This window comes from Oncorhynchus gorbuscha, unplaced genomic scaffold, assembly GCF_021184085.1.
Source record: "Oncorhynchus gorbuscha isolate QuinsamMale2020 ecotype Even-year unplaced genomic scaffold, OgorEven_v1.0 Un_scaffold_13:::fragment_4:::debris, whole genome shotgun sequence".
Taxonomy (NCBI): Eukaryota; Metazoa; Chordata; class Actinopteri; order Salmoniformes; family Salmonidae; genus Oncorhynchus; species Oncorhynchus gorbuscha.
Window position 1 is genome coordinate 13,051 of NW_025744599.1, and position 144,179 is coordinate 157,229.

Consider the following 144,179-nt stretch of genomic DNA (forward strand, 5'->3'; position numbering starts at 1 on the left):
CACGCCCCCATTGTGACCTCCATCCTGGGAAGGAGCAGAGGCCAAATATGAGCTTTAATAATGAGAAAGAACATTACACACCAAATAAATTCATATGGTTTACAGTTTGGATAAAGACAGTATCAGACATTTCAATAATAATTATTCTACCTGAGATGCAAGGTTGATGACTAAAAAGTAATTGTTAAGTTACAAAATAAATCCCATGACTGTAAATGAACGCATCATACAGGGATGTATTTTCAAATAAATATCTTGAAAAGTTAAGGGCTGACAAGCTAAACAATTAGGGACTGTCAACAATGGACAAATGAAACAAATACTAGGAGTTTCTTGCTTGGAATTTTTCTTTAAGTCGATCTCAGCTCAATTGTCTGGGGCAAAGTTAAAACCTCCCCATTCATGTAAGAAAGATTTTAGGGAAAATGTTGATTTTGTACATGTATTAAACTGTGACCAATTCCAGCCCCCTTGCTTAGAAGATGTGGGGTCCTCCCCAGGTTAATTGATATGATAAAGGACTGAGAAGCTAAGTTCTGGTGACTTAGACATTCCACTCAAGTTACCAAATAAAAGGATGCGGACACCATCTAAAACTTAACTTCCACCTCCAGAAATGGGCCCAATAACTAACTATTAAAATATTTAAATTATTTTAAACATATTGGACCATGCATGGGCCATTTCAGGGGTATTCAACTCTTAACCTACAAGGTCAGGAGCCTGCTGCTTCTGTCCTACCGAATAATGAATTGCATAGAGCTGGTGTCCCAGGTCTAAATCAGACCCTGATTTTAAGGGAACAATGAAATTGTCACCAATCTACACTGACCTAAAAAAAAATAACCTCTCCAAAATGCATTTCATAGAAATCCATCGCAGTGACAGAACATTAACCCGTGACTTGTCACTGGAGTCTCCTATAATACATATTTTTCAAGTACCATGTTCAACCACAAAGTCAACCATTTCATTGCATTGCGCTGAATACGATTTTTGGTACTTCCCAAATTGGCAATGAAAGTCATGCTACATCCAAGTCCTTACCAGTGTGCAGTGCAGTGCCCCCTTCACTGCGCTGTAAATGATAATGCTGCCCGCCACTGTTCCCAGAGCCAACAGATCCGCCAAATCCTCCACATGCCCTGCCTCTGATTTCCTCTTCTTCCTCCGGGGTCCCTCCTGAAGTAAAATAATACAGTTTAAGTCAATCACGTTTTATTATTGACTTTGACACAGGACTTCAGTTTTCCTTTTCTGTTTCGTAGGCCTCGTCTATGGGTGGTCTGAATTTCCAGAGCGTCTTGAATTAACAAGAATCCAAAATAATGAGACTAGACTACAACATCAAAAGCATCTGCTAAATTACAAAAGTATATTGTTGTCAAATACTTATGGTCACAAATCCCACATGTAGACAATTGGCTAGCATATAGCTACACTTTTAGATGTAGTTCTAGGATACATTTTTACAATGTGTTATTTGGTTCTTTCCGGTTCCAGGAACACCTTTCACCAAATAATTAGTTGGGTTTAAATGTTGAACAACGAACCAAAAGGTGTTTTCCTACCGGTTGTTCTTTATAGAGTTTATAGTGACAATTTAAGACTAGGAACATTGGCCGTGGAATGCTGATTGGGGGTATAATGCACTTTGTCATGCATACTTAAGGGTAAATTGTCAGTGCTTAAGGAAATTGTCAAATGTATTTACAAAGCCCGTTTTACACGTGGAGTCAAACTTATTTTGTAAAACTCAATGCTATTAAAATAATTACGTCAGTCGTGTATTGTTCTGTGTTACGGTTAACTTCTATAAAGTAAACCATTGAGGTGGTAAAAATTAGGATTTGGATATCTGAATCTGCGTCATATACGGTGAATAGCTAACTAGAGGAGCTAACCTAACTAGGTACAGTTACCCTTTACGGTTCGCTAACGAGATAGCTAGCTACATTTAACGTGTTCGTACTTGAAATCAATTCATTTCTGGTGGTCCCTATATACATTTGTTATACTGAAAAGTCCCTTTTTGGTAAGAATCAAGACACCTTCAAAAAGAGACATGTGGCAAATTTTTGGGGCGACCACCACGTGCGAAAAACATGTGCGTCCTACAGGACAGTTGCTGTAACGGACTTTAGCGCGTTGCTAACGAAGCTAACATGGTAAGTACTTTGCTAGGCAGTCCACACAACAAAATGGTAAACGACTAAAGATGATACTTCACAAGTATTCATCTAATAAATTAAACATTTTCATAAATACATTTTATAAAGTTATTACAAAGTGATCTCCTAGCAGGCTCACCCGGGCCTATGGCTATACATCGCCCAAACATACCTTGGCGATTCGGCATGGTCCCCAAACTATGCAGGTACAAGTGGCACTCAAGTGGGCTGAAGGTACGTATTCTTGATGAAGTATTTTACTATCTGTGTTCCATATACGGAGTCTGCCATCTTGGGCAAATGAAGCTAGGTATTGGCGTGATTTTGGCGAGAAAACGCAGGGTAGACGCAACGAAGGATTGCATCCACCGTCCGCCATTATTGAAGCAATGTCTGCGTTCCTTGCCAAGAACCACGTGTTATCATCCACCGAGCAGGCGCGTTGGCGCATCAGTTTCATTGGTTACTGTGAGATTATTGGGGCGTGGTTAAAATGATAGAAATTGGAACGTTGGAACCACAAACCATGGCATGACTGTTAAACTCATGGGTACATTCTCAATGGCTGCCTGGTCATGTAGAATGTTAATTCATTGGACGCTAACTGATGTGGCTCATGCAAAGGAATGTATTTTTTGTAACGGCAATTGAGTTCATTCAACAAATCACATTACAGGTTGATGGGTGTACTTCCTGCTTTTAGTTCTATGGTTCGTGGATATTACTTCCTGCTTTGCTTCTATGGGTACACTCTTAGCCGCAAATCCACCCTTTTTTTCTTAACAACAAATCAATGCATAAAGCACATGAGGGAATGCAAGAATTCATAGATTAAACAATGGTCAATCGAACTAGTGGGTACAATATCACATTACAATTACACAAGGACCTTAAGGGACATACATATACTTACAATTCCGCAGATCCACCCACGTATTCCCTTTTCAACGCAATTAAGCCAAAATCACGCCCCGTTATTCAGAAAGGTGTTGTACAACGCTATGAGCGCTCTCCAAGTCCGGAAGTGAATACCACGTAGCGCGAAATGTCAGTCAATTATTAATCAAATTTGCCCTTGTATTTCAAAATATAATAACATAATGTCGTGGACAGAGCTAGCCATTAACGTACCTTAACTATTAAAGACAGATTCAATGGCTGTTGCATAGTGTATTCGACTGAATGATTAGCTTAGAAATATTTGGGAAATTCTGAATAATAAGCACGTTTTTACCTGATAATTGACTACTAATGATAACTTAAAATGCCGAGCTGGTAACGTTAAGTAAGCCTATGCTAACTGTCCTTCAATTGAGGGAATTCAGCAGAGTTCGGAAACATTTTTAAAACTTATTTTAAGTCTGAAAATAAATCCAATGGCAAATGTTCCCATGATAATAATAGACCTGCATTCCGGTCGGCAGCTAATTGTTAAATTACACTTTCCATCTTACCTTGGAAGGCCACTGTCTCTGCGCTGATGCATGAGCGAGACAACGCTAGCTAGCCAATGGGAGCGAAGTATAACCTCCCTCTGAATAACGGGGCGTGGTTATGGCTAAACTGCGAATGAAGAAAATAAGTCAGACACAGTTCACCGACTATGCCATTTCTATTAATTATATATCTTTGGCTAGAATCTAAATTATGCAAAATAGGCTGAGATATGTGTTCAATGTGAAAGAAAGAATAGTGTTTTCAAAACTATTTTTTTTATTTTAATAAACAGCAAATTAATACAGGAAGTACATGTGGGAACACAAGTACAGTTGAAGTTGGAAGGTTACATACAGGTTACATACACCTTAGCCAAATACAGTCAAACTCAGTTTCACAATTTCTGATATTTAATCCTAGTAAAAATTCCCTGTTTTAGGTAAGTTAGGATCACCACTTTTATTGTAAGAATGTGAAGTCTCAGAATAATAGAGAATGATTTATTTCAGCTTTCATTTCTTTCATCACGTTCCCAGTGGGTCAGAAGTTTACAAACACTCAAATAGTATTTGGTAGCATTACCTTTAAATTGTTTAATTTGGGTCAAACCTTTTGCGTGGCCTTCCACAAGCTTCCCACAATAAGTTGGGTGAATTCTGGCCCATTCCTCCTGACAGAGCTGGTGTAACTGAGTCAAGTTAGTAGGCCTCCTTGCTCGCACACACCTTTTCAGTTCTGCCCACAAATGTTCTGTAGGATTGAGGTCAGGGCTTTGTGATGGCCTCTCCAATACATTGACTTTGTTGCCCTGAAGCCATTTTGCCACAACTTTGGAAGTATGTTTGGGGTCAATGTCCATTTGAAAGTCCCATTTGCAACCAAGCTTTAACTTTCTGACTGATGTCTTGAGATGTTGCTTCAATATATCCACAAAATTGTACTACCTCATGATGCCATCTATTTTGTGAAGTGCACCAGTCCCTTCTGCAGCAAAGCATCCCCACAACATGATGCTGCCACCCCTGGGCTTCACGGTTGGGATGGTGTTCTTCGGCTTGTAAGCCTCCTCCCCTTTTCCTCCAAACATAACAATGGTCAGTATAGCCAAACAGTTCTATTTTTGTTTCATCAGACCAGAGGACATTTGTCCAAAAAGTACAATCTTTGTCCCCATGTGCAGTTGCAAACCGTCATCTGGCTTTTTTATGGCGGTTTTGGAGCAGTGGCTTCTTCCTTGCTGAGCAGCCTTTCAGGTTATGTCGATATAGGACTTGTTTTACTGTGGGTATAAATACTTTTGTACCCGTTTCCTCCAGCATCTTCACAAGGTCCTTTGCTGTTATTCTGGGATAGATTTGCATTTTTCACACCAAAGTACATTCATCTCTAGGAGACAGAACGAGTCTCCTTCCTGAGCGGTACAATGGCTGCGTGGTCCCATGGTGTTTATACTTGCGTACTATTGTGTGTAAAGATGAAAGTGATACCTTCAGGCATTTGGAAATTGCTCCCAAGGATGAACCAGATACGTGGAGGTCTACATTTTTCTTCTGAGGTCTTGGCTGATTTCTTTCGATTTTCCCATGGTCAAGCAAAGAGGCACTGAGTTTGAAGGTAGGCCTTGAAATACATCCACAGGTACACCTCCAATTGACTCAAATGATGTCAATTAGCCTATCAGAAGCTTCTAATGCCATGACATCATTTTCTGGAAATTTCCAAGCTCTTTAAACGCACAGTCAACTTAGTGTATGTGTAACAGTATAACTTTAGACCGTCCCCTCACCCAAACCAGGGACCCTCTGCACACATCAACAACAGTCACCCTCGAAGCATCGTTACCCATCGCTCCACAAAAACTGCGGCCCTTTCAGAGCAAGGGGAACTACTACTTCAAGATCTCAGAGCAAGTGACGTCACCAATTGAAACACTATTTAGCGCGCACCACCGCTAACTAAGCGAGCATTTCACATCCGTTACATATGTAACCTTCTGACCCATTGGAATTGTGATACCGTGAATTATTAGTGAAATGATCTGTAAACAAATGTTGGAAAAATTACTTATGTCATGCAAAAAGTAGATGTCCTAACCTACTTGGCAAAACTTTAATTTGTTAACAAGACATTTGTGGAGTGGTTGGAAAAATTTGTTTTAATGACTCCAAACTAAGTGTATGTAAACTTCCGACTTCAACTGTATATGTTTAGGATGGCTGTGTGAGAAGCGCATCAGTATTTCTCACATAACTAGAATGAGATTAACTTTCTGTGATCTCTCCCCCGCTCTGCACTGAGAGACATGAGCCTGAACTCTAAAGCGTTGCACTGAATCATTTATGTAGACTCTATGCTGTTGGCCACCAACATATTTGATCAACTTCCAAATATTGTTTTACAAAAGAGCGAGAGTATCAGGAATCAAGGTAAGACCCAGATGCAGACCGTGTCGAAGTAACAATGTTTATTACAGCCACAGGGTCAAAGGAACACGACAGAAGACAGACTCAGGGTCAGGTCAGGCAGAGGTCAGTAATCCAGAGGTGGGGCAAAGATACAGGACGGCAGGCAGGCAGGCTCAGGGGAAGGCAGAGTGGTCAGGTGGGTGGGTCCAGGGTCAAAAATCAGGCAAGGGTCCAAAACCAGGAGGATGAGAAATGCTGGTTGGCTTGACAAACAAGATGAACTGGCAACAGACAAACAGAACACAGGTGTAAATACACTGGATAATGGGGAAGATGAGCTACACCTGGAGGGGGGTGGAGACCATCACAAAGACAGGTGAAACAGATCAGGTTGTGACAGAGAGAGAGGCTTTTTGCACGAGTGCATAGGCCATCACCAACGAGTGAGCTGAGCATTATTGGGTGAGTCAGTGAAACTGGAATGCATTTTTAGGACTACAATTTCCTCCTCATATTGTAGCTGACAATATGTCTCCACACACCTCGGCCTAGGCTAGTGATGGATTCAAGACAAGGTCGTTTTTACTGATCTTAGATTCTCAATGTGTCAGTTTCAAAGTAGCCTGCCATTTTGGTCATTGTGTGGTATGAACAAAAATTCAGCTAAAGTCTCCAGTCATGTTAAATGACATATAATTACATAAAATGCGTTAATAAAAGGCCAACATCTTCCCAGATATTATGCTACAAAAAATGTACGCCCCGTGCAACTTCTGTCAGTGCCTCGCATCTACTGCTCTATGCCACAACGCAAATGCGATGATATGAATGCAACACTTGAATATAAATTTAAAGCATTTCAGAACACCCCAGGTCACCCCCCTCTTGTGTTCACTGTCGTTCCGGCATCTCACGATTTATAAATTAAGCACTGCCACAAGCGACATATGAATTAGATGCCTGGTGAATCAACTGCTACCCTCCTTGTTGTTTACTTCTCAAATGTATGACTTATTTAGTCAAAGACGTAATTAACTGCAATACACTGGTATTGAGCATATGAGCATAAGTAGGCTACACAGTAGTTGACTCAAAGAGAGAGAAAGACAATAGTTAAGTTTTTAACAAATTAATTTCTTCAAAAATTAAGAAGCAAGAGAGGGAGAGAGATTTCATTGTATTTTTTCACTTAATCAGCTAGCGACTGCACATGGCTAGTTTAGCCTACTCAAACACCCAGCTCAACAGAGAGGATTGCTATGCTGGCTATGGCTATCCAACACTGTAACTCTTCCAAGGTAAGCTTTTGATTTGATTAATTTATTGGGGTGGCAGGGTAGCCTAGTGGTTAGAGCATTGGACTAGTAACCGGAAGGTTGCAAGTTCAAATCCCCAAGCTGACAAGGTACAAATCTGTCATTCTGCCCCTGAACAGGCAGTTAACCCACTGTTCCTAGGCTGTCATTGAAAATAGGAATTTGTTCTTAACTGACTTGCCTAGTAAAATAAAGGTAAAATAAAATTGCTATCGGGGCCCGCTTGTGTAACTGCTAAACTTGCTTTGCACTACACTGCGTGATTGTAGTGGGTTCAGTAACACGTTAGTTCTAGTAGCTATGTTGACTTTAGCTAATATGGTGACAATGATGTAGGCTGTGTGGAGCGGTTATTGTATGAAGGTTTGGCTTGGAAAGTTTTTTTTTTTTTTTTTTTTTTTTTTTGGTTGCCTGGACACTGACAACTCTTGTGCTGTGCAATAATATCCACAAGAGAAGGGAAAAGGTGAGCGGAAGAGAGGGAGTAGATGCAAGAAGAAATTCTACAACGAGTAAAGTGATCATACTGTTTGCAGTGGTGTATAGTACTTAAGTTAACAATACTTGAAAGTACTACTTAAGTAGTTTGTTTGGGTATCTGTACTTTACTATTTATATTTTTGACTACTTTTACTTCACTACTTTCCTAAAGAAATGCTTTTTACTCCATACATTTTCTATGACACCTAAAAGTACTTGTTACATTTTGAATGCTTAGAAGGACAGGAAAATTTTCTAATTCACACACTTACCAAAATAACATCCCTGGTCATCCCTACTGCTTCTATCTGGTGGACTCACTAAACACTTGCTCAATTTACAAATTATGTCTGAGTGTTAGAGCGTGCCCCTGGCTATCCGTAAATAGAAATATATAAAATGGTGCCATATGGTTTGATTAATATAAGGAATTTGAAATAATTTATACATTTACATTTACATTTAAGTCATTTAGCAGACGCTCTTATCCAGAGCGACTTACAAATTGGTGCATTCACCTTATGACATCCAGTGGAACAGCCACTTTACAATAGTGCATCTAAATCTTAAAGGGGGGGGGATGAGAAGGATTACTTATCCTATCCTAGGTATTCCTTAAAGAGGTGGGGTTTCAGGTGTCTCCGGAAGGAGGTGATTGACTCCGCTGTCCTGGCGTCGTGAGGGAGTTTGTTCCACCATTGGGGGGCCAGAGCAGCGAACAGTTTTGACTGGGCTGAGCGGGAACTGTACTTCCTCAGTGGTAGGGAGGCGAGCAGGCCAGAGGTGGATGAACGCAGTGCCCTTGTTTGGGTGTAGGGCCTGATCAGAGCCTGGAGGTACTGAGGTGCCGTTCCCCTCACAGCTCCGTAGGCAAGCACCATGGTCTTGTAGCGGATGCGAGCTTCAACTGGAAGCCAGTGGAGAGAGCGGAGGAGCGGGGTGACGTGAGAGAACTTGGGAAGGTTGAACACCAGACGGGCTGCGGCGTTCTGGATGAGTTGTAGGGGTTTAATGGCACAGGCAGGGAGCCCAGCCAACAGCGAGTTGCAGTAATCCAGACGGGAGATGACAAGTGCCTGGATTAGGACCTGCGCCGCTTCCTGTGTGAGGTAGGGTCGTACTCTGCGGATGTTGTAGAGCATGAACCTACAGGAACGGGCCACCGCCTTGATGTTAGTTGAGAACGACAGGGTGTTGTCCAGGATCACGCCAAGGTTCTTAGCGCTCTGGGAGGAGGACACAATGGAGTTGTCAACCGTGATGGCGAGATCATGGAACGGGCAGTCCTTCCCCGGGAGGAAGAGCAGCTCCGTCTTGCCGAGGTTCAGCTTGAGGTGGTGATCCGTCATCCACACTGATATGTCTGCCAGACATGCAGAGATGCGATTCGCCACCTGGTCATCAGAAGGGGGAAAGGAGAAGATTAATTGTGTGTCGTCTGCATAGCAATGATAGGAGAGACCATGTGAGGTTATGACAGAGCCAAGTGACTTGGTGTATAGCGAAAATAGGAGAGGGCCTAGAACAGAGCCCTGGGGGACACCAGAGGTGAGAGCGCGTGGTAAGGAGACAGATTCTCGCCACGCCATCTGGTAGGAGCGACCTGTCGGGTAGGACGCAATCCAAGCGTGGGCCGCGCCGGAGATACCCAACTCGGAGAGGGTGGAGAGGAGGATCTGATGGTTCACAGTATCGAAGGCAGCCGATAGGTCTAGAAGGATGAGAGCAGAGGAGAGAGAGTTAGCTTTAGCGGTGCGGAGCGCCTCCGTGATACAGAGAGGAGCAGTCTCAGTTGAATGACTAGTCTTGAAACCTGACTGATTTGGATCAAGAAGGTCATTCTGAGAGAGATAGCGGGAGAGCTGGCCAAGGACGGCACGTTCAAGAGTTTTGGAGAGAAAAGAAAGAAGGGATACTGGTCTGTAGGTGTTGACATCGGAGGGATCGAGTGTAGGTTTTTTCAGAAGGGGTGCAACTCTCGCTCTCTTGAAGACGGAAGGGACGTAGCCAGCGGTCAGGGATGAGTTGATGAGCGAGGTGAGGTAAGGGAGAAGGTCTCCGGAAATGGTCTGGAGAAGAGAGGAGGGGATAGGGTCAAGCGGGCAGGTTGTTGGGCGGCCGGCCGTCACAAGACGCGAGATTTCATCTGGAGAGAGAGGGGAGAAAGAGGTCAGAGCACAGGGTAGGGCAGTGTGAGCAGAACCAGCGGTGTCGTTTGACTTAGCAAACGAGGATCGGATGTCGTCGACCTTCTTTTCAAAATGGTTGACGAAGTCATCTGCAGAGAGGGAGGAGGGTGGGAGGGGGAGGAGGATTCAGGAGGGAGGAGAAGGTGGCAAAGAGCTTCCTAGGGTTAGAGGCAGATGCTTGGAATTTAGAGTGGTAGAAAGTGGCTTTAGCAGCAGAGACAGAAGAGGGAAATGTAGAGAGGAGGGAGTGAAAGGATGCCAGGTCCGCAGGGAGGCGAGTTTTCCTCCATTTCCGCTCGGCTGCCCGGAGCCCTGTTCTGTGAGCTCGCAATGAGTCGTCGAGCCACGGAGCGGGAGGGGAGGACCGAGCCGGCCTGGAGGATAGGGGGCATAGAGAGTCAAAGGATGCAGAAAGGGAGGAGAGGAGGGTTGAGGAGGCAGAATCAGGAGATAGGTTGGAGAAGGTTTGAGCAGAGGGAAGAGATGATAGGATGGAAGAGGAGAGAGTAGCGGGGGAGAGAGAGCGAAGGTTGGGACGGCGCGATACCATCCGAGTAGAGGCAGTGTGGGAAGTGTTGGATGAGAGGGAAAAGGATACAAGGTAGTGGTCGGAGACTTGGAGGGGAGTTGCAATGAGGTTAGTGGAAGAACAGCATCTAGTAAAGATGAGGTCGAGCGTATTGCCTGCCTTGTGAGTAGGGGGGGAAGGTGAGAGGGTGAGGTCAAAAGAGGAGAGGAGTGGAAAGAAGGAGGCAGAGAGGAATGAGTCAAAGGTAGACGTGGGGAGGTTAAAGTCGCCCAGCACTGTGAGAGGTGAGCCGTCCTCAGGAAAGGAGCTTATCAAGGCATCAAGCTCATTGATGAACTCTCCGAGGGAACCTGGAGGGCGATAAATGATAAGGATGTTAAGCTTGAAAGGGCTGGTAACTGTGACAGCATGGAATTCAAAGGAGGCGATAGACAGATGGGTAAGGGGAGAAAGAGAGAATGACCACTTGGGAGAGATGAGGATCCCGGTGCCACCACCCCGCTGACCAGAAGCTCTCGGGGTGTGCGAGAACACGTGGGCGGACGAAGAGAGAGCAGTAGGAGTAGCAGTGTTGTCTGTGGTGATCCATGTTTCCGTCAGTGCCAAGAAGTCGAGGGACTGGAGGGAGGCATAGGCTGAGATGAACTCTGCCTTGTTGGCCGCAGATCGGTAGTTCCAGAGGCTACCGGAGACCTGGAACTCCACGTGGGTCGTGTGCGCTGGGACCACCAGATTAGGGTGGCCGCGGCCACGCGGTGTGGAGCGTTTGTATGGTCTCTGCAGAGAGGAGAGAACAGGGATAGACAGACACATAGTTGACAGGCTACGGAAGAGGCTACGCTAATGCAAAGGAGATTGGAATGACAAGTGGACTACACATCTCGAATGTTCAGGAAGTTAAGCTTACGTAGCAAGAATCTTATTGACTGAAATGATTAAAATGATACAGTGCTGCTGAAGTAGACTAGCTGGCAGTGGCTGCGTTGTTGACACTACACTAATCAAGTCGTTCCGTTGAGTGTAATAGTTTCTGCAGTGCTGCTATTCGGGGGCTAGCTGGCTAGCTAGCAGTGTTGTTTACGTTACGTTGCGTTAAAAGAACGACAATAGCTGGCTAGCTAACCTAGAAAATCGCTCTAGACTACACAATTATCTTTGATACAAAGACGGCTATGTAGCTAGCTATGTAAATACTACCTTCTCACTTGGTTATGATCGCAGAATTGGAATGTTTCAGAATTGAATACCTCATCGGCCTTCTCGTTGTTGACACTACACTAATCAAGTCGTTCCGTTGAGTGTAATAGTTTCTACAGTGCTGCTATTCGGGGGCTAGCTGGCTAGCTAGCAGTGTTGATTACGTTACGTTGCGTTAAAAGAACGACAATAGCTGGCTAGCTAACCTAGAAAATCGCTCTAGACTACACAATTATCTTTGATACAAAGACGGCTATGTAGCTAGCTATGTAGCTAGCTACGATCAAACAAATCACACCGTTGTACTGTAATGAAATGAAATGAAAATGTGATACTACCTGTGGAGCGAAGTGGAATGCGACCGGGTTGTTGAGTGCGGAAGTTCTATTCGGTAGACGTTGGCTAGCTGTTGGCTAGCTAGCAGTGTCTCCTACGTTAAGGACGACAAATAGCTGGCTAGCTAACCTGGCTAGCTTTACTTCTACTTTTGATATCTAAGTATATTTTAGCAATTACATTTACTTTTGATACATAAGTAGATTTAAAACAAAATACTTTTTTACTTTTACTCTTGTAGGATTGTACTGGGTGACTTTTTACTCTTTATTTTTACTCAAGTTTCTCTTGACCTGTGCACCTACAGTATGTTTTAAATGTGAATTTGTAGGCTAGGTTGTTGCAACCTCATGATAGGTATGGGGAAAATGTGAGTATTATGTAGTAGTCTAAACCCTTTGATGTTATATTGAGCTTGGTGAATGGAATATGAAGAACAGTTACCCAATATGCTGTAATAGAAATAAGGCCATGCTCATAAAAAAAATGTAATCGTCCTCCCTCATCTTAAATGGCACCGACTGCAACAGAGAGTATAGCTGGCTGCATAGATTCCCTTTGGCAGTAAGATGCTTTCAATGGTAGGCTATTCCTGTGTGTTTTGTCAATAATTAGGCCTATTTGTGCAATAAATATGACTCATCACTCTTAATCACTAGCCTTGATTTCTTTGATTAAAATACGAACAGTAATAAAATGTGTGTAAAAAATCATGACTGGATATTATACTGTCACAGATGATGTTTGGCACTGTTTTATTGTATGCAAATTGAATATGATTATATGTCATTTGACTATCTTTACAAACTGATGAGCTTTACCCAATTATTGGCTTTACCACACAATCCATGTTTTTGCTATTCATTCATTAATAAATGTGATTGATTTATTCTGCCTCCACTTCTTTCTCTCCCACTATAATTTCATTGTTTTCTTTATTTCCTAGGTCATGAAATAGCCATGATTTAAAGTTGTGGAACCTTTTCTTATCTAGACCAATTTCAAGGGGGTTTCTAAAGCCGTTGCATATAATCGAAAAGGCTAGGTGCTGCGTGGCCTTTGCTTGAGTTGAGTGCTATCCGCGAGCAGAAAGGTTTTGAAACTGTGCGAGAACTTTCACGATCAGAAAGGGAGGAGAAAGCATGGCTTTAAACCTTACAATCAACAGCAGCAACCCTCCTTTAGGTATGCGTGGTAGTATTTTTTTTAAAGCTAAAACAAATGGATAAGAATATTTGGCTAAAAGGAAGCTAACTTGCTAGCTTACGTTAGCATGTGCTGTCTGTAATGACCGTTTATTACAGAAGGCTGGCTAGCCAGTCTTATGTCGTCGTGGCACAAATAAGCTATCCCCAGGATGAAGAGAATGTATATTTGATGTAACTAATCGATCATAGCTAGCTAGTTATTTTAATGTGTCATTGTATGTTGTAACGATATGTTGTAAATGCCAGCTGAAAAAGCCACAACAAATACAGCTGATTATTATGTAGCTAGCTATCGGATAATGTAACTATAACATTTGCTGCATTTATCTTGCAAGGTCTCAAAGCTAGCTATATGGCTGCATCACTTTAGTAATTTCCCCTCATGATTCAAATGTTATTTTGTATTTTACTAAGAGTTGTTGTGGCTTTGCAATCACTGCACTCCATATCCCTGAACTCAAAAGCGCCATCCTGTGTGTCAGGCCGGTGTCACTGGCTGATGCAAGCGACATGAAAGAGTCATAAGGCAGCAGTGCTACGCCCTGAACCTTCTGTCTCCATAGTGTAAATGATCCTTAAGCTAGCTGGACTCGTTAAACTGGTTCATGCATTCGAATCAATATTTTCTATTGCACTGTACAGTGTCTTCAGAAATTATTCATACCCCTTGACGTATTTCACATTTTGTTACAAGTTTAAACATGTTATTAGACATTTTTGCAAATTTATTGAAAATGAAATACTAATCTAATTTACGTAAGTATTCACACCCCCAAGTCAATACTTTGTAAACTTTGGCAGCGATTACAGCTGTGAGTCTCTAAGAGTTTTGTACATGTAGGATTGTGCAACATATGCCCATTTATTCGTAAAAAAAAAAAAAAATCAAGCTCCGACAAATTGGTTGTTGATCATTGCTAGATTACCATTTTCAGGGTTGCCATTATATTTTCAAGAAGATTTAAGTAAAAGCTATAACTCGGACACTCAGGAACAGTCACTGTCTTCTTGGTAAGCAACTCCAGTGTAGATTTGTTTTAGGTTATTATCCTACTGAAAGGTGAATTAATCTCCCGGTGTCTGTTGGAAAGCAGACTGAACCAGGTTTTCCTCTATGATTTAGCCTGTTCTTCATGTCATTACATTTTGTTTTTATCCTGAAATAATCCCCAGTCTTTAATGATTACAAGCATACCCATAACATGATGCAACCACCACTATGCTTGAAAATATGGAGAGTGGTATTCAGTAATGTCAGTTTGGATTTCCCCCAAACTTAACTTTGTCCTGAATTCCTGAATACAAGTGCCATGTTGCTAACAGGATTAATTTTGGGGAATATTTCTATTCTGTACAGGCTTCCAGTCTGACAATTAGGTTAGTATTGTAGAGTAACTACAAAGTTGTTAATCCATCCTCAGTTTTCTCCTATCACAGCCATTCAACTCTGCAACTGTTTTAAAAGTCACTATTGGCCTCATGAAATCCCTGAGTGATTCTGTTCCTCTTTGGCAACTGAGTTAGGAAGGACGCCTGTATCTTTGTAGTGACTTGGTGTACTGATACACCATCCAAAGCGTAATGCTCAGAGGGATATTCAGTGTCTGCTATTTTTTTTAACCAATCTACCAATAGGTATTTGTATTTTGTATTTATTATGGATCCCCATTAGCCGCTGGGGCTAGTAGCTTTAAATATATTTAAAAGTCAACAGACATTTTTCTATTGGTTTTGGGTGTCATCTGTATGTGAGAACATAAAGTTGTGTGTGTTCAGTCTCTGGAATATCACACACACAAACTTTGTATTTGGGGCTCTCTGTCAAGGAATGCATTGAATGCAGTGACAGGTGGGGTCATTCATTGCCAATTACATTGTGATTCCTCTCCTGCAGGGGCGCTGTTGACAGCAGAGCATGTGAAGGGCAGCGTGAACGTGTCTGTGGTGGAGGGCAAAGACAACAAGCTCTGCGTCTCACAGTGAGTACACAACAGCCACAACGTCTAGAAATGTCAGTTTCTTAATGTTATCACGACAATGTGTCATTGAGGTGTGAAGAGCTGATAAAGGAACTGTAATAGAGCCATGAAGCTATACTGTTACACTGACAATACTAAAGTGCCTATAAGAACATCTAATAGTCAAAGGTTAATGAAATACAAATGGTATAGAGGGAAATAGTCCCATAATTCCTATAATAACTGCAACCTAAAACTTCTTACCTTGGAATATTGAAGACTCATGTTAAAAGCAACCACCAGCTTTCATATGTTCTCATGTTCTGAGCAAGGAACTTAAACGTTAGCTTTCTTACATGACACATATTGCACTTTTATTTTCTTCTCCAAAACGTAGTTTTTGCATTATTTACACCAAATTGAACATGTTTCATTTATTTGAGGCTACATTTATTTTATTGATGGAATATGTTTAAGTTAAAATACGTGTTCATTCAGTATTGATGTAATTGTCATTATTACAAATACATTCATTTTTTTTTTAAATCGGCCAATTTAATTATCGGCCTTTTTGGTTCTCCAATAATCAGTATCGATATCGGCGTTTAAAAATCATAATCGGTCGACCTCTAGTGTGTGTATGTTTGTATATACGTATGTATGTGTATGAGAGAGATATGCGGTGGCGTTTTTCTCTTACAGTAATGTTATGCTATTTTATAGTTTGATTTGTTATGGAGAATACTGTCATTATGTGGTCTTGCAGACATTGATTGGGTTTTGACATAACTTTAAACTAGCACTATTTGCCAGAGTAGCCTGTTCTCTATGAGTGGAGCAGAGACTGTGTAAAGTAGAGAATAAACACATGCGCACAACGTGATCCGCGTATGCACACAAGCTTCAGGATCTTTAGTTCAGACAGATAAGAGTTCAGTCTGCAGCCACGCTGTAGGAAGTGTTTTATAAGGCTTAGCCTTTGCAACGATCAAGTGTGTTGTCTGTGGTGTTTCTCCCCATCTCGCTCCCTTAGGTCAGTGCAGTTCAGCGATTTGAACTCCATCACGCGCTACCTTGCCCGCCTGGCTCCCAGTCTGGGCCTGTACGGCTCCAACATGCTGGAACAAACTGAGGTGAGACTAGCACTGACCCCAACGCTTGGGCGTACCCAAAATCTACCCTGCATTATTAGCTTGAGCTACTGAATGGAAAACCTGAAGGGCAGAAGTAGTCCAGAGGCTGCATTCAATTCACTCAGAAAATCAACAGCTATTTAATCAATTTAAGGGACATAACACTCAAATCACAATTTGTCAGATGTTTTCTGTCCTCAAATGGCACACAGTCGCATGGTGCACATTCCGAAATGCCATGAATCTAGTTACAGTGCTTTCGGAAAGTATTCAGACCCTTTCCCCATTTTGTAAGGTTACAGCCTTATTCTAAAATGGATTAAATACATAAAAATCCTCTTCACAATATCTGATAATAACAAAGCAAAAACAGTTTTTTCGACATTTTTGCAAATGTATTAAAAATGAAAACAGATACCTTATGTACATAGGTATTCAGACCCTCTGCTATTAGACTCGAAATTTGTCACGCCTTGGTCATTGTATCTTGTGTTTTTGTTATATGTTTGGGTAGGCCAGGGTGTGACATGGGTTTATATGTTGTATTTCGTATTAGGGTTTGTATTAATTGGGAGTGTGTATTATTAGGGGTGTGTCTAGTTAGGCTTGGCTGCCTGAGGCGATTCCTAATTGGAGTCAGCTGATTCTAGTTGTCTCGGATTGGGAACCGTATTTAGGTAGCCTGAGTGCGCGTTGTATTTCGTGGGTGATTGTACCTGTCTTTGTGTTAGTCACCAGATAGGCTGTATTAGTTTCACTCGTTTGTTGTTTTCTTCTTCCGTTATTTCATGTACCGTATTTTCTTCATTAAAAAGTCATGAGTAACCTACACGCTGCATTTCGGTCTGACTTTCTACAAACAACAGACGAAGATCATTACAAAATTGAGCTCATGTGCATTCTGTTTTCATTTAATATCCTTGAGATTTTTCTACAAGTTGATTGGAGTCTGGAGGAAACCTGGCACTATCCCTATGGTGAAGCATGGTAGTGGCAGCATCATGCTGTGGGGATGTTTTTCAGCGGCAGGGACCTGGAGACTAGTCATAGATCGAGGAAAAGAGCAAAGTAGAGATCCTGTATGAAAACCTGCTCCAGAGTGCTCAGGACCTCCGACTGGGGGGTGAAGGTTCACCTTCAAACAGGACAACGGACCCTAAACACACAGCCTAGACAACCCAGGAGTAGCCTCGGGACAAGTCTCAGAATGTCCTTGAGTGGCCCAGGACTTGAACCTGGTAGAACATCTCTGGAGAGACTTGGAAAAATAATCTGCCTGACAGATCTTGAGAGGATCTGCAGAGAAGAATGGGAGAAACTACTCAGATACAGGGGTGCCGAGCTTGAAGCGTCATATCCAAGACCACTCGGGGCTGTAATCGCTGCAAATGGGGCTTTAACAAAGCACTGACTAAATGGTCTGAATATTTGTGTAAATGTGAGAGTTTATTTTTGAAACCTCTTAGAGCTACCCCCTACTTTTTTCAATTTCTGCCTGAAGACATACCCAAATCTAACTGCCTGTAGCTCAGGCACAGAACCAAGGATATGCATATTCTTGGTACCATTTGAAAGAAAACACTCTGAAGTTTGTGTAAATGTGAATTGAATGTAGGAGAATATAACACAATAGATCTGGTTTAGATAATACAATGAAAAAAACACTTGAAAAAAATAATGGTTTTATCTTTAAAATGAACAAGATAAAACAAACATTCAGATAGGATGATGGGGACAATTTCATAATTTGCAAATAAATTCATTCAAAATCCTACAATGTGATTTTCTTTCTTCTCATTTTGTCTGTCATAGTTGAAGTGTACCTATGATGAAAATAGGTACACTTCAAATGGAATAGACAACAGGTGGAAATTATAGGCAATTAGCAAGACACCCCCAATAAAGGAGTGGTTCTGCAGGTGTTACCACTTCTCAGTTCCTATGCTTTCTGGCTGATGTTTTGGTCAGTTTTGAATGCTGGCGGTGCTTTCACTCTAGTGGTAGCATGAGACGGAGTCTACAACCCACACAACTATCTCAGGTAGTGCAGCTCATCCAGGATGGCACATCAATGCGAGATGTGGCAAGAAGGTTTGCTGTGTCTGTCAGCGTAGTGTCCAGAGCATGGAGGCGCTACCAGGAGGCAGGCCAGTACATCAGGAGACGTGGAGGAGGCCGTAGGAGGGCAACAACCCAGCAGCAGGACCGCTACCTCCGCCTTTGTGCAAGGAGGAGCACTGCCAGAGCCCTGCAAAATGACCTCCAGCAGGCCACAAATGTGCATGTGTCTGCTCAAACGGTCAGAAACGGACTCCATGAGGGTGGTATGAGGGCCAGACGTCCACAGGTGGGGGTTGTGCTTACAGCCCAACACCGTGCAGGACGTTTGGCATTTGCCAGAGAACACCAAGATTGGCAAATTCGCCACTGGCATCCTGTGCTCTTCACAGAAGAAAGCAGGTTCTGAGCACATGTGACAGACGTGACAGTCTGGAGACGCCGTGGAGAACATTCTGCTGCCTGCAACATCCTCAAGCATGACCAGTTTGGCGGTGGGCCAGTCATGGTGTGGGGTGGCATTTCTTTGAGGGGCCGCACAGCCCTCCATGTGCTTGCCAGAGGTAGCCTGACTGCCATTAGGTACCGAGATGAGATCCTCAGACCCCTTGTGAGACCATATGCTGGTGCGGTTGGCCCTGGGTTCCTCCTAATGCAAGACAATGCTAGACCTCATGGGGCTGGAGTGTGTCAGCAGTTCCTGCAAGAGGAAGGCATTGATGCTATGGACTGGCCTGCCCGTTCCCCAGACCTGAATCCAATTGAGCACATCTGGGACATCATGTCTCGCTCCATCCACCAACGCCACGTTGCACCACAGACTGTCCAGGAGTTGGTGGATGCTTTAGTCCAGGTCTGGGAGGAGATTCCTCAGGAGACCATCCGCCACCTCATCAGGAGCATGTCCAGGCTTTGTAGGGAGGTCATACAGGCACGTGGAAGCCACACACACCACTGAGCCTCATTTTGACTTGTTTTAAGGACATTACATCAAAGTTGGATCAGCCTGTAGTGTGGTTTTCCACTTTAATTTTGAGTGTGACTCCAAATCCAGACCTCCATGGGTTGATAAATGAGATTTCATTGATAATTTTTGTGTGATCTTTGTTGTCAGCACATTCAACTATGTAAATAAAAAAGTATTTAATAAGAATATTTAATTCATTCAGATCTAGGATGTTTTATTTTAGTGTTCCCTTTATTTATTTGAGCAGTGTATTATGACAGACCAGCTAGATCTGTCTTTATTATATTACAACAGACCAGCTGTATCTACTGTCTCCATTTCACTTTGGCCATTGTTGTGGGCCTGCCCTCCCCTCAACAGCCTCAAATAGGCTATTTCATTTCACAAATAATATTTTATATTATTAATTTCAAACAACGGCATTAGCATGAGAAGAACTTACCAGTCCAAAACTGTCCTCTCAGTTCAAAAAATATTCCTCCATTTGGGATTCGCTAAATGAATCGTCCTCGATCAATTTCTTCTAAAATTGTGTGTACATCTGTATATCTAGACTTAGATTTAGCTTTTCCTGACTTAGTCGCCATACTGATTGATATATAAACAGCAGAATATGCGCTATACCAAAACAATGCTGTGCGCAACATGCGTTGCTCCTTCCGGTATGAATCGTCAATGGCGAATGACCCTCTTTACGCCGGAGTTTATTACATGGGTTGGTCTTCCAACACATAAACATGACATATTGATAATAATATAATATAATATATATAATATAATAATAATAATAATATAATATATATATTGCCGTTTACCTCAGCTCATTGGCTCTCTACCCAGCTAGATTTCAAGACGATTAATGGTCATTGGGTTAAAATACAGTCAATCAATGAAACAGCGGGAAAATCATTGGTGCACAATGATGTCATTACTTGTTGTCTTCAAATGGGTTTCTTTCAGTCAATACGTCCCGCGAAATGACCCATCAGGTTTGGTTGTGTTACAAACACAGTTGATTGCAATGAAACCAAACATGACTGGAAAAGTTTTGTGTGTGTATTTACCTCTGTGTCGGCAAAAATGGAATGAGACGGAATTCACGACACAATCTGTTCACAAAATGTTTTGTGTTAGGCTATAAAAATTGATTTTATCAAACAAAAGACCATTGTGTAACAATCAGCATTGGAATTGCAAACAGAGGAAGATCGTCAAACGTAAACAATTTATTTTATTGCAATTTGTGATTTTATTACGCCTGTGCTGGTTGAAATAGTTGTTTTTTATGGGGCTCTATCCTCAGATAATCGCATTGTATTATTTCGCAGTAAATCCTTTTTTAAATCTGCAACTCAGTTGGATTAGCAAGATTCTAGGCTTTTGAAACATGTGAGACACTTGTATTTTCATGAATGTTTAATATGACTATTTATGTAGCGGTCACCGTATGTTGTCAAGTTTCATCCCGCTACCGGGTTCCGTGCGCAGAGAGTTTAATACATTTGCTAAAAAAATCTAAAAACCTGTTTTTGGTTTGTCATAATTGGGTATTATGAGTCGATCAATGGGGGGAAAACAATTTAATACATTTTAGAAGGCTGTAACGTAACAAAATGTGGAAAAAGTCAAGGGGTCTGAATAATGCACTGTACATTATTTTCAGTCAGAATGCAACTTTTTCTATGCCCACCCCATTCTTCCTCTGTCCCTCACTGCTTGTGTGCCTCTCTATTTTTCTTCCCAGGTGGACCACTGGCTGGAATTCAGTGCACAACGTGTGTGTGGCCAGTCTGGCCTGGCTGCAGCCCTGGGGGAACTGGACAAGGCTCTGGAGCTGCGCACTTTTCTCGTGGGCCACAGCTTGACCCTGGCCGACATCTGTGTGTGGGCCGCGCTCAAAGGTCAGTGTTTCTCCCACCATATCTTCTGCCAGGGGAACTCAACTGATACCTTACGAGGTCGGAACCTGCTGGTTTTATGTTCGACCTAATAAATAATTGCGCACACCTGGTGTCCCAAGTGTAAATCAGTCCCTGATTTAGAGGGGAACGATGTAGTGGAACTGGCTTCGAGGTCTAGAATTGAGTTTGAGGTTCTTAGGTAGTTTTGACCTCCCCACTGGGCTTCTGTTGGTTTCAATTTAATGTGTTGATGTTTTCAGTCCTGAATACTACTTTGTATACCTTCTCTTGTATGTCCTGTCATAAAAATACATCTTGGGGAAAACTTGGTGCTTGTCATGTTCAGCTGATGAAATAGTCTTAACACTAAACTTGAAGATGGATGGGGTAGATGCAGCCATGTTGCCTAGGCTTCTACAGTCTTGTAACCCAGATTCAAACAGAGTCACACACGCACACTCACACATTCTACTGCCCATCAGGACCTCTCTCCATCTCTCTCTCATCTGTGTATAGGTAGTAGCGAGTGGCAGTCGATGCAGACACAAGCTGGGGCCTTCTCCCATGTGGCTCGCTGGTTTGCCTTCCTGGGCTCCCAGGTGCCCTTCACCGCCGTGGGCCACAAGTACACCAACAGCAAGGCCCCCTCACGCAATTCCAATGTAAGTAACACAACTGCCAATGGTCAACTCGCTGAATGTCGCCTCCTTCCATTGAAAATACAAGATTCTGAAAATACAAAATTCTGGTTGTTTTGTGGCACAAGTAGTGAGCTATGTGAATACACTGTTAAGAGTCCTAATTTGAGATCTGCACACTTAACTCAAATGTTCACTTAAATCAAGCATTACTGCATTCTAATATATACTTGACTGTATCCTCCTCTCTATGTCCCTGTTCTCAGTCTGAGAAGGAGAAGCAGCAGGACGTGGGGAAGTTTGTGGAGCTGCCAGGAGCCGAGATGGGCAAGGTGGTGGTCCGTTTCCCCCCTGAGGCCAGCGGGTAAGGGGCAACTTCCCAAAGCAACAGTGATATTCATTAGGAAAAACAGATCTTTTGTACATGTCGCTTTTTCTCAGGTACTTGCACATTGGCCATGCCAAGGCTGCCCTGCTCAACCAGCACTATCAGGTGACCTTCAAGGGCAAGCTCATCATGCGCTTTGACGACACCAACCCTGAGAAGGAAAAAGAGGACTTTGAGAAGGTATCTCCCACACTTCAATCTTCTGAATTCATGTATAAACAATCCTGTGTGGAAACTGAGAATAGGCTACACATTAAAGAATATAAGACATTTTAGGAGAGAGAATGCTTTTATGTTCTACTATTGCCTGGAAGCATTATGTAAAAGCTGAATTACTTGTTAAAAAAAAGGGTAATGATTGAATGTCTGACCTACTAAAACAACCACAAGTATAAAATGGTTGGGATGAAACTGCAGAAAAGGGATCTAGCCAAATAATTTTCATTTGTGTCTGTCTCAGGTGATCCTGGAGGACGTGGCCATGCTGCAGATCAAGCCAGACCAGTTCACCTACACCAGCGACCACTTTCCCCGCATCCAGGGCATGGCGGAGCAGCTGCTGAGGGAGGGCAAGGCCTACATCGATGACACACCCCCAGAGCAGATGAAGGCAGAGAGGGAGCAGCGCACCGAGTCAAGCCACCGCAGCAACTGTAAGGGCAATATGAGTGGTGCGATAGCTGAATTCAAACTTGTCCGTATCCACCGCCTTATATCTGAAACTGATTGGCTCTGAAGTTTCATATGCAGTGGTGGTTGGTGCCGTTTCAGATAAGGAAGGACGCTAATTTTTTTCATTATTTTTCATGAGCATGGCCTTATTTCTATTACAGCATATTGGATGACTGTCATTCATATTCCATTCAAAGTTCAATGTAACATTGATAGGTTTAGGCAACTACATAATACTCAAATTTGCCTTATTTCCATCATGTTGCTACAACCTAGCCTATGAATGCAAGTTGACAATGTATGTGCTCACAAGTCGAGAGAGAAATTTGAGGTGACAGACATTGGCACCTTCAATACCGCCTTGCACACGCTTGCCTGCAACTAGCTCATCTATGGTGTAATCATTAGTCCAACAGTTGCAAACAAATTTTATTGGACAAATTCTGGTATGTTTATCCCCGTTTCGTTCGCTTACATTTTAAGAAACATTTTTTTCAACCTAATCGGTGGCATGAATAGGAACAACCCTGATCATACATAAAAACACAGTTCACTTTCATAGGAGCCACATTTTATACCTTCTCCCATCTATGCACTCTCCTCCTCTCACCTTTTCCCTTCGCTTGTGGACTTCAATGCAAAACTCATAAGCTAGGTGAAAACCTTTCCAAGCCAAACCATATCATAACCTCTACACACAGCCTACATCGTTGTCCCTATATCAGCTAAAGTAATGTTGTAGTCAACATAGCTAATAGAACTAATGCGTTAGTAAACCTGCTACAATCATGCAGTACAGTGTACAGTTAGCAGTTATACCGGTGAAAGTGAAAAACATACTAAATATCTCTTGCTACTCCTTAACTTGTCTTTCTCTCTGAGTTCACAACTCACCACATATTTGTGCCCTATAGCTTATTCTTTAACTTCTCTAGGGAAGGGGGCAGCATTTGGAATTTTGGATGAAAAGCATGCCCAAATTAAACTGCCTTCTACTCAGGCCCAGAAGACAAGATATGCATATAATTAGTAGATTTGGATAGAAAACACTAAAGTTTCTAAAACGGTTCAAATAATGTCTGTGAGTATAACAACTGATTTAGCAGGTGAAAACCTGAGAAGAATCCATTCAGGAAGTAGTTTTTTTAGTTGGTTTTGTAGTTTTCTATTTGTTCTCCATTTGCAGTTCCTATGCCTTCCACTAGACGTTAACAGTCTTTAGAAATCGTTTCAGGCTTGTATTCTTATAAATGAGGGAGTAAGACCAGTCTAAACGAGTGGACCCTAAGGTGTCGCAGAGCTTTTTCAGGCGCGTGTGCATTTCCTGTTTACCTTTTATATTGACAACGTTATTGTCTGGTTGAAATATTATAGATAATTTAGGCTAAGAAAAACAACCTGAGGATTGAATATTAACATCGTTTGACATGTTTCTATGAACTTTACGGATACAATTTGGATTTGATGATTGTTTTGACTGAGTTTGAGCCTGTGGATTACTGAAGAAAACGCGCTAACAAAACTGAGGTTTTTGGATATAAAGAGACTTCATCGAACAAAAGGAACATTTATTGAGTAAATTAATGTCTTCTGATTGCCACCATATGAAGATCATCAAAGGTAAGGGATTAATTTTCTCTATTTCTGAGTTTTGTAAAGCTTCTACTTGGCTGGTTACTGTTTGTAATAATTTGTCAACTGGGCTAGGTATGTTCTGGGCTAGGTATGCTTTCACCGAAAAGCATTTTATACATATGACACTGGTCGGTTTAACAAGAAGTTCATCTTTAAACCTATGTAAAATATGTTTTTGTTTTCTAAATTTTTATAATGAGCATTTCTGTAATTGATCTTGGCGCTCTGCAACCTCACTGTATGTTGCCAAATGGGACGCTAGCGTCCCACGTACCCTAGAGAGGTTAAGTACTAGGTATGTTCTCTGATGCTTTGGGTGAACAACATGTCAGTTCATGCTGCAAGAGTTATGATACTTTGGTAGACGGCCTCTGGAAGTTGTCATAATTACTGTGTAAGTCTATGAAACAGGGTGAGAACCAAGAGCCTCCTAGGTTTTGTATTGAGGTCAATGTACCAAGAGGAGGACGGAAGCTAGCTGTCCTCCGGCTACACCATGGTGCTACCCTAAAGAGTGCTGTTGAGGCTGCTGTAGACCTTCATTGTAAAAAAGTGTCTTAATGAATTATTTGGTGACATATTTAGTATTGTTTTATCTAAAAAGGATAACTTTTGAAATGTTTCAGTACTTCCTCCTCTGAGGAGCCGTCACTGTTCAGAGGGTATGTGGAAGTTATTACCACGTAACTTACTCCATCATTCAGTCGCATTGACTCCAACATACATTTTGAGCTCTATACATTCTTGAAAAGAGGTTCTAAGCTTCAAAACGATGTTTAACTTGTGTTTCAGCTCTCTAAATTGAGTTCAGTAGAGCTAGTTATAACTAGGGATGCACGATATATCGGTAAGCATATCGGAATCGGCCTATATTAGCTAAAAATGCACACAAGCATCGGCCGATGTCTAGTTTAACGATGATGCGCAAAACCGATGTTAAAGCTAACGTGCATACATATATAACATAACGTAATGATGCCACGTAAAATGTAGCGCTACATGTGCAACACAGCATTCCTAACCTAGCCCACAATGTGTGCTGTGTGGCTTGAGCAATCAACAAGTCTAGCAGTCATTTCAAAGAGTAACAACATTTCAGCGAGACAACTCAAAAGACGAAATCCATTAACGCCAAGATAATGGAATTCATTGCCCTTGACATTCAACCGTTCTGTCGCGGAGGATGTTGGCTGTCGCCGACTGATCGAGCACCGGCACACTACCAAGTAGGCGCTATTTTTCAGATGTTGCCCTACTGGAGTTAAACAGTATTGTTGAAACTCACATCCATGAGCTACTTGCTATGGCTTCACTGCTATTAGCAGTCCACGACTGATGTTTGGACCAGCATTGTCAGCCCCATGCAGAGCCTGACAGCAGAGTGGGTATTACATGCTCAAGAATGTGGTGGTTCTCATACCACTGCTGCCATTTCAATGGCATTTGAGAAAATGTTTGAAACACTGAAACATGAACACACTCCTAGCTCCATTAGAACAACTGACTGGAGAAATAAGCTCATCGACTGTGTCTGTAGCAGACGTGATACCCTCTGTCATTGCATTGAAACGCCAGCTCAACAAAAATGCCAACACAGACCGTCGGGTTAACTTTGAAAAGTACTCTACCAGAGGTTGTAAGCAAGCGATTTGTTGGCATTCTTTCTGAGCCTCTTTACTGTGTTGCCACCATGCTCGATGCTAGGTACAAGAACCGCTACTTCGATGCAGACAAGAAGCAGGGTTTACCTGAAATGTTACATACACCGCCGGACAAGATGGAAACAGACACCGTGACAGTGCGCACTCTCGGCCACAGACAGACTGAGCTGGAACTTCACTGTTTGACATGTATGATGAAATCCTGGTTGAGAATGAAATGACTGAACAAATGATCAACGAAACAGCACAGCAAGTAAGTGAGAAATAGTTTTTGATTGTTTTACTGGTAATGGAGACATGTAAATGCCGACAACCTTTTGGTGTTCAACTATTTAACTATACTTAACATGCTTAAAAGGCTGCAAAAAATAATTAATATTGGGTATCAGTTTTTTTGTTTTTTTGGCAATGAAAATATTGGATATCGCTATCGGCCAACAATGTCATATCGGTGCATCCCTAGTTATAACAGAGTTATCCCTGATCAGATGTTAAATTTTAGTCATTAAGAAGCCCTTAAGCATAAATCATAGTCGATGGACGGTGAGACGCGATAGTCCGGTGTTCCATTGTGACATAGCTACGTGGCTCTGAGACCACCATCCGCTGGGGACTCATAGCCCGAACACGCTCCTCACCGCAATTCCCAACGAACGCCCTCTGGTACACGTCCTCTATTAATTTGAATGTTGACAGTTGAAGAAATTGCTTGAGCTGCGCTCAGAATTCAAAAAGTATGAAAGCCAATAGTCTCGAACACTGTTGTGTGTACATGTTTTGTACTATTATTAACCCTTTCCAAAGTGACTTACAGGAGCAATTAGGGTTAAGGGCCTTGCTCAAGGACACATTGAGAGATTTGTCACCTCGTCGGTTCTGGGAATCGAACCAGCAACCTTTCGGTTACTGGCCCAATGCTCTTAACTACGAAGCTACCTGCCGCCCAAAAGATGTTCAGAGAAAATAATGGCTGGAATATGTGGTTAATGGAATGGTATCAAGTTCGAATAAATTCCATTAATTCAGTTCCAGCCATTGTTCAACTCCGCAAAAATGAAACGTCCTCTCACTGAAAACTGCATTTATTTTCAGCAAACTTAACATGTGAAAATATATGTATGAACATATCAAGATTCAACAGCTGAGACAAACTGAACAAGTTCCATAGACAACAGAAATGGAATAATGTTTCCCTGAACAAAGGGGGGGGGGGTGTCAAAATCAAAAGTAACTATCAGTATCTGGTGTCGCCACCAGCTGCATTAAGTACTGCAGTGCATCTCCTCCTCATGGACTGCACCAGATTTGCCAGTTCTTGCTGTGAACTATTGCCTCACTCTTCCACCAAGGCAAGTTTCTGGGGGGAATGGCCCTAGCCCTCACCCTCCGATCCAACATCTCCCAGGCGTGCTCAATGGGATTGAGAGCAGGGCTCTTTGCTGGCCATGGCAGAACACCGACATTCCTGTCTTGCAGGAAATCACGCACAGAACGAGCAGTATGGCTGGTGGCATTGTCATGCTGGAGGTTCATGTCAGGATGAGCCTGCAGGAAGGGTACCACATGAGGGAGGAGGATGTCTTCCCTGTAAAGCTCAGTGTTGAGATTGCTTGCAATGACAACAAGCTCAGTCCGATGAGGCTGTGACACTTCGCCCCCAGACCCTGACGGACCCCCCACCTCCAAATTGATCCCGCTCCAGAGTACAGGCCTCTGTGTAACGCTCATTCCTTCGACGATTAACACGAATCCGTCCTTCACCCCTGGTGAGACAACCACTACTCGTATGTGAAGTGCACTTTTTGCCAGTCTTGTCTGGTCCAGCGACGGTGTGTTTGTGCCCATAGGAGACGTTGTTGCTGGTGATTGTCCGGTGAGGACCTGCCTGACAACAGGTCTGCAAGCCCTCAGTCGAGCCTCTCTCAGCCTATTGCGGACAGCCTGAGCACTGATGGAGGGATTGTGCGTTCCTGGTGTAACTCGGGTAATTGTTGCCATCCTGTACTTGTCCCGCAGGTGTGATGTTCGAATGTACCGATCCCTTGCAGGTGTTGTTACACGTGGTCTGCCACTGCGGGGACGGTCGGCTGTCCGTCCTGTCATCCTGTAGTGCTGTCTTAGGGGTCTCACAGTACGGACATAGCAATTTATTGCCCTGGCCACATCTGCAGTCCTCATGCCTCCTTGCAGCATGCCTAAGGCACATTCACGCAGATGAGCAGGGACCCCGGGCATCTTTCTTTTGGTGTTTTTCAGGCCTCTTTAGTGTCCTAAGTGTTCGTAACTGTGACCTTAATTGCCTAACTTCTGTAAGCTGTTAGTGTCTTAACGACCGTTCCACAGGTGCATGTTCATTAATTGTTTATGGTTCATTGAACAAGCATGGGAATCAGTGTTTAAACCCTTTACAATGAAGATCTGTGAAGTTGTTTGAATTTTTATGAATGTTCTTTGAAAGACCGGGTTCTGAAATAAGGACGTTTCTTTTTTTGCTCAGTTGATGAGCTTGTCCTTCCCAGTTAAGGTGCCACCAACCTCCTGTGCTTTGTATAGACTGGTGTGTTAAGTCATGTCCAAACAATTGGATTGACCACAGGTGTACTCATCAAGTTGGAATGGCATCTCAAGGACAATCAAAGGAAATTGGATGCACCTGAGTGCAATTTGGAGTCTACTAGCAAGGGGTGTCAATGGTTATATAAATGAGATTTCATTTTCAATAATTTGGCAAAAATGTCTTAACATGTTTTCACTTCGTCATTATGTGTTGAGAATTTGTTTGTAAATCATTTTGAATTCAGGCTGTAACATAATAAAATGTGCAGTAAGTAAAGGGGTAAGAAAGCACTTGTTCCTTTGATCGTAGTTTGCTAGCTTGTCAGTTGACTTAGCAAGCCAAGTACTTGTTTTGAAAGTTGGATCTCATCAGAGGCTTTAAAATTGTACTTACACTTTGATGTTCAAATTAATTGGGTGGTTAGAAAACGTGGTGTTCTAGTGAATTCTGTTTTAATCCAAAAACAGACCATACTTTTTTAAATAATTCACTTTGCTTCAACTTATCTAGGGTCCATTTGGAATTCAGTTGATGATGACTGTGATACTTAAAACCGCTCGCAGTCTTCACTCATCGCCTTTCCTCCTCTTTCTCCCATGCCTTCTCCACCCCTCCCCCAGCGGTGGAGCAGAACCTAAAGATGTGGGAGGAGATGAAGGCAGGCACGGAGTACGGCCAGACCTGCTGTATGCGGGCCAAGATTGACATGGCCTCCAACAACGGCTGCATGCGCGACCCCACCTTCTACCGCTGCAAGAATGCCCCCCACCCCCGAACTGGCACCACCTACAGGTAGGGGGACACAGCACACTACAGAAAAATTTAGCAATTTATGAAATTCATCCGCTATTTAAAATGTTTCATTTAAGTTTTATATAATCAGGGAGTCATGCTGAGACCATGATTTCGTTTACAGATGGGCCCTGCATGAACACATCATTAAACAATAATTATACTATACATTCGGAAAGTATTCGGCAGCGTGGTGGTTAGAGCGTTGGACTAGTAACCGGAAGGTTGCGAGTTCAAACCCCCGAGCTGACAAGGTACAAATCTGTCGTACTGCCCCTGAACAGGCAGTTAACCCACTGTTCCCAGGCCGTCATTGAAAATAAGAATATGTTCTTAACTGACTTGCCTGGTTAAATAAAGGTAAAATAAATAAAAGATAATAATAATTCAGGCCCCTTTCTAAAATGGATAAATTAAAAAAAAATCCTCATCAATCTACACACCATTCCCCATAATGACAGTGAAAACCAGTTTAGACATTTTTGAAGACTGAAATACATGATTTACTTAAGTATTCAGAACCTTTGCTATGAGACTTGAAATTGAGCTCGGGTGCATCCTGTTTCCATTTACCATCCTTGAGATGTTTCTACAACTTGATTGGAGCCCACCTGTGGTAAATTCAATTGATTGGACATGATTTGGAAAAGCACACACCTGTCTATACAAGGTCCCACAGTTGACAGTGCATGTCAGAGCAAAAACCATCAAGTCATGATGTTTTTCGGAATTGTCCGTAGAGCTCTGAGACGGGTTGCTTCGAGGCCATCAATTGAATTTAACACAGGTGGACTTCAAGTTGTAGAAACATCTCAAGGATGATCAATGGAAAAAGGATGAGTTTATTTTCGATTCTTATAGCAAAGGGTCTGAATACGTACGGAAATAAGCTCTTTTTGTTCTTTATTAAAATGTCTAAAAACCTGTTTTCGCCTTGTCATTATTGGGTATTGTGTGTAGATTGAGGCCATTTGTTTTATTTAGTCAATTTTAGAATAAGGCTGTAACAGAATGTGGAAAAAGTGAAGGGGTCTGAATACTTTCCGAATGCACTATATATCACCAGTAGTACATTGACAAATCCTATCATTTCGATTCTATAATGTTTGTTACTTTGGTTATGGTCATTTTAATTTTAAATCCTTCAATATTTCAGTCTTGGACACATTGTTTGCAGAGTGCACAACATATGCTACACTTGAGAACAAGTTTAGGTTTATTTAATTCTATTTACAAGTTATGTCAATGTTGACTGAGGACGTGCACGCATAGAAGTAGGCCTAAAGGTACATGGCCTGTGTGCAGTTGTAGGCATATAAATGTGCCCATTTGGGGATCCGATTGGCTTAACGCAACACCACTAATGACCTATGGAGCTTCTCAATGTAATGTTTTCTTCACCTCAAACATCACGCCAACAAAGTTTGTTTTTACATCCATTGAGAATTACAAGAGTTCCTCAACTGGACCATGCTCTGATCATGCTTTATTTGTACTATTTTCTACATTGTAGAATAATAGTGAAGACATCAAAACTATGAAATAACACACATAATCAAAAAAGTGTTAAACAATTTAAAATATACTTCATATTTCAGATTCTTCAAATAGCCACCCTTTGCCTTGACAGCTTTTGGCATTCTCTAAAACCAGCGTCATGAGGTCATCACCTGGAATGCATTTCAATTAACAGGTGTGCCTTGTTAAAAGTTAATTTGTGGAATTTCTTTCCTTAAAGAGTTTAAGCCAATCAGTTGTGTTGTGACAAGGAAGGGGTTGTATACAGAATATAGCCATATTTGGTAAAATACCAAATCCATATTATGGCAAGAACAGCTCAAATAAGCAAAGAGAAACAACAGTCAGTCATTACTTTAAGACATGAAGGTCTTAAAGTTTGTGCAGTAGCACAAACCATCAAGCGTTATGATGAAACTGGCTCTCATGAGGACCGCCACAGGAAAGTAAGTTACCTCGGCTGCGGCGTTTAAGTTCTTTAGAGTTACCAGCCTCAGGAAATTTTAGCCCAAATAAATGCTTCACAGAGTTCAAGGAACAGCCACGTCTCAACATCAACTGTTCAGAGGAGACTGTGTGACCGGCCTTCATGGTCAAATTTCTGCAAAGAAACCACCACTGCTAAAGGACACCAATAAGAAGAAGACACTTGCTTGGGCCAAGAAACACGAGCAATGGACATTAGACCTTTGGGAATCTGTTATTTGGTCTGATGAGTCCAAATTTTAAATTTGTGTCTCCAACCGCCATGTCTTTGTAAGACGCAGAGTAGGCGAACAGATCTCTGCGTGTGTGATTCCCACTGTGACGCATGGAGGAGGAGGTGTGATGGTGTGGGTGAACGGATGATCTCCGCATGTGTATATCCCACTGTAAAGCATTGAGGAGGAGGTGAGGGGGTGTTGTGCTGGTGACACGGTCTGTGATTTATTTAGAATTCAAGGCACTCTTAACCAGCATGACTGCCACAGCATTCTGCAGCGTTACACCCTCCCGGATGGTTTGCGCTTGCTGAGACTATCCATTGTTTTTCAAAAGGACAATGACCCAAAACACACCTCCAGACTGTAAGGGCTATTTGACCAAGAAGGAGAGTGATGGAGTGCTGCATCATATGACCTGGCCTCCACAATCAGCCGACATCAACCCAAATGAGAAGGTTTGGGATGAGTTGGACCACAGAGTGAAGGAAATTCAGCCAACAAGTGCTCAGCATATGTGGGAACTCCTTCAAGACTGTTGGAAAAGCGTTCCAGGTAAAGCTGGTTGAGAGAATGCCAAGTGTGTGTGAAGCTGTCAGCAAGGCAAAGGGTGGCTACTTTGAAGAATCTCAAATGTAAAATATATTTTTGATTTTAACACTTAAAAAAAAAAAGTTGTTTCATAGTTTTGTCTTCTCTATTATTCTTCAATGTAGAAAATAGTACAAATTAAGTAAAACTCTTGAATGAGTGTCCAAACCTTTGACTGGTACTGTAGTTGATTTTATTAAAACACAAAGGGGTTGTCTATATACAGTGTATGGAAAAATATGTTTGCAATTTTCGAGCAATCGATTGGTTGAAAAAACAGACTACTTTCAGTCCACCAAGATTATTATTTTTTGTCGGGGACAGCCCTAAACTGAAGATGGATTTCTCCTATCAGAGCCATTAAACTTTAACTGTATTAAAGTCACCATTGGCCTCATGGTGAAATCCCTGAGCGGTTTCCTTCCTCTCCGGCAAGTGAGGCTTGCTATAACAAAGGGGTCTTATCAGCTTTTAATTTGAATTAATTGGTAAATAATTCAAAACAATTATTCCACTTAGACATAATGTATTATGTGTAGGCCAGTGACGACAAAATCTCAATTTCATTCGTTGCAAATTCAGGCTGTAATACAACAAAATGTAGAAAATGTCAAGGGCTGTGAAACATTTCTGAAGTCACTGTAGTGAGCTATCAAACGTAGACACAATACCAAAGTCAATATCAGTATATGAAGGAGCTAGTTGGCTTTAAAATCACCTAAACAAACTGTGCCGTCAATTTAGGAGTCCATAATCTCTCTATGTTCAACCTGCAGATGTACCCTACAGAGTGGTGTATGACATTTGCGAAGGCACCATGCAATGCACCCTGGACTGCAGTGGCAGACAAATAGGAGAAATGTTGTGGTAGGAATTTCACAAAAATATGATCAATTGCTCATTCGAGAGAAGACAACCTCTATCGTTATGACATTGGCCAATATTGAAATCTGACATGTGTGATTTTTATCTAAAAGTCGTATTGCTGTTGACTTCCAGTGTAGTGATAGTGGCTTTATCGCAATACCGGCTGAATTTCTACCTGCTTGAATGACTATAGCTCAGATTAACATGAAATGACCCTGGGAATCGATGGAACATCGCCCAGAGATGCACATAAACAATAGAACAATCAAAATGGGTATCTCTTTCCTTTAACAGAGCCGATATACCAGGTGTGTAACGTTTGCGTACCAAAAGCACCCCGTTGTTCACATGGTCAGTGCAGCAGGTTACATTTAATAAAATGGGAGTGTATCACTCGCTACTCATGCCCTATTGCATGTCCTGTGTAGCAGCTCAGGCGCGTAACAGGCTTCACACATTTACATTATATTTACCCCCCCAGGGTGTACCCCACGTACGACTTCGCCTGCCCAATCGTGGACAGCGTAGAGGGTGTGACCCACGCGCTCCGCACCACGGAGTACCACGACCGCGACGACCAGTTCTACTGGGTGATCGAGGCACTGCGCCTGCGCAAGCCCTACATCTGGGAGTATGCCCGGCTCAACCTCAACAACACGGTGCTCTCCAAACGCAAGCTCACATGGTTTGTCGACCAGGGTTACGTCGACGGCTGGTGAGTAAACCTAATACGCTTTCCATACGACAGGGTTATGTTTAGTACGGCTCACCTTAGCAACATTTTTGGCAATCTGTAAATTAATCTGTTTTTATTTGACAAGTACAGTTAGTACCATTCTGTTTTTTCCCTGCTGAACACAACACCTGGAGATGATGGTCACTTCCCATTGCACTGATGGAGTAGATTTGTGATACCTGTTAGTAAAATAATCTTAATTCTTTATTGAAGCCCAGATCCAAATCAAATGTTTTTTTCCCCTGCCTCAGGGATGACCCCCGCTTCCCGACTGTCAGAGGTGTCCTGCGCAGAGGAATGACCGTCGAGGGCCTCAAGCAGTTCATTGCTGCCCAGGTGTGTGTTTCTACACTACATGACCATACCTGCTTGTCGAACATCTCATTCCAAAATCACGGGCAGTTAAAGTGATATCCTATGACGGTGCTACATTGAAAGTGACTGAGGTCCAGTAAGGCCATTCTACTGCCAATGTTTGTCCATGGAGATTGCATGTCTGTGTGCTCGATTTTTATATACCTATCAGCAATGGGTGTCGAGCAAACACCGCTGTAGCTCCGCCACCTTCCACTGTGGATGCACGACTTGAGTGTATGTGGTGGATTGAGATGCAGCCCATGCAAAAACAACAAGCTTAAACTTTATTCTGTTACTTCAATAGACCCATAAGGCCCAGTGTAGTGATATTCCTGTGTTTTATAATGCCATTCTAGTGTAAGAGCTGTTTGAAAAGACTGCTGGAAATGTTGTCCTGTTTTGGCCTGCCTGGCGTCATCACCAGGCGGTAAATTAGTTAATAGACCAATAAGAAACAGTTCCAAAGTATTCTGCCAATAACAGCTAGTTTTCCGTTTTCCCCTCTCCACTCAGACCACTCCCACACAGTCCTAGCAAAAATCTTGCTTGAGAAATTTTTGTCTTATAAGAAGCTATTTTTATTTATTTTTGAGCACTTGAATTGAAAACAATCACATTCAGGTACTTGATTGATACACAGATTTGATATGAGATAAAAAGGGCTGCTTTGGACCTTGTAATGAACTCTTATTGTCATGTTTTTAGACTGTTGAACCTTTTATTTTGTGTTTGATTCCATCTTTGAAACCGTCTGTTCTTTCACCCAGGGTGGATCCAGGTCTGTGGTCAACATGGAATGGGACAAGATCTGGGCCTTTAACAAGAAGGTATGCATGCATGTATACCGATCTTCCCCTTTCTCTACACAATGATTTGGACTGATCATGATTGAAACCTGCCCCTTTGTAAATCCACTGCATGGGAGAAGCTCTTTAGATCAAGTGTAAGAATCCGCAAATGAAAATCAGTGGCATGCTGGCATTGCTGGTAGATTTGACAAGACTGGTATTGTAGGTTTTAGCCATATTTATACACTATTAATGGTTTGGTTGCCTAAATTGGTTGGCGCAGAAACAAATGCACTAAATCCCTAAGGAAGCTTATAACATGCATGCACGCACGCACACACTTCGTTCCTCTGATAGCTCACCTACTCACAGCTTGCATGGCTGCCTTCTTGTTTTATGCTATTCTTTTCCCGCTTTGCTTTCCCCCTTTTCCTCCCCTCATCCCCTGCGTTCCTCCAGACCTGGGATAACTATAGTTTTAGCTATGCTTTGTGAATGCACCAATTTGTAAGTCGCTCTGGATAAGAGCGTCTGCTAAATGACTTAAATGTAATGTAATGGTAAGTAACAATTTGAATACAGAGCCCCAAAAATGACAACTTTTTAAAACTAATGGAATACATATCTCAGAAAGTGACTGCTTTTCCATACTATTTGAATACAGATCTGAGAAAGCACCTACTTTTTTACAAATATTTGAATACAGATCTCAGAATCTACTGGATTGGCTGCCTTCAACTAATGGCAGGGTTCTATCTGGAACTGCATGTTGAAGATAGAAATAGAATGAATAGAGCACACCTCACAAATACTATTCCAATCTCTCGGAAAGAAATGTATTGTTTAGATTAAATATGACTACCTGAATATTTTGATGATGTCCATTATCCTGAATGTCCATTGCCCTAGGTGTACATAATCAAGTTAAACCAATTATATTTTATGCCGATACGTATAAATACATAGTGACACACAACTACTTAGATTTTTTTTCAACATGCCACTGAAAAGCTTGAAAGCTACAACTACTTTTATGATACACAACATGACCTAAAGTATGTGGACACATGCTCGTCGAACATCTCATTCCAAAATCATGGGCATTAATATGGAGTTGGTCCCCCTTTTGCTGCAATAACAGCCTCCACTCTTCTGGAAAGGCTTTCCACTAGATGCTGGAACATTGCTGTGGGGACTTGCTACTATTCATCCACGAGCATTCGTAAGGTCAGTCAGTGATGTTGGGGATTTAGGCCTGCCTCGCAGTCGGCGTTCCAATTTATCCCAAAGGTGTTCGATGGTTTTGAGGTCAGGGCTCTGTTCAGGCTATAAGTTCTTCCACACCGATCTTGACAAAACATTTTTGTATGGACCTCGCTTTGTGCACTGGGGCATTGTCCTGCTGAAACAGTAAAGGGCGTTCCCCAAACTGTTGCCACAAAATTGGAAGCACAGAATCGTCGACTGTCATTGTATGCTGTAGCTTTAAGATGTTCCTTCACTGGCACGAAGGGGCCTAGCCCGAACCATAAAAAACAGCCCCAGACCATTATTCCTCCAGAGTCTAATGGTGGCGAGCTTTACACCACTAAACATGACCCTTGGCATTCGCATTGTGGTCTTAGGCTTGTGTGTGGAAACCCATTTCATGAAGCTCCTGCTGAACAGTTCTTGTGCTGATGTTGCTTCCGAAGGCAGTTTGGAACTCAGTAGTGAGTGTTGCCACCGAGGACAGACAATTTTTACGGACTACGTGCTTCAGCACTCTGCGGTCCTGTTCTGTGAACTTGTGTGGCCCACCACTTCGCAGCTGAGCCGCTGTTGTTCCTAGACGTTTCCACTTCACAATAACCGCACTTGTTGGAAAGGTGGCATCCTATGACTGTGCCACGTTAAGTCACTGAGCTCTTCAGTAAACCTTTCTACTGCCAATGTTTGTCTATGGAGATTGCGTGGTTGTGTGCTCAATTTCATACACCTGTCAGCAGAGGGTGTGGCTGAAATAGCCAATTCCTCTAATTTAAAGGGGGTTCTACCAACTTCTGTTGATATAGTGTACCTGAAAATGCTGCGGTGTTCTTGAATCAAACACACACTATCTTTAAAGGGATAGTGGCTCAAGTGAAAGTCACCCAGTAAAATACTCCTTGAGTAAAGGTATTTGGTTTTAAATATAGTTAAGTATCAAAAGTACATTTAATTGTTAAAATGTATCAAAGTATAAAGAATTTCACATTTTCCTGTCCTGCTAAACATTCAAAATGTAACGAGTACTTTTGGGTTTCAGGGAAAATGTATGGACTAAAAAGTACATTGATTTTCTTTAGGAATGTAGTGATGTAAAGTTGTCAAAAATAGTAAAAGTGCAGATATCCAAAACAACTACTTATGTACTATTTTAAAATATTTTTTACTTAAGTTGTTTACACCACTCCTCAGAATACAAGCTAACATGATTTTCAACCTACCTTGGCTGTAGTTGATTCAAGTGTTGGAATATTTAGTTTCTTTTCGACACTTAATATCCATATTGTGTGTATGTATTGTGACTGATAGATCCATACACATACGTGTTTTGAAATGAATGGAAGTTGTAAAGTATTTAGTCTGTAGGACCCCAGTAAGACTAGCTGTCTCCATTGGCGTCGGTTAACGGGGATCCTAATAAATCACATCAAATTGTTACTGTTGGCAGCATGTTGGCAGTTTTTGTTCATGTCTTATTACAACTGAAATTACTTTAAACAATATTTTATTAGCATGTTACATAGTACTTTGGTAATTGTATCTTACTTGCGTAGTTTTTGTAAAGAGGAATAGTGACTTATTCCGCTTATATATATATATATATATATATATATATATATATATATATATATATATATATATATATATAATAACTCAATGTTATGCCGTTTCCAATGTCCTATGTAACAACATTGCTTTTGTAATAATCGCAAAGTTACTCCACATGTATAAGAACTTCATGTCAAGTGTTACTGTATTGCCTTTTGTCTCACTCATTATCAAAATACACAAACACAGTTCAAGTTGGAAGTTTACATACAACTTAGCCAAATACATTTAAACTCAGTTTTTCACAATTCCTGACATTTAATCCTATTAAAAATTCCCTGTCTTAGACTAGTTAGGATCACTACTTTATTTTAAGAATGTGAAATGTCAGAATAATAGTATAGAGAATTATATCTTTCAGCTTTTATTTCTTTCATCACATTCCCAATGGTTCAGAAGTTTACATACACTCAATTAGTATTTGGTAGCATTGCCTTTAAATTGTGTAACTTGGGTCAAACGTTTCGGATAGCCTTCCACAATAAGTTGGGTAAATTTCGGTCCATTCCTCCTGACAGAGCTGGTGTAACTGAGTCAGGTTTCTAGGCCTCCTTGCTCGCTCATGCTTTTTTTCATTTTCTATAGGGTGGAGGTCAGGGCTTTGATATGCCACTCCAATACCTTGACTTTGTTGTCCTTAAGCCATTTTGTCACAACTTTGTAAGTATGCTTGGGGTCATTGACCATTTGGAAGACCCATTTGCGACCATGCTTTAACTTCCTGACTGATGCCTTGAGATGTTGCTTCAATATATCCACATAATTTTCATGCCTCATGATTCCATCTACTTTGAAGTGCACCAGTCCCTCCCGCAGCAAAGCACCCCCACAACATGATGCTGCCACCCACGTGCTTCACGGTTGGGATTATGTTCTTCGGCTTGCAAGTCTCCCCCCTTTTTCCTCCAAACATAACGATGGTCATTATGGCCAAACAGTTATATTTTTGTTTCATCAGACCAGAGGACGTTTCTCCAAATGGTACAATCTTTGTCCCCATGTGCTATTGCAAACCGTAGTCTGGCTTTTTTGTGGCCGTTTTGGAGCAGTGGCTTCTTCCTTGCTGAGCGGCCTTTCAGGTTATGTCGATATAGGACTTGTTTTACTGTGGATATAAACACTTTTGTACCGGTTTCCTCCAGCATCTTCTCAAGGTCCTTTGCTGTTGTTCTGGGATTGATTAGCACTTTTCGCACCAAAGTACGTTTATCTCTAGGAGACAGAACACATCTCCTTCCTGAGTGGTATGACGGCAGGGTGGTCCCATGGTGTTTATACTTGCGTACCATTGTTTGTACAGATGAACATGGTACCTTCAGGCATTTAGAAATTGCTCCCAAATATGATCCAGACTTGTGAAGGTCTACAATTTTTTTCCTGAGGTCTAGGCTAATTTCCTTTCATTCTTCCATGATAAGAGGCACTGAGATTAAAGGTAGGGCTTTAAATACATACATCAGGTACACCTCAATTTGACTCAAATGATGTCAATCAGCCTATCAGAAGCTTCTAAAGCCATGACAATTTTCATTTTCCAAGCTGTTTAAAGGCACAGTCAACTTAGTGTATGTAAACTTCTGGAACTCCAGGAACAGTTTGGTGACGAACGATGCCTTTTCCAGCCTGATGGAGCACCTTGCCATAAGGCAAAAGTGATAACTAGGTTGCTCGGGGAACAAAACATCAATATTTTGGGTCCATGGCCAGGAAACTCTCCAAACCTTATTCCCATTGAGAACGTGTGGTCAATCCTCAAGAGGCAGGTGGACAAACAAAACCCCACAAATTCCAAGCATTGATTATGCAAGAATGGGCTGCCAGTAGTCAAGATGTGGCCCAGAAGTTAATTGACAGCATTCTAGGGTTGATTGCAGAGGTCTTGAACAAGAATGGTCAACACTGCAATATTGACTCTTTGCATCAACTTCATGTAATTGTCAATAAAAGCCTTTGACACTTATGAAATGCTTGTAATTATACTTCACTATTCCATAGTAACATCTGACAAAAATATCTATAGACACTGAAGCAGCAAACTTTGTGGAAATGAATATTTGTGTCTTAACTTTTGGCCACGACTATATACACACAATTTTATTGGCATATATTCAGTAACTTCAAATGTTATTTGGTTTTCTGAGATGTATTCAAAATACGTTCAAATATAGTTTTTTTCTGAGACTTCTACTTTGAAAATCAAAGGACATAGTTGCCTTTTAAGTTATATATAACAGAGTAAAAACTGACGGACAACTATGAAAGGTCATACCAAGTTTATTCACCCGCTGGGTCATCCAGCTGCATAAGTCAAGCATATCCACACAAGCACTAGTATTTATGCTGAGTTTCCTTCTCCTCATCTCTGAGCAGCCGATACATCTCTGTTGCTATACAGAACTTTAGTGATATCTGTTCTTCATCTAAACCGACCTCTGCCCAAGTTCCTCATTCCTCCCCAAGTCACGGCTGTCATGTTGACTTGTACCAGTCTGTGGCTTTTCTCCTCCGATATGATCCCTCATAGCTAACGATAACATACAGTGGTGCAAAAAAGTATTTAGTCAGCCACCATTTGTGCAAGTTCTCCCACTTAAAAATATGAAAGAGGCCTGTAATTTTCATCATAGGTACACTTCAACTATGACAGACAATTAGAAAAAAAATCCAGAAAATCACATTGTAGGATTTTTTAAATGAATTTATTTGCAAATGATTGTGGAAAATAAGTATTTGGTCAATAACAAAAGTTTATCTCAATACTTTGTTATATACCCTTTGTTGGCAATGACAGAGGTCAAAGGTTTTCTGTAAGTCTCAACAAGGTTTTCACACACGGTTGCTGGTATTTTGGCCCATTCCTCCATGCAGATCTCCTCTAGAGCAGTGATGTTTTGGGGCTATTGCTGGGCAACACGGACATTCAACTCCCTCCAAAGATTTTCTATGAGGTTGAGATCTGGAGACTGGCTAGGCCACTCCACTCCTTCGTTGCCCGGGCAGTGTGTTTGGGATCATTGTCATGCTGAAAGACCCAGCCACGTTTCATCTTCAATGCCCTTGCTGATGGAAGGAGGTTTTTGCTCAAAATCTCACAATACATGACCCCATTCATTCTTTCCTTTTCACGGATCAGTCGTCCTGGTCCCTTTGCAGAAAAACAGCCCCAAAGCATGATGTTTCCACCCCCATGCTTCACATTAGGTATGGTGTTCTTTGGATGCAACTCAGCATTCTTTGTCCTCAACACGACGAGTTGAGTTTTTACCAAAAAGTTATATTTTGGTTTCATCTGACCATATGACATTCTCCCAATCTTCTTCTGGATCATCCAAATGTTCTCTAGCAAACTTCAGACGGGCCTGGACATGTACTGGCTTAAGCAGGGGTACACGTCTGGCACTGCAGGATTTGAGTTCCTGGCAGCATAGTGTGTTACTGATGGTAGGCTTTGTTACTTTGGTCCCAACTCTCTGCAGGTCATTCACTAGGTCCCCCCGTGTGGTTCTAGGATTTTTGCTCACCGTTCTTGTGATCATTTTGACCCCACGGGGTGAGATCTTGCGTGGAACCCCAGATCGAGGGAGATTATCAGTGGTCTTGTATGTCTTCCATTTCCTAATAATTGCTCCCACAGTTGATTTCTTCAAACCAAGCTGCTTACCTATTGCAGATTCAGTCTTCCCAGCCTGGTGCAGGTCTACAATTTTGTTTCTGGTGTCCTTTGACAGCTCTTTGGTCTTGGCCATAGTGGAGTTTGGAGTGTGACTGTTTGAGGTTGTGGACAGGTGTCTTTTATACTGATAACAAGTTCAAACAGGTACTATTAATACAGGTAACGAGTGGAGGACGGAGGAGCCTCTTAAAGAAGTTGTTACAGGTCTGTGAGCCAGAAATCTTGCTTGTTTGTAGGTGACCAAATACTTATTTTCCACCATAATTTGCAAATAAATTCATTAAACATCCTACAATGTGATTTTCTGGATTTTGTTTCTCTCATTTTGTCTGTCATAGTTGAAGTGTACCTATGATGATAAATTACAGGCCTCATCTTTTTAAGTGGGAGAACTTGCACAATTGGTGGTTGACTAAATACTTTTTTTGCCCCACTGTAACCTGACAGAATTTATAGGTTCAACATTCCCCTCTCTCCCTCAGTGACAGGAATAATGATTCTTCATATTTTCATGTTTAGAACTCAGAACCCATCATAGTAAATAAACTATATTCCACTACCTCAAGTGTTTGAAAAGTTGGTATTTTCAAATAAACTACAAAATACAACATTTTCTGCCATGGTCTGCATTCTACACATCCTCTCAATTCATGATGTAGTTCTGCATAGCGCTATCAAGGGTTAAATGTTTTCAGAGTAATTAACCTCAATTTTCTACTTACCTTAAAGGGCAACTCTGCCCTTTAAACATTAACACTATCATGAAGTATTTAGTGATGTCCTAGACAGTTTTCGTGTAATTTTATGATTTCATGTCTGACTGTTTAGTGATGAGCGGAATGACTTCTCTGATGTTTTCAAGTAGGATCCTTGAGAGGAATAAATTATGGACTGTCATATTCAGCTATTTACAGTGAATTCGGAAAGTATTCGGGCTCCTTGACTTTTTCCCCATTTTGTTACATTACAGCCTTATTCTAAAATTAATTTAATTGTTTTCCTCATCAATCTACAAACGATACACCATAATGACAAAGCGAAAACCGATTTTTAGACATTTTCGCAAATGTGTATATTTCTTTCTTTATTTAACCAGGTAGGCTAGTTGAGAACAAGTTCTCATTTACAACTGCGACCTGGCCAAGATGAAGCAAAGCAGTGCGACCAAAATAACAGACTTAAACATAGGATAAACAAAAGTACAGTCAATAACACTATATAAAAATCTATATACAGTGTGTGCAAATGAGGTAAGATTAGGGAGGTAAGGCAATAAATGGGCCGTAGTGGAGAAGTAATTAAACACTGAAGTGATAATCTGTAGATGATGAATGTGCAAGAAGAGATACTGGGGTGCAAAGAAATGAATAACAATATGGGGATGAGGTAGTTGGATGGGCTATGTACAGGTGTAGTGATCTGTGAGCTGCTCTGACAGCTTGTGCTTAAAGTTAGTGAGGGATATATGAGTCTCAAAGCTTCAGTGATTTTTGTCATTCGTTCCAGTCATTGGCAGCAGAGAACTGGAAGGAAATGCAGCCAAAGTAGGTGTTGGCTTTGGGCATGACCAGTGAAATATAACTGCTGGAGCGCGTGCTACGTGTGGGTGCTGCTATTGTGACCAGTGAGCTGAGATAAGGCGAGACTTGGATGACCTGGAGCCAGTGGGATTGGCGACGAATATGAAGTGAGGGCCAGCCAACGAGAGCGTACAGGTTGCAGTGGTGGGTAGTATATGGGGCTTTGGTGACAAAATGGATGCCACTGTGATGGACTGCATCCAATTGGCTGAGTAGTGTTGGAGGCTATTTTGTAAATGACATCGCTTAAGTCAAGGATCGGTAGGATGGTCAGTTTTACGAGGGTATGTTTGGCAGCATAAGTGAAGGCTGCTTTGTTGTGAAACAGGAAGCCCGATTCTAGATTTAATTTTGGATTGGATATGCTTAATCTGAGTCTGGAAGGAGAGTTTACAGTCTAACCAGACACTTATTTGTAGTTGTCCAGAGTAGTGACGCTGGACAGGCGGGCAGCGATCGGTTGAAGAGCATGCATTTAGTCTTACTTTCATTTAAGAGAAGTTGGAGGCCACGGAAGGAGAGTTGTATGGCATTGAAGGTCATCTAGAGGGTAGTTAACACAGTGTCCAGGGGCCAGGAGTATACAGAATGGTTTTGTCTGCGTCGAGGTGGATCAGAGAATCACCAGCAGCAAGAGCGACATCATTGATGTATACAGAAAAAAAGAGTACAAAAAAAACAACGGGTACCTTATCTTTGTAAGTATTCAGACCCTTTGCTATAAGACTTGAAATTCAGCTCGGGTACATCCTGTTTCCATTGATCATCCTTGATTGGAGTCCACCTTCGGTAAATTCAATTGATTGGACATGATTTGGAAAGGCGCACACCTGTCTATAGAAGGTCCCACAGTTGACAGTGCAAATTAGAGCAAAAACTAAGCCATGAGGTCAAAGGAATTGTCCATAGAGCTCCGAGACAGGATTCTGTCGGGCACAGATCTGGGGAAGGGTACCGAAATATTTCTGCCGCATTGAAGGTCCCCAGCAACACAGTGGCCTCCATTCTTAAGTGGATGATGCTAGGAACCACCAAGACTTTTCCTAGAGCTGTCCACCTGGCCAAACTGAGCAATAGGTGAAGGGCCTAGGTCGGGGAGCTCCAGAGTTCCTCTGTGGAGATGGAAGAACCTTCCCAGAAGGACATCTGCCACTGTAGCACTCCACCGGTCAGGCCTTTATGGTAGAGTGGCCAGACTGAAGCCACTCCTCAGTAAAAAGACACATGACAGCCCACTTGGAGTTTGCCGGAAGCCACCTAAAGGACTCTCAGACCATAAGAAACAAGATCTTCTGGTCTGATTAAACCAAGATTAAACTCTTTGGCCTGAATGCCAATTGTCACATCTGGAGAAAAACTGCCTACGCTGAAGTGTGGTGGTGGTGGCAGCATGTTGTGTGGATGTTTTTTAGCAGCAGGGACTGGGAGACTAGTCAGGATTGAGGGAAAGATGAATGGAGCAAAGTACAGAGAGATCCTGGATGAAAACCTGCCCCAGATCTTAGGACCTCAGACTAGAGCGACGGTTCACCTTCCAACAGGACAATGACCCTAAGCACACAGCCAAGTCAACCCAGTAGTGGCTTCGGGACACGTTTCTGAATGTCCTTCAGCGGTCCAGCCAGAGCCCGGACTTGAACCCGATCAAACATCTCTGGAGAGACCTGAAAATAGCTGTGCAGCAGAGCTCCCCATCCAACCTGACAGAGCTTAAGAGGATCTACATAATGACCGTGGAGGAAAAAGGGGGAGGCCAGCAAACCGAAGAATACCATCCCAACCGTGAAGCATGGGGGTGGCAGCATCATGTTGTGGGGGTGCTTTGCTGCAGGAGGGACTGGTGCTCTTCACAAAATAGATGGCTTCATGAGGAAGGAAAATAATGTGGATATTTTGAAGCAACATCTCAAGACATCAGTCAGGAAGTTAAAGCTTGATCGCAAATGGGTCTTCCAAATGGACAATGACCCCAAGCATACTTCCAAAGTTGTTGCAAAATGGCTTAAAGACAACAAAGTCAAGGCATTGGAGTGGTCATCACAAAGCCCTGACCTCAATCCCATAGAATGTTTTGGGGCAGAACTGAAAAGGTGTGTGCGAGCAAGGAGGCCTACAAACTGGACTCACTTACATCAGCTATGTCAGGAGGAATGGGTCAAAATTCACCCAACTTATTGTGGGAAGCTTGTGGAAGGCTACACAATTTCCATGCAATACTACCAAATACTATTTGAGTGTATGTAAACTTCTGACCCACAGGGGAATGTGATTAAATAAATAAATAAATCATTCTCTCTACTATTATTCTGACATTTCACATTCTTAAAATAGTGGTGATCCTAACTGACCTAAGACGGGGAAGTTTTTACTAGCATTAAATGTTAGAAATTGTGAAAAACTGAGTTTAAATGTATTTGGCTAAGGTGTATGTAAATTTACGACTTCAACTGTATGTATGTCATAGCTAGGGAAAACATTTGTTTCTCCTTTAAGCTTGTGGTATCTGCGATGAGGAGAAGGTGTGTGTGGTGGGGAGGATGGATTGACATACATGTACCCCTACCCCATCCTGCCTGAACTTTTTCTTGCCCTCGCCGAACCTCTTCTCTCTCTTGCGCTTCCTCATGTATTTGACATTGAACTGCATCTCACTCTTTCTGTTTCCAAGCTGCCAATTAGCTGTATCAAGGTACTCTTCTTACTCCTCCACTCCCTTGCTTCCTCCCTCCACCCCTTCATCTATGTGCTTTCTAATGATGCACAGTGTACCAGAACTAATGTACTTTTTGATGTCAGAACATGAAAAACGGTTTGGTACTAGAATTGTTTTCTTTCTGTATTTTTATGAAATGTGTCAGGTTGTATACTGATTGAGTCAGCGCAGCTGATGTCCCCCTTTAGCACGAGTGCACCGCGCATATCTCTTGCCTGTTCCACTTACTCATTGCTAGTGCTTGCTCTCTAACCTGTCCTGACAAGGAACCACTGCACTGGGATTCTGGGCGGTGTCATGTTAGCTCCACACTCGTTCTGCCTAGAAGTTAACACACTTGAGTAATGCACCTCGGCATGTAGAACTGTTATTTACTGTTCGCCAAACAATGTCCATAAAGCTAGAACACTTTATTTTCAATGCAAGAAGATACAGCTCTGGGGGTTAACTTTCCTTGCAAGCTTACAGCTAACGCTAAAATCAATTCACTACCCTAGTACTTTGATTGTGACCATAATGAAGAATATGCTGATTTTCATCTTTATTCACTTGGTCCCGAAAACTAACCCTGCCTCACATCTCCTTCACCGAACCAACTGACTCTGTGCAAAGCTTGTGAATGACATCATTACTGGGCTTGACAGGGTGTTCCCTTTTTTGTTTGACCAAATTTGTATATATTTTTTACATTTTTTGTTGTTGGGTGGGGGCTACAAGTACGCTACACAAACTCAAACAATCTCAAACGCAATTTCCGTTGTCCTGTTGGCTGCCACTCCAAAATGTTTTTTTTTTTAAGTATGTAGATATAAAGTATTGATCATTATGATCATATTACTGAATAACAAAAAAAAAGATAAGTCTACAGTGCCTGTATAAGTATACAGAAAGTATTCGCAGCCCTTTTGAAATTTTCCACAGTTTGTTGTATTTAAAATGGATTCAAGTGAGATTTTGTCACTTGCCTACACACAATACCCCTCAATGTCCAAGTGGAATTATGTTTTAAGAAATATTTATAAATTCAATCAAATGAAAAGTTGAAATGTCTTGAGTCGAAAAGTATTCAATCCTTTGTTATGGCAAGCCTAAAAATGTGCTTAAGTGGCATGGACTCAAAATAGTGTTTAACGTCATCTCTGCCCCCCCCCCCCCACACACATACAGATAATTGTAAGGTCCCTCTGTCAAGCAGTGATTTTAAAACAGATTCAACCCCAAAGACCAGGGAAGTTTTCCAATGCCTCACAAAGAAAGGCACCTATTGGTAGATGGGTGACACAAGCTGTCGTTGAATATCCCTTCGAGCATGGTTAAGTTATTAATTATACTTTGGATGGTGTATCAATACACCCAGTCACTACAAAGAAGGCGTTAGACTTATTCTAAAATGTATTAAATAGTTTTTTCCCCCCCATCAATCTACACCCACACACAACCCCATAAAGACAAAGCAAAAACAGGTTTTTAGAAATGTTTGCAAATGTATTAAAAATTAAAACGGATTACATTTACATAAGTATTCAGACTCTTTACTCAGTACTTTGTTGAAGCAACTTTAGCAGTGATTCCAGCCTCAAGTCGTCTTGTGTTTATATATACTCATTCCAGGGTTTTTCTTAATTTTGTACTCTTTTCTACGTTGTAGAATAATAGTGAAGACATCAAAACTATGAAATGTTTTTTTTCCGGATTGAATGACCATGTCTTTTCTCTTTGCTTATTTGAGCTGTTAGTGCCATAATATGGATTTGGTCTTTTACTAAATAGGGCTATATTCTGTATACAACCCCTACCTTGTCACAACACAACTGATTGGCTCAAACGCATTAAGAAGGAAATTCCACAAATGAACTTTTAACAAGGCACACCTGTTAATTGAAATGCATTACAGGTGACTACCCCATGAAGCTGGTTGAGAGAATGCCAAGAGTGTGCAAAGCTATCAAGGCAAAGGGTGGCTGGTTTGAAGAATCTCAAATACAAAATATATTTGGATTTGTTTCACTTTTGGTTACTACATGAATTCCATACTCTGTGTTATTTCATAGTTTTGATGTCTTCACTATTCTACAATGTAGAAAATAGTACAAATTAAGAAAAACCCTTGAATGAAATGATATATATATATTTTCCTTTTTTAATAATATAAACTCAGCAAAAAAAAATACTTCCTCACTGTCAACTGCATTTATTTTCAGCAAACATCAGCAAATATTTGTATGAACATAAGATTGAACAAATGAGACACAAACTGAGCAATTCCACAGACATGTGACTAACAGAAATGGAATAATGAGTCCCTGAACCAGGGGGGGGGGTCAAAATCAAAAGTCAGTCAGTATCTGGTGTGGCCACCAGCTGCATTATGTACTGCAGTGCTCAAGTACTGCATCCTCCTCATGGACTGCACCAGGTTTGCCAGTTCTTGCTGTGAGATGTTACCCCACTCTTCCACCAAGGCACCTGCAAGTTCCTGGACATTTCTGGGGGGAAAAGACCCTAGCCATCACCCTCCGATCCAACAGGTCCTAGGCGTGCTCAATTGGATTGAGATTCAGGCTCTTCGCTGGCCATAGCAGAACACTGACATTCCTGTCTTGCAGGAAATCACACACAGAACAAGCATTATGGCTGGTGGCTTTGCCATACCGGAGGGTCATGTCAGGAAGAGCCTGCAGGAAGGGTACCACATGTGAGAGGAGGATGTCTTCCCTGTAACGCACAGCGTTGAGATTGCCTGCAATGACAACAAGCTCAGTCCGATGATGATGTGACACTTCGCCTCAGACCATGACGGATCCTCCACCTCCAAATCGATCCTGCTCCAGAGTACAGGCCTCAGTGTAACGCTCATTCCTTCGACGATAAACACAAATCCGACCTTCACCCCTGGTGAGACAAAACCGCTACCTGTAAGTGAAGAGCACTTTTTGCCAGTCCTGTCTGGTCCAGCGACGGTGTGTTTGTGCTCATAGGCGATGTTGTTTCCGGTGATGTCTGGTGAGGACCTGCCTTACAACAGGCCTACAGGCCCCTCATTCTAGCCTCTCTCAGCCTATTGTGGACATTCTGAGCACTGATGGAGTAATTGTGTGTTCCTGGAGTAACTCGGGCAGTTGTTGTTGCCATCCTGTACTTGTCCCGCAGGTGTGATGTTCAGATATACCGATCCTGTGCAAGTGTTGTTACACGTGGTCTGCCACTGCAAGAACGATCAGCTGTCTGTCCTGCCTCCCTGTAGCACTGTCTTAGGTGTCTCACAGTACGGACATGGCAATTTATTGCCCTGGCCACATCTGCAGTCATCATGCCCCCTTTGCGCAATGCCTAAGGAACATTCACGCAGATGAGCAGGGACCCTGGGTATCTTCCTTTTGGTGTTTTTCAGAGCCCCCCCCCAAAAAAACTAAAATAATTTACATTTTAGGTACTTACTCTACAATACTAACCTAAAAGCCTGTACAGAATAGAAAATAGTCTAAATCATGCATCCTCTTTGCAACAAGGCACTAAAGTCAACTGCCAAGAAATGTACTTTATATCCTGAAATCAAAGTGTTATGTTAGGGGCAAATACAACACATCACTGAGTACTGCTCTTCATTTAGGGCTTTTGGGAAAGTATTCAGACCCCTTGATTCCCCCCCCACACATTTTTTTTGTTACGTTTCATCATAATTCTAAAAGGATTTAAATAGTTTTTTAAATTAATAAATTAGTCTGAATACTTATGCAAATAAGGTATTTTTTAAATATATATTTTTTAATTAGCAAAAGTATCTAAACCTGTTTTCTCTTTGTCATTATGGGGTATTTTGTGTACATTTGAAGATTCATAACAAAAAAGAAATTATTTTAGAATAAGGCTGTTATGTACATCCTCTGCTGCCACACTCACCATCCTAACTGTCAGAGCTTAAGGATATTTAGAGGAGAATGGGAGTAATTCCCCAAATACAGGTGTGCCAAGCTTGTAGCATCATACCCAAGAAGACTCGAGGCTGTCATCGCTGCCAAGTTTGCTTCAACAAAGTACTGAGTAAAGGGTCCGAACACACTTCAGTTTTTTTTCCTGTATATATCTTTTTGCTTTGTCATTATGGGGTATTGTGTGTAGATTGATGAGGGAGGTTTTAGAATAAATCAAATGTTATTGATCACATGGTTAGCAGATGTCAATGTGAGTGTAGCAATGCTTATGTTTCTAGGTTCGACAGTGCAGTAATCTAACAAATTTACAACGACTACCTTTATATACACACAAATGTAAAGATGTAATACCACTTGAGATTTTCTGGACTAAGAAATAATACATTAAAAAAACTAATTACAGCAACGTATTTTCTAAGGACCTGAAGCAAGGTGACCTTCTCTGTTGGCGCCGTCTTAGCTTAGCAGACCGTAAGGCTGTAACATAACAAAATGTGGGAAAAGTCAAGGGGTCTGAATACTTTACGAATGCACTGCATTTGTGTGGTGGCTGCACAGAATAGAGCTAAGCACAAGTAAAATCGTAGATGAGAACCTGGTTTTCTGCTTTCCACCAGACACAAGTAGATTCAAGTCAAAACTGTAACTCGGCCGCTCAGTAACATTCACGGTCTTCTTGGGAAGCAACACTAGAGTAGATTTGGCCTCGTGCTTCAGATTATTGTGCTGCTGAAAGGTGAATTCATCTGTCTGGTGGAAAGCAGACTGAACCAGGTTTTCCTCTAGGATTTTGCCTGTGCTTAGCTCCATTCAGTTTATTTTTTATCCTGGAAAAACTCCCCAGTCCTTAACAATTACAAGCATACCCATAACATGATGCAGACAGTACTCTGCTTGAAAATATGCAGCGTCACTTAATGTGTTGTTCCTAAACATAACATGCTGACCAAACCGCCAGCGTTGTGTGCGCGAGCGTTGCAAAATAGGTATACACCTACATGTTATTCAAACATTTCATCCAAACTGCTCGTGTGGGTCTACAGGCTGCAAGTCCTACCTCTCCCGTCTACTAATTGGTTGTTTCGAGCATACTAAACCACATGGGTGATTGATAGATGAATGTGGTCCGCATTCCAGTCAAGTTGGTTGCCAACCGCCGTATTAAATCCACAGAAGAAGAATGAACGAGGAGAGATTAATCAAAGAAAACTAAAAACAAAGTTTCCCCTTTTATATGGGAACGAATTGTTGGAGTAGAGAACACGATTATGTGACTCAAGTTGGGTCTTCCAAGAAAAAGCAAAAAAAATACCACACGCCTTTCAGGTTAAATAACAACCCAACATTTCTCCCAGGACGTATTAGATAGCCACCTCAAGCTAGCTAAATGTCCATGAATGTTTCGACCTGTCCCCCAACTAATATAGTTGGTTTAGGTATTTTAACCTGCCTCTGGTGGGGATAGACAAAATCAACATGTGCATGATGGTGCACGCATGCATGAGAGCACCAGCTGTTCCAGATGACTGTGTGATCACACTCTCCGTAGCCGATGTGAGCATGACCTTTAAAAAAAGGTCAACATTCACAAGGTTGTGAGGCCAGACGGATTGCCAGAATGTGTACTCGGAGCATGCATGGACCAACTGGCAAGTGTCTTCACTGACACTTTCAAACTCTCCCTGACCGAGTCTGTAATACCTATATGTTTCAAGCAGTCTTTCAAGCAGACCACCATAGTCCCTGTGCCCATGAAAGCGAAGGTAACCTACCTAAATGACTATCGACCCGTAGCACTCACGTCGGCAGCCATGAAGTGCTTTGAAAAGGCTGGTCATGGCTCACATCAACACCATCATCCCAGATACCCTGGACTCACAACAATTCGCATATCGGCCCAACAGATCCACAGAATCTCAATCGCTCTCCACACTGCCCTTTCCCACCTGGACAAAAGAAGAATGCTGTTAATTGACTACAGCTCAGCATTCAACACCATAGTGCCCACAAAGCTCATCACTAAGCTAATGACCCTGGGACTAAACACCTCCCTCTGCACCTGTATCCTGGACTTCCTGATGGGCCGCCCCCAGATGGTAAGGGTAGGCAACATCTGCCATGCTGGTCCTCAACAAGGGTTCCCTTAAATGTACGTGTTTTGTCCCCTACTGTACACCCTGTTCACCCATGACTGGCCCCTCAGGGGTGCGTGCATGTCTCTCAACACCATCAAGTTGGTTGACCACACAACAGTGGTAGGCATGATCACTGACAACGAAAAGATCTGGCATGGTTCCCCAGAGCCTCCTGGTTCTACAGCTGCACCATCGAGAGCGTCCTGATTGGTTGCATCACTGCCTGGTATGGCAACTGCTTGGTATCTGACCGCAAGGCACTACGGAGGGTAGTGTGTATGGCCCAGTACATCACTGGGGCCAAGCTTCCTGCCATCCAGGACCTTTATACCAGGCAGTGTCAGAAGAAGGCTCAAAAAATTGTCCCCCCCCCCCCCCCTTGGTTTTGCACTGTTGCTACTCGCTGTTTATTATCTATGCAGAGTCACTTTACCCCTACCTACATGACAACTAGGATCAATAAACTCCGATAAGCAAAACCTTTGGCACTGGAATATCTGTCTATCATTAAAGCAGGGCATTCTAAGGGTCTGTTTTGAATAGGCTACAGGATGTGAAAAATTTAAGGGACTTCACCACCTCATGGCCATTGATGCAGATTTCCTTTCAGAATGAGTCTTCTTTTCCCCCTTGTCTGTGTTGTTGGCAATGCATACTGAAAACTGGCTTCTCAAACTACTTTCTATCCTTTTCTCTCTCATCCCTGCACTCCGGTCCAATTGAAATGTCCTATGTGTTTAGTCAGGATATTGAATGAGAATTTCTGTCTCTACACAGGACACCATTGCAATAATGATCCTCTCCCATGTGTCTGTAGGTTGTCGACCCAGTGGCGCCCAGATATACAGCCCTGTCAGGATCCTACTCCGTCCCTGTTGTCATCCCCGAAGCACCAGAGGAGATGAAGATGGCCGTCAAACACCCCAAGGTACATTGACTGTTATTTCCACTCTTGTTTATGGAATGGCAACCTATTCCCTATGATGTGTACTCCTATACTACCAAAGCTTGGCCAAAAGTAGTGCATGGTATAGGGATTAGGGTATAATTTTGGACACACCCTGACTAGATAGACGTATTGCATTCTTATCTAGTGTTCAGCAGCCAAAGCATGATGTGTATATTACTCTGACAACGCTAAAATGGATAATTCCCCCGCACAAGTCAAGTTGAGGATATGATGTGATGAGTAGTAAATAATCAACCAACTAAATCTTACCATAATGAATAGCCTAACTGAGGGGCTTCTAAACTGCAGTCCACAATTGTATTTGTGACTCATTTCAGGAAACTAGGCGTATGTCGCGTGTCAGTGCTTCACAGTTAAAAAAAAAATCAAAATGTGTTTTTTGGAGGGGCAGAAATGCCTTCTGGAACATGTGAACTTTCATGTTCCTTAATAACCCATGTGTATGCCATCTGTAAATTACGAATACAATTGTTACATTACGAGCCTAGTTGGTTCAGCCACAGAAAAAGCCAACAACCTTCCCACTAGCCATGATTGGCTGAGATAATGAGTGCCAAGAGATTAGTTTGGATTGGTCTACCATGTCGCACGTTTCTGTCTATTTGAACTGGTCAATGTGTAGGTAATCCTTTCTAACACAGTTTTTAAAAACATCACTTAGGAGAACTGCGTAAGTGTTGCTCTCCACTTTCTGCAGGACTGAGTTCTGGAATTAGAGTATGATAGCTGGGGAAACGCCTGTCTCTGGATTACATCTTCAAACTAAGGGCAACCATGGCATCTGTGACAGTTTGAAGTGTCCATCCATGATGTATAGGGGTAAGATAGTCTAGCTAGCTACATTTTCAGATATTACACATTTCTAATTTTGTCAGTAATTTGAATTTCAAGTTGGTGTACTGTTAGCTAATGTTGGCTGGCTGGCTCGCTTGCTAATGTTACGTGTATGATCTGTGTCGTCATATTATTCCTTTCTCAGAGCCATTTGCTTTGTTAGTTATATCCTAACATTAGCAAGCTAACATTGAACCTGGTTGGTTAGCTACCTGCAGATTCATGCAGGGTAATAATGTCATGAGTTGGGATTATGGTTCTTTGTTTAGCTAGATACATGTCTAATAGACTCCACTATGCATGTAACCATTTCAATAGATTGTTCATGATGTCACTGCAACAATTGTCGATAGACATAGCTGGTAAATTTACTCTAGCTATCTACTCCGATTTCAGAGACCTTTCATCTGAGTGTGTCAGAGCGCAGAATAACTGACATTGACGAACACTCAACACCCATTGAATATGGCTGGTGTCAGTAAACGTTGGCAAAAAAGCGTAATTAAATTGATGCCAGCAGCACAGTTATGGTCACCAACGCACTGGATAATATAAAAACAGCCTAACCAGCTCTGCGAGGGCAAGTAAAAATGGTCAGTGAGATGTTCTCTCATTTGTGTCTTGAAGTAGCTAGCCAATGTTAGCCAGTTAGCTTGGGTGCTTGACTGCTGTTAGGACAGAAAGCTCTGATCAACCCTACTCCTCGGTCAGAGTGTCCAGTGTGCACTCTGAATGCTCCAAGAGTGAAACGCTCTGAGTTTTTCAAATGCCCAGAGCACACGCTGGCTGACACTCCAGATTAAATTTACGAATACACCCGAAGTATGAACCAGATTTATTCTTGAAATCTTTGGTTGTTTACTACATGGCATCACATGCAAATCCTTAGAGATAAGTGGGGCTAAAGCTTAAGAGGATGTAGATGACAAAATAGCTCTCCAGTAGGTGTGCCAGAACATTTTTCCCAAAATTTAGGTTACAAGTTGATCAACTTTAAAGCAGAATTACTTTCCCATTTTTCCTCAAATGTAGTGTATGATATAAACAAAATGTAGCTCTGAGTCTCTAATTTCATCCAATGTATTAAAAAAAACACAATTTCAAATTTTGCTGCATAAAACCAACTTGGTCGGTCTCATTTCTATTTTGTGAAAAGTAATTATTTTATAAAAATCGCAAGCTGCAACAGAATACCATCGTGGATACTATTTTTATGTCTATGCGTCCTGTATAAAGAAAGTTGGATGTAGTTTCACAAGTTAATAATAACCAGCACAACAATTGGAAGTCTCCAGGAACATTTAGAATGCTAGCTGGTCCTGTTCATCTGACTCTGGGGAAGTAGGTAAATGGCTTCATTGCCAAAATCTTAAACTATCCCTTTTAATATGGAGGAATGTTAAAAAAATATATAAAAAATGTGTGATAAATTCATAGGCAGGTTGTAAAAGTGGACATTTTCGGGATGGAAAAATCATGCCAATTTAAACAACCAAAACCAGATAGGGAGCACGCAGAAAATCTATTTAACTATATACAGTGCATTCGGAAAGTATTCAGATCCCCTTTTCCACATTGTTACTTTACAGCCTTATGCTAAAATAAATGTTTTTCTCTTCTCATCAACCTACACACAATACCCCATAATGACAAAGCAAAAACACGTTTTTAGAATTTTTTGTAAAAAACTGATATCACATATACAGAAGTATTCAGACCCTTAATCAGTACTTCGTTGAAGCACCTTTGGCAGCGATTACAGCCTCGAGTCTTCTTGGGTATGACACTACAAGCTTGGCACACCTGTATTTGGGAAGTTTCTCCCATTTTTCTCTGCTGATCCTCTCAAGCTCTGTCAGGTTGGATGGGGGAGCGTTGCAGCACAGCTATTTTCAGGTCTCTCCAGAGATGTTTGCTCGGGTTCAAGTCTGGGCTCTGGCTGGGCCACTCCAGGACATTCAGAGACTTGTCCCGAAGCCACTCCTGCGTTGTCTTGGCTGTTGGCTTAGGGTCATTGTCCTGTTGGAAGGGTGACCTTTGCTCCTGTCTGAGGTCCTGAGCGCTCTGGAGCAGGTTCTCATCAAGGATCTCTGTTCTTTACTCTGTTAGTCTTTCCCTCGATCCTGACGAGTCTCCCAGTATCTGCCGCTGAAAAACATCCCCACAGCATGAAACTGCCCCCACTATGCTTCACTGTAGGGATGGTGCCAGGTTTCCTCCAGATGTGACACTTGGCATTCAGGCCGAAGAGCTCAACCTTGGTTTCATAAGACCAGATAATCTTGTTTCTCATTGTCTGAGAGTCCTTTAGGTGCCTTTTGGCAAGCTCCAAGTGGGCTGTCATGTGCCTTACTGAGAAGTTGCTCCATGTGGCCACTTTCATAAAGGCCTGATTTGGTGGAGTTCTGCAGAGATGGTTGTCTTTCTGGAAGGTTCTCTCATCTCCACAGAGGAACCCTGGAGCTCTGTTGTGACCAAGTTCTTTTTTTTACTTACCCCTCTTTTTATATAGACGTATGTGCCTTTCCAAATCATGTCCAATCAATTGAATTTACCACAGGTGGACTCAAAGTTGCAGAAACAGTTCAGGGATAATCAATGGAAACAGGATGCACCTGAGCCCAATTTCAAGTCTCATAACAAGTGGTCTGGATACTTATTTTTTACATTTGCAAAAATGTCCACCTATTTTCAATTTGTCATTATGTGTTATTGTGTGTAGATTGTTGAGGACAAACATGTAATTCATGCCTCTTAAGGTCCCATCAACTTTCTGTAGGCTAGGCCTATTATATTTATTTCATCAACTTTTCTAATATTAAGCACATTGCTTCTCTTTACAACAGCAGTATAGCCTACCAGGTTGGCATGAAAATGAACCACGGGAAAAGCGTCCTCCATTCACAATGTAACTGCATAGATGACATGTATTTTTACATGTCATCTATGATAATGGTCCATTCCAAATCAAAACAAATTTCACACATGTAAAGACGAGATTCAATCAAGAATAGTGTAATGGGTGACTACAGTGCCTTGCGAAAGTATTCGGCCCCCCTTGAACTTTGCGACCTTTTGCCACATTGCAGGCTTCAAACATAAAGATATAAAACTGTCTTTTTTGTGTGAAGAATCAACAACAAGTGGGACACAATCATGAAGTGGAACGACATTTATTGGATATTTCAAACTTTTTTAACAAATCAAAAACTGAAGAATTGGGCGTGCAAAAGGTGGGAGACTCTGTCCATAGGACAACAATCAGTCGTATATTGCACAAATCTGGCCTTTATGGAAGGGTGGCAAGAAGAAAGACATTTCTTAAAGATATCCATAAAAAGTGTTGTTTAAAGTTTGCCACAAGCCACCTGGGAGACACACCAAACATGTGGAAGAAGGTGCTCTGGTCAGATGAAACCAAAATTGAACTTTTTTGGCAACAATGCAAAACGTTATGTTTGGCGTAAAAGCAACACAGCTCATCACCCTGAACTCACCATCCCCACTGTCAAACATGGTGGTGGCAGCATCATGGTTTGGGCCTGCTTTTCTTCAGCAGGGACAGGGAAGATGGTTAAAATTGATGGGAAGATGGATGGAGCCAAATACAGGACCATTCTGGAAGAAAACCTGATGGAGTCTGCAAAAGACCTGAGACTGGGACGGAGATTTGTCTTGAAACAAGACAATGATCCAAAACATAAAGCAAAATCTACAATGGAATGGTTCAAAAATAAACATATCCAGGTGTTAGAATGGCCAAGTCAAAGTCCAGACCTGAATCCAATCGAGAATCTGTGGAAAGAACTGAAAACTGCTGTTCATCTCCATCCAACCTCACTGAGCTCGAGCTGTTTTGCAAGGAGGAATGGGAAAAAATTTCAGTCGATGTGCAAAACTGATAGAGACATACCCCAAGCGACTTACAGCTGTAATCGCAGCAAAAGGTGGCGCTACAAAGTATTAACTTAAGACGCCCAATTTTTCAGTTTTTGATTTGTTAAAAAGTTTGAAATATTCAATAAATGTCGCCACTTCATGATTGTGTCCCACTTGTTGTTGATTCTTCACAAAAAAATACAGTTTTATATCTTTATGTTTGAAGACTGAAATGTGGCAAAAGGTTGCAAAGTTCAAGGGGGCCGAATACTTTCGCAAGGCACTGTATTAACCTATTACTTGTGAATGCGCCTCGGAATTGGATGAGAATGCGCGCCGTTGCGTCCCCGATGTTTGTCGGTCACTTGTAGCCTGTAGGAGACCCGATCACTTGACAGAGAGCCATGTAAGTGAGAGCTATCTCGGAACGCAGCCGGGAGAATGGAATTACAATTATATTCAGCCCAAGGGCACAACAGCCATTAGCCGCAAATGGCATAGATTCTTTTTAGGGGGCGTTACTGCCACAAAAGGGATACAGACGGGAAATTAGAGGAATTATCAAGTGCTTGTCATATTGTGAATGAGAACTGATGAAGTGTGTACAGCCTGCACAAATAAATAGGCAGAGCTCATGCTTTTCATGCAACTTTTTTTCAAATCTTCATTAGTCACCTTATGCAGCCTTAGAATGTACTAAAAATCTAAACACATAGCCCAACATTTGTATCACAACTGTTACATAAATAACTCTAAATTAAGCATATAGGAGTACCTGTTCCTTTTGTTAACCGCTCAACACAGAATATCCGCATGTGCTCAAATAGCTGAATAAAATCTAAATTATATTTCCTATGTTCTATTGTATTCTATTTTTCCAGGTGCGTGGTAGCAGCTGAATAAAACGAGAAAATGATCTTTAATACCCTTTATGAATCGGCCTTACGGCCTTCGCCAGAGCTTTTGTGAGTAAAAAAAAAAAAAAAAAACATGTATCCCTAGCCCCACCCACATCCGTTCCATGCATCGAATGGGGTTGAGTCGAGGGAAAACAAATAAGTGCTACCAAATATAGCAATATGCATTTCATAAATATTCTAATAAAGTGTGTACCTAAAATGTATTAAACACGTCTGTAAAACCACTGAGGACATCAACCTACCAAGCAAGTTTTCATAAATTGACTGAGAATACAGAAGGAGCCTACAATAGGGATAAACGTCAGCTTTCGTTCGGAAATGGAATGAAATCCTCAACAAATGGTATTTTTTTAGATTTAATGCTATTAATTGTTGAACATGTGTCAAAGGAAGTAAGAGGTTAAAGTCACACAGACTGTTTTTCTAGCCCGAAAGCAGCACAACAAGGCTCCACAAAAGAAAATAAACGATGTAGGAGAGGCAAGTGGTCAAAGAGGGGACCAGGAACATCAGGCCGTGGACACGGAGCGACAGCAGGACTCGGTTATTAACCTCTCCAAGAAAGTTCTCAGAAGCGCAAGTCTCAGTCTTATCTAAGGGCCTCTAGGACAGCTAATTCTGTCCTATAGTTAACAACTCCTCGATTAATACCCATTAGGTTAGTGGGACAAAAAGCCATGTCAGTATATATGAGAAAAACAAACCACATTCAGAAGGACCTCACTAGGACAGCAGAACTGGCACTTAACCGAAGATGAATCTTTCATTAGTTCATTGCCAAACCTGCAGCAGACAAAAGGGGGTGCTGTGGTCATTTTAGACTACGAAAAATCCAAAGATGAAATTCAGACACAATTCATTAATGAACGTTTCTATAGAAAACTGAGTTTTGATCCCACACAGGTGTTCCAAAAGGACAGGGCTCCAGATTAGCGCATATATTAAACAACCTTATCTCAAAACCTGCATATGAATACCTTTGCTGCAAATGTGCCATAAGTCCATATGCCTGTACATTTTGCCGAAATGACACAAACCTAAGACACAAGGCAATTATCCAGACGACAGACCAGTGGTTGCAGGAATAGGCTCAATGCTAGAACCATTGTCAAACTTCATAGACTCTTTTATTAAATCTCATGTGCAAGCATTGCCGTCATATGTGAAAGACTATAAACTTCATAAACAAGATTTCACCAATAACAGGTTCAACAGAAGACTGTATTTTAGTCACATTAGATGTTGAGTCTATATACCAGCATTCCCCATATGGGGGGGCTGGCAGCCCTAGCTCACTATTTGAGAGACCGAGATACTAATGAATTCCCACCAACAAACTTTATTCTTGAGCGAGCTGAATATTTTTGACATATGACTATTCCACATTCGCTCAGAGTTATGCTAAACTTTGGGCCTTTTTAAAGAATGTTTTAACAATGAAAATTAAAATCCATTTTTAAATAAAGCCCTGAAGTGGTGTGGATATATTAACATTTTTTGTAAATGGGGAGTAACGGGAGAAGAGCTGTCAGACTTTATGGCATTACTCAATGACATTGACCCCAATCTCAAACTCACTATTGAATGTGACACTAGACGGGTTAATTACCTCCTATGTGAACTGAGAAATCATATGGAACCCTGTTTACAACTCTGTATAGAAAAGAAATGGACAGAAATACTAATACTATTACAGGGGGACAGGTTCCATCCTGAGCCATTAAAAAGAGGACTTCCAAGACAGTTTTTCAGGCTCCGCCGTATATGCCATTCCACAGAGGATTGTCTAGAAAAAGCAGCGGAGATGCCAATAGGTTTCTGAGTGGCTACTCTCCACAATGTGTGGATGAAGCTCTTAATTTGGCATTAGGGAAAACACGAGATGAATTGCTACAAAAAAAAGTCCCACGAGAGCTAAAGAACACTCTGTAATGTTCACCACCACTTATACTTTGAACTCGTGAAAAGTGGGAGATGCTGTCAAGAAACACTGGCTTATTTTATCATTGGACCCAGCTCTGCCAGCTGAATTTAAGAATCCACCACTTATTGTCTAGAGGACAGGTCACAATTTACGTGTAAATTGGTTCATGACAACTGCCAGCCACAAAATAAAATACGCCCTCCAAATGGTAGCAAATAATGCAGAGGAAGCACACAGTGCATATGATGAAGTGTGAATATTTCTGCCACCCAAATACAGGAAAATGGATCCGAATATATGAAATTATTATGCACTCCACCACCCATGTTATCTACATGATTAAATGTACATGTGGGCTGTGCTATGTAGGTAAAACCTCGTTCTCTCAAACAGAGAATCAGTGAACATAAAAGTTCAATCAGGATAAACGACAGGGATTATCCAGTCGCAGTACATTTTAATGACCTAAAGCATGCCATTTCTACCTATTTTTACAGATTTTGTGGCATAGGGAACGTTAAGATATCAGACAGGGGAGGTGACATTAATAACACTCGGCTGCGGCTGTGTGCGGCTGCTCGGCCATGGAAACCCATTTCATGAAGCTCCCGACTAACGGTTATTGTTTCCAGAGGCAGTTTGGAATTCAGTAGTGAGTGTTGCAACCGAGGACGGACAGAAGATTTTTATGTGCTACGCGCTCCAGCACTCGTTGTTGACAGGTGTATGAAATTGGCACCGTCATAGGATGCCACCTTTCCAAGTCAGGTCATTCAATTTCTGCCCTGGTCAACTAAGGGTGGTTATTGTGAAGTGGAAACATCTAGGAACAACAACAGCTCAGCTGCGAAGTGGTGGGCCACACAAGTTCACAGAACAGGACCACAGAGTGCTGAAGCACGTAGTCTGTAAAACTTTCTGCCCTGCTAGAGCTGCCTTGATCAACTGCAAGTGCTGTTATTGTGAAGTGGCATCAACTAGGAGCAACAACAGCTCAGGGTGCTGAAGCGCATAGTAGAGGTCGACCGATTCTGATTTTTCAACACCGATAACGATTTTTGGAGGACCATAAAGCCGATACTGATTTAATTGGACAATTTTTTAAAATGTATTTGTAATAATTACAATTACAACAATACTGAATGAACACTTTTTTAAAACTAATATAATACATCAATAAAATCCATGTAGGCTCAAATAAATAATGAAACATGTTCAATTTGGTTTAAATAATGCAAAAACAAAGTGTTGGAGAAGAAAGTAAAAGTGCAATATGTGCCATGTAAGAAAGCTAACTTTTAAGATCCTTGCTCAGAACATGAGTACATATGAAAGCTGGTGGTTCCTTTTAACATGAGTCTTCAATATTCCCAGGTAAGAAGTTTTAGGTTGTAGTTAATTATAGGAATTATAGGACTATTTCTCACTATACGATTTGTATTTCATATACCTTTGACTATTGGATGTTCTTATAGGCACTTTAGTATTACATTTACATTACATTTAAGTCATTTAGCAGACGCTCTTATCCAGAGCGACTTACAAATTGGTGCATTCACCTTATGACATCCAGTGGAACAACCACTTTACAATAGTGCATCTAAATATTTTAAGGGGGGTGAGAAGGATTACTTTATCCTATCCTAGGTATTCCTTAAAGAGGTGGGGTTTCAGGTGTCTCCGGAAGGTGGTGATTGACTCCGCTGTCCTGGCGTCGTGAGGGAGTTTGTTCCACCATTGGGGAGCCAGAGCAGCGAACAGTTTTGACTGAGCTGAGCGGGAACTGTACTTCCTCAGTGGTAGGGAGGCGAGCAGGCCAGAGGTGGATGAACGCAGTGCCCTTATTTGGGTGTAGGGCCTGATCAGAGCCTGGAGGTACTGAGGTGCCGTTCCCCTCACAGCTCCGTAGGCAAGCACCATGGTCTTGTAGCGGATGCGAGCTTCAACTGGAAGCCAGTGGAGAGAGCGGAGGAGCGGGGTGACGTGAGAGAACTTGGGAAGGTTGAACACTAGACGGGCTGCGGCGTTCTGGATGAGTTGTAGGGGTTTAATGGCACAGGCAGGGAGCCCAGCCAACAGCGAGTTGCAGTAATCCAGACGGGAGATGACAAGTGCCTGGATTAGGACCTGCGCCGCTTCCTGTGTGAGGCAGGGTCGTACTCTGCGGATGTTGTAGAGCATGAACCTACAGGAACGGGCCACCGCCTTGATGTTAGTTGAGAACGACAGTATTGCCAGTGTAACAGTATAGCTTCCGTCCCTCTCCTCGCTCCTACCTGGGCTCGAACCAGGTAGGAGCTAGGTTACGGTTACGTACACATTGGAGCAACGACAGTCCTTTTTTGCGAATGAACACCGCATCGATTATATGCAACACAGGACACGCTAGATAAACTAGTAATATCATCAACCATGTGTAACTAGTGATTATGATTGACTGATTGTTTTTTAAAAGTTAAGTTTGCAACTTGACTCCATAGACACTGTATTCGGTAGGCCAAGCTTTGAAAAACTACAAACCTCAGATATCCCACTTCCTGGTTGGATTTTTCTCAGATTTTTGCCTGCCATATGAGTTCTGTTATACTCAAAGACATCATCCAAACAGGTTTAGAAACTTAAGTGTTTCGTTCCAAATCTAATAATAATATGCACATATCAGCATCTGGGACAGAGTAGGAGGCAGTTCACTCCGGGCATGCTATTCATCCAAAAGTTAAAATGCTTCTCCCTATCCCAAAAAGGTTAAGAACAGATTATTTTATAATGACGGCCTACACCGGCCTAGCCCTATGGGACTCCCGATCACGGCCGGTGGTGATGCAGCCCAGGATCGAACCAGGGTCTGTAGTGACTCCTCTTGCACTGAGATGCTACGCCACTCGGGAGTTTGTGGCAACAGTTTGGGGAAGGCCCTTTCCTGTTTCAGCATGACAATGTCCCTGTGCACAAAGCGAGGTCCATACAGGAATGGTTTATCAAGATCGGTGTGGAAAAACTTACAGCCTGCACAGAGTCCTGACACAGAGTCAACGTAGACTGCGAGCCTGTCCTAATCACCCAACATCATTGCCCAACATCACTAATGCTCTTGTGGTTGAAAGTCCCTGCATCAATGAAAGCGAGTGGAGGCTGTTATAGCAGCAAAGGGGGACCAACTCCATATTAATGCCCATGATTTTGGAATGAGATGATTGAGGAGCAGGTGTCCACATACTTTTGGTCATGTGGTGTGTGTATATTATAACATATTTTATAACTTACAATCAATTAGACAGTCAGATAATTGTAAATGTAATAATTGCAAATTCCAGAAACTGTGCATTCAGTGCACATGCCTAGTGATTTGTTATGTTTGAGCAGAGGAACACAGCATTAGCCATGGCAAAATGCATAGAATTGTAGGAAATTACCTTTAAAACGGCGTAATGTCCTTTATGCCACCAAGATACCTTTTCCAGCTAATACTGTTAGAATTTAGACATCCTCTTCCAATGAACTGTGGAATCAAAATAATGAAATTATCTTCCAAATGTATTAATTTTAAAATGTTGTTTACTTATACTTGCCATCATTTAACTGATAATAAGACATATATTTCTGCTAACTTATATATGATGGGGGTTGCCAATTTGCCTGGGCGGGGGTCCCTGGGCAAGAAAAGTTTGAAAACCCCTTGCCTTACCAATATACCCAAATAAACTGCCAAACCAACCAAATATAGTCAATCCAACATAACATCAGCAACTAAACCTGGCAAACGTATTTCTGAACCCTCCCAGAACATAGAGGTGGGTATGAAAGCTGTGTGGTACGGACCCAGGGTGCTGGTGGAGGGGGCGGACGCAGAAACCTTCACCGAGGGAGAGACGGTCACCTTCATCAACTGGGGCAACATCATCATCACCAAGATCCACAAGTGAGTTGAATAGATTTTTGGACGTGGAACTTTTTACAGGAAGTTAATCAAGAGGGCTTGCCTTGGCAAGTGTTCACCCAGTCCCAGAAAGCTACATTATCAGTGCAGCAGTGAAACACCATATTGAACTAATCTAGATAAGTTGTACTGTGGCTCTCTAGATGCTGGGATCACAACTAGGATCACTGGCATAGATACACTATGTAACTCGTCTCTGTTTCTCTGTCTCTGTCTTCTCGCTCTCTGTGTGTGTGAGTGTGTGTAACTGATGTATCGCATTAAACAGGCTTAAGTGAAATTTTACCAAATGTAGAAGGAAGAAAATAAATATCTCAATTCCTTAACTATTATCCCCTCATCTCTATCGCTGTGTGATCCAGAGATCCCAGAGGTAAGGTCACCTCCCTGGAGGGCAAACTGAACCTAGAAAACAAGGACTTCAAGAAGACCACCAAGATCACATGGCTGGCCGAGACCCCCCACGCCCCCCTGCTGCCCACAGTCTGTGTCAACTACCAGCACCTCATCACCAAGCCCGTCATGGGCAAGGAGGACGACTTCAAGGAATACATCAACAAACAGAGCAAGGTGGGTGTGTGAGTGAATGTGGATGGGTCAAGCCTGTGGTTGTGTATGTGGGAGGGGGGGTTGGTTATCTATGCGGTATGTATGAGGGAGTGTGTGCATGTGATGTGTGCTAAACTGTTACAAGAAGGGCTTAAGTAGTTAGTAAAGATCATTATTATGATTAGAGCAGATATCATTGACCAGTATGAAGAATCACTTGTAATCCTTCCTGAAGACTGAACAGGGTTTCCCTCTCCCATCCTTGCTTTTTCTCAGCTGGAGGAGAAGATGCTGGGAGACCCATGTCTGAAGGACCTGAAGAAGGGTGACATCATCCAGCTGCAAAGGCGGGGCTTCTACATCTGTGACCAGCCCTACGAGCCAATCAGGTTTGTCCTCTGCAAGGTCTTCATGAATTTTTACCAGTTTTGGGAGGGATGCGTGGGTGAATGGTGAGTTTAATGGATCGAAGGATGGTTGGACGCAGACCTGGGTTCAAATACTATTTCAAATACTTTGAGCATTTGCTTTACGCTGCCTGGACTCTCAGAATGGCAGGGTTTGAAGTTTGGGGATTGTTCTATTGGTAGGGTGTTAGGTGATTCGACAAACATTGGACACTAGGAGAGAAATACATAAAAAAAAAAAAAATGAACAGCTGTGATAAAATCAATTTTCACTACATGTCAATAATGTGATCTCAAAATACATAAATAATTTGAGAACATGAATGTGGAAGTTGTGAACTTCTTACAGATAGGCGGGACAGTTGCGTCTCACTTGGGCAAAAAACAGTGAAAATGCAGCGTGGCAAATTAAAAAATAAAAAATTATATAAAATCAAACTTTCATTAAATCACACATGTAAGATACTCAATTAAAGCTACACTCCTCGTGAATCCAGCCAACATCTCAGATTTTAAAAAGACTTTTCGGCAAAAGCAGAAGAAGCTGTTATCTGATGATGGCACCAGCAGAAAACAAAGGGGATAGCATATTTCAACCCTGCAGGCGCTACACAAAACACAGAAATAAAATATAAAACATGCATTACCTTTGACGAGCTTCTTTTCTCCAATATGTCCCATAAACATCACAAATGGTCCTTTTGTTCGATTAATTCTGTCCATATATATCTAAATGTCATGCTCGCTGACACCGTTGCCATTTGGGCGGTGTTCCCTCCAACACATTGGTGCGGCTGGCTTACGGGTTAAGCGAGCAGTGTTTCAGGAAGCATTGCAGCTTGGTTGAGTTGTGTTTCAGAGGACACACAGTTCTCGACCTGCACCTCTCCCGAGTCCGTACAGGAGTTGTAGCAATGGGACAAGACTAACTACCAATTAGATATCAAGAAATTGGGGAGGAAAAGGGGAAGATATATATATATATATCCCAATACTGTATGTTATGATATTTACACAATATGAGCCCAAATGTAAAGCAGGTGACGTGCTAAGAACATTCAATTCTGGGGGACAGCCTTTTTTAGGAAACGTGAAATCGGTGTCTTCATATTCGAGATTAGTATTCCTCCCCAGAGTAAGATCGATGTGACATTGTATTGCCAACAAGTATGGGGAAGTCCTGAGGGTAAAACGTTTTTCCTTCGCTTCTGTCCAACAGATGTTTTCAGAGACATAGAAAAACATAGGAGGTTACAAAGTAGAGCTTCGTAGCTGCATTTTGGTGTGTGGCTTGTCAGGGATTGTTCCAAATTCACGTTAATGATTTTAAAAAAATATATATATATATTTTTTTAATTATGAACAACAAATACAAAAAAAAACAAAATATACAAATAACAGTACATCAATCTAACAGACAGGGGTATTACATATCACGATTCAATTTCAATTTGTTAAATACTTTTATGGTGCGTATTGCTTTTTTATTTTTACGTTTACTGATCATTTCAAAATAATATTTAAATTCTATCTTAAATAATGTGAAGAGGGGTTTGTTCTCTGCCCACCTCATTTTATGGAGATTCTTCCATGAAAGATGAACAAGTTAACAATGAAAGTTAAATCGGTGTCCTTTTGGTTCAAAATAAAACATATCAGAGTCTTTTAAAATAAAATCTTCTAACTCACACAAATCTTCTGACATAATCGCAGTCGCAAAATAAATGGTCAAGAGTCTCTGGGTTACAATCACAAAATACACATTTGTTATCAATAGCTATTTTAAATCTGTGTGTAATTAAGGTCTTTCCAGGGTCTATAAATGAGTTTGTATGATACTTCTTTCACCTTATTAGATATGCAAAATGTAACGAAACTTTGTTCCAGTTCACTTGTCCTAGGGCTGCATTCCAGTACATTTAAGCAGAGGGAATGGTAACATATTGACATCATTTCCTTATATACATGTTATTACATTTACAGTTTAAAATGTCAATTCCTTCTAGTTGTATTGAGGCTACAAAATCCTCAACAGTTGCGCTTGGAGTACTGTTATATTCTCCTAAAAGAAGAATAGCACCTTTAGGGACAGCTCTAACAACAATTTGATACTCCTCTGGAGTGAATGTAACATTGTGTGTTCTAATACATTCTGGATAATATAGTTGTCCATCATTATTCAATAATTGTTTAACCCAAATAATGTTGTTGTCAAACCAGTTCTGGAAAAACAGACTTGTTTTTGTATTTTATGTCTTTATTATTCCAGATTGTATTACCTATGAGGGGAAGAATTGTGTTTGTACATGCGGTTCAAGTTAGAAGTACTTGTTTATGAAAGTTTGCAAGCTTAATAGGGATTTTAGCCATATCAAAGTTGCATTTAAGTAAGAATTCTAGACCACCAATTTGTTGGAATATTAAATTAGGGATGATATTCCAGATGCAATCCTTATTTCTTAAATAGTTTTGTATCCATTTAATCTTAAATATTATATTAGAGGTTTTAAAATCCAGAGCATTCAACCCTCCCTCAACTTGGGTGCTACATATTACCGCTTTTCTAAAATAATGAGGTTTATTCCTCCACATGAAGTTAAATTATTTAGTATCAAACATTTTAGTTACTGACAGAGGCAAGGGAGGTATAAACTCATCTGGACAGACCTTCAGATTTTGACAAAAGTACACGTCCAGATAAAGAAAGATCTCTTAATAACCAGGAGTTAAATCTCATTCCAAATTTCTCTACAATCGGAGAGAAATTTAAGTTGACCCTTTCTGATCTTTGCTAACTGTAATACCAAGATATGTGATCACATCTTTTACAGGGATATTACATACTGAGTTTCAGTCGCATCTTTTCAACGCAAATAATTTACATTTCCTAATATTCAGAGATAAACCTGATACATGTGTGAAGGCATTCATACACTCAATAGCTTTCTTGACTTCATTATGATCTTTCAAAAAACAAATTCTGGTGTCGCCAGCCAATTGTGAAAATTTGATCTCTTTGTCTTGTATCTGAATACCCCTAAAACTATCCTTACTTATATGAAGTGCCATAAATTGTGTGACCAATAAAAGTAAGGAGAAATTAGGCTCCAAATTCACATGTCACCACCCGTTTTCAAGATGAAATGCTAGTTAGCTGTGCAAGTGAGTTTTTGTTTGCCGCTGTTTGCTGAGGTAACACTATTGTGCCAGCGGCAAATGTTGTGATTGATGGTTTAATTTGTTCAAGTGTAAACTACCAGAATTCAGTAGCTACAGACCTACAATCGATAAAAACAGAAATAGCAGTGAATTGAAAATGTGTCCCATCTATCTTGCTGTGCAGGTGGCAGGCAAGCAGCTCAATCTAGTCTCAGCCTAGGCTAACTATTTGATGGAAATGGTGTAGTTTATCCTCTCATCAACAGCAAATATAACATTACAATGTAACACAACTCAGGTGTAGGCCTACCTTAGAAGTAATCTATGTTATTAGACTTAAGTATCCTTCTGAGTTATGTTGTTCAGTACCAACACAGCCTAACTGTGATATATAGCCTAACTGTTAATAATAGGTAAATAGTTAACCTGCTTTTTGTTCAAGATGATTTAATCCCAATTATATGTACTCTATCACCCCTGGTACGTGTCCAAGGGTGTCCCCTTGCTCCATAGTGTAAACATTCTTCATTGCTTAAGAATATGGCACTGTACACTTTATTTTTTTGTATTTTCTTTATTTTCCTGTATATCAGTACAGAACCAGTCAACAGTTTGGGCATACCTGCTCAAGGGATTTTATACATTGTAGAATAATAGTGAAGACATCAAAACTACGAAATAACACATATGGAATCCTGTAGTAACCGAAGAATAGTTACACAAATCAAAATATATTTTGGGTTCTTCAAAGTAGCCACCCTTTGCCTTCATGGCAGCTTTGCACACACTTGGCATTCTCTCAATGAGCTTAATGAAGAATGTTTTTTTTTTCAACAGTCCTGAAGGAGTTCCCACATACTACTATTACATACTACTACTATTCCTCAGGTCGTTGCTGTAATTGAGAATGTGTTCTCAGTCAATTTACCTGGTAAAATTAGGGTTAAATAAATCAAATAAATATGCTGAGCACTTGTTGGCTGCTATTCTTTCACTCTGCGGTCCAACTCATCCCAAACCATCTCAATTGGGTTGAGGTCGAGTGATTGTGGAGGCCAGGTCATCTGATGCAGCACTCCATCACTATCCTTCTTGGTCAAAGACCCCTTCAGAGCCTGGAGGTGTGTTTGGGGTCATTGTCCTTTTTGAAAAACAATGGTTAGTCTCAGCAAGCGCAAACCATACGGGAGGGTGTATCACTGCAGAATGCTGTGGCAGTCATGCTGGTTAAGTGTGCCTTGAATTGTAGATAAATCACTGACCGTGTCACCAGCACAGTACCATCACACCACCTCTTCCATGCTTCACGGTGGGAACCACAAATGCAGATATCATCCGTTAACCTACTCTGCCTCTCACAAAGTCACAGCGGTTGGAACCAAACATCTTAAATTTGGACTCATCAGACCAAAGGACCGATTTTCACCGGTCTAATGTCGAATGCTCTTGTTTCTTGGCCCAAGCAATTCTCTACTTTCTTATTGGTGTCCTTTAGTAGTGGGTTATTTGCAGCAATTTGACCATGAAGGCCAAATTCACACAGTCTTCTCTGAACAGTTGATGTTGAGATGTGTCTGTTACTTGAACTCTGTGAAGCATTTATTTGGGCTGCAATCTGAGGCTGGTAACTCCAATGAACTTATCCTCTGCAGCAGAGGTAACTCTGGGTCTTCCTTTCCTGTGGCGGTCCTCATGAGAGCCTGTTCCATCATAGCACTTGATGTTTTTTGCGAGTGCACTTGAAGAAACTTTCAAAGTTCTTGACATTTCCCAGATTGACTGACCTTCATTTCTTAAAGTAATGATGGATTGTCGTTTATCTTTGCTTATTTGAGCTGTTTTTTGCCATAATATAGACTTGGTCTTTTAACAAATAGGGCTATCTTCTGTATACCACCCCTACCTTGTCACAACACAACTGATTGGCTCAAATGCTTTAAGAAGGAAATAAATTCCACAAATGAACTTTTAACAAGGCACACCTGTTAATTGAAATCCATTCCAGGTGACTACCTCATGAACTGGTACTGTGTGTGTGTAACTGTCAACTGTGTGTGTACACACACACACACACACACACACACACACACACACACACACACACACACACACACACACACACACACACACACACACACACACACACACACACACACAGAGTACCAGTCAAGTTTGGACTTTTTTTCTTTTTACTATTTTATACATTGTAGAATAATAGTGAAGACATCAGCTGTGATAAAACACATATGGAATCATGTAGTAAGCGAAAAAGTGTATATATAAAGCTTTTACCAATGCTGCTACTGCTCATGTTCGCACTGTTACTGTACACTTATGACCATATAAGTCACCCTTGCTGCACTGAGTACCATATTAATAATGCACCGAGATACTGATATTTGATTTGTGAGAGAGAGAAACTCCCCCATTGGTGTGTGGGGAGGGCTTAATTTTTCTGGTCTTAATGCCCTGACAAAAATTTACTGTCAACTTCCTGATGGCGATTTAAGCTAAACTTGGCAAAAAAAGGAAACGTCCCCTCACTGTAACTGCGGTTATTTTCAGCCAACTTAACTTTTGTAGATATTTTTATGAGTATAAGATTCAACAACTGAGACAAAAACTGAACAAGACATGTAACTAACAGGAATTGAATAATGTGTCAATGAACAAAAGGGGGGTAAAATCTAAAGTAAGTCAGTATCTGGTGTGGCCACCAGCTGCATTAAGTACTGCAGTGCATCTCCTCATCATGGACTACACCAGATTTGCCAGTTCTTGCTGTGAGATGTTACCCCACTCTTCCACCAAGGCATCTGCAAGTTCCCTGACATTTCTGGGGGGAATGGCCCTAACCCTCACCCGCCGATCCGATGGCGTTTTCCAGTGATGTTTGGTGAAGACCTGCCTTACAACAGGTCTACAAGCCCTCAATCCAGCCTCTCTCAGCCTATTGCGGACAGTCTGAGCATTGATGGAGGGATTGTGCGTTCCTGGTGTAACTCGGGCAGTTATTGTTGCCATCCTGTACCTGTCCTGCAGGTGTGATGTTCGGCTGTACTTATCCTGTGCAGGTGTTGTTACACGTGGTCTGCCACTGTGAGGACAATCAGCTGTCTGTCCTGCCTCCCTGTAGCGCTATCTTAGGTGTCTCACAGTACGGGCATTGCAATTTATAAAGTTGACTAGAATACAGTATATACATATGAAATGAGTAAAGCAGTATGTATACATTATTAAAGTGAGCAGTCATTCCATGTTTATGAATGTAGGGCAGCAGCCTCTAATGTGCAGCGTTTAGTAACTGTGGTAGCTGGCAAGTGATTGCTATTTAACCTCTCTGGAATATGTGGCATGCTAGCGTCCCACCTGGACAAAAGCCAGGGAAAATGCAGAGCGCCAAATTCAAATAAATTACTATAAAAATGAAACTTTCATTAAATCACACATACAAGATAGCAAATTAAAGCTACACTTGTTGTGAATCCAGCCAACATGTCAGATTTCAAAAAGGCTTTTCGGCAATAGCAAACGATGCTATTATCTGAGGATAGCACCTCCGTAAACAAAGAGAAATCATATTTCAACCCTGCAGGCGCGACTCAAAACGCAGAAATAAAAAATATATTCATGCCTTACCTTTGACGAGCTTCTTTTGTTGGCACTCTAATATGTCCCATAAACATCACAAATGGTCCTTTTGTTCTATTAATTCTGTCGATATATATCCAAAATGTCCATTTATTTGGCACGTTTGATCCAGAAAAACACCGGTTCCAACTTGCTCAACGTGACTACAAAATATCTCAAAGGTTACCTGTAAACTACTTTTGTTATACAACTTTCGGTATTTTTTAACATAAATAATCGATAAAATTGAAGACTGGATGATCTATGTCCAATACAGGAAGAAAACAAACCGAAGCATGCTTTCTGGTCACGCGCCTCTATCTAACAGTACACTTCAAGTGACCCTCGTTCAAGATGGCCGTACTTCTTCATTACACAAAGGAATAACCTCAACCAATTTCTAAAGACTGTTGACATCCAGTCAGGAACTGCAATAAGGTCCCTTATAAATCTGGATTCCCAATGAAAACCCATTGAAAAGAGAGTGACCTCAAAAAAATCTGAATGGTTTGTCCTCGGGGTTTCGCCTGCTAAATAAGTTCTGTTATACTCACCGACATGATTCAAATAGTTTTAGACACTTGAGTGTTTTTTCTATCTAAATCTACTAATAATATGCATATCTTATCTTCTGGCGATGAGTAGCAGGCAGTTGAATTCGGGCATGCATTTCATCTGGACATGAAAATACTGCCCCCTGTCACCAAGAAGTTAACAGTCTGAAGGCCTTGAGATAAAAGCTGTTTTTCAGTCTTTCAGTCCCAGCTTTTATGCACCAGTACTGACCTGACCTTCTGGATGGTGGACGGGTGAACAGGCCGTGGCTCAGGTGGTTGATATCCTTGATGATCTTTTTGGCCTTCGAGTGACATCGGGTGGTGATACAGCCGACAGGATGCTCTCAATTGTGCATCTGTAAAAGTTTGTGAGGGTCTTAGGGGCCACGGCCTCAGCCTCCTGAGGTTGAAGAGGCTCTGTTCCGCCTTCACAACACTGTCAGTGTGGGTGGATCATTTAAGATTGTCAGTGATGTGTACGCAGAGGAACTTCAAGTTTTTCACCTTCCCCACTGCGGTCCCGTTGTTGTGGATAAGGGTGTGTTCCCTCTGCTGTTTCCTGAAGTGCACGATCAGCGCCTTCATTTTGTTGACGTTGAGGGATAGGTTATTTTCCTGGCACCACTCCGACAGGGCCCTCAACCCATAACATAATGGATTTAATGTTATGACTACTCTACCTTAAATTATTGGTTTTAAATTATTGTAATTATGTATACCGTACTGCCTCATTGATTGAACATTTGCATAATATTGCAATTTATTTTCATACATTTTGCTTTTATTTGACTCAACTCTTATCTCCATCAGCCCTGAAAATATAACAATATGAAAGCCATGTCTTGAGATATTGGACAAAACGTGTTGAAATCAAGTATCCAGACAGGTGACTTGGTGCCAATTTTCACTAGGGATTAACATTGACCAGCTGACATTTTCCGATCACTTGAAAACAAGCTATCTCAGCGTAAGTCTTGTTCTCATGAAATTAAGAACCACTGTTTAATTTTAGCCCCTAACAGCCTGCTACTGGCTCAAATTCTAGTCCAGGTCAATCAAGAAAATTATTATTCAAAATAAGATTTGAACCCAGGTGTGGTTGGATGCTCCTTTTCAAAATAGTTATCACAGTGACTCTGTGAAATTAAGCCCGACTACATTGTTCCAGTGTGCCAGCATGAGTAATGTTACCCTGGTGTTTTGGCCCAGTCCCTATAGCTGTAAGGAGAGTCCTTGTGTGCTGCTGTACATCCCCGACGGCCACACCAAGGAGATGCCCACCGCTGGCTCCAAGAGCAAGAGCCAGGCCGCCACCACAGTGAGTATTGTTACCTACCCGTATACTAGTTACACATTAGGGAAGGAGAGAGGAACTAACTACAGGCTCATCTCAATAATCTAAAGTGCTTTCATCTAGTTTTCTCCTCCCCTTCATCTGCACTGGTCCAAAGATATAGGATGGCTGATGCTCACCAGACAATTTTCTATCAACTGTCATGATCTTTCTGATTAATGCAGATAGGAGAGGCAGTTGTTAGTCAAATAGAGCTGGAATCACTTCACATTTTTCAGATGCACCCTGTATTCTTATATATTAATGTAGATTTGATTATTGTACAGTGGCTTGCAAAAGAATTCACCCCCCTGGCATTTTTCCTATTTTACAACCGGGAATTAAAATTTATTTTTGGGGGTTTGTATCAGTTGATTTACACAACATGCCTACCACTTTGAAGATGCAAAATATTTTTTATTGTGAAACAAGCAAGAAATAAGACACAAAAAACCACTTGAGCCTGTATTCTAACTCCTTGTCTCCTCTCCTCTTAGCCTGCCTCCACAGCCAAGTGCAAAACCTCCCCGGTCTCTGCCCCAGCCCCCCCTACCACTAGCGACGCCAGCACCGTTTTCTCCTGCATTATGGCTCAAGGCGAGAAGGTGCGCGATTTGAAAACCACCAAGGCCCCTAAGGAAGAGGTGGACAAAGCGGTGAAGGAGCTGCTCTCACTCAAGGCCCAGTTCAAGCATCTGACTGGCCAGGACTACAAACCAGGCATGGGCCTGCCCACTAGCTCTGCCCCTCAGAAGGCAGCATCCCCTTCTTCTGACTCCGCCTCCTGCCCCTTTTCTTGCGTCACCCAGCAGGGGGAGTTAGTGAGGAAGCTTAAATCCGAGAAGGCTCCCAAGGTTTGAGTCTATATTTCTGTTGTTTATCATTTGGTGCAGTAACACCCCTAAAAAACTGACATAAAATGCTATTGTATCTTTGTGGTAAAAAAAAAATCCAGATTTGTAGCTACTGTACATTTTTGGAATTTGTCTGTCTGTTAGTATGTACGTTAGTTACATGTGATATCTTAGACACCCACTGGCCTGATTAGGACAAAACTTTAGTGAATGATGCTTCTTGCCATAGATCCAGAATGTTCTGAATTACACTGATTGGATGCGGAGCGTCGCTACTCAGCTATTTTCAGGTCTCTCCAGAGTTGTTCGATCGGGTTTAAGTCCTGGCTCTGGCTGAGCCGCTCAAGGACATTCAGAGACTTGTCCCGAAGCCACTCCTCCGTTGTTTTGGTTGTGTGCTTAGGATCGTTGTCCTGTTGGAAGGTAAAACCTTTGCCCCAGTCTGAGGTCCTTAGCACTCCTGAGCAGGTTTTCATCAAGGATCTCTCTGTACTTAGCTTCGTTCGTCTTTGAATGAAACACCATTATACTTGGTAATATGGAGAGGTGGTACTCGGTAATGTGTTGTATTGGATTTGCCCCAAACATAACACTTTGTATTGTTACGTTCCCACAAGACAAATTCTATATCTTGCTCACAATCACATGGACAACCAAAACAAGGGTGGCAAAGCCACTCGTAAGGGGTTATAAAAGACAAACTAAATGAAAAACCCTCAACTTAGGATAAGGTATAAAAAGACTATTTAGCAGTTTTATTTATGGCTTGGGGGTAGAAACTCTCTCGGATCCTGTTGGTCCGAGAGGCGATGCTCTGGTACCGTTTGTTGGAGGGTAGCAGAGTGAACAGTCTATGGTTAGGGAGGCTGCAGTCTTTGGCAATTTCTCAGGCCTTCCTCTGTCACCGCCTGATATAGAGATCCTGGAAGGCAGGGAGCTCAGCCTCAGTGATGTACTGGACTGTACGCACCAACCTCTGTAGCACTTTGCGGTTAATGGCGATTTATTTGCCGTACCAACTCATGATGCAGCCAGTCAAGATGCTCTGGTGCAGCTGTACAACTTTTTGAGGATCCAAGGGCCCATGCCAAATCTTTTCAGCATCCAGAGGGGGAAGAGGCACTGCTGTGCCCTGTGCACGACTGTGTGGACCATGTTAGAGCCTTCAGTGATGTGGACGACAAGGAACTTTTAAGCTCTCGACTCGCTCCACAACAGCCCCATCAATTTGGATGGGGGCGTGCGCTCCCCTCTTTTCCTGTAGTCCACGATCAGCTCCGTGCACTAACTGACCTTGAGGGAGAGGTTGTTGCCCTGGCACCACACTGCTAAGGCTCTGACCTCCCTGTAGGCTGACTCCTCACCACTGGTGATCAGGCCTACAACCGTCCTGTTGTCAGAACTTGATGATGGTGTTGGAGTCGTGCGTGGCCAAGCAGTCTTGGGTGAACACAGGAGGGGACTAAGCACACACCCTGAGGGGCCCCAGTGTTGAGGATCAGTGTGACGGTGTTGGTGCCTAACCTCACCACGTGGTGCCGGCCCATCAGGAAGTCCAGGATCCAGTTGCAGAGGGAGCTGTTCAGCCCAGGGTCCCTAGCTTTGTGATGAGCTTGGAGGGGACGGACTGGTGTTGAACGCTGAGCTGTAGTCTATGAACAGCATTCTCAGTTATTTTCCTTCTTGCATTGGGTCTGGGATGATGGTGTGTCATGAACAGCCTTTCAAATCACTTCATAATTACAGATGTGAGTCCTACAATCGATATTCATTTTGGCAGGTTACTGTTGAGCTCTTGGGAACGGGGACAATGATGGTCAGCTTGAAACATGTTGTGATGACACACTAGTACAAGGGGAGATTGCAAATATCTGTGACGACAGCGGTTCTGTGCATGCTTTGAGAACGCACCCTGGTATTCAGTCTGGCCCGGCTGGGCCTTGTGATTGCAAACCGGCTTAAATGTTTTGCTCACATCAGCCACGGAGAGTGAGATCACACTGTCATCTGGGGAAGAAATATGCTTTCGAGCAAGGCATAAAAGGCATTTAGCTCATTTAGGAGTTCTGCTTGACTGTTTCCCTTTGTTATCCGTTATGGTCAGCAAGCCCTGCCACATATGACGAGCGTCTGAGCCGGTGTAATAGGATTCCGCCTTCCTCCTATAGTCGTGGCAGGCTTTCTTGTATTCGTCCATGTCCTGTTCTTTGTAAGCAGTAGCTCTATTCTTTATGCCTATAATTCATGGTTTGTATACCTTCTTATAGTCACTTTGGAGACAATATTGTATATGCACTTACTGATGAAGACCGTGACTGTTGTGGGAACTCCTCTATGCTATTGGTTGAATCCCGAAACATATCCCAGTCTGTACGAACAAACAGTCTTGCTTCATCTGACCACTTCCTTATTGATTGCATCACTGGAACTTCTTGTTTGAGCTTTTGTTTGCAACCCAGAAGCAAAAGAATGGCGGTATGGTCAGAGGTGCCGAAGGGAGGAAAAGGGACGGGTCTAGAGTGTTAGTGGCCCTAGTGGCGTAGGATACGTGTTGAAGGAAGTAAGGTAGGACAATTTACAGTCTCCCCGTGTTCGTCTCTGCCCACCAGAAACACTGCTTCTGGGTGAGCCGTTTCTTGTTTCTTTATGGCCCCATTCAAATTTCTTTGAGTGCCAGGGTGGTGTTGGCTTGTGGAGGGATGTAGACAGCGGTGATAATTACAAATGAGAGTTTACAATGGGGTATTCTATATCAGGTGAGCACAAGCTTGAGATCTCCTTCACACTGAAAGCAGCATGTCAGTTGTTATTTATGAAAATACACTCCACCTCCTTTCGACTGCCGCTTCAGTTCTTTCCTGCCTCTGCTGTCCTTTCCTGCCGTTGCATGGAAAATCCACTGAGTACTACTTGCATAGCATCATCATCCAACCACGTTTCAGTAAGACATGTAATATAGCAGCTTTGCTTGAAACATGTAGGTATTACAGACTGGGCCAGGGAGCAGTTTACAATGCCAGTGAAGACCCTTGCTAGCTGGTCAGCACATGCGCTGAGTACGCATCCTGGTAATCCATATGGCCCTGCGGGCTTGTGAATGGTAACCTGTTTAAAGGTCTTACTTACATCGGCTACGGAGAGTGAGACCACACAGTTGTCCGGAACCGTCTAATGCATCTCGTCTAATGCATGGTTCAATGTTTGCCTCGATTAGCGTCAGAGCCGGTGTAGTCCGATTCTATGTTACTCGTGTATCGATTTATAACTTCACATAACGCACACCTCCTTATCGCCACATCTCCCAACAGAGCAACTAAAAAAAGATCTGGCTCCAAAATATATATTTTGTCATGATTCCTCTCGTCCCTCCTGTTGCTAGCGGTCCTTTTTAGGGAGGGGGGGAGGGCGCGCGCGCACAATGTTAAAAACAATGGGGGGGATAACGATGTATCACATTTATTTTATGGGTACTTTGTCACGATTGGCCAAAAATCGCCCAACCCTATTGTGAGCTATCAAGTTTTGATTTCCAACGAGAGGAAAAACACATTTTTCTCTCTCATTGATCCACGCAATTTCAGTTTAAATAATTGTCCAGGCCGGCTGCATAATTTGTGGGGGACGACATGTTTACTGTTGGCTTGTTTTTAATTGATTACATTAGATTTAGAATCCTGAGGTGAAATAGCTGCCACAATTGTAGTTCCTCCATGTAGAACATTGCAAATGTGTTTCTTTGTTTTGAGGTTTTCCTGCCGAAAATATATGATACATTTATTCTTTTATACTCTCTCTCTCTCTCGTGTTCTCTCCAGGACCAGGTTGATGCTGCAGTCAAACAGCTGCTGGCTTTCAAAGCTGAGTTCAAACAGATCACAGGACAAGAGTACCATCCAGGGATGATCCCTCCTGATGCTGCCCCAGCCAAGAATGCCCCCACTGCCTCATCCTCCTCTCCCTCAGGCCTATATGAAAGTGTGACCAAACAGGGAGACACTGTTAGGAAGCTTAAATCTGAGAAAGCACCCAAGGTAAGGTGAAGTGTTCACTATCGCTTTACTTTAACCCCGCAGGTATTGGATATTATTATGAGGTTGTAATAGACTCGTCACTCATATTTTTGTATTGAACCTTTATTTAACTGGGCACGTCAGTTAAGAACACATTCTTATTTTACAATGACTGCCTACCCCGGCCAAACTCTCCCCTAACTGGGACGACGCTGAGTCAATTGTGCGCCGCCCTATAGGACCCCCGATTGCGGCCGGTTGTGATACAGCCCGGGATCAAACCAGGGTTTGTAGTGACGCCTCTAGCACTGAGATGCTGTGCCTTCGACTGCTGCACTACTCGGGAGCCTGTTATTTTTGTATTATCTCTGTATTTGCTCCAACTGTTCATAACTGCTCTATACATTTTCTCCCTAACCTCTGTATTTGATCAATCGCTCCACAAAGGACCAGGTTGATGCTGCCTTGAAGGAGCTCTTAGCCTTGAAGGCAGAGTACAAACAGGTGACAGGTCACGACTACAAGCCAGGAGCTGCCCAAGCCCCTGCTCATGCCCCAGTCCAGAGTAACCCAGCTCCCACAGCCACTTCTGGCTCAGGCATCTATGAGCGCGTGACTCAGCAGGGTGACCTGGTGAGGAAGCTAAAGACCGAGAAGGCACCCAAGGTGAGACCAACAGGAGGGGATGATAGGTTGACATACATTAGGCACGCGTGGGATAAAATGCTTCATAAAATATTGAATAGACATCATGCCTGTTCTATTGCAACATTTCTATTGGCAAAATTCTTTATTTTATAATATGAACAGCTTTATTAATTCATTTTTGGTAGTTTAAAAGAAAGTGACATGAACCCTTTTATCTTTGTCCCCTTCCCCTCAGGACCAGTTGGACACCGCTGTCAAGCAGCTGCTGTCACTCAAAGTGGAGTACAAGCAGGCGACTGGCCAGGACTACAAACCAGGCGTGGCCCCAGCTGTCAGCCCTGCCCCTGTTCAGGCTAGCCCTGCCCCCCAGGACCAGTCTGGTTCCTCCCCTCAGGCACTCTTCACCCAGGTTGTCCAAAAGGGGGAGCTAGTGAGGAAGCTGAAATCAGAGAAGGCTCCTAAGGTAAGTGGGATTTCGTTTCACTTTGCAAACCTTTGACCAAAATTGCTGAAAACGTGTTGGCGAGAAGCTATTCAGATGAGGAATACTGGAGTTTTGGTGCAGGTACCTAGTATAGCTAACTATAAATAATAACAACCATTATTAATCAGATTTAAGTCTTTATATTGTGATTTATGGATAACCCTAATTGCTAGTAGATTGATGAAATGCCACAGGCAGACCTCATAACGCAATATAAAATGCCACCAGGACCAGGTGGACTGTGCCGTGAAGCAGCTGCTGGCCCTGAAGACTCAGTACAAGGCCCTCACCGGAGAGGACTACAAACCTGTGGCTGCCACTGGAGCCTCGAGCAGAGAGGACAAGAACCGCAAGGACCGAGAGAACAAGTCTGAGAAACAGGCAGGAGGAGGAGGAGGAGGAGGGGGGAAGAAGCAGCCAAAGGGAGAAAAGGGCAAGGAGGCCTCATTGGGAGGCACAGGGGGAGGAGGAGATAGTGGTCCCAAGAAACAGACAAGGTGAGAGAGCGGGATGGATGGATGGATGGATGGAGGGGAGGGCACAGGGATGGATGAATAGAAATCATTGGTACTTTAATGGAGTGAAGATTTGAAGATAGCGGGATAGATGATAGAGATGGAGAGTGTTGAACATAGGGAGTGTACTGCTGAATGGATGTGGTCCTGTATGATCAGTTGGTAGAGCTTGGCACTTGTAACGTCAGTGTAGTGGGTTCGATTCCTGCTGAGGTCACCAGTAAGAAAATGTATGGCAGCAAACATAATATTCTTACCTGTATGGTTTGACATGCTGCGCAATAAGCTCAAAACATTGCTCCTATAAATGTTTCAAATTGTTATAGCACACAGTGGAATACCGTCAGGACCTTCAATGCATTCAGAGGAGGCCTAATAATATTTTTAATGAAAATTGCGTTATTGAAAATTACTTGTGAAAATTCATTACTTTGTCTGATGTGGAAGGGAAAATGAAAAGTGGAATAGCTATTCAATCAGGATCTGGGGAGAAGGCAGAATTTTGGAATGACAGCATGATTAGCCAAGCCAACTTTTTTTTGTTGTATTATATATATATATTTTTTGTGCTTGCTCCGGGATGGAAACGCTAGCCAGGAGTGGTCACCCGGGATTGCGGTTAGCTAGTTGCGAAGATCCAGATGAAAATGTTTGTGCTTAGTGGGACTATAATTGGCTTTTCAACAAGACAATGACCCAACACACCTCCAGGCTGACCAAGAAGGAGAGTGATGGAGTGCTGCATCAGATGACCTGGCCTCCACAATCACCCGACCTCAACCCAATTGAGACGGTTTGGGATGAGTTGGACCGCAGTGTAGACATTGTTAATGTTGTAAATTACTATTGTAGCTGGAAACAGCTGATGTTTAGTGGAATATTTAATGGAATATATATACGTAGGTCCACAGGGGCACATTATCAGCAACTGTCATTCCTGTGAGAATTTTATCATTTTAAAAGACATTGATCATTAGAAAAACCTTTTGCAATTATGTTAGCACAGTTGAAAACTGTTCTGATTAAAGAAGCAATAAAACTGTCTTTAGACTAGTTGAGTATCTGGAGCATCATCATTTATGGGTTCGATTACAGGCTCAAAATTGCCAGAAATCGACCTTTTCTTCTGAAACTTGTCAGTCTATTGTTGTTCTGAGAAATGAAGGCTGTTCCATGCGAGAAATCTCTTACAACGGCGGAGTTCCTCTGTCCAGTGTCTGTGTTCTTTTGCCAGATCTGCAAAGAAAAAGCCATATCTTGACTGACCAATAGAAATAAAAAATTAAGATGGGCAAAAGAACTCCAGACACTGGACAGAGGAACTCTGCCTAGAAGGCCAGCATCCTGGAGTCTGTTGATATTGAGACTGGTGGCCTCCCGGGTGGTGCAGTGGTTAAGGGCGCTGTACTGCAGCGCCAGCTGTGCCATCAGAGTCCCTGGGTTCGCGCCAGGCTCTGTCGTAACCGGCCGCGACCGGGAGGTCCGTGGGGCGACGCACAATTGGCCTAGCGTCGTCCGGGTTAGGGATGTCCTTGTCTCATCGCGCACCAGCAACTCCTGTGGTGGGCAAAAGGGGTAAAATTCAACAACAAAAAAAGAGATTGAGACTGGTGTTGTGCAGGTACTATTTAATGAAGCTGCCAGTTCAGGACTTGTGAGAGGCGCCTGTTTCTCAAACTAGACACTCTAATGTACTTGTCCTCTTGCTCAATTGTGCACTCCTCTTTCTATTCTGGTTAGAGCCAGTTTGCGGCTACAATAGTAATTTACAACATTAACCTTTTGTGACTAGGGGGCAGTATTTTCATTTTAGTAAACGGGATATTTTGTCAGGACAAGATGCTAGAATATGCATATAATTGACAGATTAGGATAGAAAACACTCTACAGTTTCCAAAACTGTAAAAATATTGTCTGTGAGTATAACAGAACTGATATTGCAGGCGAAAGCCTGAGAAAAATCCAATCCGGAAGTGCTTCATGTTTTGAAAGCGCTGCGTTCCAATGCGTCCCTATTGAGCAGTGAATGGGCTACCAGATTACTCTTTCTCTGTATTCCCCAAGGTGTCTACAGCATTGTGACGTAGTTTTACGCATTTATGTTGAAGAATGCTCCCAGAGTGATTCTCGCGTAAAATACAGAGGTCCTACGGAAAAACCAATTGTCCCGGTGGATATATTATCGAATAGATATTTGAAAAACACCTTGAGGACTGATTATAAACAACGTTTGCCATGTTTCTGTCGATTATTATGGAGCTAATTTGGAATATTTTTGGGGTGTTTTCGTGACTGCAATTTCCGGGTGATTTCTCAGCCAAACGTGAAGAACAAACTGAGCTATTTCGCCTACAATTTTTTTTTGAAAAAAGGAACATTGGCTATCTAACTGGGAGTCTCGTGAGTGAAAACATCCATAGCTCATCAAAGGTATACTATTTAATTTGATTGCTTTTCTGATTTCCGTGACCAAGTTACCTGCTGCTAGCTGGACAAAATGCTATGCTAGGCTATCGATACATTTACACAAATGCTTGTCTAGCTTTGGCTGTAAAGCATATTTTGAAAATCTGAGGTGACAGGGTGATTAACAAAAGGCTAAGCTGTGTCTCAATATATTTCACTTGTGATTTTCATGAATAGGAATATTTATGTCCGTTGCGTTATGCTAATTAGTGTCAGTCGATGATTACGCTCCCCCATGCGGGATGGGTAGTTACTAGAGGTTAACAATGTCTACACTGTCGTTCTGATAAATTGTATGTTATTTTAAATGGACAAAAAAAATGCTTTTCTTTCAAAAACAAGGACATTTCTAAGTGACCCCAAACTTTTGAAAGGTAGTTTGTGGGAACTCCTTCAAGACTGTTGGAAAATCATTCCAGTTGAAGCTGGTTGAGAGAATTCCAAGTGTGTGCACAGCTGTCAAGACAAAGGGTGGCTATTTGAATCTAAAATTGTTTAACACTTCCTTTGGTTACTACATGATTCCATATGTGTTATTTCATAGTTTTGATTTTTTGTCTACACTGTTATTCTACAATGTAGACCATTTTAAAAACAAAGTAAAACCCTTGATTGACTGGGTGTGTTGCCAAGAAAACTCAAATGTATTAGTCTAAAACTAACTTTGACTTATCGATTATACTCCCCTAGCAAACAAACTAATATTTTCTGAAAAAAATCAGTTGAACTCATCACTGATGTTCTCTTTTTTAAATGTTTTATTGCAGCTTGAATGCTGTGAAAATTGTGAGTTAAGTTAGCCAGCTAAAAGTTTGGCCTTCAACCTTGTTGGCTCAATTATGAAAAGTTAACAACGCATTACAAAGTGTATCGATATTTTTTTGCTTTTGCTGATACTAATTAAGGGCTGTAATTGCGTGGTTGACTTGATCTGAATGAGCTGGGAGTGTAGTGCATTTTTAAAGAATGATCTCATGCATGTAATGGTGGTTTGGGATGGCAGGCTGAGGCCAGATGAGGTTGTTGTTGCGTGCGTGTGAACGCAAAACATTTTTGGACTAGACTCTACCACACTATCTACCAAGAGTTTCTATTTTTCGTAGCCGTCTATTTACCACCACAAACCGATGCTGGCACTAAGACGGCACTCAACGAGCTGTATAAGCCCATAGGCAAACAGACTGATTACCAGGACCTATACACAGATCATGCGCTGACCAACTGGCAAGTGTCTTCACTGACATTTTCAACCTCTCCCTGACCGAGTATGTCATACCTACATGTTTCAAGCAGACCACCAATAGTCTGTGTGCCCAAGAAAGCAAATGACTATCATCCTAAGCACTGACGTCGGTAGCCATGAAGTGCTTTGAAAGGCTAGCACGACTCCAACACCATCATCCCTGGAAACCTTAGACCCACTCTATATTCGCATACCGCCCCAACAGATCCACATCGCACTCCAAACTGCCCTTTACCAAATGGACAAAAGGAACAGAATGCTGTTCATTGACTACAGCTCAGTGTTCAACACCATAGTGCCCACAAAGCTCATCACTAAGCTAAGGACCCTGGTACTAAACACCTCCCTCTGCACCTGGATCCTGGACTTTCTGACGTGCGGCCCCCAAGGTTGTAAGGGTAGGCAATAACATCTGCCACGCTGATCCTCAACACAGGGACCCCACAGGGGTGCGTGCTTAGTCCCCTCCTGTACTCCCTGTTCACCTACGACCGTGTGGCCAAGCATGACTCCAAAACCAAGTTTGCTGAAGACACAACAGTGGTAGGCCTGATCCCGACAACGATGAGACAGCCTATAGGGTGGAGGTCAGATACCTGGCAATGTGGTGCCAGGACAACAACCTCTCCCTGTGAGCAAGACAAAGGAGCTGATCCTGGACTACAGGAAAAGGAGGGCCGATCACGCCCCAATTCACGTTGAAGGGGCTGTAGTGGGTTGAGAGTTTCAAGTTCCTTGGTGTCCACATCACCAACAAACTAACATGGTCAAAACACACCAAGTCAGAGGTCACGACAACACCTTTTCCCTCTCAGGTGACTGAAAAGATTTGGCATGGGTCCCTAGATCCTCAAAAAGTTATACAGCTGCACCATTGAGAGCATCTTAACGGTTGCATCACCGCCTGGTATGGTAACTGCTCGGGATCTGACCGTTAGGCGCTACAGAGGGTAGTGCGTACTGCCCAGTACACCACTGGGGCCAATCTTCCTGCCATCCAGGACCTATAGACTACTACACTGCTGCTACTTGCTGTTTATTATCTATGCATAGTCACTTTTACCCCTACCTACACATTGACTTGGTACCGCTAACCCCTTGTATATAGCCTCGTTATTGTTCTTTTATTGTAACTTTCTATTACATGTTTTACTTTAGTTTATTTTTTAAATGTTTTTTTAGCTATATTTATTGAACTGCATTGTTGGTTAAGGGCTTGTAAGTAAGCATTTCACGGTTAGGTCTACACCTGTTGTATTTGGCGCATGTGACAAATAAAATGTTGTTTGATTTGAGCCGGGCGATATGGAGTTGTGCCAGAGAGGGCTTTGGCTGTGTAAATGTAATGAATTACATAGGCTATTTGGCATGATGATGATGTCTTGTCCATTGCTGTTCTGGTTAGTGTTTATTGGCTTATTTCACTGTAGAGCCTCTAGTCCTGCTCACTATACATTATCCAATTTATTAGTTCCACCACCCACACATGCAATGACATCTCCTGGTTTCAATGATGTTTCTAGAGACAATATCTCTCTCTTCATCACTCAATACCTAGGTTTACCTCCACTGTATTCACATCCTACCATACCTTTGTCTGTACATTATACCTTGATGCTATTTTATCGCCCCCAGAAACCTCCTTTTACTCTCTGTTCCAGACGTTATAGACGACCAATTCTTATTGCTTTTAGCCGTACCCTTATTCTTCTCCTCCTATGTTCCTCTGGCGATGTAGAGGTGAATCCAGGCCCTGCAATGCCTAGCTCCACTCCTATTCCCCAGGCGCTCTCTTTTGATGACTTCTGTAACCGTAATAGCCTTGGTTTCATGCATGTTAACATTAGAAGCCTCCTCCCTAAGTTTGTTCTATTCACTGCTTTAGCACACTCTGCCAACCCGGATGTTCTAGCTGTGTCTGAATCCTGGCTTAGGAAGACCACCAAAAATTCTGAAATTTTAATTCCAAATTACAACATTTTCAGACAAGATAGAACGGCCAAAGGGGGCGGTGTTGCAATCTACTGCAAAGATAGCCTGCAGAGTTCTGTCCTACTATCCAGGTCTGTACCCAAACAATTTGAACTTCTACTTCTAAAAATCCACCTCTCTAAAAACAAGTCTCTCACCGTTGCCGCCTGCTATAGACCACCCTCTGCCCCCAGCTGTGCTCTGGACACCATATGTGAACTGATTGCCCCCCATCTATCTTCAGAGCTCGTGCTGCTAGGCGACCTAAACTGAAACATGCTTAACACCCCAGCCATCCTACAATCTAAACTTGATGCCCTCAATCTCACTCAAATTATCAATGAACCTACCAGGTACTCCCCCAAAGCCTTAAACACGGGCACCCTCATAGATATCATCCTAACCAACTTCCCCTCTAAATACACCTCTGCTGTCTTCAACCAAGATCTCAGCGATCACTGCCTCATTGCCTGCATCCGTAATGGGTCAGCGGTCAAACGACCTCCACTCATCACTGTAAAACGCTCCCTGAAACACTTCAGCGAGCAGGCCTTTCTAATCGACCTGGCCGGGGTATCCTGGAAGGATATTGATCTCATCCCGTCAGTAGAGGATGCCTGGATATTTTTTTTAAAAATGCCTTCCTAACCATCTTAAATAAACATGCCCCATTCAAGAAATTTAGAACCAGGAACAGATATAGCCCTTGGTTCTCGCCAGACCTGACTGCCCTTAACCAACACAAAAACATCCTATGGCGTTCTGCATTAGCATCGAACAGCCCCCGTGATATGCAGCTATTCAGGGAAGCTAGAAACCGTTATACACAGGCAGTTAGAAAAGCCAAGGCTAGCTTTTTCAAGCAGAAATTTGCTTCCTGCAACACTAACTCAAAAAGTTCTGGGACACTGTAAAGTCCATGGAGAATAAGAACACCTCCTCCCAGCTGCCCACTGCACTGAAGATAGGAAACACTGTCACCACTGATAAATCCACCATAATTGAGAATTTCAATAAGCATTTTTCTACGGGTGGCCATGCTTTCCACCTGGCTACTCCTACCCCGGTCAACAGCACTGCACCCCCAACAGCAACTCGCCCAAGCCTTCCCCATTTCTCCTTCTCCCAAATCCATTCTGCTGATGTTCTGAAAGAGCTGAAAAATCTGGACCCCTACAAATCAGCCGGGCTAGACAATCTGGACCCTTTCTTTCTCAAATTATCTGCCGAAATTGTTGCCACCCCTATTACTAGCCTGTTCAACCTCTCTTTCGTGTCGTCTGAGATTCCCAAAGATTGGAAAGCAGCTGCGGTCATCCCCCTCTTCAAAGGGTGGGACACTCTTGACCCAAACTGCTACAGACCTATATCTATCCTACCATGCCTTTCTAAGGTCTTCGAAAGCCAAGTCAACAAACAGATTACCGACCATTTCGAATCTAACCATACCTTCTCTGCTATGCAATCTGGTTTCAGAGCTGGTCATGGGTGCATCTCAGCCACGCTCAAGGTCCTAAACGATATCTTAACCGCCATCGATAAGAAACATTACTGTGCAGCTGTATTCATTGATCTGGCCAAGGCTTTCGATTCTGTCAACCACCACATCCTCATCGGCAGACTCGACAGCCTTGGTTTCTCAAATGATTGCCTCGCCTGGTTCACCAACTACTTCTCTGATAGAGTTCAGTGTGTCAAATCGGAGGGTCTGCTGTCCGGACCTCTGGCAGTCTCTATGGGGGTGCCACAGGGTTCAATTCTTGGACCGACTCTCTTCTCTGTATACATCAATGAGGTCGCTCTTGCTGCTGGTGAGTCCCTGATCCACCTCTACGCAGACGACACCATTCTGTATACTTCCGGCCCTTCTTTGGACACTGTGTTAACAACCCTCCAGGCAAGCTTCAATGCCATACAACTCTCCTTCCGTGGCCTCCAATTGCTCTTAAATACAAGTAAAACTAAATCCATGCTCTTCAACCGATCGCTACCTGCACCTACCCGCCTGTCCAACATCACTACTCTGGACGGCTCTGACTTGGAATACGTGGACAACTACAAATACTTAGGTGTCTGGTTAGACTGTAAACTCTCCTTCCAGACCCATATCAAGCATCTCCAGTCCAAAGTTAAATCTAGAATTGGCTTCCTATTTCGCAACAAAGCATCCTTCACTCATGCTGCCAAACATACCCTTGTAAAACTGACCATCCTACCAATCCTCGACTTTGGCGATGTCATTTACAAAATAGCCTCCAATACCCTACTCAACAAATTGGATGCAGTCTATCACAGTGCAATCCGTTTTGTCACCAAAGCCCCATATACTACCCACCATTGCGACCTGTACGCTCTCGTTGGCTGGCCCTCGCTTCATACTCGTCGCCAAACCCACTGGCTCCATGTCATCTACAAGACCCTGCTAGGTAAAGTCCCCCCTTATGTCAGCTCGCTGGGCATGTGCTCCAGCAGGTATATCTCTCTCGTCACCCCCAAAACCAATTATTTCTTTGGCCGCCTCTCCTTCCAGTTCTCTGCTGCCAGTGACTGGAACGAACTGCAAAAATCTCTGAAACTGGAAACACTTATCTCCCTCACTAGCTTTAAGCACCAACTGTCAGAGCATCTTACAGATTACTGCACCTGTACATAGCCCACCTATAATTTAGCCCAAACAACTACCTCTTTCCCAACTGTATTTAATTTATTTATTTATTTATTTATTTAGCTCCTTTGCACCCCATTATTTTTATGTCTACTTTGCACATTCTTCCATTGCAAAACTACCATTCCAGTATTTTACTTGCTATATTGTATTTACTTTGCCACCATGGCCTTTTTTGCCTTTACCTCCCTTCTCACCTCATTTGCTCACATTGTATATAGACTTGTTTATACTGTATTATTGACTGTATGTTTGTTTTACTCCATGTGTAACTCTGTGTCGTTGTATCTGTCGAACTGCTTTGCTTTATCTTGGCCAGGTCGCAATTGTAAATGAGAACTTGTTCTCAACTTGCCTACCTGGTTAAATAAAGGTGAAATATTTTTTTTTTTTTTAAATGATGATTAACTTAGGAGCCATGCTTCTGAAGGCCAAGGCCCAATAGGCACAGTCCGCTACTGATCACACAAAGTAAGCCAAATGCAAAAAAAGCACAGATCAGAGAAGACTTAAAACTCACTATAATCTGCACTGTGATTTGATACTGTACTTGGTACTTGATACTGTACTTGGTACTTGATACTGTAATTTGATACTGTACTTGGGTAACATTGTAGGTTCTAAGGAGCTGATTATTTAACCTGGGTTAAGTAAAATGAACAATGCATTGGATAATCTGCCTTCCCATCGATTTCACATTTATTGGTTATTTTGCTAATTTCTCACTGCCATTTGCTCATGCAAAATATCACCCTAATTATGTATGTGTCTTTTCCTAATTCAGACTGGGGCTGGAGGCTAAGAAGGAGGAGAACCTAGCTGATTGGTACTCTCAGGTGAGTGTGTATGCATGTACTGTTTAAGTGCCTTCAGATAGTATTCACATCCCTTAAACTTTTCTACATTTAGTGGTTACAAAGTGGGATTAAAATGGATTTATTTGTCATTTTCTGTCAATGATCTATACAAAATCTCTGTCAAAGTGTAAGAAAAATTAATGTTAGAATCACCATTGGCAGCAATTACAGCTGTATCTTGACAGTCTTTCCACACCTGGATTGTGCATAATTTGCCCAGTTTACTTAAAAAAATTATTTGAGCTCTGTCACCATTGGTTGTTGATCATTGCTAGACAACCATTTTCCAGTCTTGCCATAGATTTTCAAGCAGATTTAAGTCAGAACTGTAACTCGGCCACTCAGGAACATCCACTGTTTTCTTCAACACCCGTATAGATTTGTGTTTTAGGTTATTGTCCTGCTGAAAGGTGAATTCTTCTCCCAGCGGCTGCTGGAAAGCGGTCTGAATCAGGTGTTCTGAGCGTATCTATTTTATCCTGAATAATTCCCCAGTTAACGATTACAAGTATACCCATAACATGACGCATACACCACTATGCTTGTAAATATGAAGAGTAGTACTCAGTAGGGTTTTGTATTGGGTTTTCCCCAAACATAACATTGAGGACAATCAGGGGAGAGGGGCCTTGATCAGGAAGGTGACCAAACATAACCTTGAGGTCAAAAAGTTATTTTTTGCAGTATTACTTTAGTGCCTTGTTTTGCAACAAGGATGAATGTTTTGGAATATTTGTTTTCTGTACAGGCTTCCTTCTTTTCAATTGGTCATTTAGTTTAGTATTGTGGAGTAACTACAATGTTGATTCATCCTCAGTTTTCTCCTATCACAGAGATTCAACTCTGTTATTGTTTTAAAGTCACCATTGTCCTCATCGTGAAATCCCTGAGCTGTGTCTTTGTAGTGACTGGGTGTATTGATATTTATTTATTTCTAATCCAAAGTGTAATGTTAAATTCCTGATTTAAGTTTCCCTATTTCTGTTATCACGGTGCTATTACTCAGTTATTAGTGCGCCTGCGCGGGTGCCTCTGGACCTGGCCTGAGTGCAATGGCAACCATGTATTGTGGAAATACGGTTTAGTAAACGTTGTTAAACTGAAACCTAGTCGTTGTCATAACTTCATGCTCACAGGTATATTCAATGTCTATTTGAATTATTATTTTAAAAATGTACCCATCTACAAATACAGTGCATTCGGAAAGTATTCAGACCCCTTGATCCACATTAAGTTACAGCCTTATTCTAAAATGTATAAAGACTTTTTCCCCCTCATTAATCTACACACAATACCCCATAATGACAAAGCAAAAAAAGTTTTTTAGAAATGTTTGTATATTTTATGAGAAATAAAAAACTGAGATGTCACATTTACAGTATCCCAGACCCTTTACTCAGTACTTTTTGGGTATGACGCTACAACCTTGGCACACCTCTATTTGGGGAGTTTCTCCCTTCTCTGCAGATCCTCTCAAGCTCTGTCAGGTTGGATGGGGAGCGTTGCTGCGCAGCTATTTTCAGGTCTCTCCAGAGATGTTTGATCGGATTCAAGTCCGGGCTCTGGCTCGATCACTCAAGGACATTCATAGACTTGTCCCGAAGCCTCTCCTGCTTTGTCTAAGCTGTGTGCTTAGGGTCCTTTGTCCTGTTAGAAGCTGAACCTTCGCCCCAGTCTGAGGTCCTGAATGCTCTGGAGTAGGTTTTCATCAAGGATCTTGCTGTACTTTGCGCCGTTCATCTTTCCCTTGACCCTGACTAGTCTCCAGTCCCTGCCGCTGAAAAACATCCCCACATCATGACACTGCCACCACAATGCTTCACCGTAGGGATGTTCCAGGTTTCATCCAGAGATTATGCTTGGCATTCAATCTAAATGGTTATCTTAATTTCATCAGAGAAGAGAATCTTGTTTCTCATGGTCTGATAGTCCTTTAGGTACCTTTTGGCAAACTCCAAGCGGACTGTCATGTGCCTTTTTACTGAGGAGTGGCTTCCATCTGGCCACTCTACCAAAAGGCCTGATTGGTGGTGGTGGAGTGCTGCACAGATGATTGTCCTTCTTGAAGGTTCTCCCATCTCCACGGAGAAACTCTGGAGCTCTGTAAGTGACCATCGGGTTATTGGTCACCGCCGTGACCCCTGTCCAAGGCTCTTCTCCACCGATTGTTTCGTTTGGCCAGGCGGCCAGCTCTAGGAAAAGATTTGGGTTGCAAACTTCTTCCATTTAAGAATGATGGAGGCCACTGTGTTCTTGGGGACCTTCAATGCTACAGAAATGTGTTGGTTCTGTTCCCCAGATCTGTGTCTTGACGCAATCCTGACTCATAGCTCTACAGATAATTCCTTCAACCTCATGGCTTGGTTTTTCTCTGACATGCACAGTCTTGAATCTGTGTTTGAAATTCACTGCTTGACTGAGGGACCGTACAGATAATTTTATGTGTGGGGTACAGAGATGAGGTAATCATTCAAAATCTTGTTAAACACTATTATTGCGTCCATGCAACTTATTATGCGACTTTTTAAGCACATTTTTACTCCTGAACTTATTTAGGCTTGCCATAACAAAGGGGTTTAATACTCATAGCCATTTCAGCTTTTCATTTTTTGTACATTTTTATTATTTCATTTTTTAATTTCTAAACTTTATTCCACTTTGACATCATGGGGTATTGTGTGTAGGCCAGTGGCAAAACAATCTAAATTAAACTCATATTAAATTCAGTCTGTAACACAAGAACATTTGGGAGGGAAAATCAAAGCGTGTAAATACTTTCTGAAGGCACTGTATATGAAAGTGATGTTTTTTGTTTGTTTACCAGCCAATAATGTTTCCCTTCATTTCCTCACATGCTCCCCATTTACCCTTAACTCCGCCCTCCACCTTCCCTCCTCCCCTCCAGGTGATCACCAAGGCAGAGATGATTGAGTACTATGATGTGAGTGGCTGCTATGTGCTGCGACCCTGGTCCTACTCTATCTGGGAGTCTATCAAGGAGTTCTTTGACCGCGAGATCAAGAAGCTGGGTGTGGAGAACTGCTACTTCCCCATGTTCGTCTCGCAGGCTGCCCTGGAGAAAGAGAAGTCCCACATAGCTGATTTTGCCCCAGAGGTGTGTGTGTTGGGGGGGGGTGATGGGTGTTCCTGACATCTTGTGGTGAGATGTGTTTTCAGTGTGTATCGAGCCCTATTGGAAATCCTGGTCCTCGCTTCTCCAGTGATTTGTGTGTGTGTGTAAGACCCCCATTTTGTCTTTTTGGAATGCTCAAGAAGATCTTTTAAAAAGATTTGACACATTTGTAGTTAACTGTGTTTGTGTCTTCTGGCCTCAGGTTGCCTGGGTAACACGGTCAGGGAACACTGAACTTGCCGAGCCCATCGCTGTCCGACCCACTAGTGAAACTGGTAAGAGAGACACACCTTCCCACCTTCTGTCAGTCCGTAAGGTTAAACTTGATGCATTGAATTTCCAGATGCTTTTCTCTGTCTCAAAAGCTTTATTGTATGGGTGTATATCATGACTATATTTTTTATTCATGACGCTCACCACTTCTACCCAGTCTCTCTTCCATACAGTTCTAAATGTACTAATTGACACTGACCCATAGGGTTGGGCGGTATCCAGATTTTAGTACTGTCATACAGTTTCTGTACCACCTCTCTTATTTTTACAGTGATGTACCCTGCCTACGCCAAATGGGTTCAGTCCCACAGAGACCTACCTATCAAACTCAACCAGTGGTGCAACGTTGTGGTCAGTGTCCACTCCACTAATGATAATGGTCATATTCACCATCATCGTTGGGGTCAATTCCAGAAAAAAACATCTTAATTGGACGACCCCAAACGTACTTAAAATTGAAGACGCCTAACCATGGCCAGTGTTTCCACTGTCTTTTGGCAGAACCCTTTAGGATACCTTAACAGAATGGATCCAGAGTTTTACTCCTTCTCTCGTTTTCTAATTTATTTCATTTTGAATTTTCTTCCTCAGAGGTGGGAGTTCAAGCACCCCCAGCCCTTCCTAAGGACCAGAGAGTTCCTGTGGCAGGAAGGACACACGGCGTTTGCCACCAAAGAGGAGGCCACGGAAGAGGTAACAAGGTCAATTTATTTTCAACTGTCCTTGAGACTAGATCTTACTTTTCTGTCTTGAATGTTGAGTTTGGACTTGTCATGTCTGGGCAGTGCATTCAAACAATGCTTGAAGGCAGACTTGGTAAGTCTCATTTACTTCATTTGTATTTATGAAATATCACTGTTGGAGCGACAAAACAAACCCAGGTAAGATGTCATAATGTGCTCTATCTGAGAGTTTTCAAGCAGCAGCTGGGCCAGCCACCCTTTGATCCGTCAGTATCAGGCAGCTGGTGTTCTCGTTTGCTTGTAGCCTACAAGCGTGTACGCTACTCTACTGTATTGCAAATATGCATAAGCAGTAAAATGTAAATATCATTTACATAGACAACGGTAGTGGCTTAATCTGAATGAGCTCATGCTGTGCGAACGCTTACCTGGAAATGTTGACCATCAGCAACTATAGGATTAATTCGCCATCAAAAGGATGCAATGGTAAACTCTGCAAAGTTTGCAAGTAAGTGCATGAATGTTTATTTAGCTGTCACCCATCTAGCTAATCACCCATCTGGCTGTCACCCAGCTAGCTAATCACCCATCTATTTGCAAGCAATGCGTGTGTGGAACTAACGTAATCTGTTTGCTAGCCAGCAAAACTAGCTAGCTTCACCTACCAGTAGTAGACAGAGCTGGCTTTCGTTATTATTATCCGTTTGACTAGCAAGAAAATATTCTCAATCCCTTGCTGAATGAAAATTCCCCACAATTTCAATTTTCATTTAGAAGTTCAAGCTAGCAACATCAAATCCTGCGCATCATCAGCTGTTGCACACAGATAACGCACAGACGGATTGACAGCCAGGAGCCAATATTATGAACCGTTCCAACATGCATTTTCAGCTAAATAACACTTTTATTCTTTATCACTCTAATTTAAAACCAGTCTCGTTTGTAATTCTAGGGATATAGCTAGATATATGTATTGTTGAGTGTTGCTGTAGTCATGGATGGATCAGTGGAAAATTGAACGTGCAACAGATAAATTATCAATAGGCCTATGCGTCATAATGACTTGGAGAAATCTGACCTGCAATCTGTGAACAAAGCTACTGCACTTATCATTTGTAAAACCGTCATTTTAATCACTTTGAAGTGACCCAAATGGCAAATGAATCTTTCATCTCTACATTTAGAGATGTATAAACCATTTTTCTCCCTCAACATACCTTTTGAACCCCCCCCCCCCCCCTTTAGTCTTTTAATAAATACTGACTCATCTTCTCCCCGTCTGTGCATGTGTCCAGGTGTTACAGATCCTTGACTTGTACGCACGGGTCTATGAGGAGCTGATGGCCATCCCTGTGGTAAAGGGCAGAAAGACAGAGAAAGAGAAGTTTGCAGGAGGAGACTACACTACCACTGTGGAGGCCTTCATCTCTGCCAGTGGCAGAGCCATCCAGGTACACTTCTAGGCTGCCGCCTGCCGCCACGTTTGGATTTTGTACCACAAAATTCTGGATTGAGACGGTAGTTGTTTAATGGGTGTAGGTGTAAGCAAAATGTATGAAGGTCCTATACAATTGCTGGAGCCTTCATCCATAAGTGCTTATATCCATCACGTTCATTCAGACATTAATTGAATTAAAGCCCACCAAGTATTTGAAAGTCTGCAGCCTTGTCAAATTCAGTGCTTCCTTTATAATGGACTGCACTGGCCAAAATGTCTGCCACAGTGAACCTGTAGTTAATGGGCCTCACATCCCATTTTCCATGGATATTGGGGATAAATTTGTACTACGGACAATGGGGCCTATTCATTGATTTCAGATTTTTCCTGTCTCTTTTCCTAGCCCTTTGTAAGCAATCTATGGGAAGTTCTCCTAAAATGGCTAGAGCCTTCAACAGTTCTTGCCCGTGGTTAATTCTGGCCTAATGGAAGACTAGGGGACATTTGGCCTCTTAGCCGAAAAACCAAACCAAAGACACTAGCTTGTAATGCAGTTTTATAAAGCATAGTGAAATACTCTCTATCAGCAAAACACTTTTATTGATGCTTAAGTAAATGTTTCCTTTTCCTCTCAGGGTGCCACCACCTTTCTATCATCAATTCATCTGAATGTAAAAATATGATTCATAAAATACACTGCTCAAAAAAATAAAGGGAACACTAAAATAACATCCTAGATCTGAATGAATTAAATATTCTTGTAAAATACTTTTTTCTTTACATAGTTGAATGTGCTGATAACAAAATCACACAAAAATTATCAATGGAAATCAAATTCATCAACCCATGGCGGTCTGGATTTGGAATCACACTCAAAATTAAAGTGGAAAACCACACAACAGGCTGATCCAACTTTGATGTAGTGTCCTTAAAACAAGTCAAAATGAGGCTCAGTAGTGTGTGTGGCCTCCACGTGCCTGTATGACCTTCCTGAGGGATCTCCTCCCAGACCTGGACTAAAGCATCCGCCAACTCCTGGACAATCTGTGGTGCAACATGGTGTTGGTGGATGGAGCGAGACATAATGTCCCAGATGTGCTCAATTGGATTCAGGTCTGAGGAACGGGCGGGCCAGTCCATAGCATCAATGCCTTCCTCTTGCAGGAACTTCTGACACACTCCAGCCACATGAGGTCTAGCATTGTCTTGCATTAGGAGGAACCCAGGGCCAACCGCACCAGCATATGGTCTCACAAGGGGTCTGAGGATCTCATCTCGGTACCTAATGGCAGTCAGGCTACCTCTGGCGAGCACATGGAGGGCTGTGCGGCCCCCCAAAGAAATGCCACCCCACACCATGACTGACCCACTGCCAAACCGGTCATGCTGGAGGATGTTGCAGGCAGCAGAACATTCTCCACAGCGTCTCCAGACTCCAGTCACGTCTGTCACATGTGCTCAGTGTGAACCTGTTTTCATCTGTGAAGAGCACAGGGCGCCAGTGGCAAATTTGCCAATCTTGGTGTTCTCTGGCAAATGCCAAACGTCCTGCACGGTGTTGGGCTGTAAGCACAACCCCCACCTGTGGACGTCGGGCCCTCATACCACCCTCATGGAGTCTGTTTCTGTCCGTATGAGCAGACACATGCACATGTGTGACCTGTTGGAGGTCATGTTGCAGGGCTCTGGCAGTGCTCCTCCTGCTCCTCCTTGCACAAAGGCGGAGGTAGCGGTCCTGCTGCTGGGTTGTTGCCCTCCAACGGCCTCCTCCATGTCTCCTGATGTACTGGCCTGTCTCCTGGTAGCGCCTCCATGATCTGGACACTCCGCTGACAGACACAGCAAACCTTCTTGCCACAGCTCGCATTGATGTGCCATCCATTGATGAGCCGCACTACCTGAGTCACTTGTGTGGGTTGTAGACTCAGTCTCATGCTACCACTAGAGTGAAAGCACCGCCAGCAGTCAAAAGTGACCAAAACATCAGCCAGGAAGCATAGGAACTGAGAAGTGGTCTCTTGTCACCACCTGCAGAACCACTCCTTTATTGGTGGTGTCTTGCTAATTGCCTATTTCCACCTGTTGTCTATTCCATTTGCATAACAGCATGTGAAATTTATTGTCAATCAGTGTTGCTTCCTAAGTGGACAGTTTGATTTCACAGAAGTGTGATTGACTTGGATTTACATTGTGTTGTTTAAGTGTTCCCTTTATTTTTTTGAGCAATGTATATATAAAAAACAAGCTAAATGGTTCTCTTCCTCTGAAGGTGCCACCACCTTTCTATCATCAATTCATCTAAATGTAAAAATATGATTCATAAAATATATATAAAAAACAATTTGAATGGTTCTCTTCTTCTCAGGGTGCCACATCCCACCACCTGGGCCAAAACTTTTCCCGGATGTTTAACATCGAGTTCGAGGACCCCAGAAAGCCGGGCGAGAAGCAGCTAGCCTACCAGAACTCGTGGGGAATCACCACCCGCACTATCGGCGTGCTTACCATGGTACATGGGGACAACATGGGCCTGGTGCTGCCCCCCAGAGTTGCCTGTCTCCAGGTATGTTTTGATCTACATTTTGATTCCACCTTTATTTTACCAGGCAAGTCGATTAATCAGGACTGCTTGGCAAAAGGTAAAGAATTTCACCTTTTATTGGCCCTAGTCAAATTCTATAACCCTGCAATTTCTCCTGCTCTTCTCTTCCAGGTGATCATCATCCCGTGTGGCATCACAGCCTCCCTGCCTGAGGCTGAGAAGGAGTCTCTGCTGGCCCAGTGCTCCAAGTACCTGGCCCGGCTGCAGAGGGGAGAGACCCGGGTAAAGGCCGACCTCCGAGACAATTACTCTCCCGGCTGGAAGTTCAACCACTGGGAACTCAAGGTAAAAACCACCACTCACGGTCTTGTGTGGCTCAGTTTGTAAAAACTGGCTCCACAACGTCAGGGTCGTGGGTTCGGTTGTCACTGGAGTCATACACTAAACATTTTGCACTCACTGTACTGTATGTCTCTTTGGATAAAAGTAGAACTTAAATGGTGTATATTATTATTATTATTATTATTATTATTATTATTATTATTATTGCAATAGTCACCAAAACCCTTTCTAGGGGCATTAGAAAGTTTGCAGCCTTGTCTCATTCAGTGCTTCCTCTAAAATGGACCGCACTGGCCAAAATGGCTTGGCTGCCACAGTGAACCTGTAGTTCATGGACATCATGTAACTTTTCCATGGATGTTGGGGATAGATTTGTACTACTGGTTGATTTCAGGGATAAACTTCTCATCAGTCCAACTGAAAGGAAATGTCTGCGTCTCTATACTCTCTCTCTCTCCTTCGCTTTCCTTCTTGCTCTCCATCCTCTCTCTCCACCCCTCCTTCCATCCCTCTCTCTCAGGGCGTGCCCATTCGCCTTGAGGTGGGTCCTAAGGACCTGAAGCAGGGTCAGTGTGTGGCCGTGAGGAGAGACACGGGGGAGAAGATCATCCTGCCCGAGGCAGACACCGAGAAGAGACTCGTACAGCTACTGGAGGACATCCAGACCAACCTCTTCAAGAGGTATGCGTATGCTGATCCACACACACACCAACTGGAGTAAATCAAGGGCAATATCTTGTGACACCCACAATCCCTCTCATTCTCTGAGCTACTGCACAGGTGCTAACATGCACGCGCACACACACAGTGTGACTAATATGCCTCTTCCTCTGTGTTGCAGGGCATCGGACGACCTGAACAAACACATGGTGGTAGCAGACTCTATGGAGCAGTTCCAGAAAGATCTGGACCAGGGCAGGGTGTGTTACGTTGAAGTTTGTTTCTGTTAGATTCCCAATCATCAGATGAATCGTTTCCATGTCTGGCTGGCTTAAGTAATATAAACGAACTGACTTACATTTATTTGTTTTATGTTGATAACCACAGATTGTCCAGATCCCCTTCTGTGGAGGCATCGAGTGTGAAGACTGGATCAAGAAGACCACTGCCAAGTAAGACTCACTCATGTACCACTCAATGACTGAGATGCATGCTAACATTCACTGACTATACCAAACATTAGGAACACCTCCCTAACACCTTCACATCAAGATGCGTTATCTGCTCTAAGTGAAGTGTTACCGGTGCCCCTCTCTCTCTCCCCCTCTGCAGGGACCAGGATCTGGAGCCCGGTGCCCCCTCCATGGGTGCAAAGAGCCTGTGTATCCCCTTCAAGCCCCTCAAGCCCCTGCAGTCGGGTCAGATGTGTGTCAGCGGCAAGGAGGCCGCCCAGTATTACACCCTGTTTGGCCGCAGCTACTAAAATCAGTCTTAAGTGGCTTTCTCTCCTCGATCTGGGATATGAGAAAGAAGCGGATAGGTGAAAGAAAATACTTGTGAACAAAGATTTGTTTTCACCTATCATGCGCTTTCGAATCAGCAGCGATGGAGAAGAGACGAGGAGATGACGTCTCTTTAGACTATTGAGATATACCCAGAGTCAACACCTTGTAGTGTGTTCCTTTCCTTTTGACCCTAACCTTGCAATGTAGGCCCAACCCCTCAAAATTGACAAGACACTCTCCATAGTCAGCTATTTTCTCCCACTAGCCCCAAATGTAACAAAAATGACCCTTTCTTTATACCCAATGACACAATCTTTATATTTTTGTCCCTTTCTCACTCCCACCCTACCTTATCTCAGGACCTTTCCCAGGTAGAAAGATGACATGGTACTCAGGCAAGATGTGAGGGTTGACCCCTGGAGGTTGTAGCCACATTTCTCCCCAGTACAAACTCATAGGAATACTGCATACATCATGGAATAAGGAACTATCACATACATGTAATTACCTGTACTCTTGAGTTCCTCTAACGCAATTCTAAAACTTTTCTATAATAAAGGGATTCTCAAATTCCACTGTATAGGCATTATCATTTGAGAGCTTTTTTTTACCTGTACATTATCTGCACTTAATCTGTAAAGGGGTGGATTGTGTTGATGATCGTCCAAGCGAGTGCACACATCAGGAGGAAGAGGGACTTGTTCAGGTGCGGACAGGACAGAAATATTTGTTTTATGTTCAGGTGTGGAAAAGTGAAACTCTACTTTCCCAGGGTTTTTCACATTACAAATGAATCAGTGATTCAAAAGTCAGGCTATCAATTGAGTTTTATTTTACTATTGTAGGCTACAGTAATTTTTACCTCCAATATAATTTATCATGCACAATGATGTGCCAAATATATGATTTACTGCATTGTTATAGATCAGGTATTCCCAAACTGGGATACACGCAATGCCGTCGGGGGTACGCCAAATAAAAATATGATTCACGTTTAGAAATATTTTTTCTTAGAATTATTCTAAACATTTTCAAACAGTCCAATTAAATTTTTGAACGGGGCTGGCTATACATTTGGGTGAGGTTTTTTTCTCGCCTGAGTAGCCTCGTTTCACTGCCAAAAATTAAATGAAACCATGTAGTGCAGAGCGAAATAACAACACGATGTCAAATACAGGTAGCCTAGTCAAATAATTAACATCCAATCACATTAACTGTTACTCTCTCGCGGGAATTCCACTAACGGTACATATGTAGCCAAACGTAGCCACTGCTCATTCCGTTTGCTCGAAAATTAATAAATGGTTAAAAACAAAAATAGGCCCGCGTCCATAGACACATACCTGCTCTACTGCTGCTACCGGCAGAATATAATAATACCTGCATCTGTCGACGACACAAGTTGTTCTGCTTCCACGAGCACATCCAATGCTAGCATCAGTAATTCTAAATGTGTTGTTAGCACAACTAGCATGGACACTGATGCAGCTGAAGAGATACTGCCCCCTTTCCCGGGAAAGCACCGAACAACAGACGGGGACGTTGGACCATCAGGGGCACAAATATGATGAGAACTCAGCAAAAGAGCAACGTCCTCTCACTGTCAACTGCGTTTATTTCAGCAAACTTAACGTGTAAATAGTATGAACATAACAAGATTCAACAACAGACATAAACTGAACAAGTTGCACAGACATGTGACTAACACAAATGGAATAATGTGTCCCTGAACAAAGGGGGGTTCAAAATCAAAACTAACAGTCAGTATCTGGTGTGGCCACCAAGTGCATCTCCTCATGGACTGCACCAGATTTGCCAGTTCTTGTTGTGAGATGTTACCCCACTCTTCCACCAAGGCGCCTGCAAGTTCCCAGACATTTCTGGGGGGAGCGGCCCTGTCCCTAGCCCTCACCTTCCTATCCAACAGGTCCCAGACGTGCTCATTGAGATCCAGGCTCTTCGATGGCCGTGGCAGAGCAGTGATATTCCTGTCTTGCAGGAATACCACTGCTCTGCCACGAGCAGTATGGCTGGTGGTATTGTCATGCTGGAGGATCATGTCAGGATGAGCCTTCAGGAAGGGTACCACATGAGGGAGGAGGATGTCTTCCCTGTAACGCACAGCCTTGAGATTGCCTGCAATGACAATAAGCTCAGTCCGATGATGCTGTGACACACCGCCTCAGACCATGACGAACCCTCCACCTCCAAATCGATACGACTCCAGAGTACAGGCCTCGGTGTAACAGTCTGAGCATTGGAGGGATTGTGCGTTCCTGGTGTAACTCGGGCAGTTATTGTTGCCATCCTGTACCTGTCCTGCAGGTGTGATGTTCGGCTGTACTGATCCTGTGCAGGTGTTGTTACACGTGGTCTGCCACTGTGAGGAAAATCAGCTGTCTGTCCTGTCTCCCTGTAGTGCTGTCTTAGGCGTCTCACAGTACGGATATTGCTATTTAACCTTGAATTAACCTTGTTAACGTGGACTGAAGGGCATCAAGTCCAGGATTATCTGAGTGCAGAAGCCAAGTGCAGTCATTTAGGGTCTGTTTGCAGCGGTTAAGGAAGTTCCTTCTCTCCGTCTTCATTTGTGGTGTTGTTGCTTCAAATTGACTGAACACTGATTATTGAAAGGAGGAGCTAGGGAAATTGGCAGTTAAATTCACATTTTAAACAGTGCGTTAAGTTGGAACGTGTAGGTGTATATTTAGTAGCTGTAGGCGTTTAATTTTACGTGTGCAGGACCGCTTGCAGCTGTTTATTTAGCACATGTTGGACCGCATGCCAGCACATTTGCACCAGCTTATTTGACGTGTGTAGGCGTTAACTTATCACGTGAAGTAAATTTTGCGCCTGCACCTGTTTACTTTACACACGTAGCATTAAAAAGATTGCGTTTTGACTACGTGCTTTATGACCCAAATGGCGTTCCATAGTTAACGTGCGTGCAAGCAGTTGCTCCCGATGCCACTTGAGTACACTGCAGCATCCACCGAGAGGCTCTTGCTGCCAAGGGAATGCCTGACAGCTTGAAAGACATTTTGGGCACTACAGTGAAAATGGTTAACTTTGTTAAAGCAAGGCCCATGAACTCTTGTGTATTTTCTACACTATGCAATGATATGGGCAGTGACCATGTAACGGTTTTACAACAGCAGCGCTGGTTATCAAAGGGAAATTGAGAGACGAGCTTATTTTATTTTTTTTTTTACTGACCATCATTTTCACTTGTCTGACTGCTTGCATGATGATGAGTTTCTCACACGACCTGCCTATCTGGGTGATGTTTTTCTCGCCTGAATGATCTGACTTTAGGATTACAGGGACTGTCCGCAACTATATTCAATGTGTGGGACAAAATTGAGGTTATGATTAAGAAGATGGAGCTCTTCTCTGTCTGCATTAACAAGGACAACACACAGGTCTTTCCATCATTTGTATGATTTTTTTTTGTGTAAATTAACTCAAGCTTACTGACCATGTCAAATGTGATATAGCGAAGCACCTGAGTGAGTTGGGTGAGCAATTACACAGGTACTTTCCCTTGAACGGATGACACAAACAACTGGACTCGTTATCCCTTTCATGCCCTGCCTCCAGACCACTTACCGATATCTGAACAAGAGAGCCTCATCGAAATTGCAACAAGTGGTTTTGTGAATATTTAATTTAATCAGGAGCCACTGCCAGATTTCTGGATTGGTCTGCACTCAGAGTATCCTGCATTGGCAAATCGTGCTGTTAAGACACTGATGCCCTTTGCAACCACGTACCTATGTGAGAGTGGAATCTCGGCCCACACTAGCATGAAAACTAAATGCAGGCTCAGAAAAGGATGTGTGTGGGAAAGGATTTAAGACAGACTCTCCAATACAACTCAACAATGCAGAGTTATGTGCATCCTTTCAAGTATGCCCTTCTCATTAACCTGGGGTGAGTTATTCACAATTTATTGAACAAATAAAGTTGTTTATGTAAGATGGCTAAATTATTATTGATTATTATTTGTGCTCTGGTCCTATAATAGCTTTGTTTAATAAATGTGTTTAATAAATGTGTTGTGTTTGTGTGTGGCAGGCTTACAATGATGGCAAAAAAAAAGCATTTGAGAGTGCGTTGACCCTGGTGCTAGAGGGGGTATGCAGCTGGAGGTTGAATGTTTGAAAGGGTACAGGACTAAAGCTTTGGTTACCACTCTTACAGGCAATTCCAGTAGAATAAACTACATCAATATTTGCAGCCATATGATAATTGTCTATCCAGCAGCTGATCTGTCGTCAGTATTGTGTGTTCATGCTGTTAAGGTGAAGAATTTGAAGAGAGAAAGCAGAATCGGTGTTGACCTGTTTCAACAATGCACTCAAACCGAAATGAGCCGCAAAGGACACATTAACATAGACTGATGTATTAATGGCTGTATGCTCCTTGCTCAATGGATTTATAACCTTCAAGAAACTTCATTTTTTACCAGAGGCAGTACTTTTGAGATGTTTTGTTTTTGTCACTCCTTGAAGTGATGTAACGTCATAAAGCACCTGGCGGGAAGCTCCATGTGTTTTGTCTCATAGCCTGAACAATATGAAAGCTCCACGTGTTTCCTTGTCTCATATTCTGAACGATATGAAAGCTCTACGTGTTTCCTTGTCTCATATTCTGAACGATATGAAAGCTCTACGTGTTTCCTTGTCTCATATTCTGAACGATATGAAAGCTCTCATATTCTGAACGATATGAAAGCTCTACGTGTTTCCTTGTCTCATATTCTGAACGATATGAAAGCTCCACGTGTTTCCTTGTCTCATATTCTGAACGATATGAAAGCTCTACGTGTTTCCTTGTCTCATATTCTGAACGATATGAAAGCTCTACGTGTTTCCTTGTCTCATATTCTGAATGATATGAAAGCTCCATGTGTTTTCTTGTCTCATTCTGAAATATATTAGAGTGAAGACACTTGTCTACAGATCACTATATTCTCTACAGATCAAAGCCACACAATGGTATGTTATTTTACTATTAATATAATAATAATATATGCCATTTAGCAGACTCTTTTATCCAAAGCGACTTACAGTCATGTGTGCATACATTCTACGTATGGGTGGTCCCGGGGATCGAACCCACTACCCTGGCGTTACAAGCGCCATGCTCTACCAACTGAGCTACAGAAGGACTAATAAGATATTTGAGTAGAACATTTCAAGGTAGTCTTTCTTATCAAATAGGGAAATGTGTTTTGCATGCAGGCTTAAAATGAGAAAAAAACACTCTTAAAAACAATCATTAAAAGACTGGGCTGGTTTCCAGGACAAATTAATCCTAATTCTGAGCTAAAATGCTTGGTCAAGGACTACTTAGGTTTAATCTGTCCAGGAAACATTAAGCCCAATGTGTTTATCTTCACAATACAAATCTTTAATGGTGCCACGAGTAGTCAGTGGTGTAAAGCAGTTAAGTAAAAATACTTTCAGGTACTACTTAAGTTATTTTGGGGGGGTGTCTACTTTACTATTGATATTTTTGAAAAGTTTTACTCCACTATATTCTTAAAGGAAATACTGTATTTAAAGGTTAGACATGTTAGTAACAAGTACTCTCAGAAAAAAAGGTGGTTCTTCGGCTGTCCCCATAGAAGAACCCCTTTTGGTTCCAGGTGAAGGTTAAATAAATAAAAATGTAACTGCAAACTGGGTTTCACTGCTCTCTGTATCAGCATAGAGAAAACATCACAAAGAAACAGTGGATGTTTCATAATACCCATAAAACCTAGTAGTCAAACATGGAAATGGTTTTAATATTTTTTTCCCTTGGAATTTGAAACCACTTCAAATAAGATCTGTGTTTCATGTAGGCTTTCCCTGGAGTGACGTTTTGATAACTGTGAAAATATTAGAGGTGACTTTTGGCTCGATTTACTCTGATTCGAAAATGCTAATTCGCTTCAAGGTACAATTCCCTGTTCGTGCATGTCCTCTCCAGCTGACACCTTTGGTGGCAGCAGGGCCTGTTCCATGCATAAGCAACAAAGGCAGTTGCTTAGGGCTCCCAGCCGCTAGGGGAACTCAGTCTGGGTCTCAATTTAATATTGAGAGAAAGAATAGTTGATCAAATACAACTAGGTGCAATTTCAAAATGTAGTTGTGCATCAAAAGTTTTTATCTTGTTTTTGTCAGTCACAATACCATCAGTTCATTTATATTTTCCAATGGGGATATACATTATGGTTTTTTTCTCGACTGAGTAGACTTATTTCACTGGCTTTTTTAAACAAATTGGTATTTAAATGGATTTTAATTGTATTTATTTTCATGATCTACACAAAATACTCTTTTTGTTTGTCTTAGTTTTTTTTTTAAATTAATCTTACAATCTTCATTAGATAAGTAGTCAACCCCTGAGTGAATACATGTTAGAATCACCCCTGGCAGCGATTACCGCTGTGTTTTTGGGTAAGTCTATAAGAGCTTTGTACAACTGGATTGTACAATATTTGCCCATTTATTTTTTGAACTCTTCAAGCTCTGTCAATTTGATTATTGATCATTGCTTGACAGCCATTTTCAAGTCTTGCCATAGATTTAAGCCAATTTTAAGTTACAACTGTAACTGCAGCAGGCTCCTCAGGAACATTCAATGTCGTCTTGGTAAGCTAGTCCAGTGTACATTTGGCCTTGAGTTTTAGGTTATTGTCCAGCTGAAAGGTGAATTTGTCTGTTGGAAAGAAGACTGAGCCAGGTTTTCCTCTAGGATTTTGCCTGCACTTATTTTCAGGTACGTACATAGGGTTGTGTGGGTGGGTGGTCAAAAGTAGGGGCAAAACAAACAGCCATCAATCTACTGTAATACACTCGTTCAAACAGGCGTCGCTGCGCACTCATGCTCATAAATCGAATAATTTGCTTATAAGCGAGGGGGGGGGGGTCGCCTCTACACTTGACGTTGAGACTGGTGTTTTGCGGGAACTATTTAATGAAGCTGCCAGTTTAGGACTTGAGGTGTCTGTTTCTCAAACTAGAAACTCATGTACTTGTCCTCTTGCTTAGTTGTGCACCGGGGCCTCGCACTGCTCTTTCTATTCTGGTTAGAGACAGTTTGCGCTGTTCATTGAAGGGAGTAGTACACAGCGTTGTACGAGATCTTCAGTTTCTTGGCAGTTTCTCGCATGGAATAGCCTTCATTTCTCAGAATAAGAATAGACTGATGAGTTTCAGAAGAAAGTCATTTGTTTCTGGCCATCTTGAGCATGTAATGTAACCCACACATGCTGATGCTCCAGATACTCAACTAGTCTAAAGAAGGCCAGATGTACTGCTTCTTTAATCAGAACAACAGTTTTCAGCTGTGCTAACATAATCGGGAAAGGGTTTTATAATGTCAATTAGCCTTTTAAAATTATAAACATGGATTGGCTAACACAACGTGCCATTGGAACACAGGAGTGATGGTTGCTGATAATGGGCCTCTGTACGCCTATGTAGATATTCCATTAAAAATCTGCAGTTTCCAGTTACAATAGTCATTTACCACATTAACAATGTCTACACTGTATTTCTGATCAATTTGATGTTATTTTAATGGGCAAAAAAAATGTGCTTTCCTTTCAAAAACAAGGACATTTCTAAGTGACCCCAAACTTTTGAAAGGCAGTGTATAATATTACAAAAGCAGAAGGTAATTAAAGTCACCAAGTCACTTGGCTCTGTCATAACCTCACATGGTCTCTCCTATCATTGCTATGCAGACGACACACAATTAATCTTCTCCTTTCCCCCTTCTGATGACCAGGTGGCGAATCGCATCTCTGCATGTCTGGCAGACATATCAGTGTGGATGACGGATCACCACCTCAAGCTGAACTTCGGCAAGACGGAGCTGCTCTTCCTCCCGGGGAAGGACTGCCCGTTCCATGATCTCGCCATCACGGTTGACAACTCCATTGTGTCCTCCTCCCAGAGCGCTAAGAACCTTGGCGTGATCCTGGACAACAAACTGTCGTTCTCAACTAACATCAAGGCGGTGGCCCGTTCCTGTAGGTTCATGCTCTACAACATCCGCAGAGTACGACCCTGCCTCACACAGGAAGCGGCGCAGGTCCTAATCCAGGCACTTGTCATCTCCCGTCTGGATTACTGCAACTCGCTGTTGGCTGGGCTCCCTGCCTGTGCCATTAAACCCCTACAACCCATCCAGAACGCCGCAGCCCGTCTGGTGTTCAACCTTCCCAAGTTCTCTCACGTCACCCCGCTCCTCCGCTCTCTCCACTGGCTTCCAGTTGAAGCTCGCATCCGCTACAAGACCATGGTGCTTGCCTACGGAGCTGTGAGGGGAACGGCACCTCAGTACCTCCAGGCTCTGATCAGGCCCTACACCCAAATAAGGGCACTGCGTTCATCCACCTCTGGCCTGCTCGCCTCCCTACCACTGAGGAAGTACAGTTCCTGCTCAGCTCAGTCAAAACTGTTCGCTGCTCTGGCTCCCCAATGGTGGAACAAACTCCCTCACGACGCCAGGACAGCGGAGTCAATCACCACCTTCCGGAGACACCTGAAACCCCACCTCTTTAAGGAATACCTAGGATAGGATAAAGTAATCCTTCTCACCCCCTCCCCCTTAAAATATTTAGATGCACTATTGTAAAGTGGTTGTTCCACTGGATGTCATAAGGTGAATGCACCAATTTGTAAGTCGCTCTGGATAAGAGCGTCTGCTAAATGACTTAAATGTAAATGTAAATGTAAAGTGCAACTTAACTTGATTGCGTTTGGCAAAGAACCCAATAATAAAAATATGAAGACGTGCGCTTCAGTTCAACTCGAGCTGTGGTGGAGCTAAAACTGGGTTTAATGGACAACTTCACAGTGGTTGGCATCCAATAAATGTTGCATTAAAGCCACCTACTAGACTGGAGTATAACTCTCTTTTCTGGAAAAAAGGAAAATAAATCACCACACAACTCCACTATTTAAACATACACCTCCGGTCAAAAGTTTTAGAACACCTACTCATTCAAGGGTTTTTCTTCATTAAAAAAAAATATTTTCTACATTGTAGAATAATCGTGCAGACATCAAAACAAAGGGTTGACATCAAGGCAAAGGGTGGCTATTTTGAATTAACACTTATGGTTACTACATGATTTCAAATGTCTTCACTTATTCTACAATGTAAAAATAAAGAAAAACCCTGGATTGAGTAGGTGTGTCCACACATTTCACTGGCACTGTATGTAATGTGTTTTGAATTTAAATGAATGTTTAGCAGATATGTTTTATCCTGTTTTAGTGTCCCAGACCTGGCACCTGTGTAATCCAAGATGGCGTTGCAGTGCAGACGTGGTTTGTCGTCCTCTCGTTTTACTTTTTCTATTTTTCGTCTTTTGTGTATATTTCAATCTTCTATTTCTAAATGAAATATACCTTCCGGTAACCTGCCTCACTCAATGTGACACGGATCCGCTATTTAAAATAAATTTAAATGTAAAAAAATATATATATATAACCAGAACCTCCATCAGAAGCTAGCCATCAGAGACTAACCAGCTAATTAGCTACTAGCTATTTAGTCATTGTTAGCTAGCTCTCCCAATCAACACCTGTGATTCCTTTATGCCTCGCTTTACGTCTCTCTCAAATGTCAATATGCCTTGTATAATGTTGTTTAGGATAGTTATCATTGTTTTAGATTACAGTGGAGCCCCTAGTCCCACTCTACATGCCTCAGATTCCTCCTTTGTCCCACCCCCCATATATACGGTGACCTCACCCAGTATAACCAGCAAGTCCAGAGATGTTTGTTTTCCCAAACAGTTCAAGCTTCTAATTTAAAAATGAATCTTTCCAGAAATAAGTCTCACTGTTGCCGGCTGTTATAGACCCCCCTCAGCTCCCAGCTGTGCCCTGGACACCATATGTGAATTGATTGCCCATCATCTATTTTCAGAGTTCGTTATGTTAGGTGACCTAAACTGTGATATGCTTAACACCCCGGAAGTCCTACAATCTAAGCTAGATGCCCTCAATCTCACACAAATCATCAAGGAACCTTGCCCTCCAAATACACCTCTGCTGTTTTCAATCGGGATGTCAGTGATCACTGCCTCATTGCCTGCATCCGCTATGGGTCCGCGGTCAAACGATCACCCCTCATTACTGTCAAACGCTCCCTAAAACAATTCTGCGAGCAGGCCTTTCTAATCAACCTGGCCCAGGTATCCTGGAAGGATATTGACCTCATCCCATCAGTCAAATCAAATCAAATTTTATTTGTCACATACACATGGTTAGCAGATGTTAATGCGAGTGTAGCGAAATGCTTGTGCTTCTAGTTCCGACAATGCAGTGATATCCAACAAGTAATCTAACTAACAATTCCAAAACTACTGTCTTATACACAGTGTAAGGGGATAAGGAACATGTACATAAGGATATATGAATGAGTGATGGTACAGAGCAGAATACAGTAGATGGTATCGAGTACAGTATATACATATGAGATGAGTGTGTAGACAAAGTAAACAAAGTGGCATAGTTAAAGTGGCTAGTGATACATGTGTTACATAAGGATGCAGTCGATGATGTAGAGTACAGTATATACATATGCATATGAGATGAATAATGTAGGGTAAGTAACATTATATAAGGTAGCATTGTTTAAAGTGGCTAGTGATATATTTACATCATTTCCCATCAATTACCATTATTAAAATGGCTGGAGTTGGGTCAGTGTCAATGACAGTGTGTTGGCAGCAGCCACTCAATGTTAGTGGTGGCTGTTTAACAGTCTGATGGCCTTGAGATAGAAGCTGTTTTTCAGTCTCTCGGTCCCAGCTTTGATGCACCTGTACTGACCTCGCCTTCTGGATGATAGCGGGGTGAACAGGCAGTGGTTCGGGTGGTTGATGTCCTTGATGATCTTTATGGCCTTCCTGTAACAACGGGTGGTGTAGGTGTCCTGGAGGGCAGGTAGTTTGCCCCCGGTGATGCGTTGTGCAGTCCTCACTACCCTCTGGAGAGCCTTACGGTTGAGGGCAGAGCAGTTGCCGTACCAGGCGGTGATACAGCCCGCCAGGATGCTCTCGATTGTGCATCTGTAGAAGTTTGTGAGTGCTTTTGGTGACAAGCCGAATTTCTTCAGCCTCCTGAGGTTGAATAGGCGCTGCTGCGCCTTCTTCACGACGCTGTCAGTGTGAGTGGACCAATTCAGTTTGTCTGTGATGTGTATGCCGAGGAACTTAAAACTAGCTACCCTCTCCACTACTGTTCCATCGATGTGGATAGGGGGTGTTCCCTCTGCTGTTTCCTGAAGTCCACAATCATCTCCTTAGTTTTGTTGACGTTGAGTGTGAGGTTATTTTCCTGACACCACACTCCGAGGGCCCTCACCTCCTCCCTGTAGGCCGTCTCGTCGTTGTTGGTAATCAAGCCTACCACTATTGTGTCGTCCGCAAACTTGATGATTGAGTTGGAGGCGTGCGTGGCCACGCAGTCGTGGGTGAACAGGGAGTACAGGAGAGGGCTCAGAACGCACCCTTGTGGGGCCCCCGTGTTGAGGATCAGCGGGGAGGAGATGTTGTTGCCTACCCTCACCACCTGGGGGCGGCCCGTCAGGAAGTCCAGTACCCAGTTGCACAGGGCGGGGTCGAGACCCAGGGTCTCGAGCTTGATGACGAGCTTGGAGGGTACTATGGTGTTGAATGCCGAGCTGTAGTCGATGAACAGCATTCTCACATAGCTATTCCTCTTGTCCAGGTGGGTTAGGGCAGTGTGCAGTGTGGTTGAGATTGCATCGTCTGTGGACCTATTTGGGCGGTAAGCAAATTGGAGTGGGTCTAGGGTGTCAGGTAGGGTGGAGGTGATATGGTCCTTGACTAGTCTCTCAAAGCACTTCATGATGACGGAAGTGAGTGCTACGGGGCAGTAGTCATTTAGCTCAGTTACCTTAGCTTTCTTGGGAACAGGAACAATGGTGGCCCTCTTGAAGCATGTGGGAACAGCAGACTGGTATAGGGATTGATTGAATATGTCCGTAAACACACCGGCCAGCTGGTCTCTGCATGCTCTGAGGGCGCGGCTGGGGATGCCGTCTGGGCCTGCAGCCTTGCGAGGGTTAACACGTTTAAATGTCTTACTCACCTCGGCTGCAGTGAAGGAGAGACCGCATGTTTCCGTTGCAGGCCGTGTCAGTGGCACTGTATTGTCCTCAAAGCGGGCAAAAAAGTTATTTAGTCTGCCTGGGAGCAAGACATCCTGGTCCGTGACTGGGCTGGATTTCATCTTGTAGTCCGTGATTGACTGTAGACCCTGCCACATGCCTCTTGTGTCTGAGCCATTGAATTGAGATTCCACTTTGTCTCTGTATTGACGCTTAGCTTGTTTAATAGCCTTGCGGAGGGAATAGCTGCACTGTTTGTATTCAGTCATGTTGCCAGACACCTTGCCCTGATTAAAAGCAGTGGTTCGCGCTTTCAGTTTCACGCGAATGCTGCCATCAATCCACGGTTTCTGGTTAGGGAATGTTTTTATCGTTGCTATGGGAATGACATCTTCGACGCACGTTCTAATGAACTCGCACACCGAATCAGCGTATTCATCAATATTCCCATCTGACGCAATACGAAACATGTCCCAGTCCACGTGATGGAAGCAGTCTTGGAGTGTAGAGTCAGCTTGGTCTGACCAGCGTTGGACAGACCTCAGTGTGGGAGCCTCTTGTTTTAATTTCTGCCTGTAAGCAGGGATCAGCAAAATGGAGTCGTGGTCAGCTTTTCCGAAAGGGGGGCGGGGCAGGGCCTTATATGCGTCGCGGAAGTTAGAGTAACAATGATCCAAGGTTTTACCACCCCTGGTTGCGCAATCGATATGCTGATAAAATTTAGGGAGTCTTGTTTTCAGATTGGCTTTGTTAAAATCCCCAGCTACAATGAATGCAGCCTCCGGATAAATGTTTTCCAGTTTGCAAAGAGTTAAATAAAGTTCGTTCAGAGCCATCGATGTGTCTGCTTGGGGGGGGATATATACGGCTGTGATTATAATCGAAGAGAATTCTCTTGGAAGATAATGCGGTCTACATTTGATTGTGAGGAATTCTAAATCAGGTGAACAGAAGGATTTGAGTTCCTGTATGTTTCCTTCATCACACAATGTCCCGTTAGTCATGAGGCATACGCCCCCGCCACTCTTCTTACCAGAGAGATGTTTGTTTCTGTCGGCGCGATGCGTGGAGAAACCCGTTGGCTGCACCGCCCTGGATAGCGTTTTCCCAGTAAGCCATGTCTCCGTAAAGCAAAGAACGTTGCAGTCTCTGATGTCCCTCTGGAATGCCACCCTTGCTCGGATTTCATCAACCTTGTTGTCGAGAGACTGGACATTGGCAAGAAGAATACTGGGAAGTGGTGCGCGATGTGCCCTTTTCGGAGTCTGACCAGAACACCGCCGCGTTTCCCTCTTTTTCGGAGTCGTTTCCTTGGGTCGCTGCATGCGATCCATTCCGTTGTCCTGTTTGTAAGGCAGAACACAGGATCCGCGTCGCGGAAAACATATTCTTGGTCGTACTGATGGTGAGTTGACGCTGATCTTATATTCAGTAGTTCTTCTCGACTGTATGTAATGAAACCTAAGATGACCTGGGGTACTAATGTAAGAAATAACACATAAAAAAACAAAAAACTGCATAGTTTCCTAGGAACGCGAAGCGAGGCGGCCATCTCAGTCGGCACCGGAAGTCGAGGATGCCTGGTCGTTCTTCAAAAGTAATTTCCTCACCATCTTAAATAAGCATGCCCCTTTCAAAAAAATGTAGAACTAAGAACAGATATAGCCCTTGGTTCACTCCAGACCTGACTGCCCTTGACCAGAACAAAAACATCCTGTGGCGGACTGCAATAGCATCAAATAGTCCCCACGATATGCAACTGTTCAGGGAAGTCAGGAACCAATACACACCGTCAGTCAGGAAAGCGAAGGCTAGCCTTTTCAAACAGAAATTTGCATTCTGTAGCTCTAACTCCCAAAAGTTTTGGGAGAACAAGAGCACCTCCTCCCAGCTGCCCACTGCACTGAGGCTAGGTAACACGGTCACCACCGATAAGTCCATGATAAACTAAAATTTCTATTAGCATTTCTCTACGTCTGGCCATGCTTTCCTCCTGGCTAACCCAACTCTGGCCAACAGCCCCCCCCCGACCCCCGCAGCTACTTGCCTGAGCCTCCCCAGCTTCTCCTTCACCCAAATACATATAGCAGATGTTCTGAAAGAGCTGCAAAACCTGGACCTGTACAAATCAGCTGGTCTAGACAATCTGGACTCTCTCTTTCTGAAACTATCCGCCGCCATTGTTGCAACCCCTATTACCAGTCTGTTCAACCTCTCTTTCTTATTGTTCGGGATCCCTAAAGATTGGAAAGCTTCCGCGGTCATCCACCTCTTCAAAGGGGTGACCCAAACTGTAACAGACCTATATCCATCCTGCCCTGCCTCTCTCAAGTCTTCGAAAGCCAAGTTAATAAACAGATCATTGACAATTTCGAATCCCACCGTACCTTCTCTGCTGTGCAATCCGGTTTCCGAACTGGTCACGGGTGCACCTCAGCCACGCTCAACGTACTAAACGATATCACAACCGCCATCGATAAAAGACTACTGTGCAGCCGTCTTCATCTACCTGGTCAAGGCTTTCAACTCTGTCAATCACCGTATTCTTATTGGCAGACTCAATAGCCTTGGTTTCTCAAATGACTGCCCCGCCTGGTTCACCAACTACTTCACAGATCAATTTGACACAGTGAACTCTGAGGGCCTGTTGTCCGGACCTATGGCAGTCTCGATGGGGGTGCCACAGGGTTCCATTCTCAGGCCGACTCTTTTCTCTGTATACATCAATGATGTTGCTCTTGCAGCTGGTGATTCTTTGATCCACAAAGTTGTATTACAAAAGTAGTTTGAAATGTTTTGGCAAAGTTTACAGGTAACTTTTGATATTTTTTAGTGACGTTGCACATATTGGAAGCTGAATCTGATTTCTTGATCAAACGTGCCAATTAAAGGGACATTTTGGATATGTATCGACAGAATTAAACGAACAAAAATACAATTTGTGATGTTTATGGGACATATTGGAGTGCCAACAAAAGAAGCTCGTCAAAGGTAAGGCATGATTTATATTTTATTTCTGCGTTTTGTGTGGTGCCTGCAGGGCTGAAATATGCTATTCTCTCTTTGTTTACTGTTGTGCTATCATCAGATAATAGCTTCTTATGCTTTCGCCGAAAAGCCTTTTTGAAATCTGACATGTTGGCTGGATTCATAATAATAATAATAATAATAATATAATAATATAACGAGAGTGTAGCTTTAATTTGGTATCTTACACGTGTAATTTAATGAAAGTTTGAATTTTATAGCATTTTATTTGAATTTGGTGCTCTGCATTTTCCCTGGCAATTGGCCAGGTGGGACATTTGCGTTCTCCATATCCCAGAGAGGTTAACTAACCTCCAAACTTGCTTCAATGCCATACAACACTCCGTCCATGGCCTCCAACTGCTCTTAAACACTAGTAAAACCAAATGCATGCTTTTCAACCTTTCGCTGCATGCACCCGCCCACCCGACTAGCATCACTACTCTGGACGGTTCTGACCTAGAATACGTGGACAACTACAAATACCTAGGTATCTGGCTAGACTGTAAACCCTCCTTCCAAACTCATATTAAACATCTCCAATCCAAAATCAAATCTAGAATCGGCTTTATATTTCGCAAAACAAAGCCTCCTTCACTCACGCCGCCAAGCTTACCCTAGTAAAACTGACTATCCTACCGCTATCCTACCGATCCTCGACTTCGGTAATGTCATCTACAAAATAGCTTCCAATACTCTACTTAGCAAACTGGATGCAGTCTATCACAGTACAATCCGTTTTGTTACCAAAGCCCCTAATACCACCCACCACTGCGACCTGTATGCTCTAGTCGGTTGGCCCTCGCTACATATTTGTCACCAGACCCACCTATAAGTCTATGCGAGGTAAAGCTCTGCCTTATCTCAGCTCACTGGTCATGATAATAACACCCACCCATAGCACGTGCTCCAGTGGGTATATCTCACTGGTCATCCCCAAAGCCAACATCCCCTTTGGCTGCATTTCCTTCCAGTTCTCTGTTGCCAGTGACTGGAACGAATTGCAAGAATAGCTGGAGACTTATATTTCCCTCACTAACTTTAACTTCTCTGGGATACCTCGCCAACAGCCAGTGAAATTGCAGGGCGCCAAATTCAAAACAACAGAAATCCCATAATTAAAAGGCTTTACGACGAAAGCACACCAAACGATTGTTAGGTCAGCGCCTTATCAAAGAAAAACACAGCCATTTTTCCAGCCAAAGAGAGGAGTTACAAAAAGCAGAAATAGAGAAAATTAATCACTAACCTTTGATCTTCATCAGATGACACTCATAGGACTTCAACTTCTGGCACCGACAGAGATGGCCGCCTCGCTTCGCGTTCCTAGGAAACTGCAGTATTTTTTATACATGTTATTTCTTACATTGGTACCCCAGATAATCTTACGTTTCATTACATACAGTTGGGAGGAACTACTGAATATAAGAGCAACGTCAACTCACCATCATTACGACCAGGAATATGACTCTCCCGAAGCGGATCCTGTGTTTTGCCTTCCACCCAGGACAATGGATCGGATCCCAGCCGGCGACCCTAAACAACGACGCCGTAAAAGGGGCAAACGAAGCGGCTCCGAAAATGGGCACATCGCGCACCGCTCCCTAGCATACTACTCGCCAATGTCCAGTCTCTTGACAACAAGGTTGATGAAATCCGAGCAAGGGTAGCATTCCAGAGAGACATCAGAGACTGTAATTTGCTTCACGGAAACAGAAAGACTGTTTTTTTGCTTCACGGAAACATGGCTCACTCGAGAGACGCTAACGGAGTCGGTGCAGCCAGCTGGTTTCTTCACACATCGCACCGACAGAAACAAACATTTTCTGGTAAGAAGAGGGGCGGGGGGGTATACCTTATGATTAACGAGATGTGGTGTGATCATAACAACATACGGGAACTCAAGTCCTTCTGTTCACCTGACTTAGAATTCCTCACAATCAAATGTCGACCGCATTATCTACCAAGGGAATTCTCTTCGATTATAATCACAGCCGTATATACAGTATTCCCCCCCATGCAGACACAGATGGCCCTGAACAAACTTTATTTGACTATGTAAACTGGATACCACATATCCTGAGGCTGCATTCATTGTAGCTAGGGATTTTAACAAGGCTAATCTGAAAACAAATTCTATCAGCATATCGATTGTGCTACCAGGGCTGTTAAAACCCTGGATTTTTGTATTTCTAACTTCCGCGATGCATATAAGGCCCTCCCCTGCCCTCCTTTCTGAAAAGCTGATCACGACTCCATTTTGTTGCTTCCAGCCTACAGATAGAAACTAAAACAAGAAGCTCCTGCGCTCAGGTCTGTTCAACGCTAGTCCGACCAATCTGATTCCACGCTTCAAGACAGCTTCGATCACGTGGATTGTGATATGTTCTGCATTGCGTCCATCAACAACATTGACGAATGCGCTGATTTGGGGAGCGAGTTCATTAGAAAGTGCATCCGCAACGTTATACCCACAGCAACGAATAAAACATTCCCAAACCAGAAACCGTGGATTGATGGCAGAATTTGCGTGAAACTGAAAGCGCGAACCACTGCTTTTAACTAGGGCAAGGTAACGGGAAACATGACCGAATACAGACAGTGTCGCTATTCCCTCGGCAAGGCAATCAAACAAGCTAAGTGTCAGTATAGAGACAAAGTAGAGTTGCAATTCAACGGCTCAGACACAAGAGTTATGTGGCAGGGTCTACAGTCAATCACGGATTACAAAAAGAAAACCAGCCCCGTCGCGGACCAGGATGTCTTGCTCCCAGACAGACTAAACCACTTCTTTACTCGCTTTGAGGACAATACAGTGCCACTGACACGGCCAGGTACCAAAACCTGCAGGCTATCCTTCACTGCAGCCGACGTGAGTAAAACATTTAAATGTGTTAACCCTCGCTGGGCTGCAGGCCCAGACGGCATCATCAGCCGCGTCCTCAGAGAATGCGCAGACCAGCTGGCTGGTGGGTTTACGGACATATTCAATCAATCCTTATCCCAGTCTGCTGTTCACACATGCTTCAAGAGGGCCACCATTGTTCCTGTTCCCAAGAAAGCTAAGGTAACTGAGCTAAACAACTACCGCCCCGTAGCACTCACTTCCGTCATCATGAAGTGCTTTGAGAGACTAGTGGACTTCCTGACGGGTCGCCCCCAGGTGGTGAGGGTAGATAACAACATCTCCACTCCGCTGATCCTCAACACTGGGGCCCCACAAGGGTGCGTTCTGAGCCCTCTCCTGTGCTCCCTGTTCACCCACGACTGCGTGGCCATGCACGCCTCCAACTCAATCATCATGTTTGCAGATGACACTACAGTGTTAGGCTTGATTACCAACAACGATGAGACTGCCTACATGGAGGAGGTGAGGACCCTCGGAGTGTGGTATCAGGAAAATAACCTCACACTCAATGTCAACAAAACAAAGTAGATGATTGTGGACTTCAGGAAACAGCAGAGGGAGCACCCCCTATCTATATCGATGGGACAGTAGTGGAGAGGGTAGTAAGATTTAAGTTCCTCGGCGTACACATCACGGACAAACTGAATTGGTCCACCCACACAGACAGCGTGGTGAAGAAGGCGCAGCAGCACCTCTTCAACCTCAGGAGGCTGAATAAATTTGGCTTGTCACCAAAAGCACTCAAACTTTTACAGATGCACAATCGAGAGCATCCTGTCGGGCTTGTATCACCGCCTGGTACGGCAACTGCTCCGCCCACAACCGTAAGGCTCTCCAGAGGGTAGTGAGGTCTGCACAACGCATCACCGGGGGCAAACTACCTGCCCTCCAGGACACCTACACCACCCGATGTCACAGGAAGGTCATAAAGATCATCAAGGACAATAACCACCCGAGCCACTGCCTGTTCAACCCGCTATCATCCAGAAAGCGAGGTCAGTACAGGTGCATCAATGCAGGGATGGAGAGACTGAAAAACAGCTCCTATCTCAAGGCCATCAGACTGTTAAACAGCCACCAGTAACATTGAGTGGCTGCTGCCAACATACTGACTCAACTCCAGCCACTTTAATAATGGAAATGGATGGAAATTTACAGAAATACTCAAAATACATTGCTAAAAGATACAAGTGTAATGCATGGAATTTTAGATCGACTTCTCCTTAATGCAACCGCTGTGTCAAATTTAAAAAAAACCTTTACGGAAAAAGCACACCATGCAATAATCTGAGTACAGCGCTCAGACACAAAAACAAGCCATACAGATATCCGCCATGTTGTGGAGTCGACAGAAGTCATAAATAGCATAATAAATATTCACTTACCTTAGATCTTAATCAGAAAGCACTCCCAGGAATCTATGGACTGTAAGTTCCGTTACAGTCCATAGAAACATGTCAAACGATGTATAGAATCAATCTTTAGGATGTTTTTAACATAAATCTTCAATAATGTTCCAACTGGAGTATTCCTTTGTCTTCAGAAATGCAATGGAACGCAGGTCGCTCTCACATGTGTGCGCGTGATCAGCTCATGCCACTCTGGCAGACCTCGGGTTGAAACAGCTCTCATTTGCCCCAACTTCACAGTAGAAGACTCAAACAAGGTTCTAAAGACTGTTGACATCTAGTGGAAGCCTTAGGAAGTGTAGTATGACCCCATAGACACTGTATGCTAGATTGGCAATGACTTGAAAAACTACAAACCTTAGATTTCCCACTTCCTGGTTGGATTTTTTTCTCAGCTTTTTGTCTGCCATATGAGTTCTGTTATACTCACAGACATCATTCAAACAGTTTTAGAAACTGCAGAGTTTTCTATACAAACCTACTAATTATATGCATATTCTATCTTTTAGGCCTGAGTAGCAGGCAGTTTACTCTGGGCACCTTTTTTCTGCCCCCCAGTCCCAAAGAAGTTAAACATCAGCTATCTGAGCAGCTAACCGATCGCTGCAGCTGTACATAGTCCATCTGTAATAGCCCACCCAATCTACCTACCTCATCCCCATTTTGTTTTTATTTACTTTTCTGTTCTTTTGCACACTAGTATCTCTACTTGCACATCATCATCTGCTCATTTATCACTCCAGTGTTAATCTTCCAAATTGTAATTACTTTGCTACTTTGGCCTATTTATTGCCTTACCTCCTCACGCCATTTGCACACACTGTATATAGACTTTATTTTTTTCTATTGTTTTATTGACTGTACACTTGTTTATTCCATGTGTAACTCTGTGTTGTGTCGCACTGCTTTGCTTTATCTTGGCCAGGTCACATTTGTAAATGAGAAATGGTTCTCAACTAGCCTACCTGGTTAAATAAAGGTGAAAAAATATATATATAAATAAAAGGTGTGGCAGTGAACTGACAAGAGTATGTTATAATACTGTTATTGCATCAAATGGTTGTTTTATGGAATAGAATAGGGTTCTTAGAATACTTTCATCTGTGTGTGTTCTACAGCCTCTGGTGGCTTGATGCTGACAGTGGATTTACGATGCCTTGGTGATAAAACCTAAATACCACATTCAATGGCATGAGTTGGTGTTTGTGTATTGGGAGGTACCAGTGTTGAGATGGCTCGGGTATGGATAATGATGTTTCCTTACAATGAGAACTGTCTTTTTCAGCAGATACAGTCGGCTCTGAATTATGAATTTATTTCATACAAATCCTAACCTTTTGACTCATTTTACACATCTGTTGATTGTCATGTAGACTGAGGGGGTGTATCTTTGCTATAGGGTATTTGTATTCTTTGTCTCAAGGCTCTCAACCCATCAGTCAAGAATGTTGTGTTGATCAGCCATCGTTATTACTCTATGCTTTCCTTATTAGTACGTTTTTAATAAAGTAATATCCTGATTGGGGATTGACCTTGTCTCTCTGCATTATTGATTATAATTTCCACGACAAAGGCCAAATGAAACTAAGCTGTTTGTGCATGACCCAAAAAGCAGTTGCTTGCATTTGTAATTGATCCTCAATTCACCCATTATTAAAAAATATATCAAATTAAATAGAATTCAATTACAGTAGCTACTTAGGCTTGTTTGGGTGTGATCCATTCATTGATTGTATTTAGCTGGCCCAAAGAACAAGCTAAATGTATTTACTACGTGCATAATCATCCATCATCCACATTTTATTTTTATTGTATTTACAATACCCTCCATTACCTAAACACCAGGTAAGGAAGGGAGAGGTAATTGGAAAATAGGACGAGGGAGAGGACATGCAATATTAATTCATCTTTCCTCGATTCCTTCTATCATATCTCCTCAATGCCTTTCATATTTTAGTCATTTATCAGATGCTCTTATTCAGAGCGACTTACAATATTAGTGCTTTAATCTTAAGATAGCTAGGTGAGACAACCACATTTCACAGTCGTATCAAGTACATTTTTCATCAACACAAAGTTATAAGCAAAGTTTGTAATAGTTTGAAAATGCCTAAGACTGACAGGTGACTTTGAAGAGGAAGGGTTTCAGATAGGAAGATGGTTTCACCATTGGGGTGACAGGACAGAGAAGAGCTTTGTCTGGGCTGAGCGGGAGCTGACCTCTTGGAGCCTCTGGCTGGCTGTGTTTAGCTGGAATGTGGCAGGCCGAATTTGAGATGAGAGAAATGCCTTGCTATTGACTTTCAAATGAATGGCTTGCATAGCTGTCCTCTTAGGAGAGGATAAATACCAGAAAATGCTAATAATTTCTTGATAGGCAAACCCAACTCACCCCACAAGCAGTATGAATTTATTGCCTTGGGCGTAGGGATAGCTTCCCCTTAAGTAAATTTAATTAAATTGCCAAAATTATATAACCTAAGTAGCCTACTCCTGTCTGTACAGAAGTAAAATCATTGAAAATCAGCTACTACACCAGAAAGCATAATTTGTCCTGAGGATCATTAGCTTCATTAAAAAAATAAGCTGTGGATTGTTTTACATTGCATAACCTACATTCGGGAAAGGGCCTGTAATTTGTGCAGCAAATAGCCTACCAAAATCGATGTTGCGAATGTCAGTGAAAAGCAGGGGGACCCAGCCAGGCATATTGAAATATTTCAAAAAACAATAGCGGAAAAACAACTTTTTGGAAAGCAAATTGGACAAAAATTTCCTCTTCCAGGTTAGCTTACCAAGCTAGCACACAACATTTTGAGAACCATATGTTTCTTAGAGCTTGGTGAGAGTGTGGTTGTCCTTTGGTTATTTTGTACACAGCCTTCCCACAACCAGAGATGTGCAGTAGTTCATATATACAGTATTTCAATTAAGTTGAGTTTTGTCATTTGTATTACACTGATTAACTACACTTCAATGTATTTTGTAACAATATAATTTCGAGAGCTGTAATTTGTATTTTCAAAATACAAAATGTTTTTCAACAGTCCTGATAAAATGTACAACCGCACTGGACAATATTGATATTTTTTTTAAATGGCCTGGATTAAATTCCTCGGAATTCAGAAGAATTCACATTAATTTGGATGGAGGCAGGTAATTCTTGTTTACTGTGTAATTTCTCACTTGTAGTCAGTTACAGGTGCCTATATAGAAATAGCCATTCAACCAGTTTTGAAAATACATTATGCTTGCAAATGCACCGCTACATGAGTCTTCCTGAAGAAATTTGCCTGCCTGCCTTGAATCCTCTACAAGGTAAATGTAAGCAGTCAGGATAGGTGGCATCTGAGTTACAAACATATACTATTTTGAAGTTTGAACAGGTCAGACTAAACCTACCCAATTCTGGTCTCCCCATTGACGACCGCTGGTGAGCAGGCAAGAGGTGAGACTGGAGGTAAGGTCTTTGCCAGTGCCCAATTGATGGGCATGGCAGCGTAGATACTGGTCGGTCACACACAAACAGAGCACTGATTACACTATCAATTGTGGTTATAATTAGCATGGTGGAACCAACCTGATCTCTGCATTTGCTTTTCTATTTCACTTCAGATATCACAATACGTGAAGTGAAATAGAATGGTAAACGCAGTGATCAGGCTGGTTTCACCAGGCTAGGTTAAGAAGGTGAATTGGGACAAAACATTTGACCAGGTCAAATGTAACCAACCTGTTTCAAGTGTCCTCCCTGTTCCATTGTTCCATTTTACGGTCAAGATATAAAGATAGAGCACCATATGTTAGTCTAGAGATACCTTCAGCCTTGGTTATTAGGACTCTACCTTTTAAAGATAAGTCCCTCTGTAGCCATTGATTTAGTTTCTTCTGGGTTGTTTTAATAAGAGGGTTAAAATTTAGTAAGCCTCTAGACTTCTGATCCTTTGTAATGGTTATGCCTAAATATGTAAGTTCTTCTTTTACTGGAATACCATAATACCACATTTCTTAATGTTAAGATATAGACCAGACGCTTTGGAAAAGGATTGTATCACATTGATCGATATGGGAATTTGGTTAGCGTCTTTCAGAAAAAGTGTAGTATCGACAGCCAGCTGGCTTATAATAATTTCTTTACCAGCTATGGAAATACCTTGTACAGGACTATTATTTAAAGAATTTGCAAGAAGTTGGGTGATTAATAAAAACAGGTACGGAGAGATAGGACAACCTTGCCTAATTCCTCTCTTTAACTCAAATCTAGGTGAGGTGCCATATTTCAATTTGATAGAGCTGTTACCATTTGCATAGAGAGTCTTAATAGCCTTACAGAGAAAATCCCCAAAGCCAAGTCTATCAAGGGAGTGGAAGAGAAACTGATGCTCTACTGTGTCAAATGCTTTATAAAAATCTAAAAATATGAAGCTATCCTCAGTTATTAGGTCTGAGTAGTCAAGTACGTCTAATACTAGTCTGACATTGTTAGAAATATGTCTGTTCCTCATGAAGCCAGACTGTGTTTCATCAATGATTGCATCCAGAACTTCTTTAATTCTTTTTGCAAGTAGTGAGGCTAATATCTTATAGTCATTATTAAGAAGACAAATTGGACGCCAGTTATCGATGAGCAGCACTTCTTTTTTAGGCTTAGGTATCAGTGTTATTAACCCCTGACTCATTGTAAGGAGGGGGAACATTGTTTTTAATACTCTCTAAAAAGACTTCGAATAGGAAGAGAGCTACTTGTTCAGAAAATAATTTGTAAAATTCTGATGTAATTCCATCAACACCTGGTGATTTATTGTTCTTTAGATGTTTGATAGACTCTATAATCTCTTCAACTTTGATGGGTTCATCACACTGTTTAGATTCTATATCACTGATAGAGTGAACATTATTCAGTGAGTTAAAAAACATATCTGTGGATTCCTGACAGTACGTAGAGCTATACAATTTTCTGTAAAAATTGCTGCAGTATTTAGCGATTTAATTTTTGGTCATCTGTAATAACACCATCAATGTTTAACTTATGGATAGTGTTATTTTTAGAGTGAAATTTCTCAAGTCTAAAGAAATAGGATGAATTCTGTTCTCCCTCCTCAATCCATTTTTTCCTAGATCTAATAAAGGCTCCTTCTGCTTTTAATTTATATATATTATCCAGTTTATTTTGTAACTCAATTAGTTAGTTCCATCTTCTCCTCCCCCAAGAGGTCAGCTGGGGACCTCTGAGAAAGATCACCTTTTCCTCCTCAGCTCTTCTGGTCTTAGCAAGATTACTACCATATTTTCTAAGATATTTGGACACCTCAAATTTAAAGAGCTCCCAGTTCTTGCAATAAGATTTTTCTTCACAAGCCCTTTCCCAAAAGTGTGAGAGCAGATCTTTAACCTCAAATGTAACTATATCATTATTTAATAATGAGCTATTTAGCTTCGGTAAATATTTTGATATCAATGTAAATAGCCTTATGGTCTGTGAGGGGAGTAGTACAAATATTTGTAGTAACACACTCACTATCAATACATTTGGATATAAGCCAAAAATCTATTCTGGATTGTCTGGAGCCTGTTTTGTTACTCCAAGTGAATGATCTGTCGGCCGGAAACCTCTCTCTCCATATATCAGTAAGATCAAACTTTTCCATAAAAAGTATTAAACCCAAATTCTGATTGGTTGGCCTACCTGTGGGCCATCTATCAGTTGAATTATATATTGTAATGTTAAAGTCCCCTCCTATCAATAATAACGAATTGGGAAATTTAGATAACCAATGAAGTATATGTTTCTCTATAGATTCAAGCAACTCATCATTCTCATGTTTGGTGTTGTACCCATAGAAGTTTACAGTAATGAGTGTAATGTCATTGTAACTGATCACAAGACAAATAAAGTGACCAAAGGGGTCACATTCCGAGTGTAGAATATTACCACCAAAGGTATTTTTCATTGTAGTGACACCAGCAGAGCGTTCAGATCCATGGGAAAGCCAAATATCGTTGCCCCACTGTGACCTCCAGAAGTTGGCATCAGCAGAAATTGAGTGAGACTCTTGAAAAAAGCAAAAATCTGTTCGAAATTGTTTAGCAAATAAAAATAAGGCCTTGCGCTTCACACTGTTTCGTAACCCCCTAGCATTAAGAGATAATATAGACAAAGACAAAACAACAAAGATTATATAAAAGTATAAACTGTAGTAGGATGAGTCAAAGACGTAGGAGCAGTGAACGTAAACGATAAGGAACCGAGATCTGCACCATTTAAGTAAATTTAAAGTGAAAATAGTTTATTCCATAACCTTTGAAATGCAACTCAACTGAAAATTATGTTCAAGACCAAACCAAGGGTTCTTGTAGTAAGAGAGACTAAAAACCCTTTGTAGTGTAAAATAAAAGGGTACCTACTATTTTAAGTACATATGAAAACTGATCATAAAATAATTGAATAACAAAATGTTTTACATATAAACGTTCCTAAGACCTTTTTTGGAAATAAGTATTAATAACTAAATAGAACAATAACCGTGTAAAGTCAGAGCAGACCTGTATGCCATTTAAAACAGTATCTTAGTTACTGTATACATAAAACATAAATTCAGCTTTCAATCTTCTTCGTAAGTTTATAAACAAAATAGGACTTCTGGTCATACAAGAACAAACTAATGAATTGAAATACCTGAGTATTCCTTTAAAATAGTCACCTGATACTTGTTAGGTAAACAACATAAGGAAAATGAGAATACCATGGCTGAAACCATCAACCTGTTCCTTCTGGTGAGATTTTAGGGAAGAATATGGATTTCTGAACCGTTGATGAAACCTCGTCCTCCGACGAAGTAAGCAGCCTTCCCCTCACTTCGTGCTATCTTGATCGTTGGCCACAACTTGTTCCTTCTTTCTATGTCTTCCGGGCTGAGATGCTCGGCGAAACGCATACCATGGCTCTGAAGGAAGGCGTTCTTCCTAGCAGCTTTCCAGACAGCATCCCTGTAGAATCTGGTAGTGAATAGGATGATGATACCCCTGGGTCTTGAATCACTTTGCTGTTGCTTCTTGCCGAGGCGATGTACAACGTCGATGGTATCACCAACTTTGTTCTTTGCAGGCAAAACTTCTTGGCAGATACGGATAGCCTCTCCTCGCACATCTTCATTCTCCACCTCTGGCAAGCCGTAGAGTCTCAGGTTCCATTTTCTTGTGTATTGTTCCAGATCAGTGAGACGTCTATGGTAGACATTGTTATTCTTTTCCACCCTTTCCACATTTTTTTCAACTTTTTCCACTCACGTTTTCACAGCATTAATTTCACCACATGCAAACTCCACAGTCTTTTTCAAGCCTTCGATAACCATGGTGTTCGCGCCTACCATTTTCTCAATGGCGTCACACCTGGAGTTGATGAGTAAGGAGAGGGTAGCCACGATGTCAGAGTTCATGTTGGGTTTTTTGGAGGGTGGAGGTTTGCACGGAGTAACCGCTAAAGAGGGGAATTCGTCATCTTCAGCATTCGAAACCATGATATTATCCATAGGCCAAGTGTAGTTATGACAGTTGTCTATAAGCACGTTTCTCTCTTGTTGATTAGCAATAGAACGGCTAACTTTTTCCTTTCTTTTTTTGTCACGACTTTGCATGCACCTGCTGAAATAAATTATCCAATTATCATTCCAGTCACAGGAAAGGTCTTATATCTTGAACAAATAAAAATAATAATGACTAAACTTAAAAAAAAACAATTTTCACAATCTTTCTGAAGTTTGGTACGGAGCTCGGTAAAAAAGTGTCTGTTCAAGCAGCCATCTTGGCCAATTCGTGCTGATTGTTGTTTAACAAGCGAATGTTAGCAAACGTGACGTGTGTTATCTTAAATGTTTTTTTTAACCTAGCTTGGTTAATTGTTTACATAGCTAGCTAGCTATATGTCTTAAACTAAAGTGTACTGTTAGCTAGCTAGCTAAAGTTACCTGGCTGGCTCCCTAGCTGACGCTATTTGATATTCCAGAGCCGTTTGCTTTTCTAGTTCGAGCCTTATGTTAGCTAGTTAACATTGAACCTGGATGGTTAGCTTCCAGCACTGTAGCATTGTTCATTGTTGTTTAACTAGCTAACGTTAGCTGGCTTGCTCGTTAGCTTACGTGACGTGTGTACAACACCCGTTGAATATGGCCGGTGTCAGTAAACCTATGCAAAAAAAGCGTAATGAAATTGTTGCTAGTAGAGCTGGTTAGGCTGTTTTCATGTTTTCCAGCGGTAAAAAAATCACCGGCTTGAGCACTCAAGTGTGCGCTCCGAGAGTGAAACGTGATGAGTAGGGCTAAAGCTTAAGAGGGTGTGAGCAATGCTGAATGGGTGTACACAAAAAAGCTCTTAATACATTTTTATGCAAGTACTCTAATTTGAAAATGTGATGCAGTATTGCTTACTATTATCTTCCTATTGTTTCCCCTATAATTGGTTATGGAAGGAAAGAACTGGGCCAAAGTCAAGCTGTCCCATAAAATAAGCTCCACAAATGTAATGTGTCAGCTTACAACCTGTTTGTGAGGGACCACCTTAAAGCAAAAGGTTCGTGCAGGTTTGGCATTAATGACCTGTTTGCAATTACAAGAGCAAGGCGGGGATTATTGTGGACTGTAAGCATTTTTCAATCGGTGTTTCTTTGAAATTATTATTTATAGATTAATTATCAGAGCGGTTTCTCTTCAGAACTTTATGGGTCTAACAACAAATTCTGAAGTTTACTGACTCCATCTGATAATATTTATACTTTGTTTCAACAAATAAATGTTTTGTTGTTTTAATACCTTGATAGACTAGATTGTTTTATCAATGTCACTGACATTGTCATGTTTTCTGTCAGGAGATATGGCAGGTACACAGGGTAAATGGCAGGTTTTCCCACCACCCTCAAAAGCCCAGTTGAAGGGGAACCTGAAGGCATTAAAAGTCAAAGATTATTTAAGATTAAATCAATGGTGGCAATATATAGGGTCACAAAAGTAAGTCATGACATTTTTTTTTACTTTTACTTTAAAAAAAGTTATGGATTTGGATTTGTGAGTTACAGGCATTTTTCTTATGGAAGGATTTCAGTCTTTTCGCTAACTCTTTCCATATAAGCATTTTAACTTTCTTCAGTCTATACTTCAGTCAAAGCATCCTTCACTCATTTTTATTTATATTTATTTATTTCACCTTTATTTAACCAGGTAGGCTAGTTAAGAACAAGTTCTCATTTGCAACTGCGTTCCCATAGCAACGATAAAAACAACGATAAAAACATTCCCTAACCAGAAACCGTGGATTGATGGCAGCATTCGCGTGAAACTGAAAGCGCGAACCACTGCTTTTAATCAGGGCAAGGTGTCTGGCAACATGACTGAATACAAACAGTGCAGCTATTCCCTCCGTAAGGCTATCAAACAAGCTAAGCGTCAGTACAGAGACAAAGTGGAATCTCAATTCAATGGCTCAGACACAAGAGGCATGTGGCAGGGTCTACAGTCAATCACGGACTACAAGATGAAATCCAGCCCAGTCACGGACCAGGATGTCTTGCTCCCAGGCAGACTAAATAACTTTTTGCCCGCTTTGATACAGTGCCACTGACACGGCCTGCAACGGAAACATGCAGTCTCTCCTTCACTGCAGCCGAGGTGAGTAAGACATTTAAACGTGTTAACCCTCGCAAGGCTGCAGGCCCAGACAGCATCCCCAGCCGCGCCTCCGAGCATGCGCAAGCTGGCATGTGTTTACGGACATATTCAATCAATCCCTATACCAGTCTGCTGTTCCACATGCTTCAAGAGGGCCACCATTGTTCCTGTTCCCAAGAAAGCTAAGGTAACTGAGCTAAACGACTACCGCCCCGTAGCACTCACTTCCGTCATCATGAAGTGCTTTGAGAGACTAGTCAAGGACCATATCACCTCCACCCTACCTGACACCCTAGACCCACTCCAATTTGCTTACCGCCCAAATAGGTCCACAGACGATGCAATCTCAACCACACTGCACACTGCCCTAACCCACCTGGACAAGAGGAATACCTATGTGAGAATGCTGTTCATCGACTACAGCTCGGCATTCAACACCATAGTACCCTCCAAGCTCGTCAAAGCTTGGGTCTCGACAACTGGGTACTGGACTTCCTGACGGGCCGCCCCCAGGTGGTGAGGGTAGGCAACAACATCTCCTCCCCGCTGATCCTCAACACGGGGCCCCATAAGGGTTTCTGAGCCCTCTCCTGTACTCCCTGTTCACCCACGACTGCGTGGCCACGCACGCCTCCAACTCAATCATCAAGTTTGCGGACGACACAACAGTGGTAGGCTTGATTACCAACAACGAAGAGACGGCCTACAGGGAGGAGGTGAGGGCCCTTGGAGTGTGGTGTCAGGAAAATAACCTCACACTCAACGTCAACAAAACTAAGGAGATGATTGTGGACTTCAGGAAACAGCAGAGGGAACACCCCCTATCCACATCGATGGAACAGTAGTGGAGAGGGTAGCTAGTTTTAAGTTCCTCGGCATACACATCACAGACAAACTGAATTGGTCCACTCACACTGACAGCGTCGTGAAGAAGGCGCAGCAGCGCCTATTCAACCTCAGGAGGCTGAAAAATTCGGCTTGTCACCAAAAGCACTCACAAACTTCTACAGATGCACAATCGAGAGCATCCTGGCGGGCTGTATCACCGCCTGGTACGGCAACTGCTCTGCCCTCAACCGTAAGGCTCTCCAGAGGGTAGTGAGGACTGCACAACGCATCACCGGGGGCAAACTACCTGCCCTCCAGGACACCTACACCACCCGTTGTTACAGGAAGGCCATAAAGATCATCAAGGACATCAACCACCCGAACCACTGCCTGTTCACCCCGCTATCATCCAGAAGGCGAGGTCAGTACAGGTGCATCAAAGCTGGGACCGAGAGACTGAAAAACAGCTTCTATCTCAAGGCCATCAGACTGTTAAATAGCCACCACTAACATTGAGTGGCTGCTGCCAACACACTGTCATTGACACTGACCCAACTCCAGCCATTTTAATAATGGGAATTGATGGAAATGATGTAAATATATATATATATATATATCACTAGCCACTTTAAACAATGCTACCTTATATAATGTTACTTACCCTACATTATTCATCTCATATGGACTGCATCCTTATGTAACACATGTATCACTAGCCACTTTAACTATGCCACTTTGTTTACTTTGTCTACACACTCATCTCATATGTATATACTGTACTGACCATCACTCATTCATATATCCTTATGTACATGTTCCTTATCCCCTTACACTGTGTAAATGCATAGTTTTTTTGGAATTGTTAGTTAGATTACTTGTTGGTTATCACTGCATTGTCCTAGAAGCACAAGCATTTCGCTACACTCGCATTAACATCTGCTAACCATGTGTATGTGACAAATAAAATTTGATTTGATTTGATTTGATTTGACCTGGCCAAGATAAAGCATAGCAGTGCGAACAGACAACAACATGGAGTAAACAATAATCAAGTCAATAACATAGTAAAAAAATAATCCATATACATTGTGTGCAAAAGGTGTGAGGACGTAGGCAATATATAGGCCATAGGAGTGAATAATTACAATTTAGCAGATTAACACGGGAGTCATAAATTATCAGATGAACATGTGCAGGTAGAGATTCTGGTGTGCAAAAGAGCGGAAAAGTAAATCAAATAAAAACAGTATGGGGATGAGGTAGGTAAATTGGGTGGGCTATATACCGATGGACTATGTACAGCTGCAGCGACCGGTTAGCTGCTCAGATAGCAGATGTTTAAAGTTGGTGAGGGAGATAAAACGTCTCCAACTTCAGAGATTTTTGAAATTCGTTCCAGTCGCAGGCAGCAGAGAACTAGAAGGAAAGGCGGCCAAATGAGGTTTTGGCTTTAGGGATGATCAGTGAGATACACCTGCTGGAGTGCATGCAACGGGTGGTTGTTGCCATCGTGACCAGTGAACTGAGATAAGGCGGAGCTTTACCTTGCATAGACTTGTAGATGACCTGGAGCCAGTGGATCTGGCGGCGACCATGTAGTGAGGGCCAGTCGTCGCCAAACCCACTAGCTCCAGGTCATCTACAAGGCCCTGCTAGGTATAGTCCCCCCTTATCTCCGCTCGCTGGTCACCATAGCAGCAACCACCTGCAGCACGCGCTCCAGCAGGGATATCTCTGGTCACCCCCAAAACCAATTCTTCCTTTGGCCGCCTCTCCTTCCAGTTCTCTGCTGCCAATGAAACATAGAACATGGTGAAGCCCCAAAATTGCCCTCACGAGAAGACTGTGTTTCAGACCTAAGGAAGTTGATGGCTGCAAACTTTCTACTTTTAAACCCGGACAAAACAGATGCTTGTTCTAGGTCCCAAGAAACAGAGATATTCTGTTGAATCTGACAATTAATCTTGGTGGTTGTTCAGTCGTCTCAAATAAAACTGAAGGACCTCTGCGTTACTCTGGACCTTGATCTCTCTTTTGACGAACATATCAAGGCTGTTTCAAGGACAGCTTTTTTCCATCTACGTAACATTGCAAAAATCAGAAACTTTCTGTCCAAAAATGATGCAGAAAAATTAATCCATGCTTTTGTTACTTCTAGGTTCGACTACTGCTATGCTCTACTTTCCGGCTACCCGGATAAAGCACTAAATAAACTTCAGTTAGCACTAAATACGGCTGCTAGAATCCTGACTAGAACCAGAAAATGTGATCATATTACTCCAGTGCTAGCCTCCCTACACTGGCTTCCTTTTAAGGCAAGGGCTGATTTCAAGGTTTTACTGCTAACCTACAAAGCATTACATGGGCTTGCTCCTGCCTATCTGTCTGATTTTGTCCTGCCGTACATACCTACATGTACGCTATGGTCACAAGACGCAGGCCTCCTAATCATCCCTAGAATTTCTAAGCAAACAGCTGGAGGTAGGGCTTTCTCCTATAGAGCTCCAATTTTATGTAATGTTCTGCCTACCCATGTGAGAGACGCAGACTCGGTCTCAACCTTTAAGTCTTTACTGAAGACTCATCTCTTCAGTGGGTCATATGATTGAGTGTAGTCTGGCCCAGGAGTGTGAAGGTGAACGGAAAGACTCTGGAGCAACAAACCACCCTTGCTGTCTCTGCCTGGCCGGTTCCCCTCTCTCCACTGGGATTCTCTGCCTCTAACCCTATTACAGGGGCTGAGTCACTGGCTTACTGGTGCTCTTTCATGCCATCCCTAGGAGGGGTGTGTCACTTTGAGTGGGTTGAGTCACTGGCGTGATCTTCCTGTCTGGGTTGGCGCCCCCCCTTGGGTTGTGCCGTGGCAGAGACCTTTGTTGGCTATACTCGGCCTTGTCTCAGGATGGTAAGTTAATGGTTGAAGATATCCCTCTAGTAGTGTGGTGGCTGTGCTTTGGCAAAGTGGGTGGGGTTATATTCTTCCTGTTTGGCCCTGTCCGGGGGTATCTTCGGATGGGGCCACAGTGTCTCCTGACCCCTCCTGTCTCAGCCTCCAGTATTTATACTGCAGTAGATTATGTGTCGGGGGGCTTTGTTATATCTGGAGTACTTCTGTCTTACCTGGTGTCCTGTGTGAATTTAAATATGCTCTCTCTTTCTCTCTTTCCCTCAGAGGACCTGAGCTCTAGGACCATGCCTCAGGACTACCTGGCATGATGACTCCTTGCTGTCCCCAGTCCACCTGGGCGTGCTGCTCCTCCAGTTTCAACTGTTCTGCCTGCGGCTATGGATTCCTGACCGGACGTGCTACCTGTCCCAGACCTGCTGTTTTCAACTCTCTAGAGACAGCAGGAGTGGTAGAGATACTCTTAATGATCGGCTATGAAAAGCCAACTGACATTTACTCCTGAGGTGCCGACTTGCTGCACCCTCAACAACTACTGTGATTATTATTATTTGACCATGCTGGTCATTTATGAACATTTGAACATCTTGGCCATGTTCTGTTATAATCTCCACCCGGCACAGCCAGAAGAGGATTGGCCACCCCTCATAGCCTGGTTCCTCTCTAGGTTTCTTCCTAGGTATTGGCCTTTCTAGGGACTTTTTCCTAGCCACCGTGCATCTACACCTGCATTGCTTGCTGTTTGGGATTTTAGGCTGGGTTTCTGTACAGCACTTTGAGATATCAGCTGATGTTCGAAGGGCTATATAAATACATTTGATTTTGATTTGAACGAACTACAAAAATCTCTGAAACTGGAAACACTTATCTCCCACACTGGCTTTAAGCACCAGCTGTCAGATTACTGCACCTGTACACAGCCCATCTATAATTTAGCCCAAACAACTACCTCTTCCCCTACTGTATTTATTTATTTTGCTCCTTTGCACCCCAATTATTTATATTTCTATTTTTTTGTACATTCTTCCACTGCAAATCTACCATTCCAGTGTTTTACTTGCTATATTGTATTTACTTCGCCACCATGGCCTTTCTTATCTCACCTCATTTGCTCACATTGTCTATAGACTTATTTTGCTATTGTCTTATTGACTGTATGTTTGTTTTACTCCATGTGTAACTCTGTTGTTGTATGTGTCGAACTGCTTTGCTTTATTTTGGCCAGGTCGCAATTGTAAATGAGACCTTGTTCTCAACTTGCCTACCTGGTTAAATAAAGGTGAAAAAAATATATATATATAGTTAAAGGAAAAAATGGCAGAAATTTCTTCTCAGGAAGGTTTTGTGAGTCTTGCCCCTGCTCTTTCCATGACATAGACTGACCAGGTGAATCCAGGTGAAAGCTAGGATCCTTCATTGATATCACTTGTTAAATCCACTTCAATTAGTGTAGATGAAGGGGAGGAGACTGGTTAAAGAAGGATTTCTAAGCCTTGAGACAATTGAGCCACGGATTGTGTATGTATGCCATTCAGAGAGTGAATGGGCAAGATAAAAGATGTGAGTGCCTTGGAACGACAGTTGTCAAGAACTTCAACGCTGCTAGGTTTTTCACACTCAAAAGTTTGCTGTGTGGGTAGCATTGGAGTCAATATGGACTAGCATCCCTGTGGAAGGCTTTTGGCACCTTGTCGAGTCCATGCCCTGATGAATTGAGGCTGTTCGGAGGGGAAGAGGGGGGGGGGGGGGGGGTGGGCAGCTCAATATTAGGAAGGTTTTCTTAATGTTGTGTAAAACCAATGCCTTTGTATGTTATGTAGCTACAGTATATGTTTTGTATGTTATGAGAATGATGCATGGCTTAGTTCAATTCTAGAACTAAGCCATGAACTAAGCCAGAACTAAGCCAAACAGTGCACTGCATCTGACTTTGCACAGCAAATGTGTATTTCACGATAACAGTAAAAGATAAGTGTGGTAGTCAATGACCAGAATCTTTGCTGGCATGGAAAGAGTCGGTTCAATTAGAAATTGGGTAAATGTGAGTTAACTCTTACCACACTACCTAATGGATGAGGTGTTTCAGTGCAGACACTATATTAAAAACACCTGTTTGATGTCATTTTTCCTAAGTGTACTGTGAATCTAGCCAATAAGTCAACCTGTATTTTGACTATGAAGAACATTACTTTATTACCTTACAATTTATCACAGTTTTTTTTCTTCCAGTCATACACAGACATCCTTGCAGTTGCAATGAACTCAGTTATTACTTAGCCTCAATTAATTGTTTTTGAATAAAAAATGCTATTCAACATTGTGTTGGGTGTAATTACATTGATAGATCTAGTGAACATTGGATAAGCAACCCTGAACTACACTGGTTGGGCGTGACGGATAGAAGTAGACACTACAAGCCTTACATCAAAGTTGCCTGAAGTTTAATGGAAAGTGCTATGCCCTGACCAGTTATTCAGAAGAAAGTCTTCTGTGACTGTCTAATTTAAATAACCAACCTTAAAAGCGTGGACTGAAAGCAAACACATTCTACACATTTATAATTGTACTGCAACCATGGTGTTATTTTTTTACTGAAGCGTATACAGTATATCAAATAACGTGACAATGATCCACATATGGGTCAGATGGTACTATGCTACTTTGCCCAACATGTTATACCCAAGAGGTTGTAAATAAAACCATTAAAGGTTGGTATGACTTGTATTATAGAGTACTAAAAGCTATTAGCTGAATGGCTTGAAACGGAGCAAGCCATTCGGCTATATGGAGAAATTATGTGGCACATTGGAACGAGTCACAATTGAAAGTTATGGTGTAGTTTCAATGCACTGCTGGAATGGGTTAAGTGTATATTCGATTCATTAAATCATTTTCATCGATACACTGGGTCACATTTATTTGGATAGATTCTCTACAGATGGTCATACTATTAAACTATGTGTTAATAAGCAACTGCTCGCTACGGTTCGAGTTAGGTTTATATGCTGAATCCTTTCAGCAAGTTAATAAAGCAATATTGTCTGTCTGTCATGCCCTGCTCTGTTTCACCTGTCTTTGTGATTGTCTACACCCACCTCCAGGTGTCACCTGTTTTCCACATTAGTCCCTGGGTAAGTAGTCCTGTGTTCTCTGTTTGTCTGTTGCCAGTTCGTCTTGTTTGTCAAGTCAACCAGTGTGTTTTCCCATGCCCCCCCCCTCTACTCTGAACCTGCCACCCTGACCATACTGCCTGCACTGACCTCGAGCCTGCGTGCCACACTGTATCTACTGGACTCTGCTCTTGTTATGATCTTTTGCCCGTCCGGGACCATACTCTTGCCTGCCCCTTGGATTATAATAAATATCAGACTCGAACTATCTGCCTCCCGTGTCTGCATCTGAGTCTCTCCCTGTTCCCTTATACTCTCCTTTTCCTGAACAAGCAAGAGAGACTGAATCCAGTTGTACAGCATCCATTTGTGAATACAGAACAAGACCTGACAAGACAAACTGGCAACAGAATAGCAGAGAACAAAGGTATAAATACACTGGGGATAATGGGGAAGCTGGGCGACACCTGGAGGGGGGTGGAGATGAGCACAAAGACAGGTGAAACAGATCAGGGTGTGACAAAACCATTGATATTGTAGAAGCATTGGAATTGTAAATCTGTATATTCTCTTTGTTTTGTTGAATATCGGCGACAGTCAAAGCATAATCTGCAACTGCATATTATACTTTTTATGTAATTGTATTATTGGAAACGTGAGAACTTGTCTGTGAATGTTTTATGTTTCTGTGTCTTTGGGTTGGGGGTGTATGGGTGGGATTTTTTTGTTTCTGTAATTGTTGATTGTTCTATTTGAAACAAATAGATGTGTTAAACATTTTTAATAAAAATATGTATGTATTGTTGTGAAATTATAGAAACAAGCATTTTGCTACACCCGCAATAATATCTGCTAAACATGTGTATGTGACTAACAACATTTGATTTGATTTGAATGGTTAATATAAATAGTGAAAAGAACTGGACCAATAATCAAACCCTGTGAGACACCTATTGTTATGTCTAGAAATCCTGATTTAACTCCATCAAGAAGTACACACTATGTTCTGTCTTATAAATAATTCTCAGACCATCTACAAGCAGCCTGATCTGAGCCAATTGTAGAGAGTTTCTGAATTACTAAGGTGTGATCCACAGTGTCGAATGCCATGGACATGTCAATGAAGAGGGCAGCACAGTGTTTCTTCATATCTAAACAATTCATGACATAATTTAAAACCATAGAAGTCTTAGAGATGGTATTATGATGTGGTCTGAACCCTGACTGTTTTACATTCAGAAAATATATAGCAGTTAAAAGGGATAAAGCTGAGTATTAATCGATGATTCCAGGATTTTTGCCAGGGAAGAGAGTTTGGAAAAAGGACAATAATTATTTAGATCACTCGGGTCGCCACCTATGTATATGTAGAGGAAGCACCTGGGACGCCTTCCAAACTCTAGGGATAGTACTTAATATAATTGTCAAGTTAAAAATACAGTGGGGCAAAAAAGTATTTAGTCAGCCACCAATTGTGCATGTTCTCCCACTTAAAAAGATGAGGCCTGTAATTTATCATAGGTACACTTCAACTACGACAGACAAAATGAGATTTTTTTTCTCCAGAAAATCACATTGTAGGAGTTTAAAAAAATGTATTTGCAAATTATGGTGGAAAATAAGTATTTAGCGCCTTAACTGTTTTCCAAAATTTAGATGGATCACCAGCAGAGTCAGCGATAGAACGTAGGAAGTAGCTTGATTTAGATTTCTTTTTTGCTAAGGACGTGCATGTATTTCTCAGTTGCCTGAAAAGCTGCCAGTTCATAACAGCATCAGTTAGTCTAGCCTTGGCCAAGGCATGCTTTTCTTGTTCTAAAGCTATCTGAAGAAAACCAGGGATTTGATCTATTTTATTAGTCTATAGCATTTAAAAGAACCATGTTTAACTACCATTGATTAAAAAAATAGATGAAAATGATAGGGGGCTAATTCAGGGCCAGGTATACACTTGGAGGAAGGTTCAGAAAAGTACAAGTCATGCATAAACACCTGGGGATAAACATTTTTAAAAATGTCCCTTCCTGATAATACAGGGATCAGAACTATGTTGTCTAGTATCTCTAATACAGGCCATAAGACAATGATCACTAAGGTCACTTGCAAACACACCAAAAGATATAGACATGTACAGTGGCTTGTGAAAGTATTCACCTCCTTGTAGAGCCACATTGTATGTCTCTATAAGCTTGGCACATCTAGCCACTGGGATTTTTGCTCATTCTTCAAGGTAAAACTGCTCCAGCTCCTTCAAGTTGGATGGGTTCTGCTGGTGTACAGCAATATTTAAGTCCTACCACAGATTCTCTTTTGGATTGAGGTGTGGGCTTTGACCAGGCCATTCCAAGACAGTTAAATGTTTCCCCTTAAACCACTTGAGTGTTGTTTAGCAGTATGTTTAGGGTCATTGTCCTGCTGGAAGGTGAACCTCCGTCCCAGTCTCAAATCTCTGGAAGACTGAGACAAGTTTCCCCCAAGAATTTCCCTGTATTTAACGCCATCCATCATTCCTTCAATTCTGACCAGTTTCCCAGTCCCTGCCGGTGAAAAACATCCCCACAGCATGATGCTGCCACCACCATGCTTCACTGTGGGGTGGTGTTCTCAGAGTGATGAGAGGTGTTGGGTTTGCACCAGACATAGCGTTTATCTTGATGGCCAAAAAGCTAAATTTTCGTCTCATCTGACCAGAGTACCTTCTTCCATATGTTTGGGGAGTCTCCCACATGCCCTTTGGCGAACACCAAACAAGTTTGCTTATTATTTCCTTTCAGCAATGGCTTTTTTTCTGGCCACTCTTCTGTAAAGCCCAGCTCTGTGGAGTGTGTCCTATGGACAGATACTCCAATCTCCGCTGAGGAGCTTTGCCGCTCCTTCAGGGTTATATTTGGTCTTTTTGTTGCCTCTCTGATTAATGTCCTCCTTGCCTGGTCTGTGAGTTTTGGTGGGTGGCCCTCTCTTGGCAGGTTTGTTGTGGTGACATATTCTTTCCAATTTTTTAATAATGGATTTAAATGGTGCTCTGTGGGATGTTCAAAGATTTTGATATTTTTTTATAACCCAACCCTGATCTGTACTTCTCTACAACTTTGTCCCTGATCTGTTTGGAGAGCTCATTGGTCTTCATGGTGCCCCTTGCTTAGTGGTGTTGCAGACTCTGGGGCCTTTCAGAACAGGTGTATATATACTGAGATCATGTGACAGATCATGTGACACTTAAATAAAGTCCACTTGTGTGCAATCTAACTAATATTGTGACTTCTGAAGGTAATTGGTTGCACCAGATATTAATTACGGATTTCATAGCAAAGGGGGTGAATACGTATGCAAGCTCTACTTTTCCATTTAATACATACGTTTTTTTTTTTTCACTTCACCAATTTGGACTATTTTGTGTATGTCCATTACATAAAATCCAAATAAATGTCAATTAAAATTACAGGTTGTAATGCAACAAAATAGAAAAAACACAGAGGGGATGAATAATTTTGCAAGGCACTGTACTTATTTTGGTTATTTGTGAGAATTAAATCTAATAAGGAGGATCTATCTAGATTTTTTCATATTTAACCGAGTGGATTTGGTAATTAGCCGGGTTAGGATCAAGACAAATGTTCTTAAAGTTATCTGAGATCGATGTCAGCCAGTCCAGGTTAAAGTCACCTAAGCCCAACAGTTCAGATAATAGAAAAGGTTTTAAATGTTACTAGTCACATCAACTAAAGCTTCAGGAGGCCTATACACTCCAGCAACAAACACATGCCTAAGTGTTATTGGAGAAAACAAATAAACAGTTAGGTAAGGGGTAGTAGGAAATAATAAAGTAAAATATATTTTAAAAAGATGTCTATATATATACACAAATAACTGTAATTAACATACCTTTGTACATCGTGCTATTCCGTACAATTTACCTTATTTTAACGCTCAAAGCGTAATACTAATTTGAATACCATTGTAAATATCACGGATCCCTCCGGAACTTTCATTATGCACACCTGTCCCCTATTCCCATGATTAGAACTTGTATAAGTGTGCCCTTTGGTTTCCATTGGGCTGTCCATTGTTGTTAATGTCCGTTGGTGCTGTGAGTTTTGGCTTTCATGTCTTTGTGGATTGAACAGATGATTACGGGTCTCGTCCCGTGTGTTAATCATTTTGCGCGTGTGTTATTTATTCGAGGTACTCCTCAATCTTTTGTTTTGGGTTTCTACCCTGTGCTTTGTTACGTGTTTGTTTGGTCTTCGTCCCTTTACACGGCACACTGTAATTTGGGCTTAATAAAAACCCATATTACGCATTCCTGCGCCTGTCTCCCGAATCATTCTTACCAACGTGACAGTAAAGCACAATTTCCCCCCTTTCCAGCAAAATCAATGACGAGACCTTCATGCTGCCGGTCTCTGCATGATTGAAGAAGGCAATCTTTAAAAAATGATGGGTGGGGAAGCGAAACCTACTACGTGATAGTGAAAGGGGAGATATGTTGTGCGGGGAAATAGCTTTTTTTTCACCTGATCTGTCCAACTTATTACCTCTAAAATGTAAAGAAAACACTATAAAGAGTTTATATAATGTGTCATTACATGCCTATTTAAAGGTTTGTGCCGAATCAGGTTTTTAGTGCGGCGCTAAAGTTATATTCAGAAATTAACAGCGGCTGTAGCGACTTTTGAGTGTCAAGATGGCTTGCAGTGGTGACACAAAAAATGAATGCATTCAGATGTAAAATTGACTAGGTGTCCCCCGTACCCTGTCCCTTACTTTTCTATAATCTGCGAGAGAAGTGCTACACCTGGTGGAAAGAGTCTGTATGACACAGAATGAGTAGCATAATGCGTACGTTACGTCATGACACATCACAATTTAACGTACTTCGTCAGAAGGATTAGAATTTTCAACTTTTCTCCAATAATATCGCACCATTACCATGTCAATCAACGATTGAATAGAAACGTAGTTCACACCCCAGATTTTGATGCCAACAGTCACTACAGTCCCATTTAGTTTTCATTGCTGCCTTGTTTGAATGACGCGGTTGCGCAAATTTGTACAGAATGGGGTTAGTCACCGTTGTATATACAGTTGAAGTCAGAAGTTTACATATACTTAGGTTCTAGTCATTAAAACTCATTTTCAACCACTCCACAAATTTAGTTAACAAACTATAGTTTTGGCAAGTTGGTTAGGACATCTACTTTGTGCATGACAAAAGTAAATTTTCCAACAATTGTTTACAGACAGATTATTTCACTTAATCACAATTCCAGTGGATCAGAAGTTTATATACACTAAGTTGACTGTGCCTTTAAACAGCTTGGAAAATTCCAGATAGTCATGTCATGGCTTTGGAAGCTTCTGATAGGCTAATTGACATCATTTGAGTCAATTGGAGGTGTACCTGTGGATGTATTTCAAGGCCTACCTTCAAACTCAGTGCCTCTGCTTGACATCATGGGAAAATCAAAAGAAATCAGTCAAGTCCTCAGAAAACAAATGTGTAGACCTCCACAAGTCTGGTTCATCCGAGTGGCGGGAGACCCGTGATCTTTACACCAGCAAAACAAAATAGTTTGCACTACACAACAAGGAAATTGTGGATTTACTCAACCATAAATTAATAGGTTATTAGTAGGTTAAAATATACTAGTCACAAACAAACGACTTGACATTTCAGCATCTGTGTACCCGGTGTCTGTACGCCCTGAGGAACATCGGGGACAAAATGATTTGAGAGTTTAATATCACAACACTACAAGAAAAATACGTAATTCTGGAGTGCGGGTCTCATCCTCCTCCTGGATCCAATCACACCTAATTCAGGCCCGCCAAGGATAGAGCTGATAGCATCCAGCTTTTGGCTAGGTTCAGAAGGCCATAAGGTGGGGAAATGCTCAAGATCCATAAAAGTTCCATTACAGTCATCTCTTTGAAAAGAAGCATCAACAAATTCCTTATTCAAAATTAAACCCTCATCCAGATGTTTAATTTCCTCAAGTAAAGTAATGATCATCTTCTTGGCAGAATTTAGTTATTTAGTTCGTGGCATTTGACACGGATTAAGTTTTCAGAAAAGACCTTCACTGGGATGACTGTGAACATGACCTTATGGTCGGTAATAGAAGCAGGAGAACACCCTTTACTCAATTCAGCCATTTTGCTTGCTAGCCAATAGGCTACTAAAAGGCTACTAAAGGGATCCAGGGACTAAATCTAGCGGTCCCACCACTGTGGCTAGCCACTTCACTGGGTCAAAAATAAATAAAACTGTATATAAAATACTAGATATAAAATACAGTTGAAGTCATAAGTTTACATACACCTTCACCAAGTCCATTTAAACTCAGTTTTTCACAATTCCTGACATTTAATTGGAGTAAGAATTCCCTGTTTTAGGTCAGTTAGGATCACCACTTTATTTTAAGAATGTGAAATGTCAGAATAAAATGAGAGAATGATTTATTTCAGCTTTTATTTCAATATTCCCACATATCCACAAGCTTTAACTTACCGACTGATGTCTTGAGATATTCTATTATTTTGTGAAGTGCACCAGTCCCTCCTGCAGCAAAGCACCCCCACAACATGATGCTGCCATCCCCGTGCTTCACGGTTGGGATGGTGTTCTTCGGCTTGAAAGCCTCCCCTTTTTCTTCCAAACATAAAGATGGTAATTATGGCCAAACATTTCTATTTTTGTTTCATCAGATCAGAGGAAATTTCTCCAAAAAGTATGATCTTTGTCCCCATTGTAGTCTGGCTTTTTTATGGCGGTTTTGGAGCAGTGGCTTCTTCCTTGCCGAGTGGCCTTTCAGGTTATGTCGATATAGGACTCTTCACAAGGTCCTTTGCCGTTGTTCTGGGATTGATTTGCACTTTTCGAACCAAATATGTTCCTCTCCTTCCTGACTGGTATGCCGGCTGCGTGGTCCCATGGTGTTTATACTTGCATACTATTGTTTGTACAGATGAACGTGGAAGGTAGGGTTTGGGTTAGGTAGGCCTTGAAATACACCCACAGGTCTCTAATGATGTCAATTAGCCTATCAGAAGCTTCTAAAGCCATTACACAATTTTCTGGAATTTTCCAAGCTGTTTGAAGGCACAGTCAATTTAGTGTATGTAAACCTCTGACCCACTGGAATTGTGATTAAGTGAAATAATCTGTTTGTGAACAATTGTTGGAAAAATTACTTGTGTCATGCACAAAGTAGATGTTCAAACCGACTTGCTAGTTTGTTAACAAGAAATCTGTGGTTGAATGAGTTAATGACTCAAACCTAAGTGTGTGTAAACTTCCGAATTCAACTGTATATAATTATCAGATAATTAAAATGATTCACTAAAACCGTTTGTCAGAGAACCACCATGGCAGCATTTATCAGCTGTTTGAATATGTTCTGCATTTTATTTCGGAGCAGCACAGACGCACCCAGGGGAAAGCATGTTGGCTCAGCCTCACACTGCCCAAGAGAAGCATGGCCACTTCAAAAAGCCCCAGCTCTCGCTGGCAATACAAAAGGCCATTTTGTAGGTCTGCCTGTACAAGGTGCTTCTCCTCCACTGCCCTAATGCACATGTGATGCAGCATCATTGCACACTGCCTTGCCCAGACCAGACTGTCCCCCAATATGTTGGACACCTGGCATCAGACTGGATGGTTTTGCAGGAGAACGATTTGTTCCTTCCATAGTAGGTGTTGATCTGCTGTTTTATTCTCTCCGACGTCTGCTTGATTTTACTGAAAAATAATTTTACGAAATGGTAATGAAAATCTTGAAGTTTGATAGAAATCTTTCATATAGTTCAAAACACCTGGGTAAGTAAGACTTAGATAACAACAGCAGTGTGATGCCAGGGTGTGATGCAGTGTTCAACAACACTGAATTGGCTGCAGTACCTGCATACTTTCTGCCAAAATAGAAATAGCACTCCAGGACCGGCCTATGGGTTGTAGCTAGCAGACAGAGAGTCATCGTAGTCTGCAGACCTTCCAAAATTGCTGCACAATGTTGAAGAAACCAGCATACAATCCAGTTTCTCTTCTCCATGGCCTTCAACCTTTCCTCCAGGCTGAAACAGATTTGGCAAATCTGACCATAATTCTATCCTCCCGATTCCTGCTTACAAGTAAAACATTGAAGCAGGAAGCACCAGTGTCTGGATCAATAAAAAAGTTGTCATACCAGGCAGTGATACAATCCGTCAGGATGCTCTCGATGGTGCAGCTGTAAAACCTTTTAAGGAGCTGAGGACCCATGCCAAATATTTTCAGTCTCCTGAGGGGGAACAGGTTCTCATGCCTTCTTCATGACTGTCTTGATGTGCTTGGATGTTATGTTGGATGTTGGTAATGTGGACTCCAAGGAACTTGAATCTCAACATGCTCCACTACAGCCCCGTCGATAAGAATGGGGGCATGCCCCGTCCTCATGTTCCGGTA

General features: G+C 42.3%; 2 protein-coding genes, 1 non-coding gene and 1 pseudogene across 3 annotated transcripts in view; 3 read left to right on the forward strand and 1 right to left on the reverse strand.

The window, feature by feature from the left end:
• LOC124016959 (WD repeat-containing protein 43-like) overlaps nucleotides 1-2,615 on the reverse strand; it is a gene marked incomplete at its 3' end in the record, with an annotated part of 12,541 nt that extends 9,926 nt beyond the window's left edge. The window contains 3 exon segments of the mRNA XM_046332294.1: nucleotides 1-24; nucleotides 1,048-1,182; nucleotides 2,344-2,615. The exon segment at nucleotides 1-24 is cut by the window's left edge and continues 98 nt beyond it. Of these exon segments, the coding sequence (XP_046188250.1) occupies nucleotides 1-24; nucleotides 1,048-1,182; nucleotides 2,344-2,550 (366 nt within the window).
• Nucleotides 2,616-13,087: 10,472 nt separating this feature from the next.
• Nucleotides 13,088-100,318, forward strand: LOC124016958 (bifunctional glutamate/proline--tRNA ligase-like). Its single transcript, XM_046332293.1, has 34 exons — nucleotides 13,088-13,245; nucleotides 15,163-15,247; nucleotides 16,260-16,359; nucleotides 21,129-21,285; nucleotides 21,802-21,947; nucleotides 22,190-22,287; nucleotides 22,365-22,491; nucleotides 22,772-22,964; nucleotides 29,457-29,628; nucleotides 33,787-34,020; nucleotides 34,293-34,377; nucleotides 35,166-35,225; nucleotides 52,893-53,003; nucleotides 64,385-64,521; nucleotides 64,902-65,109; nucleotides 65,365-65,477; nucleotides 74,051-74,159; nucleotides 74,672-75,028; nucleotides 78,844-79,059; nucleotides 79,486-79,704; nucleotides 79,922-80,149; nucleotides 80,399-80,667; nucleotides 89,815-89,866; nucleotides 92,793-93,002; nucleotides 93,223-93,295; nucleotides 93,565-93,644; nucleotides 93,885-93,986; nucleotides 95,272-95,427; nucleotides 97,780-97,977; nucleotides 98,128-98,301; nucleotides 98,819-98,979; nucleotides 99,140-99,218; nucleotides 99,346-99,410; nucleotides 99,571-100,318. The coding sequence occupies exons 1-34, from the start codon at nucleotides 13,203-13,205 to the stop codon at nucleotides 99,719-99,721; spliced, it is 4,968 nt and encodes a 1,655-aa protein (XP_046188249.1). The 5' UTR covers nucleotides 13,088-13,202; the 3' UTR covers nucleotides 99,722-100,318.
• LOC124016962 lies at nucleotides 95,636-95,773 on the forward strand. Its single transcript, XR_006835440.1, has one exon. It is a non-coding gene; the product is annotated as a small nucleolar RNA SNORA5 (small nucleolar RNA).
• Nucleotides 98,546-98,687, forward strand: LOC124016963 (annotated as a pseudogene).
• Nucleotides 100,319-144,179: the final 43,861 nt, after the last annotated feature.

Coding starts and splice junctions, on each gene's coding strand:
- LOC124016958 (XM_046332293.1), top strand. CDS start 13,203: ATGGCTTTAAACCTTACAATCAACAGCAGCAACCCTCCTTTAG. Junction 22,288..22,364: donor TTCCCCCCTGAGGCCAGCGG/GTAAGGGGCAAC, acceptor GCTTTTTCTCAG/GTACTTGCACATTGGCCATG. Junction 65,110..65,364: donor ACATCAACAAACAGAGCAAG/GTGGGTGTGTGA, acceptor GCTTTTTCTCAG/CTGGAGGAGAAGATGCTGGG.